This window comes from Gossypium arboreum, chromosome 1 (assembly GCF_025698485.1).
Source record: "Gossypium arboreum isolate Shixiya-1 chromosome 1, ASM2569848v2, whole genome shotgun sequence".
NCBI lineage: Eukaryota > Viridiplantae > Streptophyta > Magnoliopsida > Malvales > Malvaceae > Gossypium > Gossypium arboreum.
Genome location: NC_069070.1, coordinates 3,641,519 through 3,785,388, shown reverse-complemented (window position 1 = coordinate 3,785,388; position 143,870 = coordinate 3,641,519). Strand labels below are relative to the sequence as shown.

Here is a 143,870-nt window from a genome sequence, read left to right as displayed (position 1 = left end):
AATTAATGTTTTAACAATCCAACAATCATATTTCATGCTCCATACTTGTAGATGTCAAGTTTGACATAAATTAAAAGTTTCTAACTATTTATTTTATGTAAAAGAACTTTCAACCGTTAAATATATATTGATATAAACAATATTTTAAATAGATATGATAGAGATATCGGATCAATTCAAAATTTAATATGTATGACAAGTGCAAATATCATGATAAATTTAATAGTTGAATTGTTAAAATACTAATAGTATAAAAATTATGAAAACATGTAAAATCACTTTAATCTTATAACGATGTAAGTGAGTTCCTCCCATTTTAAATATAAAAGGTAAAAAAAAATAATCTTGTTAATTTTTTGGAAATTATTTTTAATTTAAAAATAAAATAATAAAATAATATATTCACTCAACTATCTTGATAAATCCAAAGAGGTCTTCCTATTTGAAAATCTTAGTTTAATTCAAAATAGTATTTACCTTTCCAATGGATCTCAATAAATGTTATCATTTATTTGCATTACTCTTAATATAAATATTGGGTACTTAAATTAATTCTATAATTATCATAGTTCTCACAAATTTTACATTTTCAATTTTCTTTTGCATTTTGTATCTCTTCATTTCCACCAAATATTCTATATAATATGTTTCACACCATAATTTTGTTCTATAAGTAAAATTAGACTTTTCACTTTTGAATGATGATTTTATTTCTTTACACATTTATATGCATAGCAAGTGAATTTGTAATATTTTTATTAATATAGTTTTTATTATTTATGTTCAAAATATTGTGGTGTGGATTTTTTTTCAGATTAAAGACTCCACAAATAGAGTTAATGAGTTGATAAATATCCTCTAGAGATATAATAAAACATTGAAAAAATATTTTAAAAATAGATACACATATAAATTTTTAAGACTATCTATAAATAGGGAGAAGCCAAATTTTTTTGAAGGGCCAAAATTAAATTGTAATTTTTACGATAGTAAAAATACAATTTCATAATTTTAATAGCCTATATCTTTATGATTTTAAATGATTAAATTAAATTTTTATCATTTTCAAGGGAGCTAAAGTGTAATTTTACCTTTACAAATTTAAAGGTTTAAAAATTTTAAGGGCATAAAAAAAAATTCATTTTAGGGGGTTGGGACCTACTAACCCTCTAGATATGCCCCTGCTTGTAAAATAAAAGAAATACACTATCAATATACTAAATACTAATCCTTAAATTTTAGGTTTATCTTTTATATTAATTTTGATTAAATAAAATATCATGTGGTTTAAAACAAGTTTATATTATATATATATAACAAACATATATCAATATTATTGCCTTCATTAATTATTAGTAGTGCTTGAGTCATTTTTCCCCATCACTTTAATTTGAAGCAAATTAAATGAGCCTTTAGGTCATGCATGGGATGATTTAATGCATCTAGTAAATTGTTAGGTTAATCTCCCATGCTTTACATTTTGCCCATTCTGAATGCAAAACATTGAGGGTAGTGTACTTCTTATTAAGGCAAGATTTTCTTAATGCCATAACTTCTTCCTTTCTTTAAAACTATTTTTAGATATTTAGCTATGAATTATACACCACTCCTAAAAATACATTTTAGATATTACTTTTTTGCAAATAAGTTTTTTTTTCATTTAAGTTATAATTATTCTGATAAATTCAATTATTACAAACATTAAACTGAATAATTAACTTAACTATTAAGTTGAAAACTAACTAACTAACTAAGAAAATCACGCATTTTACATAAGTTGAGACTTGATAAGGGCGTAGATAAAAAGGCAGGTGGTGGCTTTGGCCCTTCCCAAATGGTAAAATTATTTTGTAGCCTCTTTAATTTTTTTTTAAAAAATTACAAGTTAATCTAATTGTAAATTTGAACTTTAACTCGTCTCTGACTTTTCTAAAGCAATTTTTGGCTTCACCCCTAAACTTGATGGAATAAATAAGTTAGTAATATGAAAATGATCAAGAAGTTACAAATATTAAGACTATAAATCAACTTAGGTTTAGTTTAGATTATGTTTATCTATTTATACTTATTCAGTTGAGTAGCAAGGATGGTAAAACGAAGTTTAATATCCTTTTAAGTAAAATTTCAAATCCGAATATTGTAAATAAATAAATAATAATAATAATAATACTATAAAAGCTTATCCCAGCTCGACCCAACTCGAGTTCAATTTTTTTATTTTTTTAAGACTTATAACTTAAATAATGGAAAGAAAAAAAAACCCTAATAGCATGTTTCAGAGTTCACACTACATCTGAAAAAGGGAGTTATTAAAGGCACCTTCTCCATAATAATAAAGCAGCATCATAAAACATGCTCAAATTTTCAGAAAATCATATATGAAAAAATGCTGGCAATTCTTGTGGACATGAAATATCATCTTCATGAAGATGAATTAGGGACCACAACAATATAAGAACCATCACTATATCCCCCTAATATTCTTATGGTGGAATTGCCTTAATTTCCAAAACTAAGGACCCCCCAAACAAATTATGGTAAAAATAAATAAATATATAATAAAATAATCTAGATAAGCCCCCAATATAGTCTGAAAGTTCAACCGAAATAACAACCACAAACATTCCAATCACTTAGCTTTCAATGTGAGGCCTAACAAAACGTATACATCTGTATAAACATGTTCTTCCAATACATATATATATGTATATATGCATGCATGTATGTATGTATGTATGTACGTAAGCATGTATGTATGATGCTACCTAATCTATTTATCTATAAATCCCATCAACAATATGATTAAAACCCATTTTTTTATTATTGCTAACCAGCCAAATCATGTAGCAATTGAGCACCCATCAAGTTCCTATAAGGCAAATGCTGTCCTTCACCATCTAAAAGTGAGTACTGAACCGGTTGACAATCTTCAATTTGGTTCGATCTAGGGTAAAACAATGAACTTTGTGATGTTGGGGAGAATGCTAAGCTCACCCCATTATTCCCACCATGCTGTTGTAACCCTAACGTCAATGACACACCTCCACCGTTAGATGCTGCTGCTTGATGATGATTGTAGGAAGAGAAGTCCAATTCCATGGCACCATAAGTTGCAAAGCTTTGTTGTTGATGATGATGGTGATGGTGATGCAAGCTTTGATGGGTTTCAATGGTTTTGGCACTTTTTGGATCGTTTTTATCTAGGTTTGTGACAATGGAAGATAAACATTCTGAGTCAACTCGAACAAGCTGGTCCGAGGTCGGTTTTTGATCATTTTGATTAGTATTAGTGGCTCCATTTGGTGAGGCCATGTTGTTGTTTTCATGTTCCTTTGTTTCTTCCAAATACATTTCTTCTACCATTGGTTTCCATAGTCTTACTCTTGCATTAATGAACCAATTGGATACCTACAAGTAAAAACAAAAGGCATCATATATATAATATGATCAAATATATTTTAGTATAAAGTATTTTGGTATGATTATAATAACTTAAAATATCCCAACAAGATATGCTCCATTGATAATATAAATCAATTCAGGGGGACTTATAATATATTGATAAAATATTTTTGGTTAAATTTTACTATTAGACCCTGTACTTTGCGAAAGATGTGAATATAGTCTATATATTTTAATTTGATCAATTTTAGTCCATGTACTTTTTGGATTGGTCAATTTTAATCCCTGTACTTTTTAAAACTTGAAATTTTAATCCTGACCCAAATAATAGCAGTTAAATCCGTTTAGTTAAATTCAATTACTAGTCTTGTACTATACAAAGAGTTATATTTAGTCTATATTCTTCAATTGGATCATTCTAAACTCCTATATTTTTTGAAAGTTGAAATTTCAACCATTACACATATAATAATATGTTCACCACGTTAGATTTTGAAAATAGTAAAATTTAAGGAATTTAGCAATTATAGTTTGGTAAGGACTAAAACTTTAAAATTTAAAAAGTACATAGACTAAAAAATAATCAAATTAAAGGATAGGACTAATGGCAAAATTAAACCTATATAATAATATAAAGGGATGTGGACATGCCTGGCTTCTTGAGAGACCGGTTTGGCGGGCTAAGATATGTTTATCAACATCGCTTGGATACCTGCAAAAGTATTGAAACTTTTCAGCCATGGCAGTACTTTTGGTTACTTGTAAGTGAGGGAAAAGATGGGTCCTAGTTATATATATATATATATATATATATATATATATATATATCAATGGAACCAAATGGTCCAAATCCACATAAAAAAATAAAAGAGAGAAGCTAAATGATTGAAATAAGATGACAAAACATTTAAAAAATGTGGAATCTGAATGATGATGACAAGAAACTAACAAAGATCAACCACAAAATGCTTAAAACTAGTAAAGAGAGAGATTTACGGGTGTAGAAAATGCTCAAATAACCAAGCTCGAAGAACCGAGACTGATCTTTCGGGCAAGCCTCTTTGGGGTCTCCATGGATGTGATTCCATCATGTTCATTTGTTGATAAGCCCTTTGTTGCCTCATAGCTTGGTCGAGTATCCTTAGCCTTGGTGTTTCACCTTTGGTTGTCCCTGGTGCAACTGGGTTTTTTTCTCCCATGGCTTTCCTAGTAGTTTGAATTTGGCCAATGATGCCATCTCTTAAGCATCTAAAATGCCTTGACATCGCTTTCGATGCTAAAGCCGAATACACTGATGCCGCGCCGATGCCGGCCACTGCTTCGAAGGACAATACCACGGCTTTCATTTGATCACAATAGTGCTTGTATCTTCTATCCAACTAAAGATGCATGAAAAAAAAAAAACAATAAATTTGCATTTATTGGGAGGTCCCCTAAGTCGCTAAATTAGGCCTAAGAAAAGAGTATTTTTAAACCCTATTTCAATCGACCACAAAAAGTTTTCATACATACATACATCACACATAGTACAATCAAAGTTTTGTATTAATATTTAGATTACATTTTAATCTTTCTAATAAAAATTAATTGATTCATATTCATTAAATTAAAGAGAAAATTAATCATTTCATCAAAATTTTATTTATTTCTACTATTATAAACTAATAATATACATTAGCATAAAATATAAGTGATGCATCATATGTTACTATTTAATTTAATATATATGAATTAATTATTCAATTTTTGAATAAAAAAATAAAATACAATATGAAAACTAATGCAAGAGCTTCCAAGGTATTTTTACCATCATACATACATACATACCTCTTCTAGCATTGAAAGCAGCTTGGTTTTTCTTTTCTGCAACTCCATGAAATCTAGGGAGTGAAGGGGTTGTTTCATTGAAGAGCTACCTCCATTCTCGTCATCCCATTGTTTATTACCCTTATGGATCGATTGCTTTTGTTTCGATGCATCCATTTGTTTCATCCCAAGGCTACAAAACTCATTCAAAAGCTCTTGAGTTGGTCCCAAGTACTTTGAATTCCTCAATTGGAACTCCCCTTGATGATGATGAAGATTTGCAGGCTTTGCAAAGAAAGCCTCTCTAGAACTTGATGAAGAACCAATGAACCTCATATCATCATGTTGATTATCATAGCCATGGCCAACTTGCTTGAGCTCAAAAGATTGTACCCCAATGGTAGTGGGATTACTTGATGAAAGAGAGAGTGAAAGACCTTGACTTGGTCTCTCGTTTCCTTCGCAAGGGAAAACACACCTTAAAGAAGAATCATCTTGCCAAGGACCTGATGACTCAGTTCCAACTTCTAACCCAGTTATGAACTCGGCATGTTGATAGAACTCGGTCGTTGACTCATTAACAGCCTTGGAACAAGGAGGAGTACCTGTGGTGGTGGTGGTGGTGGTGTTGCTTCCATTTTTATTGAAGAATCCTATCATCTCCATGCCTGTTGTTAAGTTAAACATCTCTGGATTGGATTCAAAGCTTTGGATCTGATTCACGAGATGGGTTTGCATGGTTGAATAGCAAAAACCAGTTGATTTATCATCCATGTAATTTCCCTTCAATGATTTATGCTTTTCATTTGTTCCATTATAGCTTCTGAGATGCTGATTCTGCATCAAAACAAACAAACATTAATTGAAACTCAGTTCAAAACAAAACATTTCTTCATTTAGACCATACTTAATGTAAACAAGAGAAAAAAGAGATGCCTTACCAGTTATGGAACAAGTTTCAACAGACATGGATGAAAACTTGAAAGGAGATCTTGATGAAGAAGAACCTTGTTTTGTTCTATGTTAAAAACCCAACATGGGGTGCCATGAAAATTTAAAATCTTCACAACAAAAAGAAGTTTCAGATCCAGAGATGATGGTGATGGGGGCCCTTATGCATAACCATGATCATATTCATATCCTTGCCTTTTCTCTCACTAGCTCAAGTGGGTCAATAGGATTATTGATGTAAAAATTTGTAGGAAAATGTTAAACGTTGTCTAATAATATTGGATTAAATTGATACTTATAAAAAAATATAATTGTTAATACATCCAAAATAGACATCCTACTGAGAAAATTCTCCTTCAATTACTTCATAACCAACAATAAAAAAATAAAATGAAAATATATAAATATTTAACGATTAAAACAATAAATTCCTTGGTTCCCAAAGGACTGAAGCAACAGGTGACAGGATAGGATAAGGGGAAGAACAGAGAGTAATGATGGTCCTTTGCCTGCAAACCAAACTACAAGCCGCCACATGACATGACTTCTTTCTTCTCCATTTTGCTTCTTTTAACATTTAAGGGTAATATACAATTTGACAAGCGACATCTCAATAATCGGGTTAGGAAAAAATTTGATTAATAAATTGAGAGAATGATCACGTCTTGTTTTTACATAAGGGTTATAGAAATTGTGTTAAGTGATTAATCTGTTGTGGTGGTTAACTGTTAATTTATATGTGCTTAAGATCTTCTATTTAAATCTATTCCTTTGGCTTTGGGCTTTTCCTATGCAGCATAGGTGGAAAATAAATAACGCCTCCTTTCGGGGGGGCCATCAATGAGATATCACTCTGAAAAAGTTAAAATTCTAATCTTGTGTCAGGACCTACGGGCCAAAGGACAGTCTCAGGTAGACAGTTTCTATGGGGCATAGGCCTCCCAAAAGGTAACGAAGGTGTGCAAAGGTTTCCTCGGGCCGGGCGGAGAATGACCCTCGAGTGCAAAGGTAGAAGGGAGCTTGATTGCAAGACCCATCTGTCGCAAAATTATTTTTGCTTTACCTCTGTCTATGTCGTCCATATGGTCATAATTTGAGTTAAATTCAAATTCTAAGAAATCTAATAGGGGTTATATAAATAAAGATTCTATTTTATTTTAAAAAAATATTTTGGAATATCCCCAAAAATCTCTCCACTACTGTCATCCATCTCTCCACCCTTCTCATTTTTGTTTTCACCTTAACTTATTGTTGAAAATTTTGTGATTTCTTTCTTCTATTTTATTTTCTTTTCTTTTCTTTTTTTTTCGAATTTGCTCTTCTTTCTTGCCCTTTACCTTTTTACCATCCCAATTCCAAAAACGTTAGGTGTGTAACTTTAATTCCGTAAAATTAGTGATTGACGTGAAGTCGAAAAGCTTACTATTAACACGACATGAGCATGTAGGCCCATTTTCAGTAAAATTTAGTTATGGCTGTGTTTGAAGTGCGTTTCAAGGTTAGATTCTCCGTAGGATTTGTTATGTGATATGTGTGATTCCGATATATGAAATTCGTGGTATTGGTATTGTAGATGTAACACCTAAAAGCATGTTTGTAGCATAAATTTTGCATTTGATCTGCAAATTTGACAATTTTGTTAGCATGTTTCTGATATGTTAAAGCATGATTCATCTATGTGCATCTGAGTATGTATTATGTTTCAGCACGTACATTGGGGTGAGATAATTATGTGACGGAGGAAGTATTGACAGTTTAATGATCTGCTCTATTTAGTGGTTTAACCACATATCTGTTCTGACATCTTGACTGCAATTCTGGTGGCTTGACCACACTTATTTAATGGCTTGACCACACTTATTTAACTTTGGCGGATTAACGCATTATTTATGTAAAGTGACATGCAATCACTTATTTGGTGAGTAGGATTGGATGATTATTTATTACCCTAAATGGTGTTTAGAGATGGACAGAGATGGTGTGTAGCAAATGGGGGTAGGATCTGTATCTGATATATGAAATATGTTGCATCTTATGATAAGTCATGGCATCAGTATTTGATCTGCCTATTATGGCATCATTTAATTGAGCTTTGTTAGTTCACCCTATATTTTTATCTTCTAAAGTAATCAACAAACTTAGGACGGGGGAGTACAAGAGCTCGGATTGGATTCTTTGTTAATAAATAAGATGATTTATATTTTTAAACTATTCCTGGTCTTTTTGGGTTGTAAAATTATTTTAGATTTTACATTTTGGATTCAATTTGTTCTATCGAATTTTGATATTTTTATTGTAAACTGTAAAATTATACGGTTTATAAAATTAGAATCCCAATTTTCAAAACTAAAACTTTGAAATTTCTGCTGCAAAGACTAAGTAACCAATTAAGTGTTTTCTGTAAAATAAATAACTTTAACAAGTATCTTCCTAAAAACTTGTAAGAGATTTGCCAAAATTAATACTGTTGAAACACATTTTTTTTGTTCAAAATCTGAGTTTAAAATGAGTTTATGTAATTACTCAAGATCCGACCATAACGTCTAATCTGGGTGTGAGGTGTTACATGATACCTGAGCTTAATTTCAATATTTAATTTGGTACTTAAGTTTTTTTTTCTAATTTGGTACATGGATTTAGCTTCAAGGTTCACTTTGGCATCTAAGTTTTTTTTTTTTACTTGATACTTGAGTTTTTCTTTGTCCCAATTAAGTATATGAGCTTAGTATCAATATTCAATTTGGTGCCTGAGCTTTTTTATCTTAAGTAAGTGCTCGTGTTTTTTTATTAGAGTGCCCATGTTAAACATTCATTGGATTGTTTGTGTAGCGACGTAAAAAATTTAGCGTAGCTTGGTCGCTAATTGTGGTGATTTATGGAAAAAAGTTTGAAATTTGACGTTTGATTTTGAAACAAACAGTGGAGTCGGCAGCTGTAGTGACGTAAAAATTTTAGCGTAGCTTGGTCACTAATTGTGGCGATTTATGGAAAAAAGTTTGAAATTTGACGTTTGATTTTGAAATAAACAGGGAGTCGCCACCGATCCTTTTTTCTAGGTGTGATCGGACACCTATTAGATCTCTTATTAAAACAAATAAAAGGCTGAGTTTAGGTCTACGTTAAAATCCAGAGAAAATTTAGGGTTCGGGAGTCAGTTACGCGCGAGGAAGGTATTAGCACCCTCGCGACGCCCAAAATTGGTATCTTATAAACACGTTTTGTCTTGATTTTCAAAAATACGAGTTCAATATAAAATCAAATCGTGGTCCGTTTGGAAAGACAAGAATTTTCAATCTTTTTTATTTTTTTTTTGAGAAGGATATACCGTTTTAACACGAGTCAATTGATATTCACCCAACATAGCGATGAAATCGATGACATAGTGTTTAAATCGGCACGTTGCCTTGCTTATTGGAATAAATAAAAACACATATAAATATGTTCGAAACTATGTAAAGCAAATTAATAAATAAAAATAAGCAAAAAGACAGATCTAGAAGCATATTGAAGCAAATATAAGTGTGACAATAATATTACAAACAATGAAGATACATGTAATACTAGAATAAAACATGAAATAGAAATAATGAATGTATACACATGATATTAAGAGTATGTATGTAAACTATATATAATATTTGGAGTATATACCTAAGATAGTAAAAATATAACTAGTAATAATAAAATATTTACATAATATATACATATACATATATATATAAAAATAATATTTAAAAGGTATATATATATACGTATGATAAAATAAATGTATTAATATTAATAATAAATATAATAGGGTAAAAATAAATATATATACATAATATATACGTAATATAGTACTAAGAATATATATATATATACATATACAATATAGTATTTAAAATATATACATAATATTTACATATATATAAAATAATTATTGAAAATGTATGCACATAAGAAATATATACACCAACATATAATAATATAAAAAGGAAACAAATAATACAAAATATTGGAATGAAATGATGAAAAGCGCTAAATATACATATACACGTATATAATAATAGTATTAATAACAATAATAAGGATTGTATAAAATATATACATGAGATAGCATGAGAAATGTACACATAAATAAATTAGCATATGAAACTAACTAATAGAGTATAGACATATAAATATAAAAAAAATGTATGTACATAAAGTTTAAAAAATGGGTAATGCAAAACTTATAACAAATGATACATAGAATACTAAAATAAATAAATAAAAGGATTTGAGATAACGAAATAATTTTAAATAAATAGTACATGAAACGATTTAAAATAAAAATGGTACTTTAGAATAAAACATAGCAATTTATAATAACTAATATGAATAAGAATCTTAATGTAAGGCAAAATAGTATAAAGGACCCAAAACAGATCAATAAAAAGTTTAAAACATCATAAGAAGGATTTAAGAATGAATATGCACAATAATGGAACATGAGAAGAACAAATAGTCTAACGAAGACAGAATATGTAATATATGTATGCGTTAAAATAATTAATATGTAAAAAAACTTAAATAAATAAATATAAAACAGTTTTTTTAAATAAAAGAACAAATATACAAATACCGTATAAAGTTTGAAACTAGATAAAATAATGTCTAAATAAATTGCAAAATGGGGCATATAATAAAATATGATAGAACAGTTTGAAATAAAGAGGAAATGATTAAATTAACATCAAAATGAAAGAAGAGGTACAAATTATAATAACAGATAAGTGTCATGGACTACATCAAAATGCATTCAAAGTTATGAGGACAAAATGGGACATTATCCCAAGTCTCAAATGCACTGCTTTTCAACCACTCAGGCTGAGGATTAAAGCGGAAATAAAATGAAATAAGTGGGCCAAAATTAAAAAAAAGAAAACGCAAAAAGGACTAAATTAAATGGCGCAGGAAAAGAGGAAGGATCATGACCGAAAATATCCCATTTTAGCCTAAAAAAAGATGTTGTCGTTTCTGTGGTCATTTAAGCCATTCCTTTTTCTTTTTCATTTCAGCTTCTGTTTTAAAGAAGAAAAAAGAATGCAGAGGGCCTTTTACCCCCTCTCCCTCATTTCCATTTCCTCTGCTAGGGTTTACAAGAACCCATCATCGCATTATCATCGGACCGCCGCACCACCACCGTACTTGGTGGCCGGTGAGGCACAAGCATGGGCCATTCGGCCTTGTTCCAAAAGGATCTCGAAGTCCTAGCCTTTTTTGAGTCGACAAGAACCAAAAGAAAAGACTCCACCTCCCTTTAGTCCCGACGACGGAGGAAAGGTCTCCGGCGAGACAATTGCGGACGATTCCGGTGAGGTTCTTCTTCTTTCTTCTTTTTTGGTTTTAAGTCTACTCTTATTTAATAGATTTGTGTTGAAATCAAGAGAAAAATTAGAGAAGAAAAAAAAATAAAAGACGAAATAAAGAAAGTAGAATCACAAATCAACCTTTTCTTTTCTTGCTCTTTTTATTGTTTGTACTTGTTTTGATCTCTAATATCTGTGTTACCACCATCCCCCCCTTTTTACAATCAGTTTCATTTCGGCTTTATAGCCGATTCCCATATTAAAATATTGTTTGTTTTATTCTCTGCTACTGCTTGTGCTGTCTGCTTCAATCTTGGTGTTTGTTTCATTTTGCAGGGTATAGAGGAGTTGGTGGGAGTGTGTGATGCCTGGGAATGGTGCTGCAGAGGCGTGGGGTGGCAAACATCATGGGGTGGCCAGGGTTCTTTTTTCTTTGCTATTTTTTATTATTGGTCTGGGCCAAAAATTGGCCATTACAGCTGCCCCTATTTGCTCATTGTCGTGTAATGAGAATGGAGCAAAGACTCAAAAATGGCCAATTTTGCTTCTTAACTTCTTGGTACTTCTTTTCTTCTAATAGCTTCGTTTCATCCCACTGCATCTTCAGGGGCATAGGAATTGTTGCTTTGATTCACTCCACTGCAACTTCGGAGATTTAAGGAGAAGATATTTGTAGCCTCGATCTTCTCTACTAAATTTCAATTAGCTTCACTGTAACTTCAGGGATGTAAAATATGTATCTTCGATTAACTCCAATATTTATCTTTTACTCGGCCTGTGATCCTGAGCTCAACTCATTTCTCACAATATGAAGTTTTTTAAAAATAGACATTAAGACAGAAATAGCTCAGCACGTGAGCTAAGGCTCAACTCACCTCTCGCAATATGAGTTGATTTTTGAAAAAAAAAACATTAATTGAAAATACCTCAGTGTGCCCCGAGGCTCAACTCACCTCTCGTAATATGAGTTGATTTTTGAAAAACAGAAATTGAAATTACCTCAGCGTGTCCTGAGGCTCAACTCACCTCTCGCAACGTGAGTTGATCTTTTTGAAAAAACAGAAATTGAAAATACCTTGGCGTGTGACCCGAGGCTCAACTTACCTCTCGCAACGTGAGTTGATCTTTTTGAAAAAATAGAAATTGAAAATACCTCGGCGTGTCTTGAGGCTCAACTAACCTCTCGCAATATGAGTTGATTTTTGAGAAACAGAAATTGAAATTACCTCAGCGTGTCCTGAGGCTCAACTCACCTTTCGTAATATGAGTTAATTTTTGAAAAACATAAATTGAACAGGAATTGAAAATACCTCAACGTGTCTTGAGGCTCAACTCACCTCTCGCAATATGAGTTGATTTTCTTGAAAAGCAGAAATTGAAAATACCTCAATGTGCCTCGAGGCTCAACTCACCTCTCGCAATATGAGTTGATTTTTTTGAAACAGAAATAAAAACATCAGAATACCAAAACATGTTATCTAGTGGAACTCTAGTATCTTTTCCTTTAATTCAGTACAGCTATCATCACGTTCTCTCGCTCTACTGGTGTACCTGTAGATGTCATGCATAACGTTATCATGATATGCATATGTTTGTCTTAAATGCCTTTATGCCTACATGACTATGCTATGCGCCTTAGGCATGTTTGTCATATATCCCTTTTTCGTCATGATTTTTGATGATCCGCGTTCATTGCTTCGACTCTTGACTTTCTCTTTAGTACCCGTACCCGTCCTCAAGCTTCACGAATAATCTTTGTTTTCTCATATATCACTCTTTTGCCCTTAGTTGAGCTTTGTCCTTACGTTGAGACTCTTGTACTTATCAAATTCTTACCCGGGTAATGCTTAACATTTCTGTTGTTTGGAGTATGTCATTTCACTATTTATCATGTAATTGAACCACATAATGAGATGTATGAAAATGGTCAGGTAGGGACAAAAGGATACCTCACATTTATTCATTTCAAATGTAGCAAACAAAGAAAGTTAACCAATGATAGTAAAAGAGTGTCATAAAGAGGAAAGGGATTGCATTCAACGAATACAAATGCTCTAGATATTCAATGCATGAACTCTTCCACGTTCCTCAATCAAGAATCTTTTCGAGCATGGCTTCTTACATAGAAGATTTCGAGCTTTCAGAAATGCTTCAGATACTGTAGTCTCACTATTTGACTCACCGTTCAAAACGCCTTGTTCTTTAAGCTCGGGTTTGCTTCATTAGAATACCCTTTCGGGTTTTCATCCTAATCTTTTGTGTTTAATCAAGACGCCCTTTTCGGGTTTTCACCTTGATCCCTTTTTTCTCTTTTTTTTTAAGATGCCCTTTTCGGGTTTTCATCTTGGTTTCCTTTTTCAAGCATAATATTTCTTTACAGCATCTGAGTTCACTGGATTCGGTAACTCCTTCCCATCCATCTCGGTGAGAATCAAAGCTCCGCCCGAGAATGTCTTCTTTACGACGTATGGTCCTTCCCAATTCGGTGCCCATTTTCCTCGCAGGCCTCTTTGTATTGGGAGAATCTTTCTCAGCACAAGTTCTCCTTCGTGGAATTCTCTTGGCCGTACCTTCTTATCATGAGCCGCGATCATTCTCTTTTGGTACTTCTGTCCATGACAAATTGCCTTTAAACGTTTTTCTTCGATGAGGTTTAACTGGTCATATCGAGCTCAAACCCATTCTGCTTCCTCTAATTTCGACTCTATTAAGACTCGTTGAGAGGGGATCTCCACTTCAATAGGTAGCACAGCTTCCATTCCATAAACCAGAGAGAAAGGAGTTGCCCCCGTAGATGTCCGTACAGATGTGCGATATGCATACAAAGCAAATGGCGACTTCGTGCGGTCTTTATATGTCTCGGTCATTTTCCCAATAATCTTCTTAATATTCTTGTTGGCCGCTTCAACAGCTCCGTTCATCTTTGGGCGATAGGGCGAGGAGTTATGATGCTTTATTTGGAATTGCTCACACACTTCTTTCATCATCTTATTGTTCAAATTCAAAGCGTTATTTGAAATGATTCTTTCAAGCAAACCATATCGACAAATGATTTCCCTTTTCAAAAACCTGCAAACTGCAGTCTTCGTCACATTGGCAAACGATGCGGCTTCTATCCATTTTGTGAAGTAATCAATAACCATAAAAATGAATCGGTGTCCATTAGAAGCTTTTGGGGAAATTAGCCTTATAACATCCATGCCCCACATAGAAAAAGGCCACGGAGAAGTCATGACGTGAAGGGGCAAAGGGGCTACATGAATTTTATCACCATAAATTTGACATTTGTGGCATTTTCGTGCGAAATTAATGCAGTTGCTTTCCATCGTGAACCAGTAATATCCGAGTCTCATAATCTTCCTGGCCATAGTGAAACTGTAGTAGGCCAAATTTGCCCGACCCATATAAAAACAAAAAAACAAACCAAAAAAATACAAAAAATGTATAAAGCCCAATACATGACCCAAAAACCAAACTTAATATCTTAGCCCAATAAGCCCAATCCCGAACAGCCCAAAAAGCCCAAAAATTTGAACCAAATCAGAAACCCTAGGTCACCCCTATTTGTTTTTTGCGCCGCAACAGCAACCACTAAGGCCTCTTCGTTCCTCCGTACGCAGCACCACAGCTAGCTCCATACCTCCGTACTTGCAAACAAACGAGGCAGAACAGTAGCGAATGCAAACAAAAGAGAAATATTGTATTTTGATTTTCTTTTTTTCTTCGGCTATAAAGCTGAAATTTTAATCCTTGTAAGGGGTTACACAAAAAAAAAAACAGACATTTACACAAAAAAACAGACATTTACCCAAAAAAAAAAATAGACATTTACGCAATCGGCAATAGAGAGAAATCAGAATAGAACTAGAAGGTGATTTTTTTTGAACGCCTTGTGTTTCTTCTTTTTTTCTCACATTTGTTTCATCTTCCTTTCATGTTTCATATGTTTTATGCATAATATAATAAAAAAGGAAGCATACCTTCAAACGAGCCATCGGGGACCATCTCTTCTTCATCGAAATTGAAGATTGAGATGGGTTTTCGGGCTAAAAATCTTACCTTTCGAGGTGAGGCTTAGAATAGGAGAATGAAACGACTCCATGGGGAGCCACCGTCCATCAATTTCAATGGTGGAATGGGGCAATGAATGGTCAAATGGGGATGGGAAAACCCCAAATTTGCTGTGTTGAAACCCTAAGAATTGGGTCTGCTGCTTATGGCGAAAAAAAGGGAATAGTAAGTCGCCATTCAATGGCTTTTAGTTTCAAATATTAAGCAAAAGCAGATGCAGTGTAAGAAGGGTGGGGAGCCTTTTGTGCCTAAAATGGTCTATTTATGCAACAAATCCTTCCCCTTGCGCACAGCCTTCAATTTGCGTCCAATTTGTCTACCTTGTGTTTTGAAATTAGCCCTGTAATTTGCGCGTGTTTACGCTTTGGTCCGTGTCTCTGCTCTGCGTTTTAGAACTTGGGTTATTTCCAGTTCTAGTCCTTTTACATTGATGCGCATCACACGTTGGCCCTCTTTTGATTATTTTATTTATAAATTATCCCTACTACTTTAAACTCATTTTAATTTAGTTTTCTATCAACACCATGCATTGTTTTCTTGATAATTGTTTTTATTTGTTGAAATAACAATAATAATTTTACTTAGTTTTAAAAAGATTGTTACTTTAAAATCTTCATATTATATTTTGTTAACATTATGTAGAGTATTTTATTCAAACATTTTTATATACTTGTACATATATAGTATTTTAGTCAAGTTTTTGTTTGTGCAATTTGACATTTTAAAATTCATCTAATATTCTTATAAATGTTAATCTATTTTAATTTGTTTTCATTTGTGTAGTTATTTTGAAATTCTTTTTATTATACTATTTACACATTTTGTATAACGCCACATTTAAATATTTTGTGTATATTTGTACATATGTTATTTTAATAGAATTTTTTTATATTATTAAAATACTTCTTGTTTTAAGATTCGTCTAATGTTTATATATATATATATGTAGAATTATTCAAAACTTCATTTTGTACTTATAAAATTAGTGCTTCATTATATTGAGTTATTTTAATTGAGTTCTCGACTTGTATTACTTGCTTTTTAAAAGTTCCTAACATTTTTACATATATGTACATATGCATTGAGTTCTCTCAAAAACTTTATCTCATTTATAAAATCATCATTTTAAAACTCTTTTTATATTAAACCATTTTAATACTTTTATAAAGTTTTGTTTAAACATTTTTATATATTGATACATAAATTATTTTAATAGGATTTTCTATTTAAAATATTTCTTGATTCACGATTCACTAAACATTTTTATATATATGACACTATTTTGGGAACTTCATTTTTGCTTATAAAATCATTATTTTTAAGAGTTTCTCTATATTATATTATCTTAATACCTTATTTAGTATTTCTTTTAAGTGTCTTTTAAGTACAATGGTATATATAATTTATAAGCTAACTTAATTTTTGTATGCATATTGTCGATTTAAAATAGATGTATTATTTTGCATGCTATTTGATTCAAAATCATTTTTAATAATTATTGATATAGTATTTTTATCCATGTAAATTATTTCAAATTCGAGCATGTAGTATTCGTTCATCGATTCATCATCTCTTCAATTGTTTTGTATCATATTGGTTTTATTTTGTTTGGTACATAATGTGGAAATTGTTTCATATTATTTCATGTATATTCGTTGCACATCATTAATTCGCCTCCTTATGTATTAGTATATCAATCGTGGTTTACCCACGCTTGTAAACTTTGTTGTTTTAAATTAGTTGTTTGTTTGATTAGATTGGTTAAATAAGATTGTATTATCTTCATCATACACATATTACCCCATTCATCGTTCTCCACTTGATTTCTGAAATGTGGTTTTATAAAACCCAAATTTTGTGATCAATTCCGTCTTATTTCAAATCGAATTAATGCGTTTTAAACTAGTTTCAAAATTATTAAAAATCCCTTAAATAAAGGCGATATGCGATATTTGGTAATTCGCGGAATTGTGCCCTAACGTGCTAGGTTGCAATTTCCCGTTTGCTTAAAATAATCAAATATCCCTTCAAAATTTCACACATGTCTTCTAAAAATCCTTTAAAATGAAGGCAATACTCGGTGTTTGATAATTCGAGAATCATGCCCTATCGTGCTGGGTTGTAATTTCTCGTTTGTTCAAAACAATTGAATATTCCTTTAGGTTTTCATTCATGTTTATTAAAAACCTTTCAAAACGAAGGCGATGTCCGATGTTTGGCGGTTTGAGAATCGAGCCCTATCGTGTTGGGTTGCGCTTTTTCATTTGCTCAAAACAATCGAAGATCCCTTCGAAATTTCACTCATATTTTCTAAGGTGAGGCAATGTTCGATGTTCGGAAATTCGAGGAATCGTGCCCTACCGTGCTGGGTTTCGGTTTTTCATTGGACCAAATAGTTGAGCATCCTATTGTTAATTTCAAATTATAAATTTTCGGACATCAAAACAAAAAGATTTTTGACAATCAACTCGGGTTATTCAACTTTTATTAAAAAGAGCCACATTCCAAAAAAAACATTTTTTAGACATAAGGACATTATTTAATTGATTTGGTACCAATTTTGGGCGTAGTAAGGGTGCTAACCCTTCCTCATGCGTAACCGACTCCCGAGCCTATTTTTCTAAAATTTTCGTAGACCAAAGTCATTGTTTTAGTAAATCGCAAATCTTTTATTAAAATAACCAAATTTTTAGGTGATCCGATCACACCAAATTCCCTCATGGACATCTTTAAGTATTTTTCTGGCTTCAACAGCATCTACGCATCTCAAGAACACCTGATCTTTTCCTCTTTTGTACAGGATGTCCCCATCAAGAACGAATCCCGCTGCCATTCTTCTGATTGTTCTTTTGTCGTTCTCTTTTGCTTGTTCGGGATACTTTTGATTCTTGATATATTCTAAGACATCATGGAACTATGGCCGTCCATCTGGCTCTTTTTCAATACTGAAACAATGTGCAGGGAATTCATATATGCTCATTTGAAGAGGCATTATTTCTGTTTCTCTGTTTGCTTTGAACATTGAAGCCAAAGTGGCTAGGGCATCAGCCAATTGGTTTTCTTCTCGTGGGAAGTAACTAAAAGTTATTTCTTTGAATTCTTTGATTAGTCCTGCCACTAGATCGATGTATTTAAATAATTTCGAGTCTCTCACTTCCCAATCTCCACGGATTTGGTAAATCACCAATGCTGAGTCTCCATATACTTCTAAAGTTTTGATGTTTCGTTCAATTGCTGCACGAAGTCCCATGATATAGGCCTCATATTCCGCTATGTTATTGGTACAGAAGAAATTCAGCCTAGAAATGAACGGATAATGGTTCCCTTCTGGTGATACTAAGACTGCTCCAATCCCGTGTCCCAATGCATTCGATGCACCATCAAAACTTATATTCCATGATTTCTCTTTTAGTGACTCGCATTCTTTTTCTGTAATGCACATCAAGTCTTCATCTGGGAAATCAAATCTCATTGGCTCGTAATCCTCCGTTGTTCGAGTTACTAAGAAGTCAACTATTGCACTTCCTTTTATCGACTTTTGACTCACATAGACGATGTCGTACTCTGATAGTAAGATTTGCCACCGTGCCATTCTTCCTGAGAGTGCAGGTGATTCCATCATATACTTTATTGGATCTAGCTTTGAAATTAACCATGTCGTATGATACAACATGTATTGCCTGAGTCTCCAAGCTACCCAAACCAGAGCGCAACAGTATTTTTCAATGGATGAATACTTTGCCTCATATTCAGTGAACTTTTTACTGAGGTAGTAGATCGCCTTTTCTTTCTTTCCTGACTCGTCATGTTGCCCCAATACGCAACCCATTGAATTTTCAAACACACTCAAATACAATATCAATGGTCTTCCCGGAGTTAGCGGTACTAGCACTGGAGGACTAGACAAATATTGTTTTATCTTATCAAAGACCACCTGGCATTTCTCATTCCATTCTCTCGGGTTATGTTTTTGAAGAACCCGAAAGATTGGGTCACATTGGTTGGTAAGTTGAGCGATGAATCGGGCGATGTAGTTTAACCTCCCTAAAAATCCTCTGACTTCCTTTTACGTGCGTGGAGGTGGTAACTCTTGAATGGCTTTTATTTTATTTGGATCAACCTCGATACCTCTTTCACGGACAATGAAGCCCAGCAATTTTCCCGAGGTAGCCCCAAACGTACATTTGGTCGGATTGAGCTTTAGTTGGAACTTTCTCAGTCTGTCGAACAATTTCTTCAGGTTTACTACATGCTCTTCTTCCCCTTGGGATTTAGCAATCATATCGTCGACGTAGACCTCTATTTCTTTATGCATCATGTCATGGAATAACGTCACCATAGCCCTCTAATATGTTGCCCCAACATTCTTTAACCCAAATGGCATCACCTTGTAGCAAAATGTTCCCCATATTATTACGAAGGTAGTTTTCTCCATATCCTCAGGGGCCATCTTGATCTGATTATACCTCGAGAATCCGTCCATGAAAGAAAACAATGAATGTTTTGCTGTGTTATCCACCAATGTATCAATATGTGGTAAGAGAAAATTATCTTTAGGACTTGCTCGATTCAGGTCACGATAATCCATGCACATTCGTACTTTGCCGTCTTTCTTTGGTATTGGGACTATGTTAGCCACCCATTATGGATATTTGGAGGCTTGTAGGAAGCCAGCATCAAATTGCTTCATGACTTCCTCTTTTATCTTCAACAACATTTCAGGTCTCATCCGTCTTAGCTTTTGTTGAATGGGCTTGCATTCTGGTTTTAATGGGAGTTTATGGACCGCTGCATCTTCATCCAATCCTGGCATATCCTGATATGACCATGCAAATACATCTTTGTACTCGCGGAGCAAAGCAATCAAATTATGCCTGGTGCCCCCTGAAATAGAAGTCTCAATCTTCACTTCTTGCTTCCTTTCTTCAGTTCCCAGATTTATTGTTTCAACAGATTCTTGATGAGGCAAAATCTATTTATCCTCTTGTTCCACCATTCTTAGCAAGTCAGGAGACGAGACATAGCCTTCAGCATTTTCTTCGGCTTCGAATTCTCCTAAACAAACAACTTTCTTAAAATCAATTTCAGGACTCGTAACGGGTTTGTTCATGCTGTTAACATCTGAGCACCTGAAAGTTGAATTGAAAAGGAAACTATAGAGGGGCATCCAAGTATTGGAACCAACAAACGAAATGTTATGGCATGGCATGAGGCAAATGTAAGGATTGGCTATAAAATGAGAAAATGATTATGAAATTAATGATAATGTGAAAGATTATGACAAAATGCATCTTCATTGATATTCATTTGAATGATAAAGAGCGAATGCAGGCTCTTACAAAAGAATTTTATTATATCTAAGGACATAACAGAATGTTAACGTTTGAGCATTACTTTGAAGATTTATAAACTACAAGAAGATCCTCGATAGTCCAATTGTTCAACCTGAAACCCAGGGGACAAGGGCGTATCCTTGAAACGTTTTTACTTGAGTTAGCTTCTTTGTCAATGACGTTTATACTAATATTCTGAAAACCCTTTTCAATCATTAACATTGTGCCTTGTACATTATCCCGCCCCGGGTATATCATTCCCGCAGACGTAAATATTCTTAACAAAAGAGGGAATTCCATAGGCTCCCATTCTGGTTCTCGGCCTAAGGTTCTCACGATCCTTCTTTTCTGATCTTTCTTCCACTGCCTTCTTCTTTGACACATGTCCGGCTGGAAACCTAAACCGTATCGGGCCTTGTGGTGTACTGGCCTTAGAGCCCTAACTATTCCTTACAGATATCTCCCTAAACCTCTTCTCGCTCAAGCTCCCCTTCCTATAGTCAACTTGATACCCATCCTGGTATTTCTCGACAGTTTTGGCTCGGGGATTTTGTTACCCTCAGCGACAAATGTGGCATTCACAAACTCAAGGGATCGGAAGGAGTATTCTATAGCATCTTTACTTACTTCAATGTATGGTGCGTCAGTGGAAATATATGCTACAATGTCTTCTTCTCCCTCAACAGTGACCAAACAGCCATCCATGATAAATTTCACCTTTTGATGGAGGGATGATGGAACCGCTCCGGCGGAATGGATCCAGGGTCTTCCCAAAAGGCAGTTATATGATGGTGTAATGTCCATGACTTGGAACTCGACATTGTATATGTAGGGACCCACTTCTAAAGGGATCTCGATTTTTCCCATGACCTCTCGTCTTGTTCCATCGAATGCCCTTACTGTGGAATGGGAAGGCCTGAGGTAGGACAAATCCATCGGAATCCTGGAAAGTATGGCCAAAGGTATGACGTTGAGTGTCGATCCATTGTCGATAAGCACATTTGGTATTATGTAACCCCTGCAGCGGGTTGTGATATGCAATGCTTTCACAGAGCCTCTACCATTGAGCGGTATTTCATTATCACTAAAAGAAATAAAATTATCTGCGTTTAAGTTATTCACCCATCTGTCAAGCTTCTCAACGGATATATTGTTTACCACGTAAGCTTGATTCAACACCTTTAACAAGGCGTTCCGATGCAGTTCTAAATTTAATAGCAGAGATAATACCAAAATTCGTGCTGGCTGCTTACTCAATTGTTCCACCACGTTGTACTCACTGTGCTTGATAAATTTTAAGAATTCTTGTGCTTCCTCCTCGTCCACAGGCTTTTTAGCTTCTTGTTCAGGCACAGTTTCATACTCATCTTCGGTCACGTGCATCGGTGCTTTTCCTTTCTGTTTCGAGTCATTGTTCTTCTTCACCTCCTTCGAATAACATCTTCCACTATGAGTGAAATGACCTACTTCCCCGACGCTTCCAGTCATGGCTTTGGGTTTTTCATCTTCAGGTGTGACGATATTAACGTCATATTTCCATGGTACTGCTTCATTGTCCTTGTAGGCGAAAGGAGAAGGTACTTCAATTATCATTTTTGGTTTTACCGGTTCCTTCTTTGCATCGTAATAAATTACGAATGGTCGATCGGCGCTACATAGAAAACCTGACGATTGAATGTCAGAGGCACATACTTCTCTCTCATTGGCCTCTCCTTCATTAATGATCTCAATCTCCTTATTATCTATCCGGTCTTGCAGTAACCTTTTAAATTCCTCACATGATTGAATTTCGTACCCTACAATTCCATGAAAATCACAAAAAACCTGACATTCTTTTCTGAGATTATCGTCGGGGCAACAGAGCAATCTATTCTTAACCAGTGCCTCCAAGATTTTCTATAAAGGCGTCCTTATTTCTGAAACATATCTTCTGACTTGCCATTCATTTTCTTTCCCTACTGTGCTCACATTTCCTTCGGTATGGTTAGGGAATGGGTTCTCGGTTGTACCGCCAGTACCATCAAATAGCAGAATACCCGCATCGATGAGTCTTTGAACTCTCCTTTTGAAGGCAATGCAGTTTTCCGTAGAGTGTCCCTGGTTCCCGGTGTGGTACACGCAACTAGCATTTGGGTCATACCATTTCGGGTATGGGGGCCTCAAGGGTGCCATATAATGCAAGGATATCAATTGCTTCTCTAAAAGTTTTGGGTACAGTTCCCCATATGACACAGGAATAGGGGTAAATTATGGTCTCTCGGAATTGGGTTTTGCTGGCCTCTGCTCATTTTTGGGTTGACCTTGGGCGGGTATTGTATTTTGTGGGAATGTGGCGGTTGGTCTCGGGTTACTTGTGGCGTAAACGGGGTAAGAAGAATAAGGAGGCGGTGCTTGGTAGTAAGGGGTTTGAGGAGGATAATAGAAATTCGGAGGTGGATAATTCTGAGGTCGGGGTTGGTTTAGATACAGATTAGGGGTATAACGGCTTCCCATTCCCACCTTGTGGGTTTCTGGTTCTTTCTTCTTCATGGGTGTTACCCTTCTTGAACTTTCTTGACCTTCCATTCTACCGCTCTTGACAGTGTTCTCTATAAGCTCACTGGATATTACAATATCCGCGAAGTCTTTCGTGGCGCTTCCCACTAGTTTGTCATAAAATAACGTCTTTAAGGTGTTGATAAAAAGGACGGTTATCTCCGTTTTCGTAAGAGGGGGTTCCACTTGGGCTGAGACGTCCCTCCATCTCTGCGCATACTGTCTAAAAGTTTCTGACGGCTTTTTCTCCATCATTTATAAAGTCATCCAATCAGGCACCATATCTGATACATGCTTGTACTGCTCACAGAATGCCAGCGCCAAGTTTTTCCAAGATCGGATCCTTTCCTTACTGAGCTGGTTATATCACCGAAGAGCCGATCCTACAAGACTATCTTGAAAACAATGTACAAGTAGCTTATCTTCGTTCACGTAACCGTCATTTTTTGGCAAAACATGACAAGATGTGCTTTTGGACATCTTGTCCCATTGTATTTTTCGGAGTCAAGCACCTTGAACTTCGGAGGCAGAATTAAATCAGGTACCAAACTGAGTTCTTTAGCACCTAGTACCGAGAAGGCTTCGGTGCCTTCTATTGCCTTGAGTCTTTCTTCCAAACTCCTATACTTCTCTTGAGCCTCGTGATCATTTATTTTCAACTTGGCTATTTCGACTGGATCATCTAAATCTGGAACTACAGGATTGGCAGGGGTTGCTCCGGGATTTGACATAAATGTTCCTTGCCCTAAATGAGCAAATGGCATAAGTCGTTGTTCCAAGCCTGTGGATTCCCCTTGAGTATACCCTCTTTGTGCTACGTGGGTATGTGGTGGAGTGAATCTTGGGGGATAGAGTGGATCCTGGTCATGATTAATTCTTGATTGAGGTTTCATACTGTCGGGGTTCTGCATGGGTCCTTTTCCTTTGACTAAAACGACATCATCTCCATCATTCTAGCCATTTGATCCTTTTGTTCAAGTGATTCCTCTCGATATCTTACTATCAAATCCCTCGTTTCTTGCTGTGACTTAGCCAGTTGTTCTTGCAATTCCTTCTGGACTCTTTCCATCCTTTCGATTCTTTCATTGAACTCAGCCTCCATTGCTCTAGCTTGTCGACGCGTTTTATACGAATGGCGTGGTTCCAGATTTGAAGTGTTGCAACTGCGAATTATATGATTCTAACTTTAGCGAATGATTATGGGATATGTATATGGAATGAATGAATGAATAAATGTTGAATGAATGTCAGTCATGAAAGAAATGGGAGAAATTGGTGTTGATCTCGAGATAGTCCCTATTAGACATTTCATTCATCAAAAGAGTTTATTACAAAACATTTCGCCATTTTTGATTCGGCCATTACACAAACTTCCTAGCTATATCGCTATATTTCTTTACTCGCTCTAAGAACTCTGATATGCTCGATTGTTGGCTCAGCGGAAATTGGCAACTGAGATCCTCTACTTCATCTGATAGTTGTACCATGTGTACAGCCGCTTCACGGATTTTGTTGATCAAAAAGCCAAGTTGCACTTCTCTTTCTTGGAGGTCCATTTTATAAGCGTGAGTGTCTCTATCATATTGATCATTCTTTTCTTCCAAGGCTTTTAAGAGAGTATCCAATTGTTGCTGATGAGCTCGCAACGCATCTTCTAGATCCCGTACCCTTTCTCTTAAGCTTTGACGTTCAGATTGACTGGTTGTCCATTTGGTAGACATAGCTTCGTGTTCAGCGCTTTTCTTTCTCAATTCTATCATGACCCCCGCAGCTTTTTCCTCCTCATTCTCTGCCCTCTTTTTCCAAAATTCCATCCCGCCTTTAGCATTGTTTAATTCTTCTCTCTATTCTGTTGACGACTTACCCAACCTACTATTCTTGATAATGACTCTTAACTTTTTATTTTCCAGATGAAGGTCCCTTAAGTCATTTCTTACGACTTCAACTTCTTTTTGTACTTTCTCGGTTTTAGACTTTTCGATCTGGACGTCGATCTTCAACTGGTAATTTTCTTCTTGAAAAATACTAATGTCCCGTAACATTTTGACCTTTTCGCGCTCAAATTCCTGTCTTGCTATTTCTAGCTCAGATGGCACTTCTGTCGAGAATGGATTCTGGACGGTGTAATTTATCGGCGAGATTTGTTGGGTGTTCACCCGTTGCTTTCTCCATATGTCGTAATGTTGGGTGAGGGTATCAGCATATAGAGCTAATTCCATGTGATGAATTCTCTTCCAAGACTTTGCAGTATCTCGGACCCTCTTCATATATCCTTCACCCGCAAAAGTAAACTCTGATTGTGTTAATCCTCCAGTGACGGGTACGAATTGTCGTGAAGAAAATTACCTTTGGACCATTAACGGAGCATATCCAACTCCTCCTCATAACCCAAGTAGTGGCACCCAATCTTGATCTCTGACCTTGTATAGCAGAACTGACAGGCGTATCCATGGGGCTCTCCAAGTTTCGTCATCGGCACGAAGATTCTGAAAGACTGAGACCCAGTGTTGTTCGGTGACCTCCTTCGGCCATTCTTTCTTGAGATAAGCTTCTAACAGGGAGAATGTTTTAGAAAACATATGGAACGGTGTGCGCTCTACTTTTCAGAAGTGGCTCAGAATCCAAACATTGAGTAACTGCGCGCATCCGATAAAACGACCTTCCCATTTCTTCCTACAGCTACTTAGTGATCTGAAGGTTTCGGCCAGGATAGTTGGGACGGGGTTGATTCCTTGTTTTAATCTTTCGAAGAAATCTACCACCACAACTTCTATGTGTCTAAGGACCTTTGGGAAGATGATCAAACCGTAAATGGCCAGAGCGAACAGATTTACCCTTTTCAACATGTCCGGATGGTTCAGAATCAAGTCTCGTAGGGAAGACCATGGAATGCACATGGTTTTATTCTTTTTCTTTATCTATTTTTCAGCCCACGAGTCAGTCATGTCTGTCAATCTCACTAACTTTTTCTTGAAGGTCATTGGCTTAGGTTCTTTTACATATATCTTACAGGGTTGTATGTTTTCGACACGAAGCAAAGCAGCGTACTCTTCTATAGTCGGGGTCATGTCTTCCTGATTGAAAGAAAAACATTAGTAGGCTGGATCCCAAAATCTGACCATGGCTTGGATCACTCGTTCGTATACGTTGATAGTAATCAAGTTGGCTATGTCCCCATATCTTTCAGTGAAGATACCCCTAGTATCCGAGTCCCACTAATTCCAAACCTGAACCAAATCTTCAAGGTTATTCTGGCGAACATTTATAGTTACGTGCTCGGGCAAATTGGCAATACATCCCTCCACTAGACTATCCCCTCTTTCTTTCTCAGTCTTTAGAGACTAGTCTCGAACCGCGGCATTCCTCTCGATTGTTTGTATAATTGACTCTTCCATTAGAAACCCGTTTTTTGGCAACCGATTTTTAGTCAACACCTTCCTAATATGATGCCTATAATGCATGATGTAAAATAAGAATAAAAACAAACAAACTTGGTTAGCACAACACATATGAACAGAGAAAAATTGTGGACAATCTAATAAATTAAGCTACTTGGTCCAATGGACTCGATTCCCTTGCATATAAAGCGTAAATGTAAAAGAAACAGAAGGTAAGATGTGTTTTTCCCGTGTACTTATTTCGGTGACTAGTAAACGGACGGAGGTTTGGCACGGCTCTAGTTGGATGGCTCGTATGGTTCACTATATGCGATTTTGGTTCTAGATGGGTACTCGAATCGTCTGTACTATCATCTATTAAGATTAGTACAGAGCCTCGGTCATGGCCCATCATAGGCTTACGAGATCAATTCGAGGGATTACATTTACTTATGCCTATACGGAGGGACGAGTTAACTCACGAAAGCATAAGTCATATGTAACCCGAAAGTATTCACTAGCCTGTGCGGAGGAACGAGTTAAATCACGAAGGCGTAGCGTTTACTTTCACTTAACAGGGACGGAGCCCGGGTATAGAGCTCATGTTATGCAACAAAAATGCATGTGCACGGTGCGTGGGGAGAAACTTGCAAACCTTTCATTTATTTTAAAACTAAAACCATAAAACTTAAAGCTAAAAAATGAAAGATAAAACAAATTAAGAGATATGTATGTATGATTTTTTCGAAAATAAAACTTAAGGATCATGATTAAATATTAATTTTGAACAAGGAACTTTGAAAATTTTGACAACACGCGTTTAATTCAACTCGACTCTCAAAAATGGTCCCCAGTGGGGTCGCCAGCTGTAGCGACGTAAAAATTTTAGCGTAGCTTGGTCGCTAATTGTGGTGATTTATGGAAAAAAGTTTGAAATTTGACGTTTGATTTTGAAATAAACAGTGGAGTCGCCAGCTATAGCGACGTAAAAATTTTAGCGTAGCTTGGTCGCTAATTGTGGCGATTTATGGAAAAAAGTTTAAAATTTGACGTTTGATTTTGAAATAAACAGGGAGTCGCCACCGATCCTTTTTTCTAGGTGTGATCGGACACCTATTAGATCTTTTATTAAAACAAATAAAAGGCTGAGTTTAGGTCTACGTTAAAATCCAGAGAAAAATTTAGGGTTCGAGTCGGTTACGCCATGAGGAAGGTATTAGCACCTCATGACGCCCAAAATTGGTATCTTATAAACACGTGTTGTCTTGATTTTCAAAATACGAGTTCAATATAAGATCAAATCGTGATCCGTTTGGAAAGACAAGAATTTTCAATCTTTTTGATTTTTTTTTGAGAAGGATATACCGTTTTAACACGAGTCGATTGATATTCACCCAACATAGCGATGAAATCGATGACATAGTGTTTAAATCGGCACGTTGCCTTGCTTATTGGAATAAATAAAAACACGAATAAATATGTTTGAAACTATGTAAAGCAAATTAATAAATAAAAATAAGCAAAAAAGCAGATCTAAAAGCATATTGAAGCAAATATAAGTGTGACAATAATATTACAAACAATGAAGATACATGTAATACTAGAATAAAACATGAAATAAAAATAATGAATGTATACACATGATATTAAGAGTATGTATGTAAACTATATATAATGTTTGGAGTATATACCTAAGATAGTAAAAATATAACTAGTAATAATAAAATATTTACATAATATATACATATATATATATATATATATATATATAACAATATTTAAAAGGTATATATATATATATACGTATGATAAAATAAATGTATTAATATTAATAATAAATATAATAGGGTAAAAATAAATATATATACATAATATATACGTAATATAGTACTAAGAATATATATATATATACATATACAATATAGTATTTAAAATATATACATAATATTTACATATATATAAAATAAATATTGAAAAATGTATGCACATAAGAAATATAGACACCAACATATAATAATATAAAAAGGAAACAAATAATACCAAATATTGGAATGAAATGATGAAAATGCTATATATACATATACACGTATATAATAATAGTATTAATAACAATAATAAGGATTGTATAAAAATATATACATGAGATAGCATGAGAAATGTACACATAAATTAGCATATGAAACTAACTAATAGAGTATAGACATATACATATATAAAAAAATGTATGTACATAAAGTTTAAAAAATGGGTAATGCAAAACTTATAACAAATAATACATAGAATACTAAAATAAATAAATAAAAAGGGTTTGAGATAACGAAATATTTTAAATAAATAGTACATGAAACGATTTAAAATAAAAATGGTACTTTAGAGTAAAACATAGCAATTTATAATAACTAATATGAATAAGAATCTTAATGTAAGGCAAAATAGTATAAAGGACCCAAAACAGATCAATAAAAAGTTTAAAACATCATGAGAAGGATTTAAGAATGAATATGCACAATAATGGAACATGAGAAGAACAACTAGTCTAACGAAGATGAATATGTAATATATGTATGCGTTAAAATAATTAATATGTAAAAAAACTTAAATAAATAAATATAAAACAGTTTTTTTAAAATAAAAAGACAAATATACAAATACCGTATAAAGTTTGAAACTAGATAAAATAATGTCTAAATAAATTGCAAAATGGGGCATATAATAAAATATGATGGAACAGTTTGAAATAAAGAGGAAATGATTAAATTAACATCAAAATGAAAGAAGACGTACAAATTATAATAACAGATAAGTGTCATGGACTACATCAAAATGCATTCAAAGTTATGAGGACAAAATGGGACATTATCCCAAGTCTCAAATGCACTGCTTTTCAACCACTCAGGCCGAGGATTAAAGCGGAAATAAAATGAAATAAGTGGGCCAAAATTAAAAAAAAAAGAAAATGCAAAAAGGACTAAATTAAATGGCGCAGGAAAAGAGGAAGGATCATGACCGAAAATATCCCATTTTAGCCTAAAAAAAGATGCTGTCGTTTCTGTGGCCATTTAAGCCATTCCTTTTTCTTTTTCATTTCAGCTTCTGTTTTAAAGAAGAAAAAAGAATACAGAGGGCCTTTTACTCCCTCTCCCTCTTTTCCATTTCCTCTATCAGGGTTTACAAGAACCCATCATCGCATTATCATCGGACCGCCGCACCACCACCGTACTTGGTGGCCGGTGAGGCACAAGCATGGGCCATTCGGCCTTGTTCCAAAAGGATCTTGAAGTCCTAGCCTTTTTTGAGTCGACAAGAACCAAAAGAAAGGACTCCACCTCCCTTTAGTCCCGACGACGGAGGAAAGGTCTCCGGCGAGACAATCACGGGAGATTTCGGTGAGGTTCTTCTTCTTTTTTCTTTTTTGGTTTTAAGTCTACTCTTATTTAATAGATTTGTGTTGAAATCAAGAGAAAAATTAGAGAAAAAAAAAAGACGAAATAAAGAAAGTAGAATCACATATCAACCTTTTCTTTTCTTGCTCTTTTTATTGTTTGTACTTGTTTTGATCTCTAATATCTGTGTTACCACCATCCCCCCCTTTTTACAATCAGTTTCATTTCGGCTTTATAGCCGATTCCCATATTAAAATATTGTTTGTTTTATTCTCTCACATCGCTTGTCTTTGTCTGCTTGATCTTGGTGTTTGTTTCATTTTGCGGGGTATGGAGGAGTTGGTGGGAGTGTGTGATGCACAGGAATGGTCTTTGCAGAGGCGTGGGGTGGCAAACATCATGGGGTGGCCAGGGTTCTTTTTTCTTTGCTATTTTTTATTATTGGTCTGGGCCAAAAATTGGCCATTACAGTTTGGTCTAAGTGTCAAGTTAAACATTGAAGCCAAACTTAGTTACTAATTTGAGATAAAAACTTTGGTATCAAATTGAATATTAAACCAAACTCAAGTGTCAAATAATATATTTTTTGAAAGTCGAGGGTTTAAGGGTTATAATGTTTCGATATAGAGTTTTTTAGTGTTGAAAAAAAGTTACACAGAATTTAAAGATTTGATACTTATGAGTATCGAGATCAATACAATTTCGTACCTACATCGAGATTATAGTTAAAAAAATCATTTCAATAAATAACTTTGAATTATTCCTATTCTGCAAAATATAAATTTAAAAATTCAATTCAATTTATTATTAATTAAATTTATTTAATTATTTAAAATTTTACAAAGAATGAATTATTTCTTATATTTTGATTAATTAAAAGAAAAATAACATTTTAGTAAAATATGTATTAAAAGGGGAAAAAGGTGCACTAGTGATAGGACCTTAGTGGAAGTAGAGATCTTTGTAGGGCATGAATCCCAAAAGAAGCCATTTTCCAAAGTAGAATATGAATCCTAGCTTTTTCATATAAGTTTCAAGCGATCCCTTTTATGCCTTGGGAGGGTGAGCCAAAAGTTCATAATATATAATTAAACATGTATATATTCACAATAATATTTTATTTTATAGATTTCTTAAATTACTTTAAAATTTCTAATTAATTTATTTTTAAAATTTTAAAATTTTATAATAATATGTCAATTAAACTAATATTTAATTAGTATATGTTATCCAATTTTCTTTATGCTTATTTTAAGAGTATATAAAGTAAAAAGTAAAAACATCTCTTTCTTCCTCTCAAATTTTTAAAAATTTGAAGTAATTTAATTTCTATCAATTTCAAAATTGAGCAACAAAAGATAATTAATCACGCCGTTAATTGTATATAATTTTAGTTGGTATAATTTGTGTGTAAATAGCATTGATGGAATGTACAATTATTATAAGCTAACTTTGTTAAATTGGGATCAAATTTAAAAATGTATAAATCTGTAACAAAATTTGTTAAATCGATACTAAATTGATAAAATATGTAAAATTTAAAAGCTAAATTTATTATATGTCAATAAAAATAAATACAATTAATAAAGAAAACATTAACATTATAATTAATTATCATTAATTACCTATTTTCAAAATTATCATAAATTAGAGGACCAAACTAAAATATACCTCAAAGGACCTATGCAATACTTTTGGTCAACCTCAATACCAAAGACATTGTGGTTGGAAAACAAAATAATAAATTATGTTTGGTTTTATTTGAATTATAATGTTAAAAATAAGATATAATAATGTGGAATATGATATGATTAAACTATAAGAATAAGACATGATTTTTATATAAACTAAAAAAATAAAATGGATACATTAAATTTTATATCTTTTTAAAATATAACTAAATGTAATAATAAGAAAAAAATGTAATTAAATGTTGGAGGTGCGTAAGAAAGAAGGAGATGATGAGATTGAAGTGGTCCAACGTTTTTTCCCATCCAATTCCATTTCTAATTAATTGCTCCATTCAAGTACTCCACCCCATTCCCATTGCCAATAGTAATAATTAAAAAATTAATCGATGAGTAAAATAATATACTTTAGATCCAATTCGATTTAATGGTTAGTGTCGAAATCAAAGAAAAAAGCTGTTTAGATTTTGATTTTCAAATTCGTGAAGTTAAAAGTTGTTTCGTGAACAAAAAAAAAACAACTGTAAAAAAGAAAAGGACGAAGAACTTTCAATTAGCACAAGCAATATAAATAGAGAAGATCATACAGTAATGATTTTAATAGCTTTGTGAAAATGATAATTTTTGAATAGTTCAGTGACCATTTTGTAACTTTTTGAAATTAAGTGACCAAAATGTAAACTTACTAATAATGTAAACAAAGAAAAATGTAATTTACTAACAATTTTACACTATTATTGTTACGTCAACTTATTTTTTTTTAAAATAATCTCATTATAGGTTTTGATTATATACAATGACTAAAACTACCCATAGCCCCTCCTTAACGCATAAATAAGAGGATAATACGCTTTAGCACACTCGAACTTACGTTCTCCTGCATTGACAACGATACCCATGTCAATCGAATTAAAGACTCAATCTACAAATCAACCTAAAAATTATAAGATTTATAAAAAAAAAGTATCCATTTATCATTAAATTTATTTAATTATAACTTCTAAATAGGAATTTATTATCAAAATCGACTCTCCCAAGTATGAAGCATGTGTTACTTTTTATGGCTTTCAATTTATCTCCATTTTACAAGTGAAAATAGACTTTAAAACATATATTAATACAAATAAAGATGGAATATAATCCTAACTATTATAAACAAACACATGCATAATTGTAAACCATATTACATGAATTTGAATTGTGAAAATAATATTGATTGGAAAATAATTATAAATTTTAAATATAAATAGTAAAAAAACCATTAAAATATCTAAAAGAAAGTAAATTATATCATTAGTTACTAAACTATGAGTAAGTACTCGTTTTGGTCAATTAACTAAAAAAGTTAAATTTTGATCATTGAACTATCTGGAAATTTTCATTTAAGTCAATAAATTATTTAAAGGTTTTTGTTTAAGTCATTGGGTTGTTATGAATTTTTTTTAAAGTTTCGCTATTGAACTTCAAGTGACAATTCAACGATGGATATGATAGATCAATACTTGTCGACGAGTACAAAAATATACTTTAGATCTAAGTCGATCTAACGAGTAGTGTTAGAAAACGAAGAAAAAAATTGTTTGAATTTTGATTCGTAGATTCATCATGTCTAAAGTTGTTTCATTAAAAAAAAGGAATTATAGAAGAGAAGAGGAAAGAGATATTTCGTTTGGTGCATACAGTGTGAACAGATAAAGTCTTATTGCATCGATTTTAATAGTTTAATAACTTAAATTAAAATGTTTAAATAATTCAATGATCAAAGTATAACTTTTTTAGTTAAGTAACTAAAACGAAAACTTATTCATAATTTAATAATAATAATAATAAAAGAAAAAAGAAAGAAGTGGTCCACAAGACTACAAGACTAAGGAGGAAAGCTTTCACCGCCCACTTGCCAAATTTCCCTTACACCATTGACGACGTCACTATTTCTCGCGCTTTATCTGCTTGTACTTTTGCCACCCAGCCAATCCTAGCCCCACCCCGGCGCATTTTAGCAACTACCCCTTCCTAGTTTCCCACACAGGATACTGGGAGCTTCCATTGGCTTACGTAAACTCCTATTAGATATTTTCACCAGCAAAAGCTTAAGCATCACATAGTACATGCAGATAACAACAAAAGAAAGAAGGTACCCATTATAATTTTACACACAAAGCAATAAAAAATTGTACGAGTCATAAAAGGAGGGCAGAACAAAAAACTGGGAGAAATACTGGGTGTGCAGTGTCCCTCTGGGTGTTTACTGTTTTATTTTTTTGAAACCTGTATATACTCTTTAGCTATAGGTTATTGTTGTACAGGGTGGTCCATTCATGAACCTTTTTGACCCTCTTCTCCATTTTTTTGTAAGTAGTGTATGTGTGAATTATCAGACTGTGAGTTTAAGTTATGTAGGGTTTTCAGTGGTGGACTGTGGCTAAACAGTGTTTTGTAATCCATGCAGATTGTTAGAGATTTTGGGGATTGGACTGGGACCTAGCTATTATAATCACAAAAAAAAGGTGTATTTTCAACTGGGGGTTATTTAGGCTAATTAAGTCTTACCACGATTGGTATCAGTACTATTGTCGATGTATGAGGACATGGAGTTCTAGTACGTTGAAGCACATTATTCTTCTATTTAAAGGATTGGAAGAGGTTATGGGTAGTACTAAACATTGTTTCAAAAAGAACAGATATAATAAGACCTTATAATGAGATTAATATTCAAAAAAATTGTTATTTAGAAGTTATCAAATTATCTATGGGATAAATAAAAAATTATACATGAACTTTGATGTAATTTATAATGTTATACATCAACTTTAATTTGATGCATTTGTATACATCAAACTATAATTTTGGTTCAATTTTCACATTTTACTAAGCTTGTTATTTATGTGGCACATTTTTTCATTAAATCATGTGTAAATTACTGACATGATATTTTATTAAATTAAAAAATATTTTCACTTAGATTAAAAGAAAAAACACATTTGGGAAAATGATTTTTATTTCCCCAAAAAGTTGTTTCTTTAATCTATGTGAAAATAATTTAAATTTGTTTGTTTATTTTTAATACAATAAAATGTCACGTATGCAATTTATACATGACTTGACAGAAAAAATGTCACATAGAAAATTGAATCAAAATCAAAGTTTGGTGTATACAAATTGAAATTGATGTATAACATTACAAATTGTGTCAAAGTTGATATATACTTTTGGTATTTATCCAATTATCTATTAAAATCTCTAGCAATTAAAATAAACAATAAAGAAACCCCGTGTGATAGCCTGACGGTCAAAGGTGTTTATCGCCCCAGGTGTGGCTTGGGTCGTGTTCTCCGTTGTTGCAAAAATTGTGATTGAAGGTTAAAATGTCAGTTTTCGACATGATAGTAGAAAGTTAAAAGTTAATTAAGTTATATAATATTTAAGTATTTAATATATTAGTACATGAAGTATAAATTTTAAATACATTTAAGTAATTAATATAAATTATTTGTAAAATTAATTATATATAAAATATAAATAAATCTAATTTTTTATATATTTTTCACGTAGTTAATATAAATAAAGGTATTTTGATAATTTTAATTTGCAATCTCAAAAGCCAAGACACCTAACTCTTGACTTTTACATTTAAGTGGAAATATACTTTTCTGCAACAATCTTGACCTCAAAAATTAAGTGTTCTTCGTTATTTCTATAATGAAAATATATTTTTAAAACTGCAAACACAATGAAGAACGGATCTTTAATAAAATATAATGATTTTAAATAGATTTCGGTTATCTTTGTTAAACCCTGGTTTTAATTACTAATTGGGTAAGATTGTTGTGCTAATTTTAAAAATAAGATTTTATTAATTTTATATTTTAAAAATTAAATTAGATAAAATAGTTTTAATATTATAAACAATAATTCGGGTTAGTATAACTAAATCAATCAAGACAGACCTGAACCGGAGAGACTGTCCGACCGGTTAAGGGGGGGTAGGGTCTTTCGTGCTTAGAATGGAGCGTACATTTTGGGACGGTACTTACGGTGCTTGGAGCATGGGGTTGTCTTTGCTTCCCTTAGCATCAATATCTTCTAAGCTTGTCCCCAAAGACATTCCATCAAATATGTTATGACATATTCTGTGTGTTGTCCTTTTAGTTTTAGGGTTTAAGTACCTCACTGGATTAACCACTTTAATCAATAGAAACTAATTCATATAGGGGCTCAACATATTCTTATCTACTTTTCATGTGCAACGCTATCAAGTCGGATTAAGATCTATTCAGAGTCTTTTAATTAGATTCGAGAAAATTTCCAAAACTTCACTACGGACTTTAAGAGAGTAAAATTAGACTCCATCTAATCACATCTTAACACAACACTTTAAAGTTTTATCAGTAGTACTCCACGATCCTACATAGAACAAAACACCTATTTAGATCAATTAAGTTTCGAACCTTAAATGGTGATAGTCTAGTAGCCAAAAGCATCACTAACTTACACTTTAACCAGAGTAGCGTGGGACAAATGGAATTTTGTGTGAATTAGAGGCTAACTAATCCTAAATAATCAATAGTGAAATAATACCATGGGAGAAGAGTGAAAAGAGCTCCAAAGCAGTGAGAGGAGCCCAAAGCTCCAACTACGTGCCTTTTGAAGAACGAGTTGGCAACTCATAGGTAATGGTTTGATTCATACATTTCCGAACCTTTCCAATTCTCGTTAGTGATTTGTCGATACATTAATGTGAAACACCTACTAAGTTTTTTTTTATTTTTTATTTTATACAATATAAATTTAAACTCAGACACTCACATTTACACACGCACACATTACACTATCGTACAGATAAACTTATTGCAACTAAATTTTAGTATTAAGCATAAATAAATTCACTTCAGCTAACCCGAACCATATTCAATTCAAATATAAAACTACAAAGGTGAAGTAGAACTCAAAGTTTAGCTAAATAATTTATTGATGTAGTAAATTTTATTAAAAGAAGATTGAGATACGAGTTTCATCGTTTGTATTTTTTTTTAATCTCGCAATGGTGATATTTTTATCAAATGACGAAAGGCAAAAGGCAAAACTTGTTACATAAGGGATGATGCAATTTTATCAAAACCATTCACATAAAAACAAATGGTTTAAGAAAAAAAAAAAAGCGCCAACATTGAAATCATAAAATAAAAAAGACTTGAGCTGTTTCGTGAAGCTATTTATGTGTTGTTGACCGGTAACTAATCAAGTTGATATATTTGGAATATGATTCCATCTTTAAAAAAAAAAAACAAAAGAAAAACCCAATCAAATTGATGAGCATGTTCTTAAGGTTGTTTTCATTATATGTAATATAAATGATTTTAATTCAGAGAGGAATTGAGTCTTAACTTGATTGATATGTGTATTATTGTTAATACAGGAGGAAACGGGTTTGAGTATGCTAAAATATATTATTCTCCTATTTATGAGTTGAGGAGGAGTACAAGTAATTCTAGGTATTATCTCAAACAGAGCAGATCTGATCTAAACCCATAAATAGAACTATCCATAGCCCCTCCCAAACCTATAAATAAGAGGATAATGCGTGATTCGTCCTCCTGTATTAACAACAATACTCATGTCAATCGACAAATAGATGTGAAACTTAAATACACATTTATTGTTTTATTGCATTCAAATAAATCATCATTGAGCTTGTTTAATGTTATGGGTTGATTTAGGTATAAATTAATTAATATAAACATGAAATTTATAGTGGACAACATGGTCAAATATATGAAATGAGAGTGTGAAATGTGAACTTTTCATTCTTTCAAGTGTAACCATATCTTTATTCTTTTCTTTTTTATTCCCACTATTGTGGGAGACATTGCAATTTGTCACAACAAGTGTGGTCCTATAGACCACCAAAGAAGGTCCACATGAAAAAGCAAAAATAATAATATAAATTAATATTTCTTCTTTGGTGGGCCAGTTTATGAATTGTTTTTAAAGAGTTATAGGTAAGGGTTATTTTATTTTATTTTCATTCATAGCCTCCACACCAAATTTCAAAATCTACACCCATTTTTTTGTTTTTCAATGGACTTTCAAGAACCCTAAGATCATACTTTCCCAAAACAAGTTAACCATCCATCAAATTTTGCATAATAAAACACTAGTTCCCTTCTTTAACATTATTGTTTAGTGAAAGTGAAAGATGAGATTTGATATCTCTCAATCCAAAAACACTATTTTCTAAACACTTTTCTAAATCGTATATCTGTACAAAAGTTCATGTAAGGACCATATTTGACTTGCTAGCTATAGCTTTATGCATGTACAACAATATGGCATTAATCAAGACATTTGAAATAACACTATTCATTTGAACATTTCAATCAATTAATTCTGCAACTTACCATATAGGCCTTACATACAACATATAGACCTTATTTAGCAATTAGTTGACAGTTGATTAGCTAATTGCGTTGGCTGATTTGACCAACTAATTCTATTAACTGTTAATTTAAAAACGTTTGGTAAAACTTAATTGATAGCTGAAAGTTAAGATGTGTAAAATGACAAATAAGGGCATGACTCATTTTTTTTGTTAAGTATTTATTTGTTTATAATAATATAGTCTTTATTGGGTGAAATTATTGAAATAAAATACTATTACCAAGGAATTAAAACATCCATTATGGAAATTAATTAGTGAATTTTTTGAAAATTTAAATAAATAAATTTCTTAAGTTCCTTATTTGCGAATATTAACCTTGTGAAAATTGATATATTAATAGTGTATCAATAAAATTGTACATAGTGGCAAAATGAGTAATTTTTTAGCAAACATGGTCAGATATGTCATTCCACATATTTCATCCCCAATCAATTGTGAAAAAAGTTGTTCATTTCAGCGTTTTTCGTTTTAGAGGTTTTAGCTCAACAAGCTCTTGCAAACCTCTATTCACCAAACATTACTTGACTACCTAATCCTCCATTTATACCCAAATCAATTAAAGCAGTCCCAAAACTCTGTTTACCAAATACTCCATAATACTTTAACATTTTAACAAGTTATTGTATTTTATGTATTGAAGATTACATGTATAGGGTATAGTTTATTATCCCAAAGTTTATGGAAGACAAAAGATTTGGTTAACACTTAGAGTGCCAAAAGAGAAAAAGAAAATGACATTTGCAAATTATCAACATCATGCTATCCTCTAACGTAAATCATTTTCAAGTCTAGCTAGTTTATCTTTTGTGTTGCCATTTTTATGCACTTAATCACTAAATATATATGGTGCGGAGTTGACACCAATAACTTGATATTAGGAATGATTTTACTAATGGATATAATTTTTAAAATACTTTTATTAATTTATTATATTAATGCAATTATGGTTTAAATCCTTGAAAATCCTTTTCCCTCCTAATACAACTGGCCAAATAAAAGAATAATAAATTAGGTAATTTAAAAAAAATAATTTTAAGGGTGTATTTTTTTTTGGTGAATTACAATAATAAGATAAAGCTCGAACAACAAATGCGATTAATGCGACTCAAACTCAAGCCATACCTGAGACAGTGAACACCTTTGACTATCAGGCCATCACATAGAATTCGTCTTAAGGGTGTATTTAATTCAAAGGAATGAAACATTTTCAGATTTTTAAATTTGATGTTTAAACATTATCTCGACACTACAGGAAAATAGGGCTTTAGCGGCGTTTTTTAGCGGCGTTTTATCAACAAACGCCGCAAAAATTTTAAAATACAGAGACGCCGCAAAAAACAGAGCAACAGCGGCGTTTTTTAGTAAAACGCCTCTAAAAACGGATCATTAGCGGCGCTTTAGGTAAAATGCCGCTAAAAACCAGAGCATTAGCGGCGCTTTCGGTAAAACGCAGCTAAAAACCAGAGCATTAGCGGCGCTTTCGGTAAAACGCCGCTAAAAACCAGAGCATTAGCGGCGCTTTCGTTAAAATGCAGCTAAAAACCAGAGCATTAGCGGCGCTTTCGGTAAAACGCCGCTAAAAGTCATAGAACCCCTAAACCCGAACAAAAATCATAAACACTAAGCTTATAACCCCTAAAACAATAATTATTAAAATTTATGGTTATATAATATATTAAACATTCTCTTATATAATCGTAAAAGAGATATATAGTATTGAATTTAAAATATTAATTAAATTAATTATCATTATAGTTTAAGATATATGGTTTAGGGTTTAAGTAGGTTTATGAGTTAACTATATATGGTTTAAGATTTACGGTTTAGGAGTTAACTAGTAATTGAAGGTTTATGATGAATTATGGGTTTAGGGATTATGATTTAGGGTTTAAAGGTTAGAATTGAAGTTTACAATGGGACAATTATTAACTTCTTAAGAGATAATTTTCTTTCCAGATTCTTATAACATGCATAGGATGCTATTAAGAAAGGGTGATTTTGAATGTGGAATTAGCATTTGTTGAACTATTAGCTAGAAATTAACTGAAGAACATTTAAGATTCATGCTATTTTGTATATACTCATATTATTTAATATAAGAATATAAACATATATATATATATATATATATATATATATATGTGTGTGTGTGTGTTTTAATTTGCACTACACTAACATTGCCCATACAAATTCCCAATAATATGTATACGATTATGGTTTAAGGTTAGCAGTTTTTAAAGTACTTAATTTATAGTTTGGGCTTTATGGTCTACGAGTTATGGTTGGTTTAAGGTTACCGATTGATTTTGGGGTTTAAAGTTTGGGGTTAGGGGTTTTGTGTTCGTGGTTTAAGGTTTAGGGGTTTAGAGTATCGGGTTTAGGGTTTTAAATTTAGAGTATAATTGTGTACATGAATTTCGTAATTTGATGTAGATCTTGTAAAATATTTACGTTATTGATATAATAAATAGCATCATGTATTTTTAAATTAATTTATATGCATACATAATATGTAATTTAAAATGTGTATTAAATAAAATTAAGTTTCAACTATAGTTAGGGTTTAGAGTGTAAGTTTATTATTTGAGGTTTAAAGTTTAAGGTATAATATTATTATTATTGAATATTTAATATTTAAAATTTTATGAGATTCTTAGGAATTTGTACTAAACCTAATATAAATATATGAAATATAGATATTGTACTACACTAACATTCATCACAGTAACATTATTTAGATATAATTTAAAAGAAATTCTAAATATATAGTTTTAAATTTTGATCAATTTTTATAAAATATTAAGGTATTAGCGGTAAACGCCGCTAAAGATCAGAAATAGCGACGTTTTTCAAGAAAACGCCATAAAATTTCATTATACATTACAGTAAAACGGCGTCGTTTCCTCTGAATAGTAATGGCTTTAGCGGCGTTTCTGTAATAAACGCCACAACTCGTATTAGAACGGCGTCGTTTTGTATTGTAGATAAAAGAGGCATTAGTGGCGCTTTGCTGAAAACGCCACAAAATTTCCATATTTTAAACGGCTTCGTTTTTTTCTCTCCTGAGGTTTATGGCCTTTACCCGAAATCAATTTCATTTTTTGCTAAGTAATTTTCCCCCATTTCGTATCTTGCTTCCCTAAATCCCTAAAACACCTCTTCTCTTTTTTCCCCAAATCATCCCCTAATTCCCCTATTCTGTTACCCCATCCCCAGAATTGCTAACATTTTCCCTTTCCTCTCATCGATGGTCATACGCTTCATGGGTTTGAAATGGTTAGTTTTTGAGTCCCTTTCAGATTAATGTTTAGTTACTATATTACTTGCCTTTTTTTTGTTTGAAATGGTTTGAAATGGTTTGAAATGGTTTGAAATGGGTTGCAATCTTTTATGTACAATTTTTGGTGGTTTATGATATATTTGGTTTTGTGAGGAGGGGGCTTTCTTTTTCTTCTTTTTTTCAATTTGTAATCAAACTCTGTTTTCTCTCCTTTGCTGATTTGGTTTAACTTTTGTTCGAACACGTACCAAATACAGGCCATTTAATCCATGTCCAGCTTGTTAACAAGGATGGAACTGGAAACTGTGGTAGCCTTGCTGGTAAGCGACCAAGAGATCGACCTCGCGAGCAAACTGAACTACCACCAAGCATAAAATATGCTTCAAGTTCCAAGCGTACCAAAGGTCCTTTTACTTGCATTTCATCACTTCAATTTTTTTAATGATTTTAGTCTCATTTCATTTCAATCATCATTGCTTGTTTAGGTGTATCAGAGTTAATCTTGGAACAGGCTTCATTGGTAGTTGTTTTGAAGAAATACCATCAATACTCTGTTGTAAGAACTATGTCTTGATTATCTATTCTCAATTCAATGCTGTTTCTACTCCATTTTAAATATCTTTTACTTAAATTTCAGTCTGTTCAGCCGGTTTGCCAAAGAAACAAGCTTGGCGAGGAACCCGAAACAGTGATAAAGGACTCAGAGGGTAGGAAGTGGGAAATAAACATCTTGGTTGATGCAAAATCAAATGTTCGTCTAGGTGCAGGATGGTCACAATTTGTGCAAGAAAACAAATTAGAAGCTGGAGATACCATTTCGTTTCAACACATTCCCAACACCGGTAATGTAATTTACTTCAAGATCATTAGCAATGCTAGAGCTGCAAATTATGGTGATGGAAGAAACATGAGAAAAATGTCATTAAAAAGTAGTATCATTTGTAATGTCTGCTTTGTTTACCAGTTGTTGAAGATGGTGATGGTGGTTTGTAACTTGTATGATTGTGTTGTACTGTCTATCTTTTGTTTTGATGGTAAGAAAAGAATTGGTATGATCATGTATGAATTTCCGGGAACCCTCTTTGAAGTTGGAAAGTCATTCAGAAAGCTTGATCATTATGTTTCATTTATAGTTAACTTGCTGCAGAGACTAAAGATTTGTTGGAGATTGGATACATGACAATATGTTGACAATGCATGTACATGATGATATAGTTTAACAGATCCCATTTTGGCAATTCATATTAAAATAATTTTAGACTTTCCAATTATATATTCTTTTATAGTTTAATAGATGAAAGCTTTACTCCGGTTTTGAAATATAGACCGGTTTTGCATACATTGATCATTTTCGGCTCTTTTCCTTGAATACATGGTTCTCTTGAAATTAAATGCTCGGTACTTTCTGCATATTCGTGATTCTTATTAGATAAGTTATAAATCAACAGATTATGTTAGTTTTGATCAAGGCCTCTGTAAACATAAAGTTGGTATTCGGTTAGGAGAAGTTAATGTTTATGAGTTTTGTGGAGTATGATTCTACACATGCAAAGTTGGTTTGTTTAAAGTCATGCATTTTCATGTTTACATACTAATGGTGATTCCATTTTTGTTTTTAGATGTTCTTTTGGTCATTTTCATGTTTCTATCCAACTTATGTGTTTCTTGTGCGGTGTTGCCATATTTTGCTAAGGTGTATAGCTTCATTGGCGGTGTCTTTGATCCTGGTACAAGTGGGCACTTTCATAAAATTGATATAGGTAAAGTTTCTATATTTGCTTAAACTGAAATATATTTGGTGCTACTCTTATAATCTTACATATGTTCTAGGTACTATCGAGCACCTGAATTAATATTTGGTGCAACTAAATACACCACAGCCATTGGCATTTGTTCTAGGTACGTACAAGTTTCGTTGCTAAAATTTTTCCTTATTTCTATGCATTTTCACTTTAAATTACTTAACAAATATTACTTTTTTGACTCCAGCCTCTGTTTGCTGGTGAGAGTGGAGTAGACCAGGTACGTTTTATTAAGGTAGGCTTTATTTCAAAATTCTAATCAATAATAGTTTTATCATGATGATTTTGGAAAAATTAATATTTTGGGGTTGCGATTTTGTAAAGATTTAATTGCTAGTTCTGTTTGGAGTAGAACTATTTTGTTTCCAAATTAATTTTAAATATTTGGTTCAACTTAATTATTATTTGATTCAACTTAAGAATGAATAGGTATGAATTAATTTTATTACCGTGTAGGTTGCTTGTCCATTAAAATTACAACAATAGCTGACTTTCTCTCCAACCTTATTTTAAATATTTTAAAGATTCAAAGTATATAGGCTGGAAACCTGACGGGTTGCCTTATATCGAGCTGCAAGATATAATGGATCCTCCTAGGTGTAACAACGCCACATATGATGAATCTTAAAAATTCAAAAGACTTGAAAAAGTTGTATCGAGCTCATTTACTATTGAATATTTATATAACCTTAATTTATTTCCAATTTACTTATAAAAATTAAACTACGATTCTTTTTCATATTATTATATTCAAATTACTATTTTTATATTAATAATGTTTTATTTTAATATTTAATATTTTAAATTTCTTTAAAAGTTATAACTACTTTTTATCAAAATTACAACAATAGTGACTTTCTCTCAAACCTTATTTTAAATATTTTAAAGATTCAAAGTATATAATTTGAAACTTTGACGGGTTGCCTTATATCGAGTGCAAGATATAATGGATCCTCCTAGATGTAACAACGCCACGTATGATGAATCTTAAAAATTCAAAAGACTTGAAAAAGTTGTATCGAGCTCATTTACTATTGAATATTTATATAACCTTAATTTATTTCCAATTTACTTATAAAAATTAAACTACGATTCTTTTTTATATTATTATATTCAAATTACTATTTTTATATTAATAATGTTTTATTTTAATATTTAATATTTTAAATTTCTTTAAAAGTTATAACTACTTTTATCAAAATTACAACAATAGTGACTTTCTCTCCAACCTTATTTTAAATATTTTAAAGATTCAAAGTATATAAATTTGAAACTCGACGGGTTGCCTTATATCGAGTGCAAGATATAATGGATCCTCCTAGGTGTAACAACGCCACGTATGATGAATCTTAAAAATTCAAAAGACTTGAAAAAAGTTGTATCGAGCTCATTTACTATTGAATATTTATATAACCTTAATTTATTTCCAATTTACTTATAAAAATTAAACTACGATTCTTTTTTATATTATTATATTCAAATTACTATTTTTATATTAATAATGTTTTATTTTAATATTTAATATTTTTAAATTTCTTTAAAAGTTATAACTACTTTTTATCAAAATTACAACAATAGTGACTTTCTCTCCAACCTTATTTTAAATATTTTAAAGATTCAAAGTATATAATTTGGAAACTTTGACGGGTTGCCTTATATCGAGTGCAAGATATAATGGATCCTCCTAGGTGTAACAACGCCACGTATGATGAATCTTAAAAATTCAAAAGACTTGAAAAAAGTTGTATCGAGCTCATTTACTATTGAATATTTATATAACCTTAATTTATTTCCAATTTACTTATAAAAATTAAACTATGATTCTTTTTTATATTATTATATTCAAATTACTATTTTTTATATTAATAATGTTTTATTTTAATATTTAATATTTTAAATTTCTTTAAAAGTTATAACTACTTTTTATCAAAATTACAACAATAGTGACTTTCTCTCCAACCTTATTTTAAATATTTTAAAGATTCAAAGTATATATTTGGAAACTGACGGGTTGCCTTATATCGAGTGCAAGATATAATGGATCCTCCTAGGTGTAACAACGCCACGTATGATGAATCTTAAAAATTCAAAAGACTTGAAAAAGTTGTATCGAGCTCATTTACTATCGAATATTTATATAACCTTAATTTATATTATTTAATCCCGCTACTTACCTGTAGATACTTGATATTTGATATGTATTATCCATGTGATTTTCCACATCGTGAAATAAAAACTTACATAATACATAAATATATTTGATATCATAATTTACATAACTTATATAACATATATAACTTACATAACTTATATAACCTACATAACTTATATAACTTATATAACTTAGATAAATATATAACTTACATAACTTACATAATGCTTAAATATATTTTATATCATAATTTACATAACTTACATAACTTATATAACTTAGATAAATATATAATTTACATAAATATATATCATATCATAAATTACATAACTTACATAATACTTAAATATATATCATATCATACATAACTAGTTTACAAAATTTACTTAACTTACATAATACATAAATCTATAGTGAAAATCACGCAACTTGCCTAAATTAGTTTATACCCATTAGAGACTTGATATTTAGTATAATGATATGATTTAAATCAATTGAGAACATTTAAGTAACTGTAATATGTTGTCAACTTTAGATTTCAAGAACTACAAAATGGATAGGAGTTGGATGAAATTGTCAAGGGTAAGCAATGCCTATAAAAATGGAGTACAAACTTTTCTAAATTTTGCATTTCAAAATGCAAGCCAAGAGAATATGATTCTTTGCCCGTGTAAGAAGTGTGGCAATATCTACTGCCATTTTCGTGAAGTTGTCTACGAACATCTAATTGTTGATGGCTTTATTCGGGGGTATAAAAAATGGATTTTCCATGGAGAGTGTACACCTAGTGGAACTTCTTCAACGATTAATCCGACTTATCCTGATACTGATTACCATCAGTATGTTAGACAAGATGACATGGAAGATATGTTGCGGGATGCATTTAATATGCGTAGTCATGGTGAGCAATCGTTTCCACCTGACTTTATTATATCTGAGGATTGTAATATTGGTGGAAATGTTTTTTGCGAAACGGGAACAAGTGCACCTAATGAGGAGCCAAATGAAGAAGCGGCTAAGTTCTACAAGTTACTTAATGAAATGAATGAAGAACTTTACGAGGGATCAAAATATTCAAAATTGTCCTTCTGCATTCGTCTATTTCATTTAAAATGTTTGGGAGGGTGGACCGGAAACTCTTTTACAATGCTGCTAGAGTTTCTAAGAGAGATGTTTCCATTTATAAAAATTCCCCAGTCTTGTCAAGACATGAAGAGACTAATAAAAGATTTGGGCCTTGGGTACGATAAAATTCATAGTTGCCCAAATGACGCATGTTGTCTTGGGGTGATCAAAAACCAACAATCTTGTCATGTTTGCGGTAAGTCTCGTTGGATGAATAGTGTCTGAGAAGATGTGAATACGGATAAAGGTGGGGCACGATTAAGAAAGAAGCCGGTCAAGGTTTTGCGATATTTTCCCGATACCAAGACTTCAAAGGCTTTTCATGTCCTCAAAGACAGTAGAATCTATGACGTGGCATAATGATCAACGGACCAATGATGGATTATTAAGACATCCTGCGGATTCTTTAGCTTGGAAATCATTTGACGAGAAATTTCCAAGCTTTGCAAGCGATCCTCGAATGTGAGGCTTGGGCTAGCGGTGATGGCTTTAATCCATTTAAAATCATGAGTACTTAAATGCGAAGACTTGGCCTGTAGTGCTTGTTCCTTACAATTTGCCTCCATGGATTTGCATGAAGCAATCTTCATTTATTTTATCAATGATTATCCCTGGAGAGAAAGGTCCCGGAAATGATATTGACATCTATTTGCAGCCACTTATTGAAGAGTTAAAACAATTATGGTCGGGTGTTGAGACATATGATGTATTGAGAAAGGAGAACTTTAATTTACGTGCAGCTTTATTGTGGACAATTAATGATTTCCCGGCTTATGCTAATTTATCGGGTTGGAGTACTAAAGGACGTTATGCCTGTCCTTGTTGTGCTGCGCAAACTTGTTCGAAGTGGTTGTATAATGGGAAAAAGTTCTCTTACATGGGCCATCGTCGGTGGTTAGATGAAAATCATAAATTTAGATTTCAGAGGACTCTATTTGACGGTACTGAAGAGTACAGAGGAGCTCCTGAGCAGACCGTTGGATCTGAAATCTTGTTTATGTTAAAAGATATCAACTTTAGTTACGGGAAGATGAATCAACCACCTATCACGCAAACGAGGAGAAGATCGAGGGATGAATCTGATGATGAATCTGACGAAGAGGATGATACTAATGAGGCGGAGTTGTGGAAGAATAGGAGTATTTTTTTTGAGTTGCCTTATTGGGAGCACAACATTTTACGCCACAATCTTGATGTCATGCATATTGAGAAGAATGTCTGCGAGAACATAATTGGGACAATTTTAAATGTCGATGGAAAATCAAAAGACAATCTTGAGCCGACTTGATTTAGTTGACATGAGAATCCGGCGTGATCTTCATCCTCAAGTACTTAGAATGGGAAATATCGGTTGCCGCCTTTCTATTTTTCAATGTCAAAGAAAGAAAGAAGTTTTACGCATGGTGTTGAAGGATATAAAGGTCCCAGATGCGTATGCGTCAAATATATCTCGATGTGTGAGTTTCAAAGATAGAAGATTATATTCATTAAAATCACATGATTACCACATCTTGATGCAAGATTTACTCCCAATTGCTTTACGGTGTTGTATGTCAAAAAATGTAACGTCCTGTATAATTGAACTATCCAATATAATGAAAGCTATCTGTGGCAAAGTTTTGAATGTCGAAGAACTTGAGAAAGTACAAGATCGGCGGCTTTGACTTTATGCAATTTAGAGAAGATCTTTCCACCTTCCTTCTTCACTATTATGGTGCACTTGGTAATCCATCTCCCTCACGAAGCAATCCTTGGTGGACCGGTTTTTTATCGATGGATGTATCCTATAGAAAGGTGCTAATTTATTTCTCAAGTATTCATTCATTCACCTCTATACATTTAGTTACTGACTTTTGATAAATATTGTATATCGTGTTTAGGTTCCTAAGCAAATTGAAGTCATATTGTCGCAATAAGCGTTATCCGAAGGATCAATTCTTTGAAGGCTACTTGGCGTAAGAGTGCATAACCTTCATTCTAGATATTTAGAAGATTTGAAACACGATTGAATAGACCAAGTAGAAATCTTGGGCTCAATGATAATGACTTGGCCGAAACTTATTTATTTCAAAGTTATGGAGAACCAATCGGCAAAGTTGAAATTGTAGAATTAGATGATATATCGTGGATACAGGCACATCGATATGTACTTTTTAACCACGATTCAATTGAACCGTTGCGCAAGTAAGTTATAAAATTGTCTTACATATTCGTCGTTTTGATTTGTTTATCTTCTAACCAATTAAACTTTTTTTTAATATAGTGAGTACAAACAAATTTTGAGATCTCGTGCACGCTCTCGAAGATTACAACATCGAGAGATTAATAAGTTATTCACAGAATCTTTTCATGAATGGTTAAGTCAAACGGTATGTAACTAAAGTTAATAAGTTACATATAATCGCAAAATTTAGTTAATCAAATAAGAATGTTTTTATATAATACATTTTTAATTATTTAATTTACTTTCGATTCAATAGGTTTGGAGTGGGAAGGAAGTCAATGACGAAGTTAAATGGCTTTCCCAAGGTCCGAACAGAGTAATAAAAAGATATAGTGCCTTCCTCATCAATGGATACAGATTTCATACAAAGTATCGCGAGAGAATGAGGAGAACTCAAAATTGTGGAGTTGTTGTTAATTCTTCAATTACAAGTTATGCTAGTGCTAGGGATAGTAATCCGGTTGAGGTAATGTGGAGTATTACGGACTTCTTACCGACATTATTGAGTTGGATTACTATGGCGGATGGAAAGTTATCTTATTTGGTGTGATTGGGCGGATGTTAATCTGCTCGAGGAATTAAAAAGATCAATTTGGGTTTACAATGGTGAATTTTTCTCGCTTGATTCACCTGGACAACAATTGATGGACGAGCCATATGTATTTTCCTCTCAAGTGAAACAAGTTTTTTATTCGAAAGATCCAACTGATGAGGGTTGGTATGTTGTACTCCGGAACACCCCTAGAGACTTGTTTGACATGGGTAATGGAAGTAGAGATGACATCATCGAAAGATCAGAAACATTACCTTTTCCAGAACAAAACTTAGATGAAAATATCCCTATTACTAATACACAACATCAATGGGTTCGACATGATGTGGATGAAGATATTTACGAATAATGATGTAGTAAGATTTTACAATTTTTTAATTATATGTAATATTATAATTTTAATCTTTGTCATGTTATATAATTTAACTATTTTATATGTACTACTATTGTTGTAATTTGTTACTAAAACTTTAATTATTTTATGTGTATTGCAGGAAAAATGCGTAGAAGAAGAGTACGAGATTTAAGTATTGTCCAGAATACTCCAAATTCGGAAGAAAGAAATAGTGAACAGCAGACAGTTGTTGGATCTTGAATGTGCGGAGACACTTGATGAGCCTGAAGAATTTCAAAGTAATATTCTGTTCATTTTACATGTGTTGACTTTTATTATTGAATTATTTGTCAATTTTACTATAATAATAGTATATCATTTTTCAGCTGAAAGTGGTGGGACACGCAGAGTTCAAGGACGTACGCTACTTAGAGATTTATACGACTTAGATCCTGTTGAGCGTGTTAAAGTAAGTAGAAATACTCATGGTCAGCCTGTTGGATCTGAAGCTCGACTTTTAGCAGGCTATTTGGGCATTTTAGCACGAAATGCAAATATGTTGCCCATCAACTACGAATCATGGCATCACATGCCTGATAGCAACAAAAATCAGGCTCTCGCTAATATTAAGATAACAAAATGTGAATGCAATTTATAATACTTTGGTTTAAGTTTCATTTATATTTACATTCTAAACTTATGTTTTTTTAGGAGAGATTTGCTTTAGAAGTCTCCGATGATTATATCAAGAAGGCATTAGGTAAAAGATGGAGAGACAATAAAAGCACTTTAAAGAAACAATATTTTAAGAAAGACATAAGCCTCGAGGAAAAATTGAGAAATGTTCCGCCAGAATGCTGAGGTATCAATGGGAAGATGCGGTTAGATTTTGGAATTCAAAGAAAGGAGAGGTATTGCGTATTTCCAAACTCTTATATATAGTGTTTACTATATACGTAATAATAATTTTATTATGTAGGACCGTGAGCGAGTTGGAACAAGCGTGAGCAAAAACAAAAATTCACGCATACCAGCGAGGTCGAGAAGTTTTGCTTCAGAATGAGGCCGAGGTATTATGAATTTATTAATTCTTTCAAATATTAATAACTTTCTATTATTAAATAATATTCTTACTACTATATTGTAGGAAGTCAAATCCGGACAAAAGTTGGACGCCTTGACTTTTGAGATTACGATAGGAAGAAAGATGGATCTCCTATGACATCCGAAGTGGAGAAATTATGGTATATTCACTTAATAATATTTGATTTATTCTAAATATTTATAATCTTTAATTATAATTGTTTAATTCAATTCATCATTAGTAGTTTTAAAAATGTTATGTTGCATTTCTTTTTATTATATATTTCGTTTCTAACTCTTTAATTGATTTTTAGGAGAAACTAAAGGAGAAGAAGGCGGAATATGAAGCAATTGCTTCGAGTGATAGTTCATTAATCTTGAGAACATTGATAATGAATTATCACTTTGAAGTTTTGGGTCTGAAAGTACGGTCGGGTTCGATTTCAAGGATCGGTGTTACCCACCCAATATTTTGGATCCGGCTCCCAACAATACATGCCTTCGGAAGTCAAGCTCAAGTGAAGTTCAGAGGTTAAGAAACCAGATAGCTCGGATGCAAGCGAACACGGTTGAGCAAATTGCTAAGGTTCAACGAAAATATGAAGAACTCCAAGAACAACTTAGAGCAGAGGAGAGAGGGAGGAGGCAATGCTGCTGCGAGAGAGGCAGAGGCACGGCGATGGTAGCGAGCGAGCAAAAGTACGATGACCTCCACTCTGACTTCAAAGAGATGATGCATATGTTTCAACAATCGCAAAAGCCGCCGTCTTAGACATTAGTTTTCTTATTGTAAGAATGTTTTAAGTTTTGTCACGTTTAACATTATTGTAAAAATATTTTAAATTATACTTTATTATTAATTATATCATATATCTTTAGTTAAATTTGAAGTATCATTTAGAATTAATATTTTTGGTTGTATTTTTATGTTAAATTTTTGTTTTTGGTCGTATTTTTATATTATATTTGTTGTATTTGGTTGGATTTTAATGCGGAAGAATTTGGATATTGGTGAAAAAAATAATACAAATCTGCCAAATTTAGCGGCGTTTGTGGTAAAACGCCGCTAAAAGCCTTGACGTTTAGCGGCGCTTTACATACAAACGCCGCTAAAAAGACTTGACCTTTAGCGGCGCTTTTACCACAAACGCCGCTAAAAGACTTGACCTTTAGCGGCGCTTTTCCCACAAATGCCGCTAAAAAGACTTGACCTTTAGCGGCGCCTTTCCCACAAACGCCGCTAAAAGCCTTGACCTTTAGCGGCGCTTTTACCAAAAACGCCGCTAAAAGCCTTGACCTTTAGCGGCGCTTTTCCCACAAACGCCGCTAAAAAGCCTTGACCTTTAGCGGCGTTTTTTTCAATAAACACCACAAATTTTTGTGGCGTTACATATAGCAACGTTTTTTGCGGCGTTTTAGAAAGCGCCGCTAAAAGTTTTAGTGGCGCCTAAAAGCGCCGCTAAAGGCTAAAAAAAGCGCCGCTAAAAGTCTATTTTCCTGTAGTGCGAGTTGATATTCTCAAGAGTGTCAAGATTCCAGAATCTAAGACGTAATTTTAATTTTGGGTTTTTTTTAATATGTTAATTTTTACAAAATTATCTCATTTTTAATTTTAATATGACATTTTACTGACATGCCTATAACATAATACTTTTGTAACTAGGTCAAGAAATTATTAGTTAAAAATTCATTTTACTTAAATTAAAATAAAATAATAATAACAACTATTTAATCAAATTCTTCAAAATTTTATATATTTTTCAACTAATATTTCAACTATATTTATTTCTTTAGTATTATTATCAAGGAAAATTGACATTTACTCTATTAGATTACATTTTGTCTATTATATTCTGCTCGAAAGATTACTTTTATTTGAAAAATGATATATGAAATTAATTTACTAAAGAAATGTATAAGATAAAATATTATAAACTTTTGACCATTTTGTAATAAATAATAATAAAGAAAAAGAAGCAAACTCTACCGAAATAATTTAGGTAATATTATATTCCGTTAATCAAATAAAATCTTACATTCTTACCAGATAAATTAAACAAATAACATATCATACTCAATAATTTACAAAATAATCTTACATTTTTTAGCTCAATCAATTAATTACAAGTAAAATGGAGTAAAAAAACTCCCAACTCATATTTGATCGACAGAACTGTAAAAATAATAGTACAATCTATAAAGAAATATAACAGCAAGTAGACTGCACTAATACAAATCATCAAGAAACAACAGATTATTAATAAATTTAAAAAAAAATAATTCCTAAAAATTCCAACGTTTGCCAATAAATTAACGATATTCGATAATCATATTACCAAAAATAATCTTTAACCCATCATCGCAAAGTATACCCAATTTGGAAAATTGAAACGTCAAACATCAAAATGAAATTGATTTGGTCACATAATTAATCATGACCTTACAAACTTTGTTTATCCTTATCATTCCAGAGCAAAGTTAATATTCATTACATCAATCAAAGTCCACATAATACAAAATAGTGCACGCGGTTTGGTGAAAAAAGAATCAAAAAAATGTTTTCAAAAAAATCCATTTTTGTTCGATTCTAAAAGTTATTTGTTTGCTAGCTTTTTCGACTGCGAATGGATTAAAAAGAGGATTAAATTGCAAGCTTTTCTTGCTTGCTAGATAACCCTAGTTTTGTCACCAATCCCCATCGTATGCTTTTGAAGATGGAGCAAATATATATATCCTACAAGAAGTATTTTCTGACTCTTTTGACACATTAACTTCTTTGATCAGCTTCTTCTTTTATTTTTGTGGTTAAAAAAGCATGTGACCTATAATTTTTCCTCATGAAAGCACTTGATTTTGATATTAAAAGTACAAAAAAAATTAAAATTTTAAACTAATTTGCATTTTACGCTGTTGTGAATTTTAAAATAATAATTTTATATTTAAACATAATAATATTTTAAAATTTCTTGAAAGTGCTTATATATGTAAAACAATTAATCACTCTCTTAAATTTTATGTTGATGTTTAAAAGTGTATAGAATTTCTATTGCATTAATAAGAAATTAAGATAAGAGCTTGAAATTCAAAATAATTTTACTTCAATATTAAAATCAAGGGTTTTATGGGTAAAAATAATAGGGTAGGGGCTTATTTAACTACAAAAAGAGTTTAAAGGCTTGTTTAAATAAAGTGTGGTGGTTTAGGGTTTTTTTAGTAGTATATTAGGATAACCTTTTTTTCCATAATAGAATAATAAGAGATTTGAATCAACAAAAGTTGTAGGAAAAAATGAATATATTTGTTTATGTTTGGATTTAAACTAATGTGAATTCATCAAAATTAAAAAATATTTATTTTTGAACCCATGTGATGGCCTGATGGTTTCACTACCCTAGGTATGGCCTGAGTTCAAGTCGCACTAGTTGTTTTTGTTGTTCGGATCTTGTCCTATTATTATAATTTAAAAAAAAATACATTTGTTTTCATTGTTTTCTAATTTCCACACATTTTCATTTTCCAAAAATGGTTTTTAAAATTTTCATCCAAAACACATTTTTTTAGTGTTTTCCATTTTCCATAAAAAATAAAGTCTTAAAACCAAATTTTTTAATCTCTTCTCAATTCTATGAGAAAGGATTGTATGAAACAGCGGCGCCACGTCATTTGTATTCTTTTCTAATAGTTTTATACCACATCAGTATTTTTATCCTGAATTTTAGTATTTTAATTTGGATTTGATTTTTTTCAGGATAAAATCCTAAAATTCAGGATAAGAGTACTGATGTGGCATAAATCTATTGGAAAGGGATACAGATGACGTGGCGTCACTGTTTCATACAATCCTTTCCCCAATTCTATAGTTCATAATTCCACAAATTTCATTTAATTAGCTTTTCTCGGCTGGAAAGTGATGGAAAAGAACAAAATAAAGAAAAGGAAAGGGTGGGGGGGGGGGTGGGGGGCAGACGGAGAATCCAAAAGAAGGAAAGCAGCCTGAGGAAAAAGGCTCAAGTGGCTGCCATTGTTTGTCCATGTGAAAGGTGATTTCATATTCAATCCAATACCCTGAAATTTTAGATCGACACACACTTGCCATCTCCATATATCTATGCAACTTTGTACCAGGTTATATACACATAGTTGGCACAACACTTACCTTGCATGTTGGGGCAGATTTTATTTTAATCCTCAAGCTTCATGCTTAAACTATATAAAGCTACAAGACAAGTTTTGTTAATGCGACAATTGGATCAAACACAGGCTACTTATCAAGCCAAGCAATGGTTAAAATGTCCCATGGTTGGTTTGGCAGCTTCCCTCCTTTGACCCTAGTGGTCCAGCCTTTACAACTTCAGCTCATTCTTCTTATTCAACTTGTATCTTGCCCTGCACGAAATTGAACTCTATTTGCTCATGCGTAAGGATAAAGAAATTAAAAGGTTACAAATGCATGTTGGCTCGGGTTAGTTCGAATCTCAAACCTTTTATATGTTGCTTTTAAAAAAAAAGTGATTGTATGAATCAAACTTGATTAAAGCTTGGGTTTCATGAAAAATGTCAAACTTGTTAGATACCACCTTTTAGAAATGATTGTATGAATCAAATTAAACTAAATCTCGTGTTCTTATGACAAGATTTGTTCGGGGTAAAGGATAAAGCTTCTATATGAAACTTAGATGACATAGGTACAAGCTGAACATAAAAAAATTTCATCATAAGATTTGTTTGGGGTAAAGGATAAAGCTTCTATACGAAACTTAGATAACATAGGTATAAGCTTAACATAAAAAAATTTCATCATATATCTAATAGAAACTAACCTATTTAAGGGTCGTTCTACTTGCCCAAATGTGAAGGCTTGTCCACTAAATAAATGGTTTGGACAAAAAGATATTAGATATGTTCTATTAACTTATATCTTCCCCACACAAAATCATCCTACTTTTTTTTTTGTTCAGGTCATAGGGTAGATAAAGAAAAGGGTTGCAAATACATGTCTGTTGGGTTAATTTAAATCTAAAACTTATTAAATGTTATCTTTTAAAAAATGATTGTATAAATTAAATTGAGTGGACATATAATAATTACATTCTCCCTTTATAGTGTCCTTTGTTTATGTATGACAACGAGCTTAGTAATTAATTTTTCGCATTTTGTAGGCCTATTAAGAAGGTAGATGTTGACCACATAGTAATAACATTCTCCCTTGTCCACGTATGACAGTGAGCCCAATGACTAATCATCCACATTCTATAGGCCCATTAAGGAGGTAAATGTTGATTGCAAGTTTTAAAGCTGCTCAATACCCAAGACGAAAATCAAACCCTCGACCACTAATTAAATTAGGAGAGACCATTGTCATCTCATCTAACACCCGTGATTTCATTTTTTATAAATAATGTATGAATCAAGTTGAACTAAATTTCTGAGTTCACATGAAAAAAAAATCGTGAATATATAGTAATAACATTCTCCTTTGAACAATATTGTCCGTTGTCCACATATGGCAACCTTTTCTACCATATTTTTCTTTTGGGTAGTTAAGCGGAAAGACATGGAATTTGAATTTAAAACATGATTTATCAATTTACGTATGGAATTTATGTTTAAAGTACAAATAATCATAGTAACGCTAAAAGTATTTTGTAGGCCTTTGTACTAAAAGTTAGATTACATTTTCTTTTCTCTATTTAAAAAAATGAGCAATTTAGCACCTATAAATTAGATTAAAGAGCAAACCGAACCTTCTACTAAAATTTCTATCCATTTCTAATATTAAAAATTGATATTCGACATGAGATATACGTGATATGCCATGTGTAACTATCTGATTATTTCATAATTTTAATTGAAAAAATTAATTCATTCTTTAATCTAAAATATAAATATTAATTTACTCATTTTTTGAATAAATTCGTCGTAATTTTCAAACAAACCACCAATGGTCAAATTAGTAGTTGTGATTCAATGTCGTCTCCCATTTCTAAACGTCGATCAAAGTCAATAAGCAAGTTGCCTGTTATATATGATGAATTTTATGATATATTAAGAACCACACAATATCCATAACAATGTGTGGTTCAACATTAGCTACAAATTTTAATTAGATTTTTTTCAACTAACTATAAACTTGTTATTTGGGTTTTGTTTTTTTAGTCAAAATGGTTGAATTTATGACCAAATTGATTCAAATTTATATGGTATTGGTTTTCATCCATTTAATTATTAGTATTCTTTTGTCAAATTAACCAACCACATGGTTTGATTTTTAATCCACAATTTCCAATCAAAGTGGTCGTAGTTTTGAATATATAATCAACAAATTGATATTTTAAAATAAAATTAAATAGATGAAACATATGTTGGATTTTTAGTTGTCACTTGAGAAATTTTTTTTTTAACAAAAATGCATATATTAAACGAGAAAAAACACAAAGAAGATCACTACAACCCGAACTAATAAGTCTACATCACACACTTGAATCTTAACATCTCACAATTTCATCGAAAGACAAGTCTGTATTATCAAACATTGAGTCTAACCAAAAAAGAATGGATAAAATATCTCGTTAAGTATTGTGAAAAATAAAATAGAATAAAATAAATAAAAATAAAGAACACATAAATTTTACGTGGAAACCCTTTCGGGAAAAAAACCACGGGCAGAGAAGAAGAAAATTCACTATGTCGAAAAATTTTTACTCAAATACAAGAGGAATAGACTATGTCTATTTATAGGCTTGCAAAGCCATATTCTAGTAGGATTGAAACACCTTATCCTAATCAATATAAAATAGATGGAGTTTAATAAGGTTTAAAAATCTTATTCTAAAATAAAATAAAAAAAGTCTAGTTCTATATGGATTTTACTTTTATTTTATTTTCCATCGTATTTTATTTAAATAAGAATTTGGGTCACTTAATTCTAACAAGTATAATTTACATATAATAAGATAACCTCAAAACCGGAACGAGAGCCACTATATTAACACCCTAGTGAAACAAAGAACTCAACATCAAATAATTGTGAATAAATTATACTAAATTTGGAAACGTCTGTCAACGACTCATTTAAAGCATTCACTTTAGAAGTTAAAAAAAAAACTATATCATTAATATATTAAATAATAATTTAACTACTTAAGTATTAATTTTTTTTTCCCTTTTCTTTGTGATTTCGTGCAACTAGAAATCTAGGCAGAGCACTGCAACGACAGCTCAAAAACAAGTGATATTTAGTACTTTTATATAATAGCAAAGAATATTGTTTAGTTAGTACTAGTAATTGGTTCATCCATGGGAAATTTCTTAGCTTTGATCTTTTTCCAAATATATACTCTAAACAATCTTTTTTGTGTGTAATTAGTCTCCGATTCTAGTTTGGAAGTGAATCTTAATGAAGAACTTTATTTTTTTCGAATAATCTCTTTATAAGTTATGATCATATTTGATCTTTTTGACACAATACCTAAAACTATTCATAACCCCTCCCCAACCCATAAATAGGAGGATAATGTACTTACGCACACTCGAACTCACGTCATCCTGCATTGGCAATAATGTCCATGCCAATCGAGCGAAAACTCAATCGGCTTAATGAAGGACTTTAGACAAGTCTAATTAAACGTTTTTAAGCTATGGTCCAAATATTAAATTGGTCCATGAAACTAAAAAGCATTTTAATTGAATTCTTAAAGTATCAATATTATATCAATTAGAACTTTTCATTAGCTTAGCCATCAATTTGTGTATTAAATGTTAGCTTAAATCAATAGTATAGTTAAAACATATTGATCAAATTTTAAATAAGCGTGCATCTATCACGTAGACAAACTTGGATCTCAAATGTTTTAAAAAAAAAGTAGGCTATGTTTTTTTAGCACGTTAGACCTAAGTTGTCCATATAGTAATCATACACATGTTCAAAATCTAATTCATGTATTTTAAATACACTTCATATTATATCTTGAGCTGTCATTTAATGCTCAAGCTAACAGCTGGATACTAATACTTTAGAACTCAATTGGAACATTTTGAAAATTGAGGATCAATTTAAAATTAATGAAACAATTTGAGGGCGTCAAGTGCAATTAACCCTCCCAAAAAAAATTCATGAACCCATTAATCGTCCAAGTCATGTAGAGTGCTTTTGTCAGCAACATTGTTTAATCTTAAACAATGTATCATTCCCTCAAAACTTATCTTATTCAAGTGTTTAATTAATCATATTTTTGGACACATACATTTGAACTTTAAGTAATCAAATGGGAATTTTTATATCGCTTCCTCTCTATTTTTTTATCCACGGAAGAGGTTAAGATATAGCTTTAGACCAATATGATTTCGACAGACAAAATAACCTATGTCATGTCAGATGATGACAAAAATGGAAAGAAAAGAACAGATTTGGGAAAATTCAGGGAACTATAAGAGAAGGTAAACTTAGTAAATATCCAACAATGGTAATTAATTTTCATAGTGAGGTTCCTCAAAACCCATAAGACTACAATTTAATACTTTCCATGCAATTTCCTCAAATCAAAGTTTAAATTTGAAGACTTGTAGTATCATTCTTTGGTATGTTTCTTCCTTTTTGATGAGTTTTAAAGTGGGATTATTTGTACGTTTTCGATCCAAAGATTTCTACCATGTGTCTGTTTAAAAGCATCGGAAAAAGTTTAAAATAGTATGGTCAATAGAATGAGTTCATTAATGGCTTGAGATCGAAGAAAACATCAAACTTTCATATATTTATAATAAACGTCAATAATGGTGGTAAAACTATCACAAAGCAATAAGAAAAGACAATAAGAATACAGATTTTACGTGATAACTATTTTTGGGAAAAAAATCATGGGTAAAGGAGGAGAAATTCACTAATGTTGAAAAATAAATGATACAAGAGGAGTTTCGACTATATCTCTTTAAGGGTTGAAAATCCTATTCTAATCAAAGTCAAATAGAAGAAGCATAGTTTTATACGGACTCAACTTGTGCCCCTACAGATCCTCTTATTTTGTCACTGTATTTATTTCTTCAACAAATATCAAAATTCGAGTCACAATCTCTAACATATACAGCACTAAATCAAAAATCTTTTTAAAATTTATGGATTTAATTAATCAAAGTGTTTGGGCCATTAGTCAAGAGTATTTATCTTAAATTTGTACCGTAAAATCAAATTATAGGAATTGCATACTAGTGATGTATGCGAATATGGAAGTGGTCTACTCCTACCAATTTTACGTGAATTGTAAAAACAAAATTGTACGAATTTCTTAAATCATAAACAAGTCTAGTCAAGAGTTGTTCATCCATAGAACCTATCTGAGTTCGAGCCTTTGAAGGAGCAAGTAGTAGACCTTCCTTCAGACAACACCCTTTAGATGTAGTGTGTACGACACTCTAAAATATGTCTCTACTGTATGCGTGAATATTAACCCTTTAATTATAATAATAATAATAATCATAAACTACAAAAGGTTGGCAAACATGTAATTGGAGCTGAGCCCATCAAAATCTTTCATACCAATTAATAACGAGCTGGGATCAGCCAAGTGTGGGTCAATGGGCCGCATTTTTCTAATTTAATTAGTAAGCCCAAATTAGCATCAATCGATACCGGAAAGTGCCCGTCTAATCATTGCCATTTTATCTCTATCGAATTTTAATTCATATTTTTTTTTTTTGGATAGTCGAAGTACATTCGTGAATTAAGCCAATTAAAAATATTGAAATTAAATTAGAACCTTTAAAAAAAATTGTTGAGTGTAAAATTTTTAGAACTAAATTTATGGTCGAATAAGTTGGACCATCGAATTTTCAGTTTACTTAGTTCATTTAGTTTGATTAAATAAACTATTAAAATTTTATAAATTTTAAAAATAGAGAAAACCACTTCAACCGATTCATCCCAATTTTAGAGTCAATCAATACAACCCCTCTAATCGAACCAATACCCCGTCTGATTTTGGTCAAATTGGTCTTACTAGTCGATTTGGTTGGTTCAAACAACACTAATTGAGAGGGCTTGACTCTTTTAGAAGAAGTCTTTGAAGTATCGCCCACTAGGTAGTCAATCGGACCCTCAATAATGCTAGGTGTTATCCTTAGGACGTGTAAAAGTTTTGTCTACCACCTCTGTCAAAAGCGATGTATGATTCACAGAGGTGGAATACCTCAAGGCAATTAGTCTGTACATAAACGTACGATGCACTCCCCCTAGAGGGAGATAGGGTTAAGCGGAGCTAAAAGAGTTTTCCATGAGACGGGAAATGAAAACTATTAGCCCCACACGAAGTTTGTGAATAAGTGATTGTCTAATAATGAGCAAGGAATATCTGCCTTTATGCTAAACAGGATGTATTGAAGTCATAATTCATTAGATACTTTCTATGAATGTCAACTAAGTATTATAAGTAAATTGGTTCGACAAAAGCGGGAGACAAAACCTTAATATGACCCAAGGACAATCCTTCCCCATTGTTGGGGGCTTGGTCGACTACCTAGCTAATAACACTTTGAAGACTTCTCTCTAAAGAATGGACCCCTCAACAAAAACAAATAAATTTTATAAATATTTAAATATATTGTTTGTAAAGTCAAAGATACTTTGGTTGCGTTAGCAATGTTGAGACTTGAAATTTTAATGGTTTAAGTTCACGTCCTATTATGCGCAAACCTATTCACCAGTAAGATTTTCGGGGATGAAAATCCCTAAGGGGGAGAGTTGTAATAGTCCGATTTAGACCCTAATTGGAACGGTGGCTTCGGAACCACGAATTCTAGTTAGAAAAATAATTTAAAATTATTTCCTGTGTTTATTTTGTGTGAATTTATATCTGTGAAATTTTCTTGATTTAATTTTATCATTTGAGTGTCCGATTAAATAAAAGGACTTAATCACGTAAATTAAAAATTGGGTAGTTTAATGTATAAGGGCCAAAATGCTATTGGCTTTTAAAATGGAAGCCTTTATATTGCAATTAGCCCATAAATTATGAGTTTAAATTTCATCATGTGAATTTTAATCTATTTTACTATATATTAAATTCTGCTATCATGTTATAATATAGAATGGCATGTGTTAAGAAAATAGGATGGAAAAAGATAAAGAGATCAGTCAAGGAGCGACGACAAAGTTTCTCTAATGTTCATTGTCCACTTGAAGGTGCCTTAGGCCACCATTTTCATCATTAAAGTTGCCAATAATTTTTCCATGGTCCTCTTTGTCAATTGGGCCGATCAAATTTTGCCAGGTTCACCATGTGACCACTACTTTTTCATAACACTCTTAATTGATTAGTTTGGCCACTCTTTATTTTCACACCATCCTCATTCCCTCAGCTACCATCATATCTCCCACTTTTTTAACTCCAATAGAAGCTATTCAACTATCCAAGTAATGAACACATATTTCTCACTACTTTCTCTAAAAAAAAGTCAGTAAATTATATAATATTATAGTATCATGTCATTATTTTAATAGTAAAATGAATAAATCAAATTAAATTAAATGATAGTTGTAAGTTGAAAAAAAAATGAACGACTTTACTATTGAAGTGAGTAAATTAATCAAACTATCTGACGAGTTATCGTATTATAAGTTGGAGAGTAAATTTAAAAAATCAAAATTCAACATTGTTAATGTTAAAATTAATGTCAATAATGGCAATAGAACGATCACAAAGTAGTAAGAAAAGAAAAATAAAAACATGTAGATTTTACGTGGAAATCTTTTCGGAAAAAAAAAAGACTACGGCTAGAGGAGGAGAAATTCACTAATGTAAAAAACCGATTGCTACAAGAGGAGTTTCGACTATATCTATTTAAAGGTTGAAAAACTCTATTCTAATCAATGTCAAATAGAAGAAGTGTAGTTCTATACGGATTCTACTTGTGCAGCATGATCCATACTCACAGATCCCCTTATTTTGCCACTGGATTTTATTTCTTTAACAAATGATGGGATTCAAGTCACACAATTCTAATATTTAAAAATGATTAATGAAACCCTAAAAAAACATGATCATTGAAATTTTAATCATAAGTAGTTTGAATAATTTTTTTATAAATATATTTTTAATATTATTTTTTTCCTTTTATTTAACTGTGGGTCTTTTAACCTTTCAAGTTCTAATGCTTACCTATGAAGTTTCTTGGTTTCTAAATAATTTGGGCAAAAAGATTGGAAGATGAGGACGGCAACAAAGGCAGCATATACCATTTTTACTGTTCAAATTCTCAGTTTACAAAAGAAACAAGCTGATAATTATTACTAGACAAAGTAAAAGCCAGACAGACAAACGGAGCAAACAACATTTCGAGCCTGTTTAGTGTCTTTTTCATTTGGCTTTGTGTAGTTCTACATCATGATTCTGCCGCTGTTATGTCCATTTTCATCATTATTTGCAGAAGGTTTTTGCTTGGAATGACAGTCAATTTGCTAGAGAGAGCACTATAAGGCCTATAGGTAAAGGAAATTGAAATCAACTAAAAGGAAAGGGTAAACTACAACGTCCTTAAAGTATTAGTAAGTTTATAATTTGATTATTTAACTTAAAAAAGTTATAAAATAGTCACTAAACTATTCAAAAATTTTCATTTAAGTCACTAAATTATGTGAAACTTATCATTTAAGTCACTAAGCTATTAGCCGGTTGAGTCTTAGCTCAATTGGCATCAACATTATTGCCAGTGTAGGAGAATGTGAATTCAAGTGCATTGAAGCGCATTATCCTCCTATTAAAGGTTAGGGAGGAACTATGAGTAGTTCTAGGCATTGTATCAATGTCAATATTAGAGAATAAAGTTGTTTGAATTTTAGTTTGCAGATTTGTAACGTTTTAAGTTGTTTCATGAAAGAAAATTGAATTATGGAAGAGAAGGGGAAGGAGAACTTTCGATTGTACAGGCAGTACAAATAGAGAAAGCCATACAGCAGCAATATTAATAGTCCAATGACTTAAATGAAATCTTTCTAATAGTTCAGTGACCATTTTGTAATTTTTTAAAGTTGAGTGACAAAACCATAAACTTACTAATACTTTAGTGACCTTGGATGTAGTTTACCCTAAAATATTAAGAAAAACTATATCGATAATCACTTAACTATTAGTAATTCTTTTGTGGTCCTCCAACTATAAAAAAATATAAAATAGTCACTTAACTATTCGACTTTTTTCTTTTTTTGTCCCCCACCATTAAATTACCATAAAAAATTAACTTGGCTACTTTTAAATTTGGCATAATAGAAACTTTAACTTTCAACATTTATACAATGTGTCAATTTATAACCGATTTTTAAAAAGTTAACTCTCAATATTTGCATATTATGTAATTTGATTTTTTTTGCAGTTTTGTTTTTCTTTATGGCATTGAAGTTTAATTTTTTAAAATAGAAAAAATAAAATTATTATCTTGAATTTTTGGGTGTTTCTATTTTTGGTTTTTTTGTCAAATTTACCGTATGAATTTTTTTTTACAAAAAAAATCAAATTACACAATGTATAATGGTAGAGGGTTAATTTTTTTATAATCAAGACAAATTGATACAATATATAAATGTTGAGAGTTAATATTGCTATTAAGCCCATTTTAAAAGGTGTTATGCCATCTTTCCATTAGCCATTTAACGATTAATGACTAAAAAATAAAATTAAATAATTAGGTGACTATTTTATAACTTTTCATAATTAGGTGATTAAAAATCTTAACAATAATTGGATGACTACCAATATAATATATCTAAATATTTAAAATTCTCATATTGAATCCGAAACCCGAAACATTTATTTGTCTTGTGATATGAATCATTTAAGTATTTTCAACCAGACAAAAAAAACAACATTATGTGTGTAGTATAAGTGATGGGGTCTAAAATGACAGCCGCTTTGATACACACCTTTTACTCTTTTTTTTTTTTGGTAAATTATATTATTAGTTATTTAATTATGTTTTTACTCAATTACAAAAATTATAAAATAATTATTTAATTATTTTATTTTCTTTTATCACGTAATTATCTTAAATTTTTAAGTTTTTTATTTTTACGTTAGTCAACTGATAATCTAAAAGATAAAATTAAATATTAAAATAATTATTTTATAATTTTTCATAATAAAAAATCATAATTGGATGAATATCAGTAGTGAATTTTTTGTTTTGAAGTTTGAATTTGCAGTATGTGAACACATAGCAAGATATAAAAGAAGATGGAATTATTAGATTTAGTCAATGAATAAAAAAGGGTTTGTTCTTAATCAATAATTTGTGGTTAAGAGACAAAGATGCTGGAAAGCTGGTTCTCACTCGACAGATAAGACAGAAGCATTGTTGCTATAAAATGATTGAAAGTTGTCCAGCACATACCAGATTATAACTTTTCATTTTTCTTTTTTGGGTTAATTCATAAGAGGTCCTCAAACTAGGACCCAAAATTTTAAATTAATTTTTGAACTTTAAAATGTCTTAATTAAGTCCTTTAAGTATAAATAACGTATAGTCTAACTGTTAACTTGGACATTAAATGCCAACTCAAATTTGATATGAAGTACACTTAAAACTCATGAACTAAATTGTAAAAATATATCTACTTTTTGCATGGATAACTTAGATATGATGTGTTATAATAACGAAAGGTTTCCCTTTTCAATTCTATTACCACTATTTTATTAAAAACATCAAATTTAAATTGTCCATATAGTAAGCACATACATGCTCGTTGTCAGTGGCATATCTAGAGGGGCTGGCAGGAGCCTCGGCCTCCCTTAAAATGAAAAATTGTCCATTTAGATATTTTAAAATTTTAAATTAATAAAGATAAAATTATACTTTAGTCCCTTAAAATTGATAAAATTTTGATTTAATCCTTTAAAAATTATAAAAATATACTTTTCAAATGGTGAAATTACATTTTTACCATCGTAAAATTTATAATTTAATTTCGGTGCCCCTAAAAAAATTTTCTAACTTCGCGATTCACATGTTTTAAATATGTTTCGTATTAGGTCAAACTAGCATTTATTGTCTAATTGCCAGCTACACTATGAAAAAACTTAATTGATAATACTAGTAATTTGAGGATTCATTTAGAACAATTTGAAGTCTAAAGACCAATTTAAAATATGAATTATAGTTTAGGGATGTTTTGATAAATTAACGTTTTCTTTTATACCATTTGCTTCAAATGAGAGAATGTACCAGCCTTATTTCATATCTGTCCAGTATAAACTAATTGAATCAAATTATTTTTTTAATTTTCATAATTAAAAAATTTGAAAGTTTGATCAATTCAACTATCGGTCATAAAACAAGCCAACAAAAAGAGTATACCATCTCTGCAAAATCTTATGGAGCATGCTTTGGCACTCATGAATTTTAACATCATTCAACACAGCCTCTCAGCAACTCCAAATGTCCTTAATTACAACAACATAAATATATGCCTATTTGTTCCATACCAAGACATGTAAAAACCAGAGCTGAACAAAAAAGAGTTTCTTTTGGTTGAATTCTAAAATGACCCTCCAATACAAACCAAAACCAAAACCAAAACCAAAATCAGATATATCAGTGAAAACATTAAAACATGAAAATTGGTTTCTATATAGTGTTTATTTCCAACATAAATTTAACCTAAAGGCTGCTGTCTTGACGTCTTCTTCCAGACTAAACCGCGACGAGCTTCGGTTTAGAGACGAAGAAGATGAAAAATGAGCTATCAATGAAAGCAAACGAAGAAAAATGGTACCACCGGTTTTATGAATTCTCAATGGTTGCAATTGTAACATGTGATTCCCTTGGTAGTTCTTGATCACCGCTGCGTTTCCAAAACGCTCTCCGCCACCAAATTTCGAAGGCTCTTTGAATGTTGGGACAATCTTCGCCCGAGTTCAAGAACCTATCGAACCAAGCAAGCAAAATGTCTTGTTGCCAAGCTAGAGGTAAAGTGAGAATTGTGTTACTTAGACCGTCTTCGATTAAATGCCTATCGAGACCTCTTGATGCCCTCCTCATCCACCCGAAATCATCATAAAATGGTACCAACCATGTTTGTAAAAGCAAGCATCGTACTTCCTTTGATGCCAACAGTTGTCCCTTTCCGATTCCAACAAATAACCGTGCGGTCACTCGGCTAACTTCGTACCTATGAACAGCCGGAACTTTAGAATGAACATTCGATAATTCGGATTGAGAAGCCCATGATTTTAGAAAATCTTCAGCAATTTGCCTATCAATCAAAATATCCAGAATCCAATGCAAATTATCTGCTTGTCTAGCAATCTGATTCACATCCGTCAAATCCGACAATGCTGCTCGGAGGAAATGGCTACAAAGCAGTTCCAAACAACCATCACAAGCCGAATACAACGATTCTTTCCGGAGATCGTTCTGAGATGAATTCTCGCGAAGCATCTTCAAGACCAACCCTTTCATTTCCCGCCTTGCCTTCTCGTCTTTGCCTTCGAGAACAACATGCAAAAGCTTGAGAAGCACTTCTTCGTTATCGCCACCACCATCATCGGCTCCATTAGTAACTTCGACAGAAACCCTTTTTAAAACTTCCCCTGCTCCGACATTTTCGAGGCGGAGCTCCGCCAATAAAGAAGCTACTCTCTCTTCTTCATCCTCAGCCCAAGGGGCAGCTTCCAAGTACTCCAAACAAGATAAAACCCCAGCATCAAATCCAATTGCAGCTGAAACCTAACAAAGAAAAAAAAAACCCCACAAAATCAACCACTTCAGCAATTAAAAACCTTAATCCATACTCTAAAAATTGGTAATTGAAAAAGATTGAAACTTTACCTTCAAAATGCCAAGAACCTTAGGAACATCTTCTCTCATTAGCTTCTTCCTCAAATCTTTACAATACATCAATTTCAGGGTCTCAATATAAACCTCAACATCATCACAATCTGCAATTTCAACAATGTACGGTCCAGCCGATCCATTTCTCTGTTGTTTTGCCCATCGATCAGATAACTTCACGGCAAAGAACCGGCTGTGAGCCACCACAATTTGCCTATGCACATTCATTGACACACTAATCCCATCCTTGGAACTCAACGTTAGCTTTATATCACTCGAATCCGGGTCGTTAAACTGGTTTCCGGGGCTACGGGTTGACAAAAGGTTTGAAATCCGCTGCATGGTCAACGCCTGTTTGTCAATGACTGGTGGGGGTTGGTTTTGTCTAGGACCTGAAATGGGTACTTGGATCTGGGTTTGGGTCCTTGGGTGGACATCGGGTTCGCTAGCCATCATCTCGAAAAGGGTTGGACTAGATCGTGACTTGTCCGACGGAGGCGGCGGAGAATGCGGGTTTAAAAGACCCGCAGTGAGTGCAGAGTTGAACTTGGTGAAACTCGAGGGTGAATGACCGTTGGAGATCGTCGTGAAATCCATGACGGGTGATAAACTTCCCGGAGAATACCGGATCTTAGAAGCCGTCGAAGAATCGGTCGAAGCCTGGTCCGGAACAAGGCGAGTTTGAGGAGGAGAAGGAGGAGGAGGCGGTGGAGTCGGGAAAGGCTTAGAAGCAGGACAACACCAAGAACTATCAGCTGAAACAACAGTCGGGGGGTCAAGCTTTCGAGCTGAAAAACCAGAATCGGAACCGCCGTTTGCGGCGCCGGTAGTAGCAGACGAACAAGAAATAGTGGTTTCTTTACACTTGCGGCGTTTAGGCTTAATGGGTTGTACTTGAACTTTGAGCTGAGCAGACGATGTTTTTGTGGAAATTGATGATGTTTTTGTTGTAGTTGTAGTTGTAGTTGTTGCCATGAAATTGCATTGAATGTAATGGCCACTAATACCCCTTTTTTTACAATTTTTTGCCTGTGTTTTATTGTCTTTTAGTTTGCAGCATTGGCATCAGCGTCAGTGATGGTACCTATTAAAAATGGCGGTAGATACGAGAAACCAAAAAAAAAAAAGGAGGAAGAAAGAAAAGAGCTGTTACTTACCAGTTGGTGTAAAAGACAATAAGGGTGTCTGAAATGGGCATTTAATGTAAGAGAAATTAGGTTTGGTTTTGGATTTTATTTGGACATTGGGAGCTTCGTCCTTTAGCCGCTTGCACTGGCTCTGCTTTTTAACTAGATGAGGGAGACAACAAAATCACCCCACTTTGTATTAGGGGCATTTTTACAGTTGGATAATTAAAAAAAAGAAGAGAGAGGGAGGGAAAGAGGACAAATTTGCAAAAGCTAATAGTAATAGGTGGGTTTATTTGTACTTTTTTAATATTTAAATGCCTTAATTTATTATTTAAGTCTTGAATTATTTTTTTTTTGCATTTTTTATTTTTTTCATTTTGATACTCAAAATTAAATTAGGACCTGTGGATAATATTATCAACTTTTGTACATTTTCAATAGAACAAAAAATGTTTAAATAATGTTAAGGGGTTGATTCTTTTAGAAAAAGTTCTTGAACTGTCATCGTCGTCTGTCAAGTAACTAGGCAAACCTTCGAGAAGGATAGGTGTTTTCTCTATGTTTGTTGGTGGAGATATGATATGGAAGCCTCACAAGAGAGATATTAGTATAGTGTGTAACATTTATTATGTAAATCACCTATGTGTAGGGAACTCGAACTATCAACCTAAGATATATAAGCCACATACTTGCAAGTGTTGTACTAACCAAAGCGCTCCCCTTTCGTGGACCCTTCAAGACTCTCGATAAAGGAGGGAGATAAAACTTCAAGAAGAGGACAAGACCTACCAATACTGGGGCTTTGACCGATTGCCTAATGAATGACACTGTAAAGAATTCTTCTGAAAGAATCAACCCCTCTCAATAAGTACCGCAATGAAAAAACTAGTATAATTCAATAGTTAAATCATAAATTAAACCTATTTAAATTCATAATTTTGATTTCATTTATTACCCTATTAAATCTAAATATTATTATTTAAATCTAAATTCGAAATAAATAAATAAATAAATTATCATGTATCTTATAAGATAAAACTCATTAAATATTTTTAATAAATTAACAAAATAGCATACGGTTTGTTAATTCCGTGGGTAGGTGTTAGTAGATTTCGAAGACTTAAGGAGTAATCCAGCATTCGATCTGCAACTCTCGACTCAGTAATATTTTTATAATTCCTTTATGGTTTGATATATGGAATGTAGTTAAAGTTTGAGTTGATTTTGTAATGTAATGGTCATTTTAAAATCCCGAGTTGGTAATGTTAGTTTGAGTCTAATGTACATGAATTGTTCAATGCATACATGGGATTGATATAAGTAGTTGACATGGCTAAAATGTGGAAATGATAATATTTGTTGAATTGGATTTTATGTTTGAATTCTCAATTAGGAAATTTGGATAGAAATGTTGTTTCAATGGTAGTATATGAAATGTTTGATGTATGTATTATGCTTAAATGATATGCAATTGATTGTTTGTTTAGGCATATATGAATTGGTACCATTTGAGCATTTTTGAAATAATAAGTGACGTCATGACCTCAAGCCTCTAACTTCATGATGATACTAACTATTTGTTTAAGGTTATGACATGATACACTAACGTGGTGATGTCAACTCGATACTTTTAAAAATGTTACATTTTAATCTTTAAATAATTTTTGAGATATGGAATATTACATTTAGTGATATAGAGTGAAACAAATAATAAATTTAAATATTTAAATTTTTTTATCCCTAAACTAGCATGAGAAGCACTCAGAAAAACCCATCATAAAGGGCCCACCATTGTTTTGATTAGATGGCAATTTTGGACATTACCTATGAATTATTAGTATAAGTTGTTAAATATTATATAAGTATAATATGTTAAATTGATTATTTTATTCTTATAAATATGCCATAATTATTCGAATAATGAACTTGATTTCAGCCTTCTATAAAAATAACTGACTTTTAGCAAGCTTGCACTCAAGGCAATGTGCTATTATTACTGTTAGAATTAAGTGACCCAAATTCTTATTTAAATAAAATACGATGGAAAATAAAATAAAAGTAAAATCCATATAGAACTAGACTTCTTTTATTTTATTTTAGAATAAGGTTTTAAACCTTATTAAACTCCATCTATTTTATATTGATTAGATAAGGTGTTTCAATCCTACTAGAATATGGCTTTGCAAGCCTATAAATAGACATAGTATATTCCTCTTGTTTTAGAGTAAAAATTTTTCGACATAGTGAATTTTCTTCTCCTCTGCTGTGGTTTTTTCCGAAAGGGTTTCACGTAAAATTTATGTGTTCTTTATTTTTATTTATTTTATTCTATTTTATTTTTCACAAATTGGTATCGAGCTTAGGGTTATTCATCTCGATCACGGTAATGGCGTCTTTGAAGTATGAAATTCATTGTTGGATCGCAACACCGTTTTTATTTGTGGCAAATTAAGATGCAAGCGCTTCTTGCAGATGGATCTAGAGGATGCCTGCTAGGATAGATAAGATGCCTTCGACATTAACAGATAAAGAGAAGAAACGTAAGGATCGAAAGGCATTAACACAATTACATCCGCATTTGTCCAACGAAATTTTGCAGGATGTGATGAAAGAGAAAAGCGCCATTGCATTATGGAAGAGGCTAGAACAAATATGTATGTCGAAAACTCTAACAAGCAAGTTGCATATGAAGCGGCGTCTTTATGCTCATCGTTTGGAGGAAGGTGCGTCAGACACGAACACTTAACAAAGTGTTTAAAGAAATTCTCTCAACCTTGGAGGCCATGGAGGTTCAAGATGATAAGGAAGATCTAGGGTTGATTCTACTTTGTTCGTTGCCCCGTCTTATTCAACCTTTAGAGACACGATTTTATATAGCCATGAGTCTCTCACAGTTGATGAAGTTTATGATTCTTTAACCTCGTATGATAAGATGAAGCATCTTATGGTTAAACCCAACTCTCGGGAGAGGGTCTCATTGTTCGTGGGAGACAAGACCGAATGTTGATGATGATCGTGGTAGAACACGAGAACGGAATCCTCGTGGTAAATCTAAGGGTAGATCGAAATCTTCAAACAGAGGTAAAACTTGCAACTTCGCAAGAAGAAAGGGCACATTAAATCGAGTGCTATAAGCTACAAAATAAGATTAAAAGGAGGTGCGAATCAAAAGGAAAACAAACCGAGAAAATTCGGTGAAGGCGATGTTGTAGAAGACTACGGCGATGGTGAACTTCTAGTTGCTTCATCAATGATTCTAAAGTAAGCGAGGAGTGGATACTTGATTCAGTTGCACCTTCCACATGAGTCCCAATCGGATTGGTTTACAACTTATGAACGAAGATCTGAAGGTGTTGTTTTGATGGGAAATAATGCTTCATGTAAAATCGCAGTGTTGGAACAATTAAAGTTAAGATGTTTGATGGAGTTGTCGAACACTTAGTGATGTGCGGCATGTTCCGAATTGAAAAGAAATTTAATTTCGTTGAGTACTCTTGATTCAAAAGTGCAGATACACGGTGAAAGTGGGGTTTAAAGATTTCAAAGGGTCCTTGTTGTGATGAAAGGGCAAAGAAAGATTGCCAAGTTATATGTTTCTGAGGTTCTATCATTCTTGGTGATGCAATTGCCGCTTCCTCTTCCTTGTCGATGATGATATTACTAAACTTTGGCATATGCGCCTAGGGCATATGAGTGAGAATGGCATGGCGAATTAAGCAAAAGAGGACTTCTTAATGGGCAAGGAATTTGCAAACCTGAATTTCGTGAGCACCTGTGTTTTGGGAAGCAAAGAGAGTTCGATTCACTAGAGGAATCCATAACACGAAGGAAACGTTGGAGTATATCCATTCGATCGTGGGGCCGTCTAGAGTGCCTTCGAGAGGTGGAGCTAATTATATGCTAACCTTTATTGATGATTTTTCCGAAAAGTTTGGGCGTTCTTCCCGAAGCGAAAAGCGATGTGTTTTCCACATTTAAGTCTTGGAAAATTATGATTGAAAAAGCAGACGGAAAAGCAGATAAAATACCTCCGCATGCACAATGGCTTAGAGTTACATTACGATGAGTTTAATAGATTGTGCAAGTCGAAGGATCATGAGACACTTGACGATTCGTCATACTCCACAAAAAAGCGGCGTTGCGAAGCGAATGAACGAACGATCATGGAGAAGGTTCGATGTATGTTGTCAAATGCCAACTTACAAGTCATTTTGGTGACGACCTCTCATCGCATGTTTTTGATCAACCGATCTCCATCCGTTGCCATTGAGAAAAAGACTCACAAGAGGTATGGTCCGTAATCCCGCTAATTATTCGATTTAAAGATTTTGGGTGTCCTGTATGCTCATGTTGATAATGGAAAATTGGAACCGAGATCCATTAAATGCGTTTTCTTGGTTATAAAGTTGGTGTAAAAGGCTATAAGTTATGGTGTCCTGAAAATAGAAAAGTTGTGATTAGCAGAGATGTTGTTTTGATGAAACCGCTATGCTACCTAACTTATCTCTTAAAGACTCTTCCAATAAAGAAAACCAAAAGCGGTGGAGCATCAGTTAATCTGTAATCAACTCCTCAAGCCAATACAAAAATTGAGAATAGAGTTGCTTCTTCACCGCAATACTCTATCGCCAAAAACAGGACAAGAAGAGAAATTAAACCTCCAAAGAAGTATGCCGAGGTTGATCTAGTTGCTTATGCTTTAAATGTGGTGAAGATATAGATGCGAATCAAGAGCCATTTAATTATTCGAGGCGATTAGTGTGAAGACTCGAAAAGTGGATGTTTGCTATGCAAGAGGAGATGGAATCACTCCACAAAAAGCGAACATGGGATCTTGTAAAACTTCCTAAAGGTAAAAAGGCATTCGTTGTAAATGGGTGTTTAAAAGAAAGAAGGGACTCAGGAGTTGAAGAACCGGATATAAAGCAAGGCTTGTTGCAAAGGGTTACTGATCAAATTCGAGTGGACTTCACAGATGTGTTCTCTCCAGGTTGTTAAGCATAGTTCGATTCGAGCTTTGCTTGGTATTGTTGCCATGCATGATTTGGAGCTTGAGCGGTTAGATGTAAAAGCGCATTTTTGCATGGAGAACTTGAGGAAGATATTTACATGCAACAACCAGAGGGTTTTATAGTCTCGAAAAAGAGGACTATGTTTGCTTCTTTGAAAAAGTCCCTTTACGGTTTGAAACAGATCACCAAGATAGTGGTACAAGAGGTTTGATTCCTTTATGACTTCTCATGATTTCAAAAGAAGTAGTTTTGACAGCTTGTGTCTACTTTAAGAAAAACAGTTGATGGTTCTTTTGTGTATCTACTTCTTTATGTTGATGACATGTTGATAGCAAGAAAAGATAAAAGAGAGATAAGAAAGGTTAAAGCCCAACTAAGTGAAGAATTTGAGATGAAAGATTTAGGACCAAAGAAAGAAGATACTTGGTATGGAGATTCTCGAGATAGAAAAGCAAGTAAATTGTACCTAAGTCGGAGGGGTACATTGAGAAAGTTCTTTGCGGTGTTCAATATGCAGAGTGCTAAGCTCGTTAGTACTCCTTTAGCGACCATTTCGGACTTTCATCGGCCTTATCTCCTCAATCGATAATGAGATTGAGTACATGTCACATGTTCCATACTCTAGTGCAAGAGGATCTCTCATGTATGCTATGGTTTGTTCACGTCTAGATTTATCATATGCGTCGGTCAGATTAGCGAGATACATGGCGAATCTCGGTAAAGAACACCGGAAAGCGATTCGATGGATTTTAAGATACTTACGAGGCACTACTAATGTTTGCTTACAGTTTGGAAGAACTAAAGATGGAGTTATAGGGTATGTTGATGCTGATTTTCTTTGGAGACCTTGATAGAAGAAGATCTCTCACAGTTACGTCTTTACAATCGGAGGTTGTGCAATTAGTTGGAAAGCCACTTTGCAAACTACGATCGCTTTGTCTACCACCGAAGTTGAGTACATGGCGATTCTCGAGGCTTGTAAAGAAGCTATTTGGTTGAAGGACTATTTAGTGAACTCAATGAAGACCTTCAAATCAAGACAAGATTTTGTGACAATCAGTGCCATCTTTCTTACAAAAGATCAAATGTTTCATGAGAGAACAAAACACATCGATATTCGGTATCATTTTGTTCGTGATATTATTGCTCGTGGTGATATTGTTGTGAGCAAAATTAGCACTCATGAAAATCCTGCAGATATGATGACTAAGTCACTTCCTATAACCAAGTTTGAGCATTGCTTAGACTTGGTTGGTGTTCATTGTTGAAGTTAAACCCTTAAGGGGTTTTTGGAAGAGGTGAAGAACTTGTTTATTGAAAGTTCGCGATGAAGAACTTGTTCATTGAGAATTTGTGTCAAGGTGGAGATTGTTAGAATTAAGTGACCCAAATTCTTATTTAAATAAAATACGATGGAAAATAAAATAAAAGTAAAATCCATATAGAACTAGACTTCTTTTATTTTATTTTAGAATAAGGTTTTAAACCTTATTAAACTCCATCTATTTTATATTGATTAGATAAGGTGTTTCAATCCTACTAGAATATGGCTTTGCAAGCCTATAAATAGACATAGTCTATTCCTCTTGTTTTAGAGTAAAAATTTTTCGACATAGTGAATTTTCTTCTCCTCTGCCCGTGGTTTTTTTCCCGAAAGGGTTTCCACGTAAAATTTATGTGTTCTTTATTTTTATTTATTTTATTCTATTTTATTTTTCACAATTACTTTACTCCACATCACATTATGTTATCTTATCCATTTGATTCAATTTAAATATAGATATAAATTTAATATTAAAATTTATAAATCTATAAATATTTATTAACCTAAAATAAAGTTGTTCGTGGCCGGGTAGGGTTCGAGCAGGGTCAAATAAAAAAATTAAGCTCGTTTTTTAGACCCTACTCGAATAATGGGTTTAAAATTTTGTCCAAACCAAACCTGAATAAAAATGCTAAAACTCGAGCCTGACTCAACCTGCCTGTATTAAATTTTTTATATAAGTTTTTTTAAAATATAATATATCAAATACATTGAAAACAAACAAATGAAAAAAATATATACTTAAATAATACTAAGATAAATATAATTTAGCAAGCAAATACCTTTAAAATAGCAACAAAATTAATAATAAAATAAGAATTATACAATATCTAAATAATAATAATAAAATAGTAACAATATAATAGTAGAATGATAGCAAAAAAATGAAAAAAATAGTGGCAAAAAAGTAAAAACAGCAACAATTTCTTTTGCAAATTCAAACCGGACGGGGTAAAAAAAACTTACCCGAAACTTGGACCATTTAGAAAACAAACTTTATTTTTTTGTTAAACCTATTTCTTGAACATATATTTTTATTCAAATCTTTACTTTTCGAGCAGACTTTCGAACCTATCCCTCTAACCCAAAAGCATCAAAATTTTCGCGATTAACCCGAAGCCAATTTTGTCATATTTTAGGTCAAAATAAATTTATGTCAAAACCCAATAGGTTTTTTTTTTTTTTCTTTTTAATGAAGACTATTATTAATTTTGAAAAGCATAGGAGAATAATGGACAAGCTGTTCTCAAATTTTAACAAATTGGCATTGTTTATGAACAAACAAATTAAGCACTTTTAAAATTGCAAGCCAAGGTGGAAAAGTGTAGATTTGTGCTTGACTAATTTAAATGTGAATTCCCCTTTATAAAAAATAATTAAATATATAACTCACATGTGAATGATAAAGTAAAGGAGCCCACTTCACAACCCAAATCAAACGTTAGATTTGTTGAGAGAGAGAATATTTTTTATGAAGTATTTGATGTATTGTTTATTAGGAATTGTGTTTTTGTTTGGAATTTTGTTTTTCTTTTTTCTGTCGAGAGTCTTGATCACAAAATAAGAACATCTCCGACGGATAAAAATTTAATTCTAAAGAACTCTTCAATCTTTAGATTTGATTGATAAAATTTTCCAATATTTCAGATAAAAAATGAACTTAAAATATACAGAGCTATAATACATCAACAAAAGGGGGAAAAACAAATTGTGCCTTCCAAGAATGATAAGTATATTGGCCTGCATGTACATCAGTTAGAACTTGGAAGAACCAGGATTGAATTAAAAGAATCATTTCTCACTGAAATCTTTCATCTCAACAATTATGGCACTTCCACACTCCCAAAATGCAAAAAGAATGGACTCTCTCTTTATATAAAAATGGTGCTGACGTAAATCCGGTTAGTCGAATCAGACAGCTGCACATACTGAACCTGGCATGCAATGAAAACGATTATATGAACACGATGTATCTGAATCTCCATATAACTGGTTTAAATATAGCCAAAAGACATAACAATAATAGGTCCCTGGTAATTCGACAGAGCATTATCGATTAATTTGATAGCATTAAATTCTGAATTGGATAGTCGAGAAGAGAGGGATCCCCTTATCTTAACCAACTAATCACCTTTGCAACTATATGCGAAAACGTGTAAGGGCAAGCATGCATGCATATTTGTGTGTGTTTAAAAAGGAGGAAGACAAACCTGTAGACCAGGTGTTGCAGCAAAATTTCCCCTCGTGAACGTGTTGCACATCAAGCCCAATAAACCATGACCCTGCACTCACATCATCATGTGCATAGACCTGAAGAAGAGACCTGCAAAATGAGAGAATTTTGAGGTCAACCGAGTGCAATCTAAAAACTGAGGCGAAAGAAGGTGTTAAAACTTACTTATTAATTGAGATAAACTGTGCTAAAGCTCGTGAAATAGCAAATATTTCACCTGAAGCATGCCGAAAGTATCTGCACCATACACAAGAATTTTAAGAAACAAGTGGAAACTATAGACCGATTAGGATATCAGGGGACACAAAGCTGCAAAAAGAACTTAATGCATGAATATCATATGATGACTTTGAAGAACTAAATTCTTAGCATTTGATCTGTTTTCATTGTATTTATAGTTAAGAGAAAAACATAGATTCGACATGTGTGCTATATTTAACATGAGACTATTAGATCATTACTAAATTTCCGTTATGCATAGGAGAGGAAAAAGAAAAGGATTGTTTGTTACTCACGATTTTCCATCACCAAATTTCCACCAATCAGGCTCATGCCATTTGTGGGTCCTGAACATATATAAAGGGGCACATAAATTTTACAAAAGGAAAGTTGGGAAGGAGATGATCTCAATCGATACATGTGAGTAATCTTCAGAAAAATACAATTTACTCACGGGTCAGAGAAAACTTCTCCTGATTTCATACACCCCATATAAATACGAGGCGTGTCCAAATGAGCAGAAAGTTTAGCTCCTAGAGCATCTGTAAACAATCAAAGGATCAGCTTCAAATATTACTGTATCAGTAAAGGCTGTCAAGAATTATTTAGTTCTATAACAGTATGCATTCTCAATTAACCAACACGACCCTTGCACCTGCACCACAACACTTTCAGCCGATCATCACAAACTGTCATGTTTTCTGCAACAATATTTTGCACTTATGACAAGAACTTGAAATGTTATTGATACTGGTATAACTCAGAAAAACTATTTTGGGATGTAAGGCCTTTCGCACTTGATATACAGATGTATTATAGGAGAAAATTCTAGAGAAAGGGGGAGAAAGCAAACTTCCAGAACAAGAAATCATGTCAACATATTCACATGGTAGTACCTAAAACATTACCTAAAAGAACTAACAAGGATTACATACCAATATTAACATAAACATCATCATTGACCTTAACATAGAACTCTGCATCCCAGCTCTCTACAGCACGAACAAAGAATAACTTTATCTTCTTTGAACGTTCCTCAGGTGCCTCCACATCATCCTGTTGAAACACAAAGGAAAATTATATTTGCCACTACAAGATCAATCCTTTGGAACATGTTGATTCACCAGCAATAACGTACATAACATGTGAATCAAGTCAGTGGTCTTTCAGAAATATGCTTGCATATGTACCCTAAAAGTTGGAATGAATGATATCACCAAGTTACTGAATCTCTTTACACTAGTTAGCAATAAATTCTAAGAGCTACAATTCCATTCAAAATAATTCAAGATAAGCTTAAAATTCCTGTATTCCCAAGTAAAAATTTTCCTAGATATGCATGGAATAGCTTCAAATAGGTCACCATACCAGAATAATGAAGTCATTAGTTTGGCTGTGTTCATCATTGATCTCCCTGTCCAAACTATCTCCACGATTTGCACTGCCAGTAATATAAAATTCAATAAACAGAAATGGAAGAGAAATACTTGATAGGAGAAACCATCAATTAGAAACCTTCTTCCTATTACGAATCGCACAACAATTCCCTTCTCTTCTTCCAGTTTTCTCAAAGCCGCACCTGCACATATTATATTTTCAATTTAACTACTATCAGAGGAAATGATAATTAGGTAACAGGATATTTACAAATCTATGAATAATTTAATGGAGGGTAATAAATTGGAATGCAGATATCCATCAACTATGCTAGAGAAGGAAAGCGTTCTTTCAAACTAATTTAGAGTGAAGATAGGTTTGGAGCAATTGACGATAAGCCATCTTCATTTATAACAGAATGGTATTCATTGGTCATTTAGCCTTTTACCTGAATAAAACAATCTAGGCTTCTAATTTACAGCAAAGCACTCCATTGTGCGCATTAATTAGCAGTTAATACTAATTTACAGCAACACACTCCATTGTACGCATTAATTATCAGTTAATAAGTTTGCATGAGACTTAATATTAGCTGTTAGTAGACAATGATCCCCTATGTATCTGATTAAAACCCTGGGATCATAAAGCATTCATGTGCATTCTATTTCTTGTGTTCCAGTGGCACTAAACGCCAGTAGATTGATGAATATATATAACTGCTATAGTTGTTGTTACATGCAAAGAGATTGAATAGATTAGAAAACATTTGGAGCCTACAGTTTTGGCATGGTTCATTGTTTTCAATCATTCTTATAACACACATAAAAGATAAAACTAGTCAAGAGAAAAGATGCATTACCAGATTGCATCCATGCGTTCCGAATTGCATCTCTATTCTTCTTTCGTCCAAATGTTGTGATGATACCAATAACACCTAAAAGCCTTTTCTTAGAACGAGTACCATCATTTCCCGAGTGCTCCTTCGAAACATAACCTTCTTGCTTGGCAGCAGCTAGATCCATCTGAATGGCTGATAATTTTTTCAATTGCTCCCTGGAATGCATTGCTTTATCAAATTAGATTCAATACACAGAACATAAATGTAAAAGTAATTAAGTAAAAAACTTACTTGCAGCTAACTATCTTTAGCGTTTCAGAAACAGATACAGAAGAATGACCCTGAAAAAGTTTAAAAATTAAATGTCACCAAAATCCAACTGATTTGTACCAAAATAGATCATCTTCAAACTCTTAAACACCATCACTTCATATCATATTATATATAATCCAAATCAATGGCCAACAATAAATTTAATGCGAAAGCATCAAGTTTGACAGAGAATGTAACAGCAATGAATGAAAATGCAGATCATCATCCTCAAACCTAGGCACGGCCAAGAACCAGATGTACTAAATTTGAAAGCATAATCTAAAAAATAAATAATGCGAGATCAAGAAAACGAGAAAAGAAAATCACCTGACCAGTTCTCCTATCAAGTTCTTTAATTAAATATACTCTGCTCTCTGCCTCCTGCCACATCCTACATTTAAATACAAGGCTCAAAATAAAAATTCCTCAATAAACCTACAACAAAAAACTTAAAAAAAAAAAGAAAAAACAAAAACTAACCGGCCGGCGACGTAAACCGTAGCCATCGTAGCGAACATGGCGAGAAGCAAAGCAGAAATTCTAGAACGAAAAGGAGAGCCACCAGAGTTAGATAACCGGTTACTCGATCCCCGGCTACGCATTTTCGCTTACTCGTTTTTTCGACGATTCACGTTATATAAACAAGGATTAAATGAAAATCCCCTTTTTTTGTAATTTAAGAAGCAGACCTGCAGGAATTAAACGAGGTTGACGATAAAAATGAAGGGGAAGAAGACATACGTAATCTTGAATTTGAATCTGGATTTATTGAAACCAAAAAAAAAAAATTGAATCTTGATTTGAATTTTTTTTTTACTGTGGTAGTTTGAGGAATAATAAATTAGACGTTTTTTTTCTATTTATTTACTTTTTCTAAGCGTTAAATAATATATAACATTATCGGATAAGGTATAGGATTTTTTAATATTAACGGAATAATGAGAAATTTCGAAAATATTTGTAATGAGATATAATTTATTATTTAAATAATTTAATGAAGTTAAAAATATTTTTAATTTAAAAAATAAATATAATTATTTAAAAGAAGGTTTTAAAATAAATATAGATATTTTGATTTATTAATTATTTTATAATAATATATTTTGGGTAAAATGCATTTAAGGTCATTAAATTATTAGTAAGTTTATATTTTAGTTACTTAATTTGAAAAACTTACAAAATAATTACTTAAGTATTCAAAAGTTTTATTTAAGTCACTAATCTATTGAGAAGTTTTATTTATTAAGTCATTGATTTTGTTCGTTTTTTATTATTATTATTTAAAGTCCAACTAGCGAATTCCAAATGGTTTGACGATCGATACGGTAAATTAGTACCCATTAACGAGTAGAAAAAAATACTTTAGATCCAAGTGGATGTGATGGTCAGTTTTGGAGATCAAAGAATAAAATTGTTTAGATTTTTAGTTTACAGATTCATGATATCTAAAGTTGTTTCACGGAAAAAATTGAACTATAGAAAGAAGGAAAAAGATGAGGAGAACTTTTGATTGGTATAGGCGGTGTGAATGTATAGATATTGATGGTTAAAATTGCTATTATACTAACTTTAAAAGTCGTTAGATCATCTTTTTATCTGCCATTTAACAGATGATGACCAAAAAAGAAAAAGTCGAATAGTTGGGGACTCTTTTATAACTTTTATAGTTAGGTGACTATAAGTATAGTTTATCCTAATTATAATAATATTTTAAATATGCAATTTAAGTTTCTCTAACAAAAATGACAACATCAAATTTTAAAGTCTATAACAAGAGCTCTATGAATTTTTATATCAATATCTTATATTTCGTTATGCCAAGGACAATTAAGAAATGTGTTTTTAAATAATCTTATATTTCGTTAATTAAACAGCAAAATCATACATTCCATCCAAATGGATCAAATATATATGGCAATGTAACATATCAACAACTAATTTGATAAGACTACTCAGTTGGCATCGGCATTGTTGCCAGTGCAGGAGAACATGGGTTCAAGTGTACTGAAACGTATTATCTTCCTATTTAAGAGTTGAGGAGAGACTATGATTAGTTCTAGACATTGTATAAAAAAATAAAGACTAAAAAACTTTTTGATACTGCACTCATATAAAAGGAAATAAATAAATAAATAATTTACGTTCCAATAATCCTATGAGTAGAAATAGTTTTACACTATGTGAATTAGATGCATTCTAAGTAATTTTACATTTCAAAGCCTTATGGACAACAACAGGGTTAGAAACTATCCTTGCTGAGAAGCACAACCAAAACTTGAAAAGAAGCATAATTAAAAAAAAGTATCACGACACATATTGGTAAATAAGTCAATAAAATAATAAAATTATATTTTAACTCAACTGTTCCAAAAAAAAATTTTCGGCTTTACCTTTGAGTCGGGAAGATCAAAGAAGAGGGGCAGACGACAACCGACTTGGCAAGCGCCAACTGACTCGCTCTCAGTGATGGTTGAAGGAGAGGGCTTTGGGTGAGACCAACCTTCTTTATGATCTATGAACTTGGTGTAATAAATGATATTTGAGGCTTTATTGAGGTTAAATGATGATAAAAATTTCAACCCATAAACATCGAGGCTATGAAAAAAATGACCATGAACTTATATAATTATAATTCCCAATAAAAAGAACCCCTCAAAATGCTCATTCTCTCTATAGAATGCTTTAGGTTGTTGTCTTTTGCTTTTTGCTTTTGTTTGAGTCCCTCTTGATGGCTCACTGTTTCCATTTACAATCTGTGTAAACACTCCTTTCTTTTATTTCTCTTCTCGAGTTTTTTTAGGTATCTGCTTAGTGTCAGTGTTGTTTTCTTGTCTGTTGTAATTTTCCCATTTATTGTTGTATTCCATGGCTATTGATGATGAAGGCAATTTTAGAAATTATGTAAAACATATGGTTTAATTTTGTTCAAATATTCAATTTTAAGTTTTCCATGAAGTTCCCAAACTCATCACCTCAACAAGTAAAAGCACCCTCGGAAGAAAGAGAATACCACATCGACCAAAATCAAAAGGGAGTAAACGTATATGTAGCCGGTTGCCCGCCTTGTAGCTTGCTGGGCTTGGTAACGCGAGCTTGTTACTTGAGTGGGGGCAATAAGGTGGTAGAACGCTGGTTTGGCCAATCGTGCTGGTTGAACCAGGTAGTTGGCCGTTCTGGATAGGATGTGGGGTGGTTAAACTGCGTACCATCATCTTTTTTATAACCGGTGAGGTTTAAACTCAATCCACGTATCTTTTCAATTTTATGTATTACTTTCTCCATTTCCCAATATGTTTTTGTTTGTCTCCTTATAACCATATCCCACTCATCTATGTATTTATCTTATCTTTCTCCATTTCCCAATATGTTTTGGCAGAAACTTAAGCTTCCTTCATTTTCCTGTTCTTCCATTTTGTTGACAGTGGAACATTTGGCTGTTTAGTCCTTGGCTCTCCTCCAGGCTATCATCTATCTCAGTAGCAGATGAATCAATCACCCAACCAATACGCTTTCTCTTTTATTTAAAAAGGGATAAAAGGAGCTTTTCCTTTTTCCATCTTCCTCCGAATGGATCTCCAGGTTCATGAACTATTTGTGTAGTTAAAATGAGAATTAAATCAGCTTTAGTGGAAGTATAAAAGAAAACTAAAAAAGAGTTAAAAACCCAAATATGGTAGTTTCCTTTTTACAATTAAAATTGCAATCCATGAATAAGAGAGTTTGTGGATTGAATGACAATGTTAGATTTGTAAGTCATGGCAAAGGAACAACAGACAAATGGGAAGGTAAGCATACCACTGTTTTAAATTGAAATCAATATCTGACTGATTGTCCCTTTTCTTTTATGTGAAAAACATACGAGAATGTTTAACTGCGGATGAATTTCTTCACAAATTATCCAAATCTTCATTAAGTTCCCAAGCTCATCACCTCAACAAGTGAAAGCACCCTCGGAAGAAAGAGAATGCCACATCGACCAAAATCGACAGGGACTAATTGTATATATAGCCCTTGCCCTCTTTGCTGATCGCCGAGCCTGGTAACACGAGCTTGTAACCTAAGTGGGGGCTATAAGGTGATAGAATGCGAGTTTGGCTTTGCTGAAATGGATCTTGGGTGGTTTAACTCTGGCTTGCCCGCTCCAAGTTGAGAGTTGAGCGGAGGGGCATGAGTGTAAACTCTGAGACTCGTGGTTCCTAAAGTGGAGGGTACTGCGTGAGGCTGGTTTCTCAGAGCCAGCGAAAACCCTCCCTCTCCTGACAGTGGAAGATAACAAGCTTTGATCCACTCCTATCCAACATGGCTCAGCGAGCTTAACCATCATCCTTTTTAGTTTTCGCATTCACTTCCCTTCAAACTGGATCTGCAATATTTAGTGTTTTTTCCCCTTCAAAATAACAAAAAATAGAGAAAATCTGACTTAAGTTCATGAAGCAGAAGCTTGGTTACCACACCAACCAACAAGTATATATAAAATGATAAGCCAGTCTTTATAATTCCACTCATCCACAAAGTCATTTTCCCTGCTAAGGTGATGGAAAAGAGGTTCGACTGTGTGTTTTCTTTAACGAGAGTAGTTAATAATATTATATCATTGGATGACTGCATATGTGAGACTTAACAATTGTTATAGTTGGCTGATGTGTCTTTTTTACTCAGTGGTCTCTTCTTGTGTGCCCATATAACATGCAAAAGTTTCTTCTTTGTTTATTCCACTTCTGTGGTAGTAGCATAGTAATATAGTGTGGTGTATGTTTTTATTCTATGGTTTTGGTTTCTATTTGTAGTTTACCCTTTTTAGTTGGCATTGTCAGTTTATTTCCATTCATTGCAGATCTAGAAGCGTGTTGATGCTTGAAGATAAGAATTGGTATAATTTTGCAGCTAACTTCAATCCACAGCGTTGTAATTCTTCATGCAATTCTATACTCTTGGGATCATTTTGTTTACTAAAAGTTAGTATTGGGTGAACTAAATATATATATATATAATCATGAAATACGTCGATTGATTTCTCCACAACAAGTCACTTAATTTCAAGTTTAGCTCGTCCTTTATATCTAACTCTACTCTTACCCCTACTCTTAATCTTATATCAATTAGAGTGAAGACAACATTTTCGTTTCTCATGACCTCGTCATGATTTCCAACTCTGAACTCTTATTGAACTCTCATATTCAACATGTCATGCTCTACTATGGTAAGGTGAGCCTCCTCCGTAAGTTCGGGAACCTCATGCTCGACCTTACTTTCTAGATAGTAATATGGAAAATACAAATCATATTTCGGATAATTATCCGATCACCCTTGAACCCATCTCAGTTGCATAACCATATGAATCATAAGGATGCTCATACGAATACTCTTGCCTTCCAAAATTGCCATAATAACTCCAATGGCTGGTCGAATTTTCGTTCGTTGAACTCAACCTCTCGTCATATCCATATTAATCTCCCAATCATCTATAACCATCTATAACCAATCATCTATAACCAATCGTCGAGTGTTTTTTTGCAGTTACTTGCTGGTTTATTTGAAAGTACAGGAATGCAGTAATATTTCAAGGAAAATATGGTAGCACTGAAATGATAGTAAGACAAGCTGAAACACTCGTCATTCACACAAGCAATGCAGCAGCAGCAGAGTTGAAAGAAGATTCATCCAGAACTATTGCCATCAAATGGAAGGCACCTTGCCGCGGTTGGGTAAAAATTAATTCTGATGGAGCTACTGCAGAGAGTGGAAACTGGTCAGCTACAGGTGGCATTTTACATGACTCGCATGGTAATTGGTTAGCAGGATTTTGTCGATTCATTGGTAGAGGTTCTGCTCTAACGATCGCCTATCCTTCGTGGTCAAATAGCTTCGCAGAAGGGATACACCAAGGTGATAATTGTATCTGACAATAAAAATGCAGTGGATATGCTAACAGATACTTCACTAGGCTCATAAAAAACAACTTTAGTTCGAAGAATAAAAGAGGAAGTAGGTGCAATTGGATTATCAAAATTCAACATGCTTCTGTGCAGTGAATAAAGTGACTGATTACATAGTTAAATCTTGTTCAAAGAAAAAATATGATCAGGAAATTATTCACTTCTCCATGTTTGATGTTAGGTAACTTCTTTTAGAGGATAAAATGGAAGACTTCCATGTAAGAAACATTGGATCTTAAGGCTGTTGTATGCCTTCCTTACGGAAAAAAAAATTCTCTTCATTACTTTAACGGCACACTACTTTATAGACACCAAATAATGTTAAAATAAAATAGAAAGATTTACTTAAAAGTATAGGGATTAATTCTTTAAATTTAATCATATTAGAACAAAAATCATAGTTAGACCTAATCATTTTTTATGATCCATAGGACGTAATTCCTGCAAAGAAATTAAGAAATTCAGACTTGTTTAGTTCATTTGTAATGAATGGTTGAGTCGATTAACTGAGTGGATATACAATACCAGTATCGACAAAAAAACGTCACGCAAAATAAACACAGGAAAGGGAGAAAAAATGACGGTCCAGTTTGGGGTCAGCTCATTGAGCCATGGTGGTTCCGAATGGATCAAGCCTGTTATCCTTCCACTGCCAGGAGCGGGAGGTGTTCGCTGCTCTGTGAAACCAGCCTCACGCTTTATCCCCCTCTCTAGGAACCACGAAGCACAAGCCTACGCTTGTGCCCCTTGGTACAACTCCTAGCTTGAAACGGACAAGCCTGAATCAAACCACTGCAGAACCGACTCAATGAGTCGAACCCGTGTTCCATCACCTTAAAGCCCCCACTTGGGTCACAAGCTTGCGTTACCAAGCTCGGCAATAAATGTCATGGCCAATTTGTTATATAAATAATTGATATTTGTTGACTTTAGGCGATGTGGGATTCTCTTTCTTCTAAGGGTGCTCTTACTTGTTAAGGTGATGAGTGTGGAACTTCATGGAAGCTTAAGAAGGGGACAGTCAAGCCATATGCAATGGTTCTTTATTTGCAGATTTTATTCTTTTCTTGTCATTAGCTATTATCAGTTTTCTTCTTAATACTGATTTGATTTTGTGCAAAAAATACTTTGGCAACATGATTACAACAGCGATATGCTACTTCTAATTAATCTCTATCCAAATTCCTTTGTCTGTACGTACTTACAAAATCAAACATTGTTCATTCATTAATTGAAGACTGCACTTATCTACATTATCCCTTGATAGAGATGAAAACTTTTTCATGCTGTCCCAATTCTTTGATTAATTTAGAACCTAAATGTTTTAGATATCCATTAACTAAATCTGTATTTCCTATTTGAATAACAAATTAAAATATCCAAAATTAATATCTCAATCCATCACAGAAAAATAAGATTCTTTTGCTTCTTGCATGAATCCAACCAATCTTTAGAAACCATTAATCATATTTATCCCATCAACTTACATTTTAATTTTAAGTTTAAACTATACAAATTAATTTACAAGTAATTTTCCTATAGTTTTTACACTTTGTGAATCAGTTTTAAAAGATGGTTAGTGTCTCAATGGAGTCTAAAAATTTTATTAACATTGAGGACAATATATAAAGGATATTAATGTAATTCACTGATAATTTTATTAAACCAAGGTGTTCAAAAAATATAAGTGTATAAAGATGAAAATACTGCTCTTAGGGCACCAAATCCAACACTCCTCCCTCCGAATCACAAAATAAAGCCCCAGCTAACCCTCATTTTCCTGTAGACCGTACATATATTGGAATAGTGGCACATCAAGTCATATACCCCTCTGCCTCGCATTTGATGATGAATCTGATTATCAACCACCAATAACTTCCAACTAGCTGTCTGGGCGCTAACGATAAGAATTCAACAAGTTCATAACAAACTAGTGAGGTCGCAAGTAAAACCCTGCTTTCAACAAGTACAACAACGGGTAGAATACTGGCCTTGTCATAATTTAGCTTGAACACGAAACTTAGATAATGTGTCCTCTCCAAAACGTTAAATTCATATTTTGGATGCCTTTGGAGGAACCCCTACATCTTGACACCCTTAGCATTTCCCGCTCTTCAGTAGTACAAGTGTATACTAACCACTTGCAACCATCTAATCTATACACTGTTTTAAACATGTTGTATTGAAATCAGCATTAGCACAATATCAAATTAGATTTTGAAAAAAAAAAATAGCCATTGACATGAAAAATACCAACAAATTAAGAATCAATATCTGCCTGATTGTCCCTTTTCTTTTATGTGAAAAAAATACGAGAATGTTTAACTGGGGATGAATTTCTTCACAAATGATGTAAAACATATCGTTTAATTTTATCCAAATCTGCATGAAGTTCCCAAAGTCATCACCTCAACGAGTAAAAGCATCCTCGAAAGAAAGAGAATGCCACATAGACCAAAATCGGAAGGGACTAACTATATATATAGCCCTTGCCCTCTTTGCTGGCCGCCGAGCTTGGTAACTCGAGCTTGTAACCTGAGTGGGGGCTTTAAGGTGATTGAACGTTGGTTTGGCTTTGCAGAGTCGGATCTCGGGTGGTTTAACTCTGGCTTGCCCGTTCCAAGTTTAGAGTTGAGCCAAGGGGCTTGAGTGAAAACTCTGAGTCTCGTGGTTCTTAGAGTGGAGGGAACTGCGTCAGGCTGGTTTCACAGAGCAGCGAAGACCTCTCTCTCTTGACAGTGGAAGAATAACAAGCTCGATCCACTCCGATCCAACATGGCTCAGCGAGCAAACCATGACTGGACCATCATCCTTTTTTTTAGCCAGCCTTTATAAATCTACTGGCCCACCCAGTTAAGGTGATGGCAAAGAGGTTATTACTGTCCAAGTTAGTCTTTTCTTCTAGTTTGGTTAAAATCTATATCATTACTTTAACGACAGTAGTTATTAATATTATATCATTGGATGGCTGCATATATAAGGCTTAACAATTGTTATAGTTGGTTTCTCCTCTTGTGTGCCCATATAACATGCAAAAAATTCTTCTTTGTTTAAGTACTTCCACTTCTGTGAGTAGTAGCATAGTAATATAGTATTGTGTGTTTTCATTCTATGATTTTAGTTTCTATTTAAAAATATACCCACGACCGTAGTTACTGTTTTTAGTTGGCATTGTAAGTATTTCCCTTCATTGCAGATCTAGAAGCGTGTTGATGCTTGAGGATAAAGAATTGGTATAAATTTGCAGGTAACTTCAATCCACAACTTTGAAATTCTTCATGCAATTCCATACTCTTGGCATCATTTTGTTTACTAACTCCACAATGATATTTGGAAAGCGTGTTGGCTCCATCACATTTTCACTTAATTACAGATTTAGTTCTTCCTCTACATCGAACTCTATTTCTGCTCCTACTTTTAATCCTATGTCAATAAGGGTTAAGATAGCATTTCCGTTTCTCATGATCTCCAACTCCGAACTCCTGTTTAACACCCATATTCAACATGTCATGCTCAACTATGGTAAGGTGGACCTTCTTCTTAAGTTCGAGAACTTCATGATCGACCTCTTTCACCGTAGTGTTCATTTCAACTCGTCGACGGTTTCTAATAATTGCTTCAACGTATTAGAAATGGAGGATATAGTAGCTTGGAACGAAGAGATATTATCCTCCAACATTCTAACCCATTTAGCAAAGGATGAGTCTTCAGTATACTCGTCATTCTTCATATTACTTTCCGGATAGTAATATGAAAAAATACTAATCATATGTCGGATAATTACCCGACCACCCTTGATTGTAGCTACCCATCTCGGTTGTATATTCATACGAATCACAAGGATGCTCATATGAATACTCTTTCTTCCAAAATTACAATTATAACTCCAACAAGTCATCGAATTTCCGTTCGTTAAACTCGACCTCTCATCATATCTGTATTGATCTCCCAATCACTTATAACCATTATTATTAAACATGATTAAATGAAGTGTTCAACAAGGTCAACAAATAAAATAACAAAAAGAAAACAGAAAATATGAAATATTTGATCCCTCGTCTTTCGACTAATATTGCTCTTTTGAGACAAGTAACTTAACAACACATTTAGACTGTTACAATCCTGGTAATGGTGCCAACAATTGACCGCACCATGATGTCCGTACGTCAAGCAAAGAATTAGCACAAAATATAAGAATTTAAAAATGACTTTTACTGCAAGTATAACAGTGTCAAGTTATAATATTTATAGTGTTACAATAGAACTCACGTACTACTCCAAAGATCGAATCAAGAATTGTAAAATTGGTAAATGTGTTTATCAAATTTCTTACAAGCTAAATAATTACTAATCTAGTTGAGTCGAAAATTAGTAGAGAGGAGGGTATTCCGTGAGACTAGTTTCTCAGAGCAGCGAACACTTCTCGGTCTTGGCAGTGGAAGGATAATAGGCTCGATTTGTAACATCTCCACTTAAAAAAAGAATATTTATGGTAGAAGTCCTTAAACAAATGATCTATAAAAGAATAGTATTATAAGAAATTGTGATCGTTTTTAGAGGAAACAGTCAGCATAAAAACATAGAAAAATATTATTAAGAGCATGTGGTTAAGTTAAAAATTCGGTATCGAGTTCAGGAATTAAATTGAATAAGTTGAAAAATTATAAAGACTAAAGTGTAATTATCCTATTTTTATATTGATCAAAAGGAATTAATTGCTGGTTTAATGATGGCTTTTAAATGATATTTTTAAAATAATGATTATTTAATACTTTATCTAAAATATTAGTATTTTATTAAGTATTATTATAATATAAATAAAAGAAAGATGAACATCTTTCTTTATTTTTCTTTCTTATTCACGGAAGTTGGGGAAAGAAGAAGAAGAAGAAAATTTCTTTCATCATTTTCTTTCAAATTCAAGCATAAGATATGATTTTTCTTCAAAATTTTCATAGATTTTGAATGTTGCCATTTTTTTATATGTACTAATAGTTTTTTTTATCTTATCAAGTATATTGAAAGTTGTCATTAAAGGACATTAATGGAAGCCTAGAAAACTTAAGTGAAATAGATGCATTTTTAATAGGAAATGATTAGAAGATGAATTTTAATTTGTTAGAAGTGTGAAAAAAAAAAAAAAAGAGGATGGAAAGTTTACTTGGTACATTTAGCCATAGTGAAGGAGGAGTAGAGAACCTTAGCCACTTTGTGTAATATTAGTGCTAAATGATAGTTTGTGAAGCAATGAATATTCTAACGAGTACAAAATTGAAAACGAATAATTGAATTGAAAGATATGTGAATTTCGAATTAGAAAACTTAAGTTATCAACTTGATTAACCATGCATTTTTAAATTTATTTTTATTAGTTTTAGTACTAGAATGGATAAATGGCATTGTTTTGTATTGAATTGTTCTTATTGTAACTAAAAACGAAGTGAGCATCTTGAAGGATAAAGGTAAAAAGGATGAGTAAAGCGACTGAAACTTCGGCTTGTGCTAATATTTTATTTTCATTACATAAAGCTGTAAATATTTAGTTTACCATGACTGGTTATATTTATTTTATTTTTACAAGTTTTTGATGAGTTTAAATGATTTAGTTAATATTATAAAATTATGTTTTGAGATGAAGACTATGTTTTTCAAATGATTAAATTAGTAAATTTATGGTTATGATTTAAAGTTGAGTATTATGATTTTAGATGATTGAGTAAGAAAATGTTTAATATGATTTGAATAGAAAGTCTAATACATTAGGTGATATGCGATTTGAACCTAAAAACGAAATTGATATTTGAGGCTTTGTTGAGGTTAAATGATGGTAATAAGTTCAACCCATGAAAAAAATGACCATGAACTTATATAATTATACTTCCCAATAAAAAGAACCCCTCAGAATGCTCATTCTCTCTATAGAATGCTTTAGGTTGTTGTCTTTTGCTTTTTGCTTTTGTTTGAGTCCCTCTTGATGGCTCACTGTTTTCATTTACAATCTGTGTAAACACTCATTTCTTTTGTTTCTCTTCTCAAGTTTTTTTAGGTATCTGTTTAGTGTCAAAGTGTCAGTGTTGTTTTCTCGTTTGTTGTCATTTTCCCATTTATGATTGTATTCCATGGCTATTGATGATGAAGGCAGTTTTACAAGTTATGTAAAACATATGGTTTAATTTTGTTCAAATATTCATTTTAAGTTTTCCATGAAGTTCCCAAACTCATCACCTCAACAAGTAAAAGCACCCTCGGAAGAAAGAGAATACCACATCGACCAAAATCAAAAGAGAGTAACCATATATATCGCCACTTGCCCGCCCCGTAGCTCGCCGAGCTTGGTAACGCGAGCTTGTTACCTGAGTGGGGGCTATAAGATGGTGGAACGCTAGCTGGTTTGGCTACTTCGGGTCCGGATCTTTGGGTGGTTCATCTCTTGTTCGTTCTAACTTACTGGGTGAGCCAGGGATACTGTGAACGCTACTTCGGGTCCGGATCTTTGGGTGGTTGATCTCTAGTTTGACCTAACTTACTGGTTGAGCCAGGGGCACTGTGAACCATCATCTTTTTAAACCGGTTTAAAAACTCAATCCACGTATCTTTTCAATTTTATGTATTACTTTCTCCATTTCCCAATATGTTTTTGTCTGTCTCCTTATAACCATATCCCACTCATCTATGTATTTATCTCATCTTTCTCCATTTCCCGAAATATGTTTTGGCAGAAACTTAAGCTTCCTTCATTTTCCTGTTCTTCCATTTTGTTGACAGTGGAACATTTGGCTGTTTAGTCCTTGGCTTTCCTCCAAGATAATCTATCCCAGTAGCAGATGAATCATCTCCCAACCAATACGCTTTCTCTTTTATTTAAAAAGGGATAAAAGGAGCTTTTCCTTTTTCCATCTTCTTCCGAATGGATCTCCAGGTTCATGAACTATTTGTGTAGTTAAAATGATAATTAAATCATCTTTAGTGAAAGTATAAAAGAAAACTAAAAAAGAGTTGAAAACCCAAATATGGTTAGTTTCCTTTTTACAATTAAAATTACAATCCATGAATAAGAGAGTTTTGTGTTTTGTGGATTGAATGACAATGTTAGATTTGAAAGTCATGGCAAAAGAACAACAAAGAGGGGGAAAAAAATGATGGTACAGTTGGGGTCAGCTCATTGAGCCATGGTGGTTCCGAATGGATCAAGCCTGTTATCCTTCCACTGCAAGGAGCGGAAGGTTTTCGCTGCTCTGTGAAACCAGCCTCACGCTTTATCCCCCTCTCTAAGAACCACGACACACAAGCCTACGCTCGTGCTCCATGGTCCAACTCCCTGCTTGGAACGGACAAGCCTGAATCAAACCACTGCAGAACCGACTCAAACGAGTCGAACCCGTGTCCCATCACCTTAAAGCCCCCCACTTGGGTCACAAGCTTGCGTTACCAGGCTCGGCGACCAAGATACCGCCCAATTTGTTATATAAATAATTAATATTTATTGTTGTTAGACAATGTGGGATTCTCTTCCTTCTGAGGGTGCTCTTACTTGTTAAGGTGATGAGTTTGGAACTTCATGGAAGCTTAAGAAGGGGACAGTCAAGCCATATACAACGGTTCTTTATTTGCTGATTTTATTCTTTTCTTTTCATTAGCTATTATTATTTTTCTGCTTAATACTGATTTTATTTTGTGCTAAAAATACTGGTTTTAATACTTTAATTTGGCAAAGAGGTTCTACTATGTGTTTTCTTAGTCAAATCCTTTAATTTGGCATTGGTTATTACTGTCCAAATTGTCTTTTCTTCTAGCTTGGTTAAAATCTATTATCTTTCCTTTAACGACAGTAGTTAATAATATGATATCATTGGATGACTGCATATATAAGACTTAACAATTGTTATAGTTGGTTTCTCTTCTTGTGTGTCCATATAACATGCAAAAATTCTTCTTCATTTAAACACTTCCACGACCATAATTTACCCTTTTTGGCTAGTATTGTAAGTTTATTTCCATTCATTGCAGATCCAGAAGCTTGTTGATGTTTGAAGATAGGAAATGGAATAATTTTGAAAGAAACCTTATTTTCTATTCGATTTACTTCGGGCTTCTAAAATTTAATCTCAGGTGTTGCATCATAAGGTTTGAATTCCGTGAATCATCGAACAATATTAAATAACTGCATGCTTCAAAGAATTAATGACAATGTTACTAACAAGTGGAAGTGGACTTCTTTTCGATGTATTTGAATCAAGTTTAAATTTTGGAGTTATCATTGTTAGAAGAGTTTTAATTGAATACCATCTTCAGCTTAAACATAACTAATTTCAGACCATAAAATAGATGATGACACTTATAGTTATAACAAGACAATGTTAGATTTCTAAGTTATGACAGCAAATACAACAGCAATAACATATATTATAAAGCAATGTACATGTGCATTTTAGGAAATTAACATTTAGTGAATGAGTTGTTATTTGACTTTAATTTTTTAAATTTATATTGAATTTGTTAAATTTAGTAAAATATATATTAGGGTAAACAATAAGAATACTTACTTAACTATGTCTTTGTTCTGTTTCAGTCACTCAACTATTAAGTTCTTTGATTTAGTCACTCAACTTTTTGAAATTAAATATTTCAATCACTCTATCGTTAGTTGCTGTTAGATAAGTGACGGAGACATGTGATATCTTTATTAGCCTAATAACAAATTTAACCTTTCAATGTTTACAAGTTTTATCAATTCGATCTTAAATCTAAATTATTCAACAAATTTAGCCCTCAATATTTACAAAATTTATCATTTTAGTTCTAATTCTAAAAGTTAAATAAATTTATCCCTCAATATTTATAAAATTTATCAATTTAGTTCTAATTTTAAAATTAAAAAAGGAAAATATTTAAAAGGATTTACTTAGTAAACTTATAAAAATCAATGATATATTAATTATTAGATTAGTAAATTAGAACTGAAAGTGTAATTGAAATTTCATAAAAAAAATTAATAAGTAAGCATTTTTATGAAATGTAGAAAAGAATAGATAAAAGTTAAAAAAGAAAAAAGAAAATGACAATATGACAATGCTAGATAGAATAAGAAAATTTAATATGACTCGACAACATTTAAATGACTTGTGGTGATTATAGACACTACATTTTCATACTCAACAGGTAATCTAAATACCAGCAAATAGTTCAAAACTTCGTCAGACAGGTCGGTTCATATTCAGTGTGGGCGTTAGAGTATTGAGAGGACTTTTCCCTAGCACGAGAGGATTGGGAAGGATGCACCTCTGATGTACCAATATCGTGCCTACGGTAAACACCGGGTAACCAAGTGTGATAATTGCTGAAAGTATATCTAAGTAGTAAGTTCACATCAAGATGAGTCCTCTCCTATTCTAACTTTCCCAAAGCTTCCGGCAGCACAGTTGAGACGGTAAGGGGTTCTATGTCTCTGCGGGGATCGAGCGAAAGAAGTTTTAAAATTTTAAGAGAATATCTTATTGATTCTCCATTTTTATGTTGAAAAAACATGAGTATATTTAATTGGAAATGAATTTCTTCACGAATTTGAAGTTTAAACGAGGGGCAAGAAGCTACACTGTTTTCCTTAATTTTAGCTAAAATGGTTTAATGCCAAAACTCTTTAAATGTGATTGTGAAGAAAAACCAAGTAGGCCCCTTTTAAGGTTTGATTGCTTCTTTTTTCAAGTTTTTCCTTCAATAATCTTTCAGATTTTTTAAGTTTTATAAATGATGTAAAACATATCGTTTAATTTTATCCAAATCTTCATTTAAGCTTTCCATGAAGTTCGCAAACCCATCACCAGTAAAAGCACCCTCGAAAGAAGAAGATTACCACATCGATCAAAATCAACGAGGATTGGTTCTATATATATCCACTTGTCCTGTACCCTGATCGCCGAGCTTGGTAACGCTAGCTTGTAACCTGTGTGGGGGCTTTAAGGTGATGGAACATGGGGCTGGCTTGCAGAGTCGGATCTTGAGTTGGTCCAAATCTGGCTTGCCCGTTCCAAGCTAAGAGCTGAACTGAGGGGCTTGAGTGAAAACTTTGAGCCTCGTGGTTCCTAGAGTGGAGGGTACTGCGTGAGGCTGGTTTCACAGAGCAGCGAAGACCTCCCTCTCTTAGCAGTGGAAGGATAACAGGCTTGATCCTCTCTAATCCAACATGTCTCAGTGAGCTGATCCTAACTGGACCATCACCATTTTTATTTATTTTCTTGCCCTCCTGGTTCTGCATTAAGTGGAAATTAACATGTTTTTTTTTTTTTACGGTAAAAATAATTTATGACAATGTTCTTATAGTAAAACTCTATATCATTACTTTAACCACAATACTTAGTAATAAATTTGGATTTATAATAAGATTAAAAAGATAAAATATGTCTAGAAATTAAATCTTAAATTTCATGATAGTAGAAGTCAGAATTAGAGGTAATCGTTTTGATTCATGGGTCGTGATTCTTGCAAAGAAACAAAAGAAATTCACTTCCTTAAGCCAGCATTGTCTCAACTCCATTGCATTTAGAAAGACATCTACTTCAAATCCAACTCGGTTAATAACACTATCATTCATAACATCTATCAAAGGTGAGTTTCTAATGGTAATTTCTGCAAATTTTTAAACAAATAACAAAAAGAGATCGAACTCCATATTTTTATATGTTTGTCTTTGAAAAGATGTGTGTAAACTTAAGTTAAATCATTGATAGTGGCTTAAACTTTAGCTAAATTTTAATCCAGTGGCATAAGCTTAAGTTACATTGTAGCGACGTAAAAATTTTGCTTTCGGTCGCTAATTGAGGCGATTTATTGGAAATTTGAAAATCGACTTTCGATTTTATTAAAAAAGGGAGTCGCCACCGATCCTTTTTCCTAGGTGTGATCGGACACCTAATAAATCCTTTTTTAAAAGAAAATTTATTTTTTAAACAAAAAGAAGGCCGAGTTTAGGTCTACGTCAATAGCCAGAGAAAAAATAGGGTTCGAGAGTCAGTTACGCACGAGGAAGGTATTAGCACCCTCGCGACGCCCAAAATTGGTATCTCGTTAAATATGTGTTGTCTTAATTTTTAAAAATGCAAGTTCAATGTAACATTTAATCATGATCCGATCAAAACACGAGAATTTTTATAATTTTGATTTCTTTTGAGAAGGACGTTCCCTTTTTAACACAAGCCGATTGATATTCACCCAACATAGCGATGAAATCGACGACTTAATGTTAAATCGGTACGTTGCCTTATTTATTGAAATTAAAAAAAATGAATGAAAATATTTTTAAATAAAAATAATGTCAATGTTGAAATAAGATGTGATCTAATAGGCTAAATTGAACAGGTAAATAATAATAAAAGTTAAGAATATATGAAGCAAATAATATATAAAACATTAACAATGTATATGTGATAATAATAGTCATAAAACAATAGTAGTGCATATGGTATTAAACATGATAATAATAGTAATAATGCAAATATGAAATAGTAGTGAACATATATATATATATATATAAAACATATAATACTAGATTAAAAATATATACAATATATATTGAAAACAGTAATAATATAAAAAAATAACTAATAATAATAATATACATATATGTATTAAAATATATACGTAATAATAGGAATAAAAAGTATATACATAGTATTAAAAATATGTACATAATATAGCGTTAAAAATACATACATAATATAGTTATTAAAAATATATACATAAGATAATATGTAAAAAATATATAAATAATATAGTATTAAAATATATACATGATATATATAAAATATAATATTAAAAAGATATATATACGTAATATATATAAAAATGTATACATAATATAGTATTAAAATATTTACATAATATATACATATTAGAAATAATAATAATGTTAAAACAACTATTAATAATACTACATAAATATAGACATATATATATTAAAGATTTATACATATATAATAAAACATATACTAATATTAATAATAATAAGAATAAGAATAATACAAATAATAGTAAATATAATAATATTAAAAGTAATTAATTTAATAATAAAGAAATGAAAATAAACCAAAAAGGACTAAAATTGAATGAAAGACAAAATTCTGGGGCAGATTTAAAAAGAAATAAAGAGAAAATGACTTATTTGAACACGCACAAAACAACAAAGGACCAAAAGCGCAATATTCCCAAGCCTTTAAAACTACGTCGCATCATCATTTGAATTCCAAACAAAATTATGGGGCCGATTTTAAAAATACAGAAACTTAATTGCAAAACATAGAAAAAGCGGAAGGGCCATTTGCGCAATTAGACCATTATACAAAAACACGCGGATCCTGAGTTTGGAGCGGGTCGGCTCAAAACGATGTCGTTTTGGGGTTAAAAGGTAGCCCCCAAAACGACGTCGTTTTAGGAGGCTATAAAAGGCTTCTTTTTTTCAAAAAAAATTATTTTTGCAAAGTGAAAAAAAAAAGGGAAAGGGGAAGGGTTTTCTCTCTGGACTATGTCCAGAAGCCAGCCAGGAGGGCCACCGTGCGCCACTGTAGCTCTGTCGCCACCGGACGGTGGCCGGAACCTCAAAAAAGGTAATTTTTTTCTTCCTTTTTTGTTGTTTATATATATATGTCTATATTTGCATATATAAAAAAAAAAGGAAAAGAAAAAAAGAGATCTAAAACTTCAAAGACAGAACGTCACCTACTATTTCTCCGATTCCGATTCTTATATTTTGATATTCACTACTTTGGTGTTTAAATCTGTTTTTGATATCTGAAATCTATTGCTTCGTATTAAAAATGGCCGAATCTATTCTTTGTATTCATAAAATATTGGTCCCCTCTTTTACATTGGTTTTGATTCGGCTTTTATAGCCATTTTTACAAGCATTTTCTATTACTTTCTGTCTTTTTTGTTGCAGGCAAGTGGACGACTAGATGGTGCAAGTGGCTGATGGAGACAGTGTCGGTGGAGCATGTGCTGCAGGTCAGTGACGGCTAGTGGCTAGGTGGCTAGGGTTTCAGCTTTTTCGAAACCCTAGTTTAACTAATGGGCTAATTGGGCTTGGGCTAGGTAGTTAGGTTTTTTGGGCCTTTGGGCTTTGAATTGGGTTAAATTTGGGTTTGGTTTTGGGTTTATTTGTATGGGTTTAATTTTAGTTGTAATGGTTTATTTTTGTAAAAGGCTCGGGCTAATTTGGGCTTCTACATACATATTTTCTTAACCCATAAATAGGAGGATAATACGCTTCAACGTACTTAAATTCACGTCCTTTTGTATTGGCATCGGTGTCCATACCAATCGAGCTAAAACTCAATTGGCTAAGTTATATTCTTTAATATACATATATTAAAAAAGGAGATTATATGTTGATATGGGATGCCTGAGAGGATCATATCCGACAATGCACTGAACTTGAACAATAGCAAGATAGCAGAGGTCTGTAGCCAATTCAAGATCAAACACCATAACTCGTCACCGTATCGCCCAAAAATGAATGGTGTGGTGGAAGCAGCCAATAAGAATATCAAGAAAATCGTGGGAAAAATGATTGAGACTTATAAAGATTGGCATGAGAAATTACCATTCGCCCTCTACGCCTACCAAACGTCAGTCAAAACCTCCACCGGGGCAACACCTTTCTATTTGGTTTATGGAATGGAGGCGGTCTTGCCTATTGAGGTTGAAATTCCTTCTCTACGAGTCCTGTCAGAACTAATGTTAGATGAAGAAGAATGGATCTAGTCGCGGTACGACCAGTTGAACTTAATTGAAGAAAAGAGGTTGAAAGCTATTCGCCATGGTCAAATGTACCAAAAGCGAATGATGCGGGCTTATAACAAGAAGGTTCGCCCTAGAGAATTCTGTGAAGGAGACCTTGTTTTGAAAAAGATTCTCCCCATACAAAAGGACTTCAGTGGAAAATGGATGCTAAATTGGGAGGGAACTTATGTGGTGAAGAAAACTTTCTCTGGAGGAGCTCTGATCTTGATTGAGATGGATGGCAAAAGCTTGCCTAACCCCGTGAATTCAGATTCAGTCAAGAGGTACTTTACCTAAAAAAAAGGGGGGGGGAGAGGCTAAAGTGAAAACCCGCAAAAAGGGCGTTTTGAGACCAATGGGGTTTTGAGTTGAAAACCCAAGAATGGGCAATTCAAATTTTGATCGAAATGGGCATACAGTAATTTTTTCTTCTTTGAATTAACAAGAAGGAGGGATGCTACATCTTGGGGCATAAACAAAGTACTCTTGGTCTTCTAAACACATATCAAATTCAAAGGGTCCTCAAGAAGCTTTGGGCAGAGAAGCTCATGCTACGATATCTGAGGCACCTATTTTAATTTTTTATTCATTTTGTATCTTAGCGAATTTGCTATCTTGATTATCTTATTCATTTCGAGCTCTTTCTCAATAAAATTTCGTCTTGTCCTTTGCGATAATCTTTTTCAAGCATTTTTCATTGAAATAACGATTAACGGACTAATGACATTCAAAAGGAGTTCTGTATATTACCTTGAAATGATTTTAAATGATACAAAGACCTGAAACGGGACTAATTAGTTTGAACTACCCAAATTCAAGGAAACATTGGGAAAAGAATAGCCCAAATTGTGATTGTTCTTCAAAAGATACCAGCTGAAGGAAAAGGGGAGAGTAATACGTAAATGATAAAACCTCGATGAATAGCGAGTAATATCAAATTAGGCATTAAAAATAACATTTTTGCATTCACACCAACATCATCCATGCACATCTAGTTAGAAGTATTTGATTCATTCATGACATCCTAATCATTTGGCATAGGCTCAAGAAATCGATTCTACAGGTCATGTCCCTCAGAGGACGATGTAGCAAGATCGATTGTAATTACGAATTTCGTCGAATCTTAACTTCTTGAAGTTGCAGTGAAGCAGATCGAAACCACTAACCTTATCTCCCTGAAGTTGCAGTGGAGTAGACTGAAGATGGCGAATCTTATCTTCCTGAAGTTGCAGTGAAGCAGATCGAAGCCACTAACCTTATCTCCCTGAAGTTGCAGTGGAGCAGACTGAAGATGGCGAATCTTATCTTTCTGAAGTTGCAGTGAAGCAGATCAAAGCCACTAACCTTATTTCCCTGAAGATACGATGGAGTAGGTTGAAGTTACGAGTCGTATCTCCCTGAAGTTGCAGTGGAGCAGACTGGAAGATAGTAAGTCTTATTTCCCTGGAGTTGCAGTGGAACAGATTGAAGATATAAATTGCAGATCTTATCTCTCTGGAGTTACAGTAGAGCAGATCAAAACAAGTCTTATCTTCCTGAAGTTGCAGCGGAGCGGGCTGAAAATAGCAAGTCTTATTTCCCTGGAGTTGCAGTGGAACAGATTGAAGCTATAAATTATAGATCTCATCTCTCTGAAGTTGCAGTAGAGCAGATCAAAACAAGTCTTATCTCCCTGAAGTTGCAGCGGAACGGATTGAAGATAGCAAGTCTTATTCCCCTGGAGTTGTAGTGGAACAGATTGAATCTATAAATCATAGATCTTATCTCTCTGGAGTTGCAGTAGAGCAGGTTAAAACAAATATCATTTCTCTGAAGTTGTAGTGGAGCAGGTTGAAGTTACAAATATTATTTTTCTGAAGTTGCAGTAGAGTGGATTAAAGTTATAAACCTTATCTCTCTAAAGTTGCAGGAGCACATTGATGATACTTGAAGAAAAGAAGCGCCAAGAGAAGTCGAGACTCGGCAGGTCCCGACAAATTTGGCCCTTTTTATAGTCTTTGCACTATTCTCGTTGCACGACAATGAGCAAAGAAGGGCAGCTGTAATGGGCCAAAATTGCCCGGACCCATCAGAAGCCAAAACCAAAATAAAAAAATATTAACAGTCCATTTACATTAAAAAGGCCCAAAATTTTGTAGGTCCAAAACTAAAGAACCTAGCCTAAAAAAATAGCCCAAAATATAAAACAAAAAAAACCGTAGCAGCTTAGGGTGCTGCGCCTCTATGTGCGCCCTTGGCATGCACGGCGCCCAAGGTTCGGCCTCCGTTTCACCAAAATAACCGTCTACAGCCTCGTTGACCCCTTGTACGCCTACAAAAGAAAGCAAAAAAGAGCAAAAAAGGGAAACAAAGCAAGGCCAAAGAGCTGGAGGCAAAGCAGAGAGCAGAAACGAGGCAAGAAAATAAGAAAAAATAGATAATAGCAATAATAAATCAATTGTATTTCGGCTATAAAGCCCCAAAAAAAAGATTGTAGAGAGACACACACATTTTGAATCAAAAGAACAAAACCAAGGTTTGAGGTTGATCTCCGATTTTCTTTTCTTTTTTTTCATTTCATTTTTCAGTTTCTTCTTTTATTTTTTATTTTTTACTACAAATCTAATAAATAAAAGTGGGTATAAAACAAATAAAAGAAAGGAGAGGAGAGAGGAATCTCACCGGGATCGCCCGTAGTTTCATCCCCGGAGGTCTTTCCTCCATCGTCGGGATCGAAAAGGAGTGAGGATCTCTTCTTTCGCTTCTTTTTGGCTCAAGAAGGCTAGACCTTCGAACTCCTTTTGAAACGGGGCTAAAAAGTCCATCTTCGCGCTTCGTCGGCCACCGTGTACGGTGGTGGTACGGCGGGCGGTGGGGAGCCCCAACCGTCGGAGACAAAAGGGGAAGGAGAGAGCAAAGGCTCTCTATTTTGTTTTTGTTTTTTTTTTAAATAGGGCTGAAATGAATTTTTTTAAAAAAATTTTGGTTTATATATGCCCAGGCGCGACCCGAACCGTATCCAAGGGAGGATCCGCGCGTTTCCCATCATTGAGATATTTATGCGCGAGGTCCTTCCACCTTTATAGCGCGTTACAATCTGACCCCTCATCTATCTTATGTATTTTTGTAAATTCAGCCGCATTTTTCGCGTGTAGTTCAATTCAGTCGTTGGCATGGTGAACCCTTGAGGAATGGGTCTTTAGCCGAATTGGGCCCTGATAGTTTTGGCACGTTCAATTTTGATCCCTTGTGACCTTTTCTGTTATTTATAATTTATACCTTAAATTTCGATTAGGTTTCAATCATATCCTAAATTTATTTAAATCATTTATTAACCTTTTTTAAAAAAAAACCGTTTTATTATAATGTTATTTTAAATATCTTACAGGTTATTTATTTTATAACTACTTTAACTTATTTTAATATCTGTTTATTCAAATGTTTATTATTTATTTTAACTTGCTTTATGTGTATATTTTATCCTAACCTATTTTACATGTATTATTTATTTTATAATCCTTACCTATTATATGTGTATATATACCATTTATTTCAAGTTTTTTTATATATTTGCTATTCTTTCAAAACTGTTTTGCCGTATATTTGTTTCAAATTATTTTATATTGTTTATTTTTAGTTATTACATATTATGTATTTCAAATAATTCTTTATATATTATCTTTGAATCGCCATTATAAAATATGTTTATATTGTCAATTTTAATGCTTTACATATTACATATTTTAAACTTGTTATATATATTATTTTAAATTAACTCATACATTGCTCATTTTAAAATTATTTTATATACTTATCTTAAATCCCGTTCATTTATTTTAATTTTTTTTCTTTTCGTTATTATTCATATTAAGTTTGTTATTGATCTTACTCTTTTGTATATTATTTAATCAAATTTTATGGGTACATTATTTACATTTTAAATTATTTTACAATTGTTGATTTCGAAAACCTCTTTTGCATTATTTGCTTTCAACTAAGTTACCATCATTTTTAAATTTTTTTTACATTCATATTCACTTTAATTGGTTTCACAATATTTCTTTTTAGATTGTTATATATGACGCTTCGTTTCATTGCTCTTTAATTATTAAGTGTTAATATTTATATGTTGTGTGATTATTACCATTGTATGTATTTTAATTCATTTATTTCGCATTTTTGCATTATTGTCATTCATCCGTATAATGTTGTGTCCATGTATATTTGTCTCGTGCTCATTACTATTTTATTTCATATCATCTCCTAATGAATCAAGCCTTGTTGCACTTATCCAATAAATCATTTTATTTTAATCCAAACAAATAACACGTCGTTTGAATATCGAATTCGCTATTCTTCAAAAACAAAAATTTCAAAATAAGGGAATGCTTTGCGTTTTGGAACATCGAGGAGTTGTGCCTTAATTTACGGGGTTTCGATTTTCTCGTTGATTCTAAATAGCCAAATATCCTTTTGAGTTTTTAAAATACATGAAATTCCAATTAAAATTAAAGACAAACTTGCACTCGGGAATTCATGATATCGTGTCCTAACTCATCAGATGTGATACTCCGATATCTCGAGACGAGGAAATCTTTAACGATCGTTTTGAGCTAATTCAAGCATTTTTCTTAATCGGCGTTAATAAAAAAGGATCGTATTTTAAATCCATTTTCGATTTTCAATTTTCAACATTAAGACACTAACTAATCAGTTCGGTACCAATTTTTGGGCGTGTCGAGGGTGCTAATCCTTCCTCGCACTTAACTGACTCCCGAACTTATTCTCTTGAATTTCGTAGACCAAAATGCCGTTTCAGTAAACTAAAATTGTTTTATTAAAACAAAGGTGATCCGATCACATCAAATAAAGGTCGGTGGTGACTCCCAATTTTCGTTTTCTTTTCAACTATAAAGTCGACCACGTTTTTCAAAAAAATCGACCCTGTTTTTCAAAAAAATGGTTTCGACAACCATAATTTACCCATTTTAGCTAGTATTGTAAGTTTATTTCCATTCATTGCAAATCCAGAAGCTTGTTGATGTTTGAAGATAGGAAATAGAATAATTTTGAAAGAAAGCTTATTTTCCATTCGATTTACTTCGGGCTTCTAAAATTTATTCTCGGGTGTTGCATCATAAGGTTTGAATTCTGTGAATCATCGAACAATATTAAATAACTGCATGCTTCAAAGAATTAATGACAATGTTACTAACAAGTGGAAGTGGACTTCTTTTCGATGTATTTGAATCAAGTTTGAATTCTGGAATCATCATTGTTAGGAGAGTTTTAATTGAATACCATCTTCAGCTTAAACAAAATTAATTTCAGACCATAAAATAGATGATGACACTTATAGTTATAACAAGACAATGTTAGATTTCTAAGTTATGACAGCAAATACAACAGCAATAATATATATTATAAAGCAATGTACATGTGCATTTTAGGAAACATTTAGTTACTGATGAGTTGTTATTTGATTTTAAATTTTTAAATTTAAATTGAATTTGTTAAATTTGGTAAAAATATATATCAGGGTAAACAATAAGAATACTTACTTAATTATGTATTTGTTTCTATTTCAGTCACTCAATTATTAAGTTTTTTGATTTAGTCATTCAACTTTTCGAAATTAAATATTTCAATCTCTGTCGTTAGTTGCTGTTAGATAAATGACAGAGACATGTGCTTTCTTTATTAGCCTAATAACAATTTTAACCTTTTAATATTTACACGTTCTATCAATTCGATCTTAAATCTAAAATATTTAACAAATTTAGCCCTCAATGTTTACAAATTTATCATTTTAGTTCTAATTCTAAAAAGTTAAATAAATTTATCCCTCAATATTTATAAAATTTATCAATTTAGTTCTAATTTTAAAATTCAAAAAGGAAAATATTTAAAAGGATTTCCTTAGTAAACTTATAAAAATCAATAATATATTAATTATTAGATTAGTAAATTAGAATTGAAAGTGTAATTGAAATTTCATAAATAAAAATTAATAAGTAAGCATTTTTATGAAATGTAGAAAAGAATATATAAAAGTTAAAAAAGAAAATTGAATATGACTCGATAACATTTAAATGACTTGTGGTGATTATAGACACTACATTTTCATACTCAACAGGCAATCTAAATACCAGCAAATAGTTCAAAACTTCGTCAGACAGGTCGGTTCATATTCGGTGTGGGCATTAGAGTATTGAGAGAACTTTTTCCTAGTACGAGAGGATCGGGAAGGACGCACCTCTGATGTACCAATATTGTGCCTACGGTAAATACCGGGTAACCAAGTGTGATAACTGCTGAAAGTATCTAAGTAGTAAGTCCACAGCAAGATGAGTGCTCTCCTATTCTGACTTTCTCAAAGCTTTCGGCAACACAGTTGAGACGGCAAGGGGTTCTATGTCCTTGGGGGGATCGAGTGACAGAAGTTTTAAAATTTTAAGAGAATATCTTATTGATTCTCCTTTTTTATGTTAAAAAAACATGAGTATATTTAATTGGGAATGAATTTCTTCACGAATTTGAAATTTAAACGAGGGGCAAGAAGCTACACTGTTTTCCTTAATTTTAGCTAAAATGGTTTAATGCCAAAACTCTTTAAATGTGATTGTGAAGAAAAACCAAGTAGGCCCCTTTTAAGGTTTGATTGCTACTTTTTTCAAGTTTTTCCTTCAATAATCTTCCAGATTTTTTAAGTTTTATAAATGATGTAAAACATATCGTTTAATTTTATCCAAATCTCCATTTAAGCTTTCCATGAAGTTCCCAAACCCATCACCAGTAAAAGCACCCTCGAAAGAAGGAGATTACCACATCGATCAAAATCAACGAGGATTGGTTCTATATATATCCACTTGTCCTGTACCCTGATCGCCGAGCTTGGTAACGCTAGCTTGTAACCTGTGTGGGGGCTTTAGGGTGATGGAACATGGGGCTGGCTTGCAGAGTCGGATCTTGAGTTGGTCCAAATCTGGCTTCCCCGTTCCAAGCTAAGAGCTGAACTGAGGGGCTTGAGTGAAAACTTTGAGCCTCGTGGTTCCTAGAGTGGAGGGTACTGCGTGAGGCTGGTTTCACAGAGCCAGCGAAGACCTCCCTCTCTTAGCAGTGGAAGGATAACAGGCTTGATCTTAGTAATAAATTTGGATTTATAATAGGATTAAAAAGATAAAATATGTCTAGAAACTAAATCTTAAATTGATAGTAGAAGTCAGAATTAGAGGTAATCGTTTTGATTCATGGGTCGTGATTCTTGCAAAGAAACAAAAGAAATTCACTTTCTTAAGCCAGCATTGTCTCAACTCCATTGCATTTAGAAAGACATCTACTTCAAATCCAACTCGGTTAATAACACAATCATTCATAACATCTATCAAAGGTGAGTTTCTAATGGTAATTTCTGCAAATTTTTAAACAAATAACGAAAAGAGATTGAACTCCATATTATTATATGTTTGTCTTTGAAAAGATGTGTGTAAACTTAAGTTAAATCATTGACAGTGGCTTAAACTTTAGGTAAATTTTAATCAGTGGCATAAGCTTAAGTTACATATTTTCTTAACCCATAAATAGGAGAATAATACGCTTCAACGTACTTAAACTCACGTCCTTTTGCATTGGCATTGGTATCCATACCAATCAAGCTAAAACTCAATTGGTTAAGTTATATTCTTTAATATACATATATTAATTTTTATTATTTTGATCATGCATGAGTTTAGTTATATGTATCAATTACAATATATTATATTTTTAAAAAAATTGTAACATTTCAAATGTAATATGATTGAGTAAATAAAATAAAATATTATGAATATTTAATTTTAGAATCTTTATAGTTTGTATTAGAATAAATATAAGTTGTTGAAAAATATGAAACTGGTCATTGAGTGCCAAGGAAGTACTCAGTTTCCTAGCATTGGAGTTGAGTGACTGTTTCTATATTTGAGAATTGACAATTTATTGAACGGTTGAAATGTGTTGTGTTGATTATCTGGAAATGGGAGAAAGGATCGAATTAAATCACCCGAGACAATCTGTAGCACCCCAAACCCGGCCCAGAAGTTATGGCCAGATCCGGCATGCCACATCAAAAACGTAAAAAAAAAATTTCCATTCTAAGTCCAGAAAATCGTACTCGATGTTCAAAAGATTAATTCATTAAGGGTTAAAGTGAATGGAAATTGTGCACCAGGTAGGAAACCGGAAAAGAGGAGGTGAGTCTATCAGACTACTTAAGTACCAAGCTCCCTTCGGATCCAATCCTAGACATGCACACCGCCATTACCACACCTTAACGTCATGTATATTTCTAGGAAACCGATTTGATTAAGTCATTTTTAGGAAAAGTGATTAATTTTATAAAATACTTTTATTGCGGAAGCTTTACTTGTTGTCGTGTTATTTTGAAATCAATTGTTGTTTTTTTGAAAACGCGCCCTAAAGCTATCCAATTTCAACAGTTAAAATAAGTAATACATATCTTAGTAATACATATTAAAACCATCAAAAATAATTAAGCGGCCTTATTACATTTAAAAGCCCAAAAACTTCAAACGTAAATAAAAGGATGTCCAGTTCACCAGAAGAAAATCAAACTTTCAGAACGGGTGGCCACTCCGAATTCCCTCATAGCTCCAAGCCCACTATGGTTGGGGATTACTGCGTGGATGAAAATAAAAGGGATGAGTTTGGGAAACTCGATTGTGTAAAATAACCCAACCATAGTCTAAATCAGCTCAACCCACGAAATGAATAAGTTGGCCTTAGCCGAAGTAATTGAGAATAAAACCTATAGGCCCATAATGAGCGAGCAGATATTACATGTTTATGCAGAAACCCAACCATATCCAACCGTATACACCCCCGTACCAACCTTACACCGTGTCGGGAGACAACTCGACCCACCCAACCGCTACACACCACAGAATTTGCAGCATGGTCGCGAATGAATAATGTGACGAGTTACGAGCAGATATATGTGGCAGAGCCACCAAATCAGATATTTGTGGCATAGCCACCAGAACGCTTCCTCCATAATATAACCCATGTCCCCATGCAACAAATATATAATCATGGCATCCATCATACAAAATCAGATCGCTATGCTTTTTAGTCAAAATTAACCCTACGGGTATAACGGTAATTTTGCACCTAGGGGTATAACAGTAATTTTCCATACATAGGGGTATTATAGTAATTTAGCTACTTTCAGGGTTTTCATGCATATCCTAACTATTTACGTACTATCAGAACACTTATCGCGCATACTTACCGAATTGGGCCCGTTGGCCCATGAACCCGATCTTTGGCCCATTAAGCCCAAATTATCAAAATGTACGAAATCGCGGCGTCTGCAGTTTATTACTTTAGATTACCAAATATACAAACCCAACTATCTTACGAGCATTCGCACACTTTTCATAAATTCCCAAAATACCGACTTTTCGGCATTTCGGCATTTCGCTTTTGCCAATCTAGTCTATGAGAGGTGTCGATTTACACATTTTTATGACGATATCTTGTGAGATCCACACATGAACCGCCTACAATTGGATTACTAACACGTTAATCTAACTATTCAAATACAAACTACGTATTAACCCCTTACAATATTCGGCCAACCACACCTACAGATCATAGTAAGCTTATAAGAAATCAATAAGCAACTCATTAACAAATTTTTGTCAATGTTTACCACATAATCATAATTTCACTGCAAGCTGTCTTCTTGAGCAACAGTCACTAAATTATTTATAACTGGAGCTACGAAACTTCAAATCAAGTGCTGTTAATTTTCCCTGAAAATAGACTCATATATCTTTTATCCATAAAATTTTCAGAATTTTTGGTATGGCCAATCAATACCAGATTTTTCTTAAAGTTTCCCATGTTTCACTGTTTGACTAATCTGACCACTCTTCATTACTAATCAAATTTCTCATTGTACAGAATTCAAAATATGTTCTTGTTTATTTCATTAGAAACTAGACTCAATAAGCTTTAATTACATAATTTATTCAGCTTCTAATTCATCTCCCACAATTTATGGTGATTTTCCAAAGTCACGTTACTGCTGCTATCCCAAGCAGATTTATTACCAAATCACTCTTTCATACACCTATCTTGCATGCATGTTATTTAAACATGTATATCACCAATCAATCATCACATATCTATGATTTTACTTAAGTATAATCTCCATTTCATCATTTTAAAGCACAACATGTTAGCCGATTTTTCCTTTAGCATCTAAGGCACATGCATGTTCATTTGTTTGGCTCAACTTCACCTATCTTCCATTTTTCATCAAAAGAACATGAAACAACAACCATTTCCTTCATTTTAATTCATGACTAAATGCTCACAACACAACTAAAAATCAAAATATACTTCAAGAGTTAAGGTAGAATCAAGAAGAACTCATGAACCTCAAAATAGAAGCAAGGTACCAAGAACTTACCTTCAATTTTCCTCCTCCTAATGACCGAATACTCAAGAGTTTTCTCCTCTCCTTTCTCTTCTCTAACTTTCAGCTATGATGAACAAAGATGGACAAAACTTTGTTCTTTTCACCCATTTTTCTTTTAATAAAACTTCATATTTCATCCATTTAATTCTTTAATACAAAAGACATGAAATTCTTATCATGAAACATTTACCTAACCCATTATCATGAAACATTTACTTAACCCATTATCATGGAACATTTACCTAACCTATTATCATGGAACATTTACCTAACCTATTATCAATTTGTATCAATTTGTCTACAACAACATGATGGTTGGCCACTTCATGTAAATGGGAGGTTTGTCATGCAAATCCTCCTATTTTGCACTCCTATTTATTTGGCCACTTCAATTTAGCCTATAGCATTTTCAAACATTTTCACATAGGTCCTATTTCATAATTTCACCCCCTTTTTCTTATGGAACAAAAATTAACTAAAATTGTCGGGTTCTATCTTAAGTTTGGGCTTTCTAGAGGCCCACTAACATAATTAAACCTATGCCAACATTCACAGAATTCCCGAAAATTGGGGCGTTACACAATCCCTTATATCATGAACATTTGGACTGAATTGAAACTCTATGAGATTATCTATCAAAAGTCTACCATTGATTTATTCTCTATTTTTATATTGTAAACATATTATTGTATTTCTGTTTTAATGAGATTATGATAGATCTTCTATGTTAGCAAGTTTCGAACATAAACCTATTTAAGGGAAAGATTTATATAGGTTTTTGTACGAAGAATTTTTAGCACTTATTCTGTTCAAGATAAGGAATGTTTCTTTATGTGCAAATTGTTAGTAAAACCATTTGTGTTAAGGTTTTACTTTTTGAGTTCATAGGGGTGAATTTAGTGGTGAGTATGTTTGTCTTCAAAGTTCAAAAATGAGGAGAATCATCACGAGGTGTGTGAGAGTTTGGAATTGATTTGTTGTAACTATTGAAAATAGTAGATATTTCTCACTAAGTTAGGCTCCGTAGACTTAAAAAAACCAAACTGCGTAAATAATTCATATGTGTTCTTTGTGTTTTCGATTTCCAATTTTGGTGCCATAGAAATGCCCACTTCCCTATCTCTATATCCAAGCACTTAGGGTGGGTTTGGGGCGGCGAGGCGATGTGGTGCGATGCGTTTAGTTTACTTTTTGTCTCACGCTACAGTATCGCTATAGTATCCAATCTCACCGCCACCGCTGTTTTTACACTAACCGCAGGTAAACGCACCGCCCATCCAAACTCACCCTTAAATTACTTCCCAAGCAACAATTTAGTAATTTCATGTTAATAATAAAATATTAATATTTAAAATAATAATAATATATTATTTAAAAATGTAAAGAGGAGACAAAAGTTTATTATTTAAAAAATATTATATAAAAGAATAATGCTAAAAGGTGGATAATGTCATTGGGTGTGATGTGAAACGGTTAAAGTTCTTCGAAATTCCTATATTATAGGGATTAGATCACATTAATCCTCTATTATTAAATAGTTTAATTTTGCTCTTATATTAAAAAAGAATCGAATAAGTTCTATTTATAAGATAATTAATATTTACTGTATAAAAGATATCTTGAAAATTATTATTATTATTTTAACTATAGCTCAATTCCAAATAAAAAAATTATTTACAGATAAATAAAAACTTTAAATAGTAAATAATCCTTGGTGGGTGAAAATAGTTATGGCTGGGAGGTAGGTGATGAAGGATTGGGGGGCCGATGTTTGTTTTTGGGAGGATGTATTGGTCTGGTGATGTTCCCTCGACAGATACATTTACCTGATTGTATTTATTAACTGTTGACAAATAAACTTCTGTTGTTGAGGTGTTTATTATACGTTTTCCACTTAAATAGATTATGTCAACCCTTAAAAAAAGGTATTAACAAAAATGTCGAGCTCTCGAGGAGAGGATTTAGATTCGAATTTCGAAGATGATATTGTTGAGAGGAGCAACTAGAACTCCGAATCTAGCCCGTAAAATAGACATGAAGCATATAAAAAAAATAAAAAAAATTGTCAAGATTTGACGTGTGATAACTAAAAGGTTAAATTCTATTATTAGTACCTTTTTCGCATAATACATGACTAATAGTAGAATTTAACCAAATATATTTAATTACTACTGTTTGGTTAAGACTAAAATTTCAAATTTTGAAAACTATAGGGACTAACATTGATCAAATTAAAGTATAATTACTAAATCCACAACGTAAACAGAATATAGGGTCTAATAACAAAATTTGACCTAACTAAAACTAAACTAAATCAACGAAAAGAGAATTTACTAAAATAAGCTTTAGCTATCATTGGTAACTTTCTTTTTTTAGTCACGGTTGCTATTGGAATTTATTTTTTATCACTAGCATTATTTAAAATTGACATAATAGTAATTTTATACTCTCGATATTTACTAAAATCCTATCACATGCATATGCATATAGAAACTATAGGTTTAGAATACAAATGTGTATGGAAACTAATTAATAATATGTGAAATATGTAACACAATAAAATTAAAAATATTAGATTAACTTTTTTATCATTGTGTTGTCATCATCTTTAGTCGATGCCGAGTTAAGTTATGACACCATTTCAATCAAATACATTATTAATATATACAATTGATGGAGGTAATAAAGTGTGTATAATAAAATTAAAATGTAGAAAAGTACTTTAAAATAAAACTTTAGTTGAGTGATAAATTAAAAGTTTTACTATTGTAATTGACATGGATTTGAAACCTACCATATGCATATTTTTATAGATTTTTTAAATAAAAGATTAATTACCTTTAAACAATATAATTTATTTAATTATGGAAGGGCATTTCCATAATCTCTCTAATGAGTTGGTGGTCGATTGACTTGTGACACCAACTCAGTCACAAACTAAATAATAATAAAATAAGATATATTGTGTCAATTTAGTCTTATATTTAAAAATTTAACTCTCAACATATACATATTATGTAAATTGGTTTTTTTTTTTTGCTTTTCTTTATAACCTTTCACCTAAAAAGTTAAAAAATAAATTTATCAGTTAAATTTGATTAAAAATATACAAAATGAAAACACCCAAAAATCTAATATAATAATTTTCATCTTTTCTTTTTTTAAAAAAATTAACCCTCAATGTCATAAAGTAAGCAAAATTGTAAATAAAATAAAATAAATTATAAAATGTGTAAATATTAAGAGTTAATTTTTAGAATCAAGACTAAATTGGCACAATATATAAATGTTGAAGATTAGAGTTATATTTATATCAATTTTATAAGCTATCAAATTATGACGAACCAAAATAATTATGTAAGCATTTTGTAATTTTTTATTGTGGAGTAATTATCGGTAGTTTACCTTTTTTTTTTTTTTTTATTGTACCTCTTTAAAGTTGACAGCTATGGCTACAAAGCATTGCTTTGATGATAATCAACAAAGAATTCAATGATCCCAGACGGACCCCATAGCTTCTCATAGAATGTTTCTTCCATATCATGGGGAACCAAATTGGTTCTACAAAGAGGACATGTTTGTTGATCATATCCCATCCAACGGTCCAAACATCTTCCATGGAATATATGTCGACAATTCATAAGCTGCCTGATCTCATCCTCCCCTTCAAACTCGCACAAACAGACGGGGCAGTTGTCTGGCGGGTCGATGAGGTCAGAGAACTTGATGACCGGTAGGTGTTCACCAATGAGGAGAGCAAAGGCGAAGGTGGAAGTGTCGGTATCCAACGTGTCACGCCATGGAATGTAGGGTTGGCTGAAACCAGGGAGACGTAGAAAGTGTAAAAGATTGGAAATGAATTTGGCAAGGTAATGGAGAAGGTCAAGTAGCTTTGCGAAGCTCATTTTCGTTTGGAGAAAAAAAAGAGTGAGATGAGATTTCTCTTTTGTGATGAATTTTCTTGTTTTTGTGTTCAACACATTATATAGTTCTATTTAGAGTGGGTTTGGGTGAGGATTTTACAGAAAAATTTTAAAATATAAAAATTAAATTTATTTGTTTGAGTAAATATAAAGAGAATTTTAAAAAAATTAGGTCTTTTTTTAAAGTTTATAAATTTTGGAAAGGTTAAAACATAATTTTATCATTTATTAAATTATAATTTCACCATTTTAAGGGACTAAGAATTTTAACAGGAATGAGAGTGTTACACTTTAGTGGGCCCAACATGACTTTAAGAGCGTATTCGTACTTGAGGAGTGTTCACATTTAAAAAGAGAGTGGCTAGCCCTTTCTGAAAGAAGTGAATGGCCTTACCCCAGGGTGCTGAGAGCAAGTGGTTAAAGGCGTGGGCTATTGACGCCCCTTCATCAAAGTGGGTGGTCAAGCAAGGCATAGCTTTGGGCGGAGTCAACAGGATGGTTAACGTTACTTCTAGTGCCGACATGTATCTAAGTGGCGGAGGGATATAACAATAGCCACCCAAGTTGGACGAAAGGTTACAATATGGCCTTCCGTGACACATATTGAAACAACTAATGGCGAAAAATAATTCTTCTCGTCGGGGATGAAAAAAAACGATATGTCCCTTCTAGAAGGTTTGCCATAATTGTTGCTTTTTAGGGAAGAACAACCATGATGAGTTGCATTTGACATAAAGCAGGTGGCCAGACACTATTAATCATGGCTCTCTAACATCAAAACGTATGTTTATGAAGTTTTTTTTTTTTTTTTTTGAAAATACTCTATAAACATGACATTTATTTTCTTTGAAACTACTTTTGTTGTTGTCGAGTTTTCAAAGTTTTCGTCCTTTTCTATTGTTTGAAGTTCCCTCTTACTGGTTACAGTTTGAAATTTTCTACATGTCATCGTCATTTCAACAAGTTAAACATGGTTGGACTTCCTATGAGAAGAGGAAGAATTGGTAGGGTTTTATCGCAAAGGGGTAGAGGTAGTTCCTCCATTGCCAACAATAGGGCAATAATGGCAATTCCCAGGGGAATTGTGACAACTTTTGAGCAATAAGGGGAAAGTCCCAGAAGAGCAATGGGTTGTAGATGAGATGGTTGCATGTGGTTAGTACACTTGTACTACTAACGGGAAATACGAAGGGTGTTAAGGTGTAGGGGATTCCTCCAAAGGTATCCAAAGTATGAATTTAACGTTTTGGAGGGGACACATTACATAAGTTTCGTGTTCGAGCCAAACTATGGCAAGGGAAGGCCAGTATTCTACCTGTTGTTGTACTTGTTGGAAGCAAGGTTTCACTTGCCACCTCACTAGTTTGTCATGGACCTGCTGAATTCTTATCGTTAACACCCAGACAGCTGGTTAGAAGTTCTTGGTGGTTGATAATTAGATTCATCATCAAATGCAAGGTAGAGGGGTATATGCTTGATATGTCACTATTCCAATATATGTACGGGGAGGGTTAGTTGGGGCTTTATTTCATGATCTGGAGGGAGGATCTGGTGCCCTAAGTGCGGTATTTTCGTCTTTATACACTTGTATTTTTTCAAACAACTTAGTTTAATTAATTTTTCAATAAATTACACTAATATCCTTTATGTATTGTCTTCAACGTTAATAAAATTTTTAGATTCCATTGAGATACTAGCCATCTTTTAAAACTAATTAGAAGCTATAGGGAAATTATTGATGGGATAAATATGATTAATGGTTTCTAAAGATTAGTTGGATTCATGCAAGGAGCAAAAGAATCTTATTTTCTGTGATGGATTGAGATATTAATTTTGGATGTTTTAATTTGTTATTCAAATAGGAAATACAGTTTTAGTTAATGGATATCTAAAACATTTAGGTTCTAAATTAATCAAAGAATTGGGACTGCATGAAAAAGTTTCCATCTCTTCAAGGGATAATGGTAGATAAGTGCAGTCTTCAATTAATCAATGAACAATGTTTGATTTTGTAAGTACGTACAGACAAAGGAATTTGGATAGAGATTAATTAGAAGTAGCATATCACTGTTGTAATCATGTTGCCAAAGTATTTTTAGCACAAAATCAAATCAGTATTAAGAAGAAAACTGATAATAGCTAATGACAAGAAAAGAATAAAATCTGCAAATAAAGAATCATTGTATATGGCTTGACTGTCCCCTTCTTAAGCTTCCATGAAGTTCCACACTCATCACCTTAACAAGTAAGAGCACCCTCAGAAGAAAGAGAATCCCACATCGTCTTAAGACAAAAAATATTAATTATTTATATAACAAATTGGCCATAGCATTGATCGCCGAGCCTGGTAGCGCAAGCTTGCGACCCAAGTGGGGGCTGTAAGGTGATGGAACACGGGTTCGACTTCTTGAGTCTGTTCTTCAATGGTTTGACATAGGCTTGCCCGTTCCAAGCCAAGAGTTGGACCAAGGGGCACGAGCGTAGGCTTGTGTTTCGTGGTTCTTAAAGAGGGGGAAAAAGCGTGAGGCTGGTTTCACAGAGCAGCGAACACCTCCCGCTCCTGGCAGTGGAAGGATAACAGGCTTGATCCATTCGGAACCACCATGGCTCAATGAGCTGACCACACCTGGACCATCATTTTTTTCTCCCTTTCCTGTGTTTATTTTGCGTCTCCAATGTTTTCTTGTCGATACTGGTATTGGATATCCACTCATCCGCAGAACATAAAACTCCCTTCTACGTCAGGCGAGGACATAGAATCCCACTCAGTTAATCGACTCAACCATTCATTACATATGATCTAAACAAGTCTGAATTTCTTAATTTCTTTGCAGGAATTACGTCCTATGAACCATAAAAAAATGATTAGGTCTAATTATGATTTTAGCAAATCTTTCTATTTTATTGTAACATTATTTGGTGTCTATTAAGTAGTGTGCCATTAAAGTAATGATAGAGATTTTTTTTTTTTCATAAGGAAGGCTTACACAACAGCCTTAAGATCCAATGTTTCTTTCATGGAAGATTGGAAGTCTTCCATTTTATCCTCTAAAAGAAGTTACCTAACATCAAACATGGAGAAATAAATAATTTCCAAATCATATTTATTCTTAAAATAAGATTTAGCTATGCAATCAGTCACTTTATTCATTGCACGGGAGACATGTTGAATTTTGATAATCTAATTGCGCCTGCTTCCTCCTTTATTCTTGGAACTTAAGTTGTTGTTGATGATCCTAGTGAAGCATCTGTTAGCATATCCACTACACTTTTATTGTTAGATACAATTATCACCTTGGTGTATCCCTTCTGCCAAGCTATTTTAAGACCATGAAGGATCGCCCATAACTCAATCGTTAGAGTAGAACCTCTCCCAATGAATCGACAAAATCCTACTAACCAATTACCATGTGAGTCACGTAAAATGTCACCTGCAGCTGACCAGTTTCCACTCTATGCAGTAGTTCCATCAGAATTAATTTTTACCCAACCGTGGCAAGGTGCCTTCCATTTGATGGCAATAGTTCTGGATGAATCTTCTTTCAACTCTGCTGCTGCTGCATTGCTTGTGTGAATGACGAGTGCTTCAGCTTGTCTTACTATCATTTCAGTGCTACCATATTTTCCTTGAAATAGTACTGCATTCCTGTACTTTCTGTTGGAACAATGGCAGCAATTAAAGTAGCAAAACAGAATTGATTTTGCAAAAGCAAAGTAAAAACAAAGCAAATGAATGAGAAAAAGTTTTGAACAACAAGAATTGAGGAAAAATCATGCATTTCACTAATAATTCAAAAGATATATAAGTTTACATAACAAATTGGACAGTTACCTACTAATATAACTGCTCCCACTAATTTACTAATACAAATTTGAATTACAAATACAAGCAAGCTGACATATCAGCTACTACATCAACTTCAAATCAAAGACAAATCCTACTAACTTTAACAACAAGTTACAAAGTAACTAAACTGAGTTACATAGGAACAAAATAATCAAAATGAACAAATCATGCTGCTACACTCGGTTCTGCTCCAATGCTGGTCTGCTTGAAGTAGCTGCTGGTAGCATGTTGCATTGCAGGCCAATGCTCAACACTTTCAAATAAACCAGCAAGTAACTGCAAAAAAAAAAACTCGACGATTGGTTATAGATGGTTATAGATGATTGGGAGATTAATATGGATATAGATGTTTAATCATGTTTAATAATAATGGTTATAGATGATTGGGAGATTAATATGGATATGACGAGAGGTCGAGTTCAACGAACGAAAATTCGACGAGCCATTGGAGTTATTATGGCAATTTTGGAAGGCAAGAGTATTCGTATGAGCATCCTTATGATTCATATGGTTATGCAACTGAGATGGGTTCAAGGGTGGTCGGATAATTATGCGAAATATGATTTGTATTTTCCATATTTCTATCTAGAAAGTAAGGTCGAGCATGAGGTTTCCGAACTTACGGAGGAGGTTCACCTTACCATAGTAGAGCATGACATGTTGAATAGGAGAGTTCAATAAGAGTTCAGCGGTGGAAATCATGACGAGGTCATGAGAAACGAAAATGTTGTCTTCAGTTCACTCTAATTGATATAAGATTAAGAGTACGGGTAAGAGTAGAGTTAGATATAAAGGACAAGCTAAACTTGAAATTAAGTGAAAGTGTGAAGGAACCGACACTTTTTCACTATCGTTATGGAGAAATCAATCGACGTACTTCATGATTATATATATTTTTAGTTCACCCAATACTAACTTTTAGTAAACAAAATGATCCCAAAAGTATGGAATTGCATGAAGAATTACAACGCTGTGGATTGAAGTTAGCTGCAAAATTATACCAATTCTTATCTTCAAGCATCAACACGCTTCTAGATCTGCAATGAATGGAAATAAACTTACAATGCCAACTAAAAAGGGTAAACTACAAAGAAACCAAAACCACAGAATAAAAACATACACAACACTATATTACTATGCTGCTACCACAAAAGTGGAATAAACAAAGAAGAAACTTTTGCATGTTATATGGGCACACAAGAAGAGACCACTGAGTAAAAAAGACACATCAACCAACTATATAACAATTGTAAGGTCTCACATATGCAGTCATCCAATGATATAATATTATTAACTACCGTCGTTAAAAAAAAACCACATAGTCGAACCTCTTTGCCATCACCTTAGCTGGGAAAATGACTTTGTGGATGAGTGGATTTTTATAAAGACTGGCTTATCATTTTATATATACTTGTTGGTTGGTGTGGTAACCAAGCTTCTGCTTCATGAACTTAAGTCGGATTTTCTCTATTTTTTGTTATTTTGAAGGGTGAAAAAACACTAAATATTGCAGAACCAGTCAGGGTTAGCTCGCTAAGCAATGTTGGATCGGAGTGGATCAAGCTTGTAATCCTTCCACTGTAAAGAGAGAGAGGTCTTCGCTGCTCTGTGAAACCAGCCTCACGCAGTACCCTCCACTTCAGGAACCACGAGACTCAAGAGTTTACACTCAAGCCCCTTGGCTCACTCTAAACTTGGAACGGACAAGCCAGATTCAAACCACCCGAGATCCGACTCAGCAAAGCCAAACTCATATTCCGTCACCTTAAAGCCCCCACTCAGGTTACAAGCTCGCGCTACCAAGCTCAGCAATCAGCTAAGAGGGGACGGGCTATATATACAATTAGTTCCTTTCGGTTTTGGTCGATGTGGTATTCTCTTTCTTCCGAGGGTACTTTTACTTGTTGAGGTGATCAGTTTGGGAACTTAAATGAAGATTTGGATAATTTGTGAAGAAATTCATCCCCAGTTAAACATTCTCGTATTTTTTTCACATAAAAGAAAAGGGATAATCAGCAGATATTGATACTCTATTTGCTGGTATTTTTCATGTCAATGGCAATTTTTTTTTTTTTTTCAAATTCTAATTTGATCTTGTGCTAATGCTGATTTCAATACATCGGCAACATGTTTAAAACAGTGGTATGCTTACCTTCTCATTGTCTGTTGTTCCTTTGCCATGACTTACAAATCTAACATTGTCATTCAATCCACAAACTCTCTTATTCATGGATTGTAATTTTAATTGTAAAAAGGAAACTACCATATTTGGGTTTTCAACTCTTTTTTAGTTTTCTTTTATACTTTCACTAAAGATGATTTAATTATCATTTTAACTACACAAATAGTCCATGAACCTGGAGACCCATTCGGAAGAAGATGGAAAAAGGAAAAGCTCCTTTTATCCCTTTTTAAATAAAAGAGAAAGCGTACTGGTTGGGAGATTGATTCATCTGCTACTGGTATAGAAGATAGCTTGGAGGAGAGCCAAGGACTAAACAGCCAAATGGGAGGAGAGCCAAGGACTAAACAGCCAAATGTTCCACTGTCAACAAAATGGAAGAACAGGAAAATGAAGGAAGCTTAAGTTTCTGCCAAGACATATTGGGAAATGGAGAAAGATGAGATAAATACATAGATGAGTGGGATATGGTTATAAGGAGACAAACAAAAACATATTGGGAAATGGAGAAAGTAATACATAAAATTGAAAAGATACGTGGGTTGAGTTTTAAACCGGTTTAAAAAGATGGTGGTGAACAGTACCTCTGGCTCAACCAGCACGATAGGTCAATCCAGAGATCAACCACCCAAGATCCTGACCCGAAGTAGTATTTCTAATCCCTGGCTCAACCAGCACGATAGGTCAATCTAGAAATCAACCGCCCAAGATCCGGACCCGAAGTAGCCAAACCAGCGTTCCACCACCTTATAGCCCCCACTCAGGTAACAAGCTCGCGTTACCAAGCCCGACAAGCCACAAGGCGGGCAAGTGGCTATAGATACGTTTACTCCCTTTTGATTTTGGTCGATGTGGTATTCTCTTTCTTCCAAGGGTGCTTTTACTTGTTGAGGTGATGAGTTTGGGAACTTCATGGAAAACTTAAAATGAATATTTGAACAAAATTAAACCATATGTTTTACATAACTTGTAAAACTGCCTTCATCATCAATAGCCATGGAATACAATCATAAATGGGAAAATGACAACAGACGAGAAAATAACACTGACACTAATCAGATACCTAAAAAAACTCGAGAAACAAAAGAAATGAGTGTTTACACAGATTGTAATTAGAAACAGTGAGCCATCAAAAGGGACTCAAACAAAAGCAAAAAGCAAAAGACAACAACCTAAAGCATTCTATAAAGAGAATGAGCATTTTGAGGGGTTCTTTTTATTGGGAATTATAATTATATAAGTTCATGGTCATTTTTTTCATGGGTTGAACTTATTGTTGGGTATGGGTCCCACTTGTGGGAAACTCATATTTTTTGCCCAATGTTTTACCTTCTTTTTGGTTTTGTCAAAAACCAATTTTTTGGCCTTTTAACGTGGGAGTGGGCAGCATTCTTAATTGAGAGCAAAATTCTCAATTACATCCAGAGAGAAAGAGAGTGAAATTGAAGCTCGTTGGAGAAAAAGAGAGAATAGAAAAATCAGTTTTTTAAGCTTGGTGCAGCAGTGATCAACTCTTCAATCGAAGGTCCATCTGTGGTTCGATTGAGCTGATTTTTGGACAGCAGCTAGGCAATAAGGTGTTCTTGACTTTGTACGGTCGGATTTTTCATCCGAGTCTTATAGCGTCAGAAATACCCATTTTTCAGCAACTGTATTTTTTGGTGATGTTCTCTCATTTTTCTCTCTTTTGCTAAAGATTACATATTGTTAGCCTTGTTGGGGTTGAATGCTTGTTGTAGGCTTGATATTGTGATCTTGTAGTTGAACATTTGATGATAGTGGAGCTCTTGATCGGATTCTAAAGTCCCGTGGTTTTTACCCTTAATTTAGAGGGGTTTTCCACGTAAAATACCGGTGTCTCTATTTATTTTTGTTGTGGTTGTATTAGTTGATTTGTGGTTGATTAAGGCTGCTAGAGAACATATCTTGTGCTATTGTGCTTGCCATAATTTTTAACAGAAGTTATAGGGAGAGAAAGAACACCGGTTGTGCTTTCGCTTTGTTTCGGTTGTTCGGTTTCTTCCCAACAAACTAGTACCAGAGCTTGGTTATTGTGTAGATAATTATGGAAATTAATACGAGATGGTTATGTTAAATGGCACAAATTATCAACTTTGGCGGAATAAAATAAAAGACTTGTTGTTTGTGAAGGCTTTGCATCTTCCGGTCTTTACTACTCAAAAACCCGATTCGAAAAGTGATGAAGAATGGGAATTTGAGCATCAACAAGTGTGTGGCTTTATTCGGCAATTTGTTGAAGAAAATGTTTACAACCACATTGATCAGAAGACACATGCTCGAACATTGTGGGAGAAGCTTGAAAGCTTGTATGCTTCGAGGTCGGGCAATAACAAGTTGTTTTTCTTTGAAGAAAATGATGGTTTGAAATATAAAGAAGGAATGTCTATAGTGACCATGTTAGTGAATTTCAGAGTGTGATAAATCAGTTGCTTGGTATGGGTGTCAAATTTGATGACGAGATTTTAGGACTTTGGTTGCTTGCTACTCTACTAGACTCTTGGGAGACCTTTCGGGTCTCACTCATTAATTCTGCCCCAAAGGGTATTATTACTTTGGATTTGGCTAAGAGTGGTGTGTTGAATGAAGAGGTTAGAAGAAGATCTCAGGGTTCTACATTACAGTCTGAGGTGTTGGTTATCGAGAACAGAGGGAGAAACAAAGACAAAGATGGAAAAGGTAAAGATAAAAGCCGAAGCAAGTCAAGATCGAGATACAAGAATCTTGAGTGTCATCATTGTGGTAAGAAAGGTCATATCAAGAAATATTGCTTCAAGTGGAAGAAAGAGAACAAAGGTGGTGGTGATAAACATGATCGGAATGACGATGAAAAATCTGAGCGTGTTGCTACTGTTGCTCGTGAAGATCTATTAGTTATTTGTGATGAGAATTTGGTCAACCTAGCATGCGACGAGACCAGTTGGGTGATTGATACTGGTGCATCACTTCATGTCACGTCGAGGAAGGAATTATTCACATCTTATACTCCTGGTGATTTTGGGGTATTGAAGATGGGTAATGACGGTTTGGTTTCGGTTATTGGTATGGGAGATGTTAGCTTGGTGAGTAACAATGGAACAAAGTTAACTCTCAAGGATGTCAGACATGTACCGGATATCTGTTTGAATTTGATTTCTGCAGGAAAGCTTGATGATGAGGGATTCTGTAACACCTTCAGTGAAGGGCAGTGGAAGCTGACTAAAGGCTCCTTAGTTGTGGCTCGAGGAAAGAAGAGCTCAAATTTGTACTTGATGCAAGCTTTGACTTCTTAAGAGACGGTGAATGTGACAGTGAATGACAGCTCAACTGAGTTGTGGCATAAACGACTCAGTCACATGAGTGAGAAGGGGCTTAACTGTTTAGCGAAGAAGAATCAACTTTTGGGTTTAAAGAATGCTACACTGAAGAATTGTGCTCATTGTCTAGCAGGAAAGCAGAAAAGAGTTTCATTTAGAAGCCATCCTCCTCATAGGAAATCAGAGTTGCTAGAGTTGGTCCATTCAAATGTTTGTGGTCCGATAAAAGTAAGACCACATGGTGGTGCACTTTACTTTGTGACTTTCATTGATGATTGTTCAAGAAAGCTATGGGTTTACACTTTGAAGTCTAAAAATCAAGTCTTTGAGGTGTTTAAACAGTTTCAAGCATCGTTGAAAGGGAACGGGAAGAAGTTGAAGTGCATTCAGATCGATAATGGTGGCGAGTACAGTGGTCGTTTCATGAGTATTGTCTGCGTGACAGGAATCGACATCGAGAACACCACCAAAGACTCCACGTTAAATGGGTTAGTGAAAGAATAAACCAAACATTGATTGAGAGAGTCGATGTTTGTTGTCGATACAAAGTTGCCAAGATCGTTTTAATGAAGCTTTGAATACTGATGACACATGTGATAAATCTGTCTCCTAGTGTTCCTTTGAAAGGTGATGTGCCAGATAGAGTTTGGTTTGGTAAAGACGTGTCATATGATCACCTACGTGTGTTCGGTTGTAAAGCATTTGTTCATGTTTCAAAGGATGAAAGATCCAAGTTGGATGCCAAGGCTCGACAATGCATTTTTATTGGTTATGGTCTAGATGGTGAGTTTGGTTATAGACTCTATGATCCAGTTCAGAAGAAACTCGTGAGAAGCAGAGATGTTGTCTTCATTGAGGATCAGACCATTGATGACATTGATAAGACGGAGAAAGTAGATTCACAAGGTAGTAGTGACTTGATCGATGTGAATCCGGTTCCCCTAGACTCTTCACCAGATCCTATCCAGGATGATGTGCATGGTGATGTTAGTGGTGACCATCAGACTATAGGTGACTTTGATACTCCCATTGATGATGTTGTGAATGATCAACAACAAGCACCTATAGCTCCACCAGCAGTTCCACTTCGAAGGTCTTCCAGAGATCGACGATCTTCTGTCAGGTATTCTCCTAATGAATATGTTCTTTTGACTGACGGGGGAGAACCTGAATGTTATGAAGAAGCTATGGAGAGTGAATGCAAAGATCAGTGGGTTGAAGCGATGAAAGACGAACTTCAATCCTTGCATGAGAACCATACCTTTGAATTGGTGAAACTGCCTAAGGGCAAAAGAGCTTTGAAGAATCGGTGGGTTTACAGGTTAAAGCAAGAAAAGAAGTCTTCATCTCCACGATACAAAGCTAGATTGGTCGTCAAGGGTTATACTCAGAAAAAGGGGGTTGATTTTGAAGAAATATTTTCTCCGGTTGTGAAGATGTCCTCTATAAGAACTATACTGAGTTTGGCAGCTTGTTCTGACTTAGAGGTTGAACAAATGGATGTGAAAACTGATTTTCTTCATGGTGGCTTGGAAGAAGAGCTTTACATGGAGCAGCCAGAGGGTTTTGTTGCACAAGGGAAAGAGGACTATGTGTGCAGATTGAAGAAGAGCTTCTATGGTTTGAAGCAAGCTCCAAGACAATGGTACAAGAAGTTTGAGTCTGTTATGGGGGAGCAAGGCTACAAGAAGACTACTTCTGATCATTGTGTATTTGTTAAGAGATTCTCTGGTGATGATTTTATTATTCTTTTGTTCTATGTTGATGATATGCTTATTGTTGGTCAGAATGCTTCTAGAATTGAGAAGTTGAAACAAGAGTTGAGTAAATCCTTTGCAATGAAGGATTTGGAGCCAGCAAAGCAAATTCTTGCCATAAGATTGACACGTGATAGAAAGGCCAATAAATTATGGTTATCACAAGAGAGGTACATTGAGAAAGTACTTCAAAGGTTTAGTATGGACAAAGCTAAAGCGGTGAATACTCTATTTGCTATACACTTTAGATTAAGTGTTAAACATAGTCCTTCCACAGAAAAGGAGAAGGAAGAGATGCAGAAATTTCCTTACTCTTCAACCGTGGGTAGTTTGATGTACGTAATGGTTTGCACGAGACCAGACTTGGCTTATGCCGTTGGTACAGTTAGTCGGTTTCTTTCTAACCCAGGCAGAGAGCATTGGAATGCAGTGAAGTGGATTATGAGATTTCTTCGTAACACTTCCAACATGAAACTTTGTTTAGGCAATGAGAAACCTGATCTTGTTGGATATACAGATTCAGACATGGCCGGAAACATTGACTCGAGGAGATCTACTTCAGGTTATTTAATCACTTATGCAGGAGGAGCTGTGGCATGGCAATCAAGACTGCAAAAGTGTGTTGCATTGTCCACCACCGAATCAGAGTTCATTGCAGCAACCGAAGCGTGTAAGGAGATGCTTTGAATGAAGAAGTTTGTGCATGAGCTTGGTTTTACTCAGGAGAAGTATGTCCTGTATTGTGATAGCCAGAGTGCTATTCATCTTGGTAAGAACTCAACTTTTCATGCTAGATCTAAGCATATTGATGTGAGGTACCATTGGATACGAGATATTCTTGAAGCTAAGCTATTAGAGCTTGAGAAGATACACACTAATGATAATGGTGCTGATATGTTGACGAAGGCCTTACCAAGAGGAAAGTTTGAAGCATGTTGTTTGACCTCCGGCATGGAGGCATTCCCCACATAGTTGGAGGGGGAGATTTGTTGGGTATGGGTCCCACTATGTGGGAAACCCATATTTTCTGCCACAATGTTTTGCCTTCTTTTTGGTTTTGTCAAAAGCCAATTTTTTGGCCTTTTAACGTGGGAGTGGGCAACATTCTTAATTGAGAACAAAATTCTCAATTATATCCAGAGAGAAAGAGAGTGAGATTGAAGCTCGTTGGAGAAAAAGAGAGAATAGAAAAATCAATTTTTCAAGCTTGGTGCAGCAGTGATCAACTCTTCAATCGAAGGTCCATCTGTAGTTCGATTGAGCTGATTTTTGGACAGCAGCTAGGCGATAAGGTGTTCTTGACTTTGTACGGTCGGATTTTTCATCCGAGTCTTGTAGCGTCGGAAATACCCATTTTTTAGCAGCTGCGTTTTTTGGTGATGTTCTCTCATTTTTCTCTCTTTTGCTAAAGATTACATATTGTTAGCCTTGTTGGAGTTGAATGCTTGTTGTAGGCTTGATATTGTGATCTTGTAGTTGAACATTTGATGATAGTGGAGATCTTGATTGGACTCTAAAGTCCCGTGGTTTTTACCCTTAATTTAGAGGGGTTTTCCACGTAAAATACTGGTGTCTCTATTTATTTTTGTTGTGGTTGCATTAGTTGATTTGTGGTTGATTAAGGCTGCTAGAGAACATATCTTGTGCTATTGTGCTTGCCATAATTTTTGACAGGAGTTATAGGGAGAGAAAGAACACCGGTTCTCGCTTTGTTTCGATTGTTTGGTTTCTTCCCAACACTTATTACCATCATTTAACCTCAACAAAGCCTCAAATATCATTTATTACACCAAGTTCATAGATTATAAAGAAGAAGTTTGGTCTCACCCAAAGCCCTCTCCTTCAACCATCACTGAGAGCGAGTCAGTTGGCGATTGCCAAGTCGGCTGTCGTCTGCCCCTCTTCTTTGATCTTCCCTACTCAAAGGTAAAGCCGAAATTTATTTTTTTTTGGAACAGCTGAGATTGAGTTATATATTTTTGTAAGAGTTAAAATATAATTTTATTATTTTATTGGCTTATTTACCAATATGTGTCGTGACACCTTTGACAATATTTTTTTTTTAATTATGCTTCTTTTCAGGTTTTGGTTGTACTTCTCAGTAAGGATAGTTCGTAACCCTATTGTTGTCCATAAGGTTTTTGAAATGTAAAATTACTTAAAATACATCTAATTCACGTAGTGTAAAACTATTTCTACTAATAGGATTATTGGAATGTAAATTATTTATTTATTTATTTCCTTTTATATGAATGCAGCATCAAAAAGTTTTTAGTCTTTGTTTTTTGATATAATGTCTAGAACTACCCATAATCCCTCTGTAACCCTTAAATAGAGGGATAATATGCTTCAGCACACTTGAACGTACCCATATTCTCCTACATTGGCAACAATGTCGATGCCAACTGAGTAGTCTTATCAAATTAGTTGATATGTTACATTGCCATATTTGATCTATTTGGATGGAATGTATGATTTTGTTGTTTAATTAACGAAATATAAAATTGCTTAAAAACACATTTCTTAATTGCCATTGGCATAACGATATATAAGATATTGATATAAAAATTCATAGAGCTCTTGTATTAGACTTTAAAACTTGATGATGTCATTTTTGTTAGAGAAACTTAAATTGCATATTTAAAATATTATTATAATTAGGATAAACTATATGTATAGTCACCCAACTAAAAGTTATAAAAGAGTCCTCAACTATTCGATTTTTTTATTTTAGTCATCATTCGTTAAATTGCAGATAAAAAGATGATCTAACGACTTTTAAAGTTGGTATAATAGCAATTTTAACCCATCAATATCTATACAGGGTTAGCTCGCTGTACCATGTTGGATTGGAGTAGACCTGCTCATGGGTTGGGCTACCTGACCCGGCCCGAAGTCCCGCCCAAAATGTGGGAGGGTTTGGGCCCGAAAAATGGGCTTGGACAAAAAATGAGGCTCGTTCAAAAAATAGGTCGGGCATCGGGTAATGTATTTTTGGCCCGGGCCCGGCCCTGCCCAAATTCACTAAATGACAAAAAAATTCTGCTTTTTTTTTTGTTTTTGAATGTTATTTTCTTGTTGTTTTCTCGCTATTTTGCTACCATATTGCTATTAGTTGCTCCTATTTTGTTGTTATTATTTAGATATTGTATAAAACTTATTTTATTATTAATTTTGTTATTATTTTAAAGGCATTTATTAATTTTATTATTATTTTAGAGGTATTTGCTTGTTAAGTTGCATCTATCTTAGTGCTATTTAAGTCTACGTATTTTTTAAAATTTATTTTTAATTTGTTGGAAAATATTTATTTTTGATTTTTTTTAGTATTTTTGATGTATTATATATATTTAAAAATTATATAAAATAATACAAAAATAAATACGAGCGGGCCGAGCCGCGCCCGAGTTTTAGTATTTTTATTTGGGTCAGGCTTGGGCAAAATTTTACGCCCGGTCTGGCCCAACCCATGAGCACCTCTAGATTGGAGTGGATCAAGGATGTTTTCCTTCCACTGTCAAGAGACAATGGTCTTCACTGCTCTGTGAAACCAACCAGCCTCACGTAGTACCCTTCATTTTAGGAACCAAGAGACTCAGAGTTTACACTCAAGCCCCTTGGCACAACTCTCAACTCAGAACGGGCAAGCCAGAGTTAAACCACCCGAAATCCAACTCAGCAAAGCCCCGAACTCGCATTCTATCACCTTAAAGCCCCCACTCAGGTTACAAACTCGCATTACCAAGCTCGGCTACTTGCAAAGATGGCGGAGGCTATATATACAATTAGTCCCTTTTGATGTGGTATTCTCTTTTCTTTCGAGGATGCTTTTACTTGTTGAGGTGATGAGTTTGGGACAATCAATCATTAATTCATTGAAGTATTTATTTATCTTAATATTTTCCCATCCAATTCAAAACTTAATATCAACCTCTTTTTATTTTATTACTATAATTTTATATCTCGTCACCCAATAAATTAAAGTAACATATTATATCGAACATTTCATCCCGTAATGTTACATTCTCATAATCTCATTACATAATCTTAGATTCTTTGAACCAAACACTAGGTAATATCACGTTGCCAAAATCAAATTAATCTTCTTAATATAAACATAGGAATATAATTCTTGAATATAAAATTATTTCCGATAATCTTTTTCTCTCAACTAAACGCATTTTATCTGTTTTCGATGAACCACAACTTCAATTTCGAAAGTCACATTTTTATTAAAAAAACCTCAGGTCCCTTTCAATTTCAATATTAAGTAAATTGGTCCCTCTCAAAAAAATTAGAGTAATTTAATCCCTGTCGATTTAGAAAATGAGCAATTAAAGACAATTAATAAAAAAACATTAATATTTTCATCAATTATACATATTTTTAATGGTATAATAACAAATTTAGCTCTTAGAGTTTACACATTATATCAATGTGGTCTTGATTTAATAAATTTAGCGCGCAATATTCACATATTTCATCAACATTTACATAGAATATATAAACATTGAAGGTCAAATTTGTTATTATACTAATTAAAATAATGTACAATTAACAAAAATAATAACATTATGATTTATGTACCAAAATTTACATATAAAAATTACAAAAGTTGACACAAACACTAGAGACGCCTAAAATAAACTTAAAAATGAAAATTATAGAGAAATGGGCAAATTTGTTAGAATACATTTGAAACCTTTACCTGTTTGTATATGAGGAATGACAAAAGAAGCAAATCACAAAGGTATATATGGCACAACATGCATGCAACCATCTCCATCCATGACTTGATAATACAGACTCAGGTGGCTTGTAACCTAAGTAACTCAGAGAATGACTGGCTAACACGATGGTCGATAATTGGGTGGTGGAGGGACAGACGACGGATAATTGGGTGGCGGGGTAACAGACGACGGATAATCTTGAACTACATAGCGAGGTGCATAAGGTTGTTGGTATGGTGGTGGATATCCATCCATAGGAGGATTTTGATGATAATCGGGTGGTAGGGGAACAGATGGCGGATAATCTTGAACTACATAGCCAGGTGCATAAGGTTGTTGGTACGGTGGTGGGTATCCATCCATAGGAGGATTTTGATGATAATCGGTCCGCAACATAAACTGGACCGGAGGTATTGTCATTGGTCGGGGACCAAACTTGCGGTCTCTTTTGTCCATTTCAATCTTATGTTGTGTCTGCATTCACAAAAAAAAACATTTAAAGTTATTATAAGTAAAAATAATTAAATATTTTCAATTAAATTACGATATATTATAAAGTCAATAATTTAATTTTAAAATAAATAGAAAAATAACAATAACATTAGGAAATATTAACTTCTAGTGTTTGAAAGTCACGTGAAAAAATTAAGTTAAACAATTTAACCCCTAAAAAAAGTTGGATTTTTGTGGGATTTTTTTTCATATTACTTTGAAACACAATAAGTTGCCTCAAACATAACCATAATTTTTTTTATTGGTGTAATTATAAATTTAGTCTTCAATGTTTACGTCATTTTTCAATTTAACCCTTATGTTTTTTAGTTAAATTCAGCCCTCGACTTCCTAAAATCTTATAAAAAGAGACAATTTTGGCCATCAATCTTATAAAAAGAGTCTAATTTTATCATCAACCTTTTAAAAAGAGTTGAATTGTTTTTTTAATAAAAATATTGACTAAAACATTAAAATTTAAACATGGCAGTTAGCATGACAATTCACATGTATTTCATACTAATTTTTTAAGTTTTTATGAATTTTTTATATATTTTTTAAATTTTTTTATTTTTTATTTTAATATTTTTATCATGTCTACATTATTTGTTGGTGTGGTATATAGTCATGTTAACATGAAGCACACGTGAATTACCATGCGAAGTTACCACACCAACATTGTTAAAAATTAATGTTTTAATCAATAATTTTATTAAAAAAAAAGTAATTCGACTTTTTTTAAAAGGTCGAGAGTAAACTTAAAAAAGAATAAAACTAAATTAATAAAATATGTAAATATTAAAGATTAAATCTATTACGGGATTCCTATTTGCATTTATTACAATTTAGAAGCACTTAGTACCTGCATGCATGGACAGACCCTGCAAAGGGCAAAAATAAAAGAACTTTCAGTATACCATTTTTAAGCAAAATTAGCTGAAAAAACAGGTATTGTTTATGGGTGAAGTCAAAATTTTTCATATTGAGATGTTAAGATAAAATAAATAAATAAATTATAAATTTCTTAATGTCAAAATAAATTGCTTCCTTTTTTATTTTGGTAAGTGTAAAAACAATAAAAATAAAAATAAAATAAATAGGACAAGGAACAGGGCCCCAAAATTTTGGAAAACTGTTGTTAGGCCCTTTAAAATATTTGAAAATTTTAACTAGGGCACTAGGTCTATCAAAATTTTTAAAAAATCTTATTAAATCCCTCAAATTTTTTTTAAATTTTTTTTATTAAACCCCATCATTTTTGAAAAATCTTACTAAACCCTCAAAAGTTAAAAATTTTTAATTAAACCCTTACAAATTTTTAATTAAACCCTTCCAAAACTTAACACCGGGATCCACAACTGATAAAGGAAGGAAATCCTTACGAGCAATAAGCTATATCGGCCAAACAGTTGAGTATATGCGCGGCTTCTCGAATCTCATCGTTTCCAATAATCATTGCAACAAAAGAAAATATGCAGGCAACTTGTTGGAGGCATAACATGAAAGCCTGTATGTATATATCAAGCAACAATATGTTAAATTCAGTGGTAAAAAAAATAGTGCAGATCATATATTTAGATATACGTAGAGTGATCCGACTGAAGATTCGTTCGAAAAAGAAAGTTTGGACTAAAATATGGACCCGTAAAATAGGCTTTGACAAAAAAAAGTAAGGCTCATTTTTTAAATTGGTTGGGCCTCAAGTAAACATCTTTTGGCCCGGATCTAGCCCGAATTTGCAAAAAAAAATATTATTGTTGTTTTTTCATTATTTTGTTATCATTTCGCTACTATTTTGTTGTTATTGTTTGAATATTGTATAACTATTGTTTTATTATTATTTTTGTTACTATTTTAGAGGTATTTGATTGCTAGGTTGCACTTATTTTAGTGTTATTTAAGTTTTTTTTAATTTTTTTCCATTTGTTGAGAAATATTTATTTTAATGTTTTTAGTGTATTTGATGCATTATACCTTTTAAATTTATTTTTATATAAAAAATAATATAACTTTTTAATATGTGCTGGCCAAGTCGGGTTAAAATTTTAGTATTTTTATTCGAGTCAAGCTTGGAAAAAATTTTAGACTCATTTTTCAGGCCAGGTCCGAACCTAAAAATGAGTCTAGATTTTTTACTTGACTTAACCCGACCCACGAACAACTAGGAAAAGAGAGAATATTACAATGATGCAATTGTCACACTTTGTTGTTTGGATATTTAATTCGTCTTGTAATAGAAATCGTGTAGATGCCACTGAGTTTCCAAAGCAACAAAATACCTGGTAATGCAACAACAACAACAAAAAGAAACTATGATAATGTAATGGAAGAATATACTGAAATGGAAGAATGTATAGGCAAATAGTTTGTACTTGATACATGGACACCCATGTGTGTGAAAAATATAGGTTTGTATTATAAAGATTGGATCAAATTAGTCTTTCTATTGCTAAATAGATCAATTTAGTCCTTATACTATTAAAAAAAATCAAATACGTTCAAATTGTAATTCAATTACAAACAAAAATCTTATTTACAAAATCATAAAATTTAAAAATATTAACTTCGTTAAATAATAAATTATATTTTTAAACAATAAATGTTTGATTTTTAAATAATAAGTTCAAATTCCAATTTAACATTATTTGATTTTTTTGTTAATAGTACAGGACTATATTAATCTATTTAATAGTAGAAAGATTAATTGATTAAGTCCCGATATTAAAGAGACCTCTCAAGTACATTCAACAAAAAATATATATTAAAAAAGGTTATATATTGTTAATTATCTTAAGTGGAATGTTAAAAGTGGATTTGATTATATATTAAATATATATTAAAAAAACCTTAATTTTAATGTTAAAAGCTACACATTTAATATATTAAGCTACAAATTTTATTTTAAATTTTTATTTTAATTTTAAAATTTTAAATGTATTTTTATTTTTTATTTAATATAAAATTTTCAATAAAAAAGTGTTAAAATTAACTTGAAAAATATTAACTTGATTTTATTTTGTTAAAATTTAAAATAAATTATTATTTTTTAAAATGAGATATTCAATTTATCATAAATTTTATTATTAGTATGAATGTATAGCTAAATTTATACAATTTTCTTCCGATCATTCCAAAACACAACTCTCTCTCACAAAGATCTTCTAGGCATATGCACATGATGAGAGAGAGATCCCACACATCGCAATTGCAAATGATGAGATTTGAACTCAAGCCTTCAAATTTAAGGTTGGGAAGATTTAACCTTAACCAACAATGCCAAAGCCTCGTTGGCTTAATATTTAAGTGTTAAATCGATAAAATTAATGCATAAATTCAAATTAATTGTAAAATAAAATTTTAAATCAATATCTATCATACCAAAGGTGCCAACAAATTTATAAATTAAGGTAGGAGTTGAAGTTAGAGCATAGAGACAAAGTTCCTACCTCAGTACAAAGGCAAAACTCGGGACATTTATTTTCTTTACACTTACCACTACATGGCATATAACCAGCACAACATTTATACCTACAAAGATAGAACATATTGAACCATGTTTGAACCAAGACAGACATCATTAATTTGTGGTGAAAGAGGAAACAAATGCATGAATGTTTACCTTTTCATGTCATTGTAAAGTGCTCGTCTTCGAAGCAAGTACGACGCACATGGGCCACTATACCAAACCTTGAACCATCAATAATAAGAACACTAGCTAATTGAAGCAATTAAACAAACAAGTAGAAAACAGTACTTACCCCCAACAAGCAAAGCAACAATCTGGGAAAATAAAAACACAAAGAATGACCATAAATCAACAATAAAAGTTTAAAATATATATAAAATAGAAAAATCTCTTTTTTGTTAAACTTTAGTATTAACCTTTTAAAATAGGTAAAATCGAATTTTTCTTTTAAATTTCAAAGTCAAGTTTAGCTCAAAATTTTTTTAAAAATTATAAATGTTAACTATTAAATTTATCATTATGCCGAAAGAAAATTATAAGAGTAGATAGAAGGTAAGAGAAAAATACAAAGAGGGTCGAGTTCCATGGTGTTCATGAGATCGGTTTGCCAAAAATTTTGATAGTTCTGGCGAAGTTGTATGTTCTTCATTTGTATTTCCGACGCCATGGCTCAAAAGAAAAATTCTTCAAAAATTCTTCAAAATAGAGATTGAAGAAAGAAAAAGGGTTGAAGGAATGGGCTAATGGGGTGGCTCTGCTTTTACGCATTTGAAAAGAATCGAAAAATCTATAAAAACCGAATGAGAAAAATGAAAGAATTCCCGATGTAGAAGGGAGAAAAGAGAAGAAGACGGAGAAAGTTAAGCAAATTTGGAAAGAGAGCGCTATTTGCGTTATGAATAAATAAGTTTGGTACAAATTTAGAAAAATGAGTATTATTATCAATACAATAATATGTAGGTTTGAGTGCGTTAAAGCGCATTATTCTCCTATTTATGGGGTGAGAGGGGCTATGAGTAGAAGTGTTCATGGGTCAAGTCGGGTCTAAGCATAATATTATTATAGTTTAGGTTTGTCCAAACCTAGTCTAGTCCGAAATTTAAGTTTGAAATTTTGCTCAAACCTACTCATATTTATAAAAGACTAACCCAAGCCCATTTTAGACATGACCATATTATTTTTTAATTTTTTAAAATATTTATATAGTCATCTTAATATTATTTTAATATTTATATTAGAGTAGTATTATATATTTAGTAAAGGTTTATGTGTTCTAAATTACATAATATATAAAAATAACATATTATAAAGTATTATAAACTTAAAACGGGTTAGGTCAAGCTCAAGCCTTGAATGTTCAAGCTCAAGCCTGATCCATATTTTAAGCGGGCCTAATTTTTTTGTCCATGCCCATTTTTCGAGCTTAATATTTTTGCCTAAATCGTCCCAAATTCTGTGCGAACCTTCAGACCTGGGCGTGTAACCTGACCCATGAACAAATCTAGTTATGAATAGTTCTAAATATTGTGTCAAAAAATTAATAAATATTGAGTGCAATAATAAAATATATTATATTTGAAAAAAACAATCATGATTTCTAAACATAAATTGTAAAATAAAAATAGAATGATATAAAAATTAGGATTGAAAAAATCGATAAATCAAAAATTTGTTCTAATCACGGTATTTCTACAATTTATAGAATACAAATTAGAAAGTTATATTCATTTAAATCAAATTGAATTTCATTTTTTTAATTTTACTTTTTATGATGTAAATGTAAATATTTTATATTTAAAATATTAAAAATAATTTAAAGTTTTTATATAAAATTTATTATTTTAAAATATATTATATAAAAGTTATTAATTTTTATTTACTTGAAACTTTAATTTTTGAAAACATTTATTTTTTAAACTTTATTGAACAATGTTTAACCCTCATAAAAATAATGTTTATTTTATCAAAATAAATCTAAAAACTCAAAACCTAAATTTAATATGAAAAATAAAATAAAAACTGAAAACAATTTTAAAGATTCAGAAACCTAACTAAATCGAACTCACCTTAGTACAAAACAAGACAAAATAAGCGGTGCTTTTAAAATTATTATCTTATGTAATTTGTTTTAGTTTCACCAAAAAATATTAACTTAGTTATAATTTTGTGTAATTTTCTTTAAAAATTAAAGTTTAAATTTTAATTTTGATCCTTTTACTTTATTAAAATTTTGATTTTATTTATTGTACTTTAATTTAACATAAATTTTAATAATTTTATTAACACCTAAACTTCTTTTGAAGAAGTGTTGAGATGAAATTTTGCTAAAAGGGCAATTTAAATAACAAATCAGTCAAACAATTTAATCAAATAAAAATTGATATGTCAACTAAATGTTTAACAATATTTTTAAGAATAAAAAATATATTAATACTTTAAGAAGAATAGTTAATGTAAAAATTCTTTAAAATTAAAAGAATTAAATCATCTCAAATTAAAATATAAAATTAAATTTCAAATTTTATGATAATAAAAACATCAAAACTATAATTTAACAAAAGTTATATATATAATTATATATTATTGACAGAAATGAAAATGAGTAATTTGTGAATTAAGTTAGCTAATAGAACAATCTCATCGTAGATTCTAATCATATTTACTTTTTCGAGATAATACTTAAAACTCATAACCCATCATATTTGATCTTTTTGAGACAATGCGTTTCAATGCACTCAAACCTACTTTTTCTTGCATTGTCACAAATACATATGTCAATTGAGCAAAAACTCAATTGACAACTGTTAGTTTTACTTCATTATTTGTTCTTTTATATATATATATATAAAAATTTATTTATAATTATTTATTATTTTTCTACAACTTTACACTCGTCCAGACTGAACAATTGTATGGCCAAATCTAAATTAACTGTAACATCAATTGTCCAAATTAATTTTAATATGGTATGCCACATGTCAAGTTTCCATATCGACAACTATTACCAATCAAATTCATCAACAAAAACTTTGCTAACGCGGCACCATGATCATTGATTAATAAGGTTAGGTTAGCCATTTTAATGTTAAAAGTAACAAATTTAGATAATTTAAAAGAATAATATAATTTTAATGTTAAAAACTCTGGTTCAAGTTATGCAATATATCTGTTAAAAGCAATATTTTCTAATTTTAACCCATGACTTTTGTTCAGTCTTGGACTTCTTAGTTCGATGTTTTCATTTCAGACAGTACAATCCTCGCTTCAAGATACTATATTTCCAAAGTGCAATATCATACAAAAATGTAGAAATTTTAGGAAATAACATGCTCATATGCCATTGCCAGCCATGTTCATACAGAGTGGTTACCTCAAGACATAAACCGATACCTTACAGAGTACAAATTCTACAAGCAATTTGTTTATTTGGCATTAAAGTAATTCAAGTTCTGAAGAAATAAAACTCTCCTCCTTCTTCTTGGAACCTCTTAGATGATATATATAAACCAAACGTAATTCGGGTTTATGCTTTTCATCTCGACCATAGCATCTCTTAAACAAAACAATGCGAGAAGTAACCTCGTAGATTGTCATAAAACAACCATCATTCTGCATGGTTCGGCTTTCATCTCAACCAAAGCGTTTCTTAAACAAATGATGCCGCTTGGATGGATCCTTTGGTTTACTCTTATTCTGGCCATGCCCCATAAGTTTATGCTTTCCAGTGCTGCAAACGGAAAAGATTCATATATGCCGATTAATACGTAAATAAATCAACTTTAACTGGTAGAAGGTTTATGATAGACTAACAGAAATAGGGCTTGCTCTTGTCCTCTTAAAGGACAGCTAGACAGACAAAGAAAACATGAGAAGGAAATGGAGACATTTTTTATACCTGTATTCCATGTAGACCATTCCATTTGCACCCGACATTGCACTCATGGATCCCATAGAGCGACGAGCTTTGTGAAGGGCTATATCATCTGCATCTTCTTCTAACTGCTCCAAACCAACCGCATCATCACCGGCAGTCAAGACCTGATTTGTAGAACTTGTCAGTGACTATTTAGTTCAACTATCTCTTGAATTTTTAAAAGTTATAAAAGGATAAATAAGCACATTTCCTAAAAGAGCCAACTGCTCATCGAGATGGTAGTAACTCAAGTCCGCACCAGCATCAGGAGGAGGCAAGCTTGTTATCACCTGTCAGAAGTATTTGCTTTCAAAATTTTGCCAAATCACACACACTTCTATTTTCACGAGTACCATATGCACAGTTTTTGTAGTACAATAGAATAGACAAAGTATTAACCACATCCAGGTTACATGGTAAATGATGTACCTTAAAGCTATAACCTTGATCAATTAGAAACTGCTGCCTTTTAGTTGAGTAGTACATTTCCTGCAAAGGGTAACAGGTTATACATTATTTTCGTTAAAAAACCATCTTTAACATAACAAATGCTTAACAATAGCTATGGCATTGAAAGATGATAGATATCTACCTGTGTATCTGTTGAAACAAGGGAATAGAAAAATGCATTGTACTCTTCTTTACCACCTGCCATCCTATCTTCAAGTTTACCCTATTGCAGCCGTATAAGAATTTCAATTTTTATGTTTGTTGCATTTATCAACGGATTCGTTCACCAACATATGCAGCCGATTAGTAAAGCAATGATGAAAATTGTCAGATGCAAAATAAAACTGTAACACAAACCTTTGCCCTAAGAATACGTCCCAAACGCTGGGCTTCTTGACGTCTTGAACCAGCATGTGATGAAATCTGAATGATCACATTTGCCTCAGGAATATCTATCGAATTATCACCAACCTGTAGAGAAAAACAGAAACACCAAACCATTTTCATGAAAAGAATCCACTTGGGAACAAAACTAGCAGTCTCATCATCTTAAAACAGATTAGATGATGTTAACTATAATAGATAATTAAGGCCAAATGCATTTAAGAATATATTGCAGTTAATTTGAATCATTTCTAGACACCGCCGCCACCCCCTCCTCCCAAAACCCAACACATTATAGGGACCAAAAGAGGGGAGAATAAAAGTAAAACTTGGCTTTTTGATGGGGGTGCGATAGTAGCTCATAATCAAAATTTTGCAGCATTTCTCTACAATCACTGACAATACTGAGTAAAACATAATCTGCTGATGAATACCTTTGAGAGGAAAATAGTGTTCACATCACGACTAGTCTTGAATGCCTGGAGAATTTTAGTCCTCTCAAGATGGCTGCACATTACAAGGGAAGATTGACACAACAATATAAAAACAATACAAAAAGGACAGAGCAATTGATGTTCACAAATAACCTGGTAGCACCATAGATCATAGGCTTGCGTAGCTTCATTGCATACTCAACCAGTGCAAAAAGATTGTCAGCAAAGACAATTATCTTATCACCACGCTCTCGTTCATGGAACCGTATGAGAAACTCACATGCCCTGAACTTATTAGGATTCATCACATAAAGTGCCTGAAATGCAAGAGGCAACCATTAGATGTGTAAGTATAAGAACAGAAAGGTTAACTGTTGGCTACTAGTCTTATTAAACAAGAAAAAACAAAATCAGCATTACCGAATTCCAAATATGTGCAGTCAAAATTAACACCAAAACTTGTTAAGAACCAACAAATTAAGGTGAACTGTTTAGATAACTGAACCTGTTTCTTCTTGGAATTTTCTTTCTTCAAATATTCAGCAAAAAACTCCTTTGTCATCGGGCACCAGACTTCGGCGCACTGAACATTTGCTATGAACCCTCCTTTTACTAGATCCAGCCAATTTGCTTCATACAATTTGGGACCAATAAGGAAGTTCAAATCTGTAATTCTTTCATCCTCTCTCACAAGTGTGGCTACAAAAAAGGATTTAGATATTTTATTTTAAATATTCACATGTAAGAGGTAGCTGAGAGCTAGAGATGCATCAAAGCAAAAAACAATAGAGTACCAGTAAGCCCCAGTTTGCAATGGGATTTGGTGATACTAATGACTTTCCTAAACATGTGAGCAGGGACAACGTGCACCTACCAAGAAAAAATGCAATCAGTGCATATAAAGTTGAAAAACTTCCTTAAAGGTACATAAATGACAAGAACGATGACAATTAGTAATTACCTCATCCATAAGAAGCAGCCCCCATTCTCTGTTCCTTATTTCTTCAATAATCTTTTCAGATTCTTCAGACCGCTTACCACCGAAAGCAACCATATTATATGTTGTTACAACCACACCAGCATTGCCACGGAACCTCTCTTTGCTGTCAGATGTAAAACGGCAAATATTTTCATCCCGTATGGTTGACCAGAGTTTAAATTGAAAAGCCCACTGATCCACTGAAACCGCATTTGTAGCCAAACAAAGGCAACTTTTCTTTATTCGGCTTGCTGCAGAAACACCAACTAGAGACTTTCCAGCACCACAAGGTAGCACAATAATGCCAGATCTGGCTCTACCTGCATGAATGAAACTCAGGTGAAGTTGTCTCAAATCCAGCACTCGTGCAAACAAGAGTTTATTTGTTTTATGTATTTTAGAAACCTAACAATAAAAACAAGTTGAAGCATGTCCACAAATTTCAGAAATAGAATGATAAAAGTGGTCTTCTAACAACGCAAAATCCATATTTTCATTGTTATTGTAACTTATAAGTGACAGATCAACAATTCAGTACATTGTAAGTTAGAAAAGGCGTATAATTCTTCCATTGAAGAAGTTAAGGTGTCATCAATACAATAAAAATGGAATGTGAGAATATTAAGCACAATAACAATTAGTTGAACAAATTATAGTATTGATGATCTCACCATTTCCAAACATTTTACTAAGACTCTTTTCCTGATATGGTCGTGGCTGTGCATGAGGCTTCAGTTCCATGTCAAGGTCAGGATTGACCTACAATTCAAAGAAACAATAAGAACTCCAGGATAATACCCGGATCTGGATATTATGAACTCAGTTATCACCATTTGTTGAAAGCCACTTTATTACTAGTGTCAAGAAAATGATAAATGTTACTCACACTGTCGTTTCTGAAGTCATACTCCTCCAACATTGGATAATTTAAAGCATTTGGCAAGCATCTTTGCTTTACATTTTCAACCTGGCAATGTACATGTACAAGGCAAAAACTTATATGTAGCATAATCCAATTCCAGTTCAAAACTGACAGCATTTTAGTCAAACTATAAGCAAAGCATCTTCTAATAGAATGATGTATCTAAAGATATTCATTTCAAACATCACTTACTCATTTCCTTAAGATATCACAAAATAGGAATGCAGAAGCTAAAATATGGCTAAACAGAACTCAGATACCTAAATACAAGTTGGTCATAAAAGCAACGAAAAATAAGGCAGCCTCTGTAAGCATACTCTACATAAGTCTTTTAGTTCTAAACTAATTAGTTGAAATCAAATACACTAATCCTCAAGAAAATTATGCAGCATGAAGTTGAAATGAAAAGTCAAAGAAAAATGAAAAATAAATACCTGAGCAGGGTCAATTTCAAATGCATGTGTTTCTTTCTCTTCAGCAGCAGCTGCCAGTTCTGATTCCATAAGCAAACCACTATGGCCTGACTCAATTTCACCCGCAGTTTTGCTGATTGTAAATCCATCATTTCCCTGCGCATTCTATATAGTATCCATAGTGGATTGATTAAAACACAATCCAGAAGGGAATAAAAAAAAAAAAGAAGGGAACATCTCCTTAGAAATGCAGGAAAACAAAAGGGAAGTCAAGAAATTAGTTGACAAGCATCCGGAAGAAACATGACAACCAAAGAACCAAGCAAGTTAACAATAAAGAATCCCACATGGAAACTCATGAACCTACAGAAAGTGACCCAACGAATCCAATTGAGCTTAAACTATTCTTTCAAACTGTTTCTCCTAGACTATTATGCAACGCTGGCATCTAAGAGAACACTAAGCAGAATCAGATTAAGACCTTTGAGTGAAAAAGCATACAGCAGTACAAAGTGTCACAGAAACTGATTTGCATGAGAAGATATCATTTAGACCAAAAGCATGATTTCAATGGGAAGAAAAGAGAATAACCAGTAAAAGAAGATTAAGCTTATGCCTCAAATGTAATAAACAAAATAAATCAACAAGCTCAATTCAAATAATGTAACAAACCTCAGAAACAAGCCTTGCTCGACCTATAACCTCATCTTGAAGCAGTTTCTTCAGAACCTGCAAGGATCAAACATCACCAAACAATTAATACCCAAAGAATCAATAAATTCCAATAAATTATAAAGGTACCAAAAACAACCAACTTGCCTCCGGAAATGGGGATTCGATAAAATAACGATTCTTCTTAAGCACAAGCTTAACTTTGCCATAATTAGCGGTAGAAGCATGAATGAAATCAATCATTTCTTTAGGAAGCTTAGTCTTGGACAATTTATTCAAGACCGATATAATTGTTTCTGTCTCCAACCCCACAGATACCGCAGCATACAAGGAATGTGGTGTGAGATTATACTCGTGCATTGACTCCGGCCTACATAAATTGAAAATTCACATTCATACACATTAATGTACATCCAATAAGCAAAACAAAAAAAAAGAAAAAGAAATTTAAATCACATTATATTAATGGGGTCAGTACCTGCAAACGGGTTCAGCTATAGCAATGAGAAAATCATAAGCTTGCTTGTATAAAGGGGAGAATGTCTCCAAAAATATACGCCCATCAGCACAAGCCCATAATGGGCGATTACCATGATCGAGTTTTAGTTCTAATTTGGTAAAATCTCTTTTCTTTCCTTCATTCTCACCTTCAAAATTAATCATAAATTAAAATAATAATAAAAACCAAATACAACTCAAATTCAATCTAAATAGATTAAAAGCAAAAAAAGAACAAACAAATGAGTACCATCACGAGGTTCATCATCGGCTTCATCAGGATAAAGAGAATAATCATCTTCCATAGCTGAGCCCCTGTGATCATCCTGCAAAAAAAAAAAAAAAACCCAAAATGAATCATGCTTTTGTAAGGAAAAATTAACAAAACCCATAAAATTCAAACAAAAAATATATAGAAATTCGCCTAACCTTGGCAAATTTGAACTTTTTGTTGGGCCGACCTCTTTCACCTGAGAATCATTAAAATGTTATACAAAACCTTCTAAAAAAATAAATCAAAACTGCAAAAATCATGGATTTCCAGTTTCCTTTGTTACCATGTCCCATGTTTTTGCTTAAATCTGTGTATTGGAAAAACCGGTTTCCTTATCGGATTATCAGCCCTTAGAGATCGATAGGCTTGAATATTTATTTATTTAATTCAAGTAATTTTTCCTTGCCTGAGAAAACAATCTCCTATACTGAGAAATCCAAGAAAATGTTTCAGGCACGCCGAACTCTATTTATAGACGATCTGCACCTCTAGTTTAGCGGGATCCACCGTGCAAAACCTTAAAACGCAGCGTTTTTTTTAGGTCTTTTGCAGGTAAAATGTGCAATAAGTCCCTGTACTTTTTGAAATTTTGTAATTTAGTCTCTATACTTTTATTTTCAGAAATTTTGTCCTTATACTTTATAGATTTCAAATTTCAAGTCTAAATTTTAACAATGTTAAATTCAGGTTAATTCCAACGTCATTTTTTAATTACATAACTATCAAGTGAGCATTTTTCTTAAATTTCAAAATGTCATACTAACAATTTTAATAAGAAAAAAATTTAACAAAGATAAGAATTGGATATGAATTTTGAAATCTGAAAAGTCTAGAGACTAAATTCTAAAATTTAAAAAATATAAAGACTTATGACATAATTTAATTGTCTTTTGCTATTGTTGCTCCAATTTAATCCTTGGGCCAGAGGTG

General features: G+C 33.0%; 6 protein-coding genes and 1 long non-coding RNA gene across 9 annotated transcripts; all 7 read right to left on the bottom strand.

Annotated features, from left to right (window-relative positions):
* Positions 1–2,597: 2,597 nt before the first annotated feature.
* LOC108481045 (homeobox protein BEL1 homolog) lies at positions 2,598–6,502 on the bottom strand. The gene is made up of 5 exons (XM_017784219.2): positions 6,150–6,502; positions 5,230–6,045; positions 4,399–4,781; positions 4,054–4,114; positions 2,598–3,408 (listed from the first exon to the last, which is right to left on the bottom strand). The coding sequence occupies exons 2-5, from the start codon at positions 5,980–5,982 to the stop codon at positions 2,827–2,829; spliced, it is 1,779 nt and encodes a 592-aa protein (XP_017639708.1). The 5' UTR covers positions 5,983–6,045; positions 6,150–6,502; the 3' UTR covers positions 2,598–2,826.
* A 59,648-nt stretch (positions 6,503–66,150) lies between these two features.
* Positions 66,151–69,055, bottom strand: LOC108480233 (BTB/POZ domain-containing protein At1g63850-like). Its single transcript, XM_017783146.2, has 3 exons — positions 68,835–69,055; positions 67,675–68,720; positions 66,151–67,572 (listed from the first exon to the last, which is right to left on the bottom strand). The coding sequence occupies exons 2-3, from the start codon at positions 68,650–68,652 to the stop codon at positions 66,628–66,630; spliced, it is 1,923 nt and encodes a 640-aa protein (XP_017638635.1). The 5' UTR covers positions 68,653–68,720; positions 68,835–69,055; the 3' UTR covers positions 66,151–66,627.
* A 7,674-nt stretch (positions 69,056–76,729) lies between these two features.
* Positions 76,730–80,972, bottom strand: LOC108480695 (hydroxyproline O-galactosyltransferase HPGT1-like). Its single transcript, XM_017783771.2, has 12 exons — positions 80,603–80,972; positions 80,450–80,513; positions 80,102–80,151; positions 79,832–80,025; positions 79,111–79,174; positions 78,964–79,036; positions 78,531–78,651; positions 78,050–78,137; positions 77,892–77,942; positions 77,542–77,613; positions 77,354–77,466; positions 76,730–77,077 (listed from the first exon to the last, which is right to left on the bottom strand). Exons 1-12 carry the CDS (start codon positions 80,722–80,724, stop codon positions 77,055–77,057), a joined length of 1,035 nt encoding a protein of 344 aa, XP_017639260.1. The 5' UTR covers positions 80,725–80,972; the 3' UTR covers positions 76,730–77,054.
* A 32,729-nt stretch (positions 80,973–113,701) lies between these two features.
* LOC108481421 (brassinosteroid-responsive RING protein 1-like) lies at positions 113,702–114,237 on the bottom strand. Its single transcript, XM_017784563.2, has one exon. The coding sequence runs from the start codon at positions 114,193–114,195 to the stop codon at positions 113,743–113,745; it is 453 nt and encodes a 150-aa protein (XP_017640052.1). The 5' UTR covers positions 114,196–114,237; the 3' UTR covers positions 113,702–113,742.
* Positions 114,238–118,959: 4,722 nt separating this feature from the next.
* On the bottom strand, positions 118,960–121,417 carry LOC128289393 (uncharacterized). Of its 2 annotated transcripts, XR_008279050.1 has the most exons (3): positions 120,827–121,416; positions 120,494–120,605; positions 118,960–119,097 (listed from the first exon to the last, which is right to left on the bottom strand). It is a non-coding gene; the product is annotated as an uncharacterized LOC128289393 (long non-coding RNA). The 2 variants fall into 2 exon arrangements; XR_008279047.1 differs by lacking the exon at positions 118,960–119,097 and having other exon boundaries at positions 120,328–120,605; positions 120,827–121,417.
* An 8,743-nt stretch (positions 121,418–130,160) lies between these two features.
* On the bottom strand, positions 130,161–134,833 carry LOC108481422 (uncharacterized). The gene is made up of 8 exons (XM_017784564.2): positions 134,569–134,833; positions 134,294–134,315; positions 134,155–134,211; positions 133,982–134,063; positions 132,719–132,814; positions 131,918–132,042; positions 131,398–131,416; positions 130,161–130,517 (listed from the first exon to the last, which is right to left on the bottom strand). The coding sequence occupies exons 1-8, from the start codon at positions 134,666–134,668 to the stop codon at positions 130,161–130,163; spliced, it is 858 nt and encodes a 285-aa protein (XP_017640053.1). The 5' UTR covers positions 134,669–134,833.
* Positions 134,834–137,313: 2,480 nt separating this feature from the next.
* LOC108483432 (general transcription and DNA repair factor IIH helicase subunit XPB1) lies at positions 137,314–143,417 on the bottom strand. Of its 2 annotated transcripts, XM_053026383.1 has the most exons (20): positions 143,224–143,417; positions 143,096–143,136; positions 142,917–142,992; positions 142,647–142,815; positions 142,316–142,538; positions 142,169–142,225; positions 141,518–141,661; positions 141,048–141,128; positions 140,833–140,920; positions 140,144–140,481; positions 139,977–140,052; positions 139,688–139,881; positions 139,336–139,499; positions 139,183–139,255; positions 138,722–138,835; positions 138,507–138,587; positions 138,344–138,403; positions 138,121–138,204; positions 137,897–138,039; positions 137,314–137,728 (listed from the first exon to the last, which is right to left on the bottom strand). In XM_053026383.1, the coding sequence occupies exons 1-20, from the start codon at positions 143,231–143,233 to the stop codon at positions 137,632–137,634; spliced, it is 2,313 nt and encodes a 770-aa protein (XP_052882343.1). In that variant the 5' UTR covers positions 143,234–143,417; the 3' UTR covers positions 137,314–137,631. The 2 variants fall into 2 exon arrangements, with proteins under 2 accessions (XP_052882343.1, XP_052882344.1); XM_053026384.1 differs by lacking the exon at positions 138,121–138,204.
* Positions 143,418–143,870: the final 453 nt, after the last annotated feature.

What these genes read in the sequence shown, in the direction of transcription:
- LOC108480233 (XM_017783146.2), bottom strand. Translation starts at nt 68,652, where the DNA reads ATGGCAACAACTACAACTACAACTACAACAAAAACATCATCAATTTCC. An exon ending in AGGTTCTTGGCATTTTGAAG is followed by an intron (nt 67,573 to 67,674) that starts GTAAAGTTTCAA and finishes TTTCTTTGTTAG; the next exon opens with GTTTCAGCTGCAATTGGATT.
- LOC108481422 (XM_017784564.2), bottom strand. Translation starts at nt 134,668, where the DNA reads ATGGCGTCGGAAATACAAATGAAGAACATACAACTTCGCCAGAACTAT. An exon ending in CATGGAACTCGACCCTCTTT is followed by an intron (nt 134,316 to 134,568) that starts GTATTTTTCTCT and finishes TTATTTTCCCAG; the next exon opens with ATTGTTGCTTTGCTTGTTGG. An exon ending in CTTTACAATGACATGAAAAG is followed by an intron (nt 134,064 to 134,154) that starts GTAAACATTCAT and finishes CTATCTTTGTAG; the next exon opens with GTATAAATGTTGTGCTGGTT.
- LOC108481421 (XM_017784563.2), bottom strand. Translation starts at nt 114,195, where the DNA reads ATGAGCTTCGCAAAGCTACTTGACCTTCTCCATTACCTTGCCAAATTC.
- LOC108483432 (XM_053026383.1), bottom strand. An exon ending in GGCTGCTTCTTATGGATGAG is followed by an intron (nt 140,053 to 140,143) that starts GTAATTACTAAT and finishes TTTTCTTGGTAG; the next exon opens with GTGCACGTTGTCCCTGCTCA. An exon ending in AAAATTCCAAGAAGAAACAG is followed by an intron (nt 139,500 to 139,687) that starts GTTCAGTTATCT and finishes CTTGCATTTCAG; the next exon opens with GCACTTTATGTGATGAATCC.
- LOC108481045 (XM_017784219.2), bottom strand. Translation starts at nt 5,982, where the DNA reads ATGGATGATAAATCAACTGGTTTTTGCTATTCAACCATGCAAACCCAT. An exon ending in TGCTTTCAATGCTAGAAGAG is followed by an intron (nt 4,782 to 5,229) that starts GTATGTATGTAT and finishes ATGCATCTTTAG; the next exon opens with TTGGATAGAAGATACAAGCA. An exon ending in CCGGTCTCTCAAGAAGCCAG is followed by an intron (nt 3,409 to 4,053) that starts GCATGTCCACAT and finishes TTTTACTTGTAG; the next exon opens with GTATCCAATTGGTTCATTAA.
- LOC108480695 (XM_017783771.2), bottom strand. Translation starts at nt 80,724, where the DNA reads ATGCGTAGCCGGGGATCGAGTAACCGGTTATCTAACTCTGGTGGCTCT. An exon ending in TTGATAGGAGAACTGGTCAG is followed by an intron (nt 80,152 to 80,449) that starts GTGATTTTCTTT and finishes AAACTTTTTCAG; the next exon opens with GGTCATTCTTCTGTATCTGT. An exon ending in AAATTTGGTGATGGAAAATC is followed by an intron (nt 77,614 to 77,891) that starts GTGAGTAACAAA and finishes TGTATGGTGCAG; the next exon opens with ATACTTTCGGCATGCTTCAG.